Below are 144,179 nucleotides of genomic sequence, written 5' to 3'. Positions count from 1 at the left end.
CTCGACCTCTGTTACTTCTTCCTAATATAGAGGTTTCACTGTTGACTTGATGTCAGTTCCCAAGTGTTTGGCAAACAAGTGAGGTTTCTACAATCTCCTCCAGATTGGGGCTCCATCCTGCCTCTGATATCCTCTGTTCCTCTTGGAGCCGTTGATCTGTGTCACACCTTAGATGTTAGGCGCACATTCAAGTGGAGCCCATACAAAAGCAGACAGATCCCAGGAGAACACAGACAAGAAACAAAGCCACACTGTGCTACTGAATAGTCCATTCTCTTTTCAAATCTCTGTGAAATTACAGAATTCCTACTCCAGCCCTTTAATTACGAGAGCTTGTCAGCTGCTGCTGGAGAATAAGTAGACCATTTGGAGGGGTGCTGGGGATGTGCCTGGCCCATGTTTTATGCTAGAGTGAAGCTTTGCCTTCTAATTTGTGTGAGTACACTAGAATTGTGGATACTCCGAGACATTCTCACTGCTGGTGTAGAATTGGGTTTCCGAAAGTTGGTCAAGCTATAACAATAGCATTAACCACATAAAGAACATTTTTCCATGTAGCCTTGTGCATGTTATTGGCACAGGGCCAATCAGCACTGTCCAGACAGAGGGTCAGGGGTCCTGCAGCCTCATAGGACAGTCAGGGGAGAATGAAAACTCCTCCTACAAGCTTTAACCACTTCAATACCGGGCTTTAAAACCAGGGCTCAAGTCCTGCGGGAACGCGTGGGAACGGAGTCCCTGCACTTTTTTCACAGCAGGAACGCAGTTCCCTTTGCAGGACTAGAGCAGCCGAGCCAATCCTTCACTAAGCGGCGATGCCCAGCTCGAGTCACTGTCAAGGGCAGGCGAACCTTAGTAATCCTTTATGTTACTGCCCGCTTCCTGTATATGGATTCATCGGGTAGTGTGCGGGTATTCAGTCACTTTCTCGATGCCGCAATGTCTCCTGGGAGCTTTTGTCATTGTTCCCAGGAGATATTGCGGAGGTCTGCCGCGAGTTATCGCGGGATTTAGAAAGAACTTGCTTAAAAAAAAACAAGCGGTTTAGTAATTATGCATATGAGCGTATCATTTTTTTTTTTTTTTTGGTGGGGGAGCGGATCTTGGGTGGGAGTTCCCACACTTTTTTCCCCAGGACTTGACCTCTGTTTAAAACCCACCTCCTTCCCGGGCCTATTCTGGCACTTCTCTCCTACATGTACAAATCATCATTCTTTTGCTAGAAAATTACTCAGAACCCCCAAACATTATATATGTTTTTTTTAGCAGACACCATAGGGAAAAAAATGGCGGTTATTGCAACTTTTTATCTTGCATGGTATTTGCGCAATAATTTTTTTAAAACGCCTTTTTTAAAAAAAAAAAAAATGTTTTTTATGAATTAAAAAATAACAAAACAGTAAAATTAGCCCAATTTTTATGTAAAATATGAAAGATGATGTTACGCCAAGTAAATAGATACCTAACATGTCATGCTTTAAAATTGCTCACACTCATGGAATGGCGCCAAACTTCGTTACTTAAAAATCTCCATAGGCGACACTTTGAAATTTTTTACAGGTTACCAGTTTAGAGTTAGAGGAGGTCTAGTGCTAGAATTGTTGCACACGCTGTAACGCACACGGTGACACCTCACATGTGTGGTTTGAACAACGTTTACATACGTCGGCGGGACTTACGTGTGCGTTCGCTTCTGAGCGCGAGCTACCGGGGACAGGGGCGTTTTAATTTTTTTTTTTTACGGATTTATTTATTTTTTACACTTTTTTTACATTTTTTTTTTCGATCGTTTTTATTCCTATTACAATTTTATAGCCAGATTCAGGTACGTTTACACCGGTGTATCAGTAGATACGCCGTCGTAACTCTGAATCTACGCCGCCGTGAATTTAAGCGTATTCTGGAAACCAGATACGCTTAAATTAGGATAAAATACGAGCGGCGTAAGTCTCCTACGCCGTCGTATCTTAGGGTGCATATTTACACTGGCCGCTAGGTGGCGCTTCCGTTGAGTTCGGCGTAGAATATGCAAATGACTAGATACGCCGATTCACGAACGTACGTGCACCCGTCGCAATTAGTTACGCCGTTTACGTTAGAGATACGCCGGCGTAAAGATAAAGCTGCTCCCTAGGTGGCGCAGCCCATGCAAGGTATGGACGTCGGAACAGGCCTATCTTTTTACGTCGTTTGCGTAAGTCGTACGCAAATCGGGCTGGACGTAATTTACGATCACGTCAAAACGGCGTACTTTGGAGCAATGCACAGTGGGATATGTCCACGGACGGCGCATGCGCCGTTCGTAAAATAAGTCAATCACGTCGGGTCACCAGTCATTTACATAAAACACGCCCCCCTGTTCCACATTTGAATTAGGCGCACTTAGGTCGGCCCATTTACGCTACGCCGCCGTAACTTAGGAGGCAAGTGCTTTGTGAATACAGCACTTGCCTCTCTGACTTACGGCGGCGTAGCGTATATGTGATACGCTATGCCGCCTCACAAGTGAGCCGCCCTACCTGAATCCAGCTATTAATCTATGCACTGATCATGTGCTCTGCAATTTCAGAAATGGTTGCCGTCTCTGATGAAGATTGTTCTATTTTTTGCACTTTCGAAACGCGTTGGCTATTGCAGCCAGTCATCTCCAAGAACTGTTTGCATAATGTTCTTGGGGTTTGATGCAGTTACTATGTATCTTTGTTAGATGTTCATGCATTTCTATATAATCTACTTTTTAATCATTGCTGTTCTACTTTTGTGGAGCACTTTTGTTTTCATGTAATTTTTGTAATAAACATTTATATATTTTTCATAATTTTTTGAATTTCTATTGCCTTTAAAATCCCAACTTTTGAGGTACAACCTATTGGATTCATGAGGAATGATGGCAATATACATGCCATTTAATGGGAGTCTATTTATTCTTTAAAAGGGCCCTTAAAACCTGAGCCTATGCACAGAGCACAGGGTTCAGGTGTATGTAAAGTACAGAGTACAGGGACCAGGTGTATGTAATGTACACAGTGCAGAGGTCCTGGGGACAGAGAGGGAGCTGCTTAAAGGGGTTGTAAAGGTAAACGTTTTTTCACCCTAATGCAGAATGTTTTTACGGAAAACTGGTGACACGCTTTAAGCGTCCATGGGAAGATTTTCACCAGACGTCAATCAGCTAAGCTTTCAATAGGAACGCCCAGTCCCGCGGGAATCAGAACCCGGAAGCTTGGGCAAAAATAACAAATAAACGGTATGTACGGAGAAAAAAAAAATACCAGCATACTTTACATGTTGTTAGTATGCTGGAAGCAATGTTAGAATTTTTTTTTAGGGTGAACCTCCACTTTAACCCCTTCCATACAGGGCATTTTCACCCCCTTCCTGCCCAGACCACCTGTGGTCTGGGCAGTTTTCAGCGCTGTTGCACTTTGAATGACAATTGCGTGGTCATGCAAACTGTACCCAAACTAAATCTTTATGTTTTTTTCCCCCCACAAATAGAGCTTTCTTTTGGTGGTATTTGATCATCTCTGCGGTTTTTATTTTGTGCACTATAAACAAAAGAAGAGCGACAATTTAAAAAAAAAACACAATATTTTTTACTTTTTTATTTAATAAATATCACAATTTTTAGGCCGATACGTATTCTTCCACATATTTTTGGTAAAAAAAAAATCGCAATAATCGTTTATTGATTGGTTTGCGCAAAAGCTATAGCGTCTACAAAATAGGTGATAGATCTATGGCATTTTTATTTTATAAATTTTTTTACTAGTATTGGCGGCGATTTGCGATCTTTTACTGTGACCGTGACATTGCGGCGAACACATCAGACACTTTTGACACACGTTTTTGGGACCATTCACATTTATACAGCGATTAATGCTATAAATATGCATTGATTACTGTGTAAATGTGACTGGCAGGGAAGGGGTTAACCACTAGGGGGCGCTGAAGGGGTTAATATGTTCCCTAAGGTGTGTTCTAACTGTAGGGGGGAGGGGACTCTCAAGGGGAGGAGACCGATGTGTGTTCCTCTGTACTGGGAACACACATTGGTCTCCTCACCACTGACAGGAGGTGGATCTGTGTGTTTACACACACAGATCCACACTCCTGCCGTGATTACCGGCAATCGCGGGCACCCGGCGGCAATCGCGGCCACCGGGCACCCGCGCCGGGTCGCGGGCGCGCGCGCGCCCTAGATCGCCGGGAACACAGGACGTCATATGATGTCCACCCGGATCGGCGAGGGGTTCCTGCCGCCGTCATTTCCCTATGACGCGGTATGGAAGCGGTTAATAACAGTTAATAACAGATAAAAAATGTAAATGTAAAAAGTCCATATATGGTGCAATACACCTCCAGTGAATGATCTTAGTGATAGACAAATGACAATCTCAGTGACTCCACAGGTGCGATACACAACTCCACCACCACACGAATTGGCCTCTCACCTAACCAAGTGGACCCTTACGCTATGGAGGGTCATATATGCTTTCCTTGTAGGTAGGATCCAAGAAGAATTGAATGCCAGAGGGATTTCATAAATGGCAAACCCAGATCATGTAATAGATGAAAATACAAGACATAGTGCTCTCTGTTTGGACTGACAATTTTAATCGATAAACAGTAAAAAATAACACTCACAAGCAGAGCACCACGATCGGTGCTGATGTGTACAACATGCAGACAGCGTGATGGCCGCGGGTAAAGTCACAACGCTTCTTCCGTACGCGTTACGTCCCAAATGGGCGGGGACTTCTTCAGCGGATATGGAAGCGTAGCGATCACCCACTCGGTTCGGTTGCCATGGATACCCGGTGTGCGGCTTCACACATAATCCAGCACCCAAGGAATGTGTATACACTCATGTCTGGGACTAATATGTTGCAGTATCAAATACTGCTAACGAAGCAGATACGCTCAGGCTGAAAAATGTATTATGATACTTTTTTTAACGGAGCACAAATCCTGCAGCGATACAAGTTGCTATAGATTAAATCACCCAAAAATGTATCAATAAAATGTTTTTATTTTTCTATATAAATATATAAAAAACAAAAATAATTAAATTAATTAATTATAAATCAATTAAGATGAAATCATTTTAAAAGAAAAACGCAACATCAACCGCGACCATCATTACATAAAACAAATTAACGATCAGTAATAAAACAATTGATTTCAAAATCAATCAGCGATTTTATTCGTGACTGCGACATTATGGCGGACTCTTCGGACAATTTTGACCAATTTTTGGGACCATTGTCATTTTCGCAGCAAAAAATGCATTTAAATTGCATTGTTTATTGTGAAAATGACAGTTGCAGTTTGGGAGTTAACCACAGGGGGCGCTGAAGGAGTTATGTTTCACCTAGTGTGTGTTTACAACTGTAGGGGGGTGTGGCTGTAGGTCTGACGTCATCGATTGTGTCTCCCTATAAAAAGGGATGACACGATCGATGCAGCCGCCACAGTGAAGCACGGGGAAGCCGTGTTTACATACGGCTCTCCCCGTTCTTCAGCTCTGGGGAGCGATCGTGAGGGGGCGGCTAGAAACGAATAGCCGCCCCATTATCTCGGATCGCTCCCTGAGGCTTAGCGACCGCCGCATGTACCGGGGGGGGTCCCGATCGGACCCCCGACCCGTGGAAAGGCAGAGACGTACATGTACGCCCATATGCCTGTACGTGCCATTCTGTGGACGTATATGTACATGCGGCGGTCGTTAAGTGGTTAAGAACATTAGGAGCTAAACGATCCCTCAAAGAGGGTGCTTTTTTGTAAATGAACAGCGAACGTGTAGGTAATACAGGCCCCAGTACTTTATCGTTTTTCAAGATAGACCAATTCTTATTAATAATTCTCTCGAATGCCTTGAATTGCACATTATAATCTAGGATAATCCTAAAGTTATGATTATCTGTGCTAGGTTCTCTAATACGATCAGCAACCAATGTATTTCTACCCATCATGTTGACCCTGGAGATCTCTCCTTCAAGATCACATTTGGCATAACTTTTCCCTCAAACCTAGATAATAGCACTTTAGACTGACTGATAAAATTACCGTCTTCTGTACAATTGCGACGCAATCTAATAAACTGACCCCTGGGGATGTTGCACAACCACGAACGATGGTGGCAACTCCCCATGGGTATGTAAGAATTGTGATCAGTAGGTTTGAAATGATCATCCGACTTGTTAATTACTAGATCTAAAAATACCACTTTATCTTCATTGATGTTCCAAGTAAGGGAAATATTTTTAGCATTATTATTCAATGAGTTTATAAATGATAGAACGGAAGATCTTTCCCCTTCCCAAATAAGAATAAGGTCGTCAATAAATCTACGATAGCAGACTATTTCGGGTGGACGACGGGCGAAAATTGCTTCCTCCTCCCAGTGGGCCATAAAGATATTAGCACTAAAATCAGCGCTTATGGGCCATGAGCACTGATTTTAGTGCTTTTCTGTGTTCAATTAGTACTTCCGGGTACGATTTTTTCCTGCAGCTCTGGACTCTCCTACTTACACTCTTCAAGGAGACATTGGTAACCTCATGAAATATTAATCATTTGCATATATACTACCATTTTTTAGCGCCAGTGTTCTCGTTGTTTTTCCATAAAGATATTAGCCATACTGGGAGCAAACTGGGCGCCCGTCGCCACCCCCCTAGTCTGTATCACACTGTATTACGGGAGCGCGCCCACAATAACTCAACACCATGCGAGCTTGCTCGCATGAAGGTGTTGAGTCCTTGCGGGGGGAGCTGAGACAGCTGCCGAGGGACCCCAGAAGACCAGGTTTGGAGCAACTCTGTGCAAAACTAGCTGCACAGTGGAGGTAAGTATAACATGTTTGTTATTTTTTCTATTTTTTTTTATCTTTAGAGATCCTTTAATTACCTTTGAACAAGTGGAGAAATCCCGCAGATCCCAGAAAGGTATAATTCAGAGTGAACTCTCCTTTCAGCCCCACGTCCAATCACTTTCCAAATCTTGCCATCGCAATCTCTGCAACATCTCCAAAATACGCCCTTCCTAACCAATGACACCAAAAAGCTCCTAATCCACTCCCTGGTCATCTCTCGCCTCGACTACTGCAACTCCCTCCTCATTGGCTTACCTCTACATACTCTATTCCTCCTTCAGTCCATCATGAATGCTGCTGCCAGACTCATCCACCTTACCAACTGCTCTGTGTCATTCCCTCCATTGGCTTCCGCTCATCCAACAAGTTAGATTCGAAGTACTAACAAAAACTCACAAAGCCATCCACAACTCGGCCCCCAGCTACATCACTAACCTAGTCTCGAAATACCAACCTAATCATTCTCTTTGCTTCTCCCAAGACCATGCTTACCTCCAGAACTTTTCCAGAGCCTCTCTCATCCTATGGAACGCCCTACCCCAATCTGTCCAATTATCCTCTACTAGAGTTGACACTTTTTCTTTAAGCCAAACCCGAACACTTTTGCGGTGCACAGCAATTGTTTCTTTTTTTAGTATACACTATAGGATTACAGACCTGGGACACCTTTGGGAGCTCCAAAGTGAATAGTAATGCAGCACACATAGTGCCCCCTCACCCTCCTGTCAGGCTCTGTTCCGAACTACATTCATGTCTGAATAATTTGTTCGCGTTTCAGGGGAACTGAAACCCAGACAAATGATTCAAAACCTGGACTGTCCAGGTAAATCCTGGACAGGTGGCAACCCTATCTTCTACTTTTTTCTTTTAGACGATCTCTGAAAACCCTCCTCTTCAGAGAAGCCTATCCTGCCCACACCTAACAACTGTATTTTTATTTTCTCCATCAGCTCACCCCCCACAGTTATTACCTTTTGCACCACTTGACCCTCCCTCCTAGATTGTAAGCTCTAATGAGCAGGACCCTCCGATTCCTGCTGTATTGAATGTCTGCCGGTCAGTCCTTACCCTGGATGCAGGCGGTGAGAGCAGCGGTTGGGTCTTTATGGAGTGCAGAGCTGATACGACCATCTTCCAGCACGGTCGCCCCTGTCCTTAAGCGTAGCAGGCTTAGGGAAAGCTGCTCCGGTGTCTGCGGTGTGTCTCCTCTCTGCTCCTCCCAGCGCTAGGCGTCCAATAGGATTGCCTGATATTTTGGGCCAATGGGGAAACGCATTTCATACCTGCTTCTGGATTGGCCGGGAGGAGGATCAGTGTTGCAACAGCAAATTTCCCTTCGCTGTTGCAACACACCTGGGTGGGATCGGAGCGCATTCTCTATGACCCGAGCCCATCGTATTTTGAAGCCTATTAGAGCCTCTGGCTTTAATCAGGTGCTTAAAAAAAACGCCACTGTAATTCATGCGCCTGGTGCCCTGAAAGGGGCCGGACACATGAATAGAGGGTGGCATGGAGAGAGGGGGCTCGGGCGTCCATAATGGATGGGCCACAAGCCCACAACTGCTATTGGCGCTATATAAATCTTGTAAATTAATAATAATAATAAAACCATTGCAGGGAAAATCTAAAAATCTGTGTGAATTACAATCATGGAAATATGGTACAGCACGCATATACAGGGCCGTCTTTAAGGCAGGGCAAACGGGGCAGCTGCTCTGGGCCCTGTCATTGTTGTGGGGCCCAAAGCAGCTGCCTCATACTTGCCAACTATCCCAGTTCAAATTCCCTTGTCCCTTGAAGTTTTAGTCCTGTCCTGATATCTCAGTGTGAAGTGCTGCTACTAATGCTGCCCAGCTCTGCCCTATTGTTGTGTACAGATGACTCACCTGCAGACATCGGCGCATATTTATGCCGCTTTATCGTATCTTCTTTACGCTACGCCGACGCAGCGCAGAGAGGCAAGCACAGAATTCACAAAGCACTTGCTACCAAATCTGCGCTGGGTTTCTTAGGCGCAAGTCATCGTAAGTGGAAGTGGGCGTGAGCCATTCAAATGAGGCGTGACCCCATGCAAATGATGGGCCAAGCGCCAGACAGATACGAATAATGAACGGCGCATGCGCCGTCCCGTGGACGCATCCCAGTGCGCATGCTCAGAATCACGTCGGAACAACTGCCTAAGATACGACAAATCACTGCCTACGACGTGAACGTAACCTACGCCCAGCCATATTCACGTCCAACGTAAACTACGTAAGATACGACGGCTTGTGTTCCCTGGTCCATACCTTTGCATGGGTTGCGCCTCATCTATGGGGAATAACTTTACGCCGGACGTACGATTTACTTAACCTGCTTATATTATGCGTTGGGCGCAAGTACGATCGTGAATCAACGTAGCTCCCTCATTTCCATATTTGAATAGAAAATCAATGGGAGCGCCACTTGCGACCAGCGTAAATAAGCGCCCACGATACGACGGCGTAGGCAAGTTACGTCGGTGAGATGAAGCCTATATTTAGGCATATCTCAGTTTGTGGGCACGGCGCACAGATACGACGGCGCATATTTGCACTTACGCGGCGTATCTCGAGATACGTCGGCGCAAGTGCTTTGTGAATCCGGGCCTCTGTGGTAAATAACCGTCATTCATATGTAAATAGCGGATGCATTCATATGTAAATAGCTGAGGCCAGCGGCATTCATATGTATATCATGCCCCTCTGCAGTGAAGAGATGATGGTGCTCTAACCTCTAGCAACCAATCAGTGAGCAGTATTACTGTACAGTAATCTCTAGCAACCAATCAACAAGAAGAAATCATGTGCTGTAACCTCTAGCAACGAATCAGTGAGCCGTAATGTGTGCTGTAACCTCTAGCAACCAGTCACTAAGTGGCAATGATACTCTGTAATCTCTGGCAACCAATCACTGCCTGATCTGATACAGTAAACTGATTTTAAGTCGAGCTGATATTTATTGTATGTTTTAGGGCAGGTGGAGAGCAAAATTTAATGGATGGGGGCAATGAAAATTTTGCCCAGGGTCCAATCAACATTGAAGACGGCCCTGCGCATATATACATTTGAAAATGTGTGCGCCCATTTAAAATATGCAGAACGTAAAGCCGCCCTGTCATTGTCATATAGCCTCCTGGCAGGCTACGTTTGTTGTCATTCTTCAGTCACTTTCAAGGGTTAAAGCATGGCGTCCTGGCCGGCCCCTCTGCGATTTGCCATCCCTGGTTTTAAAGCTCACATGTTTCTTGGGTAACAGTTTTGCATAAACTTCTTAGGCATAAACAAAGACTAATTCTCATGAACAAGGGGAACCTTTTATTAATAGAGCTGCTTTATGGCAAGTGGTTAAGGAGCTTGTGTCTGGTGTTAAATATCTGAATAGGAGAGTACAAGCAATAGCAAGGATTCAGTGTTACAATCAGTCTACCTTCTACCATCAGGACAGATTAGGATCGAGAGACTATTCTATAATATATTGTATATCCAGACTCAGATTGTGTGCATCACTCTGTATCATTCTTTATCTTGCACAAACGATAATTTGGTAAAAAATAAATAAAAAAAAGAGGTCAAGCAAGTAAATCCACAATATCAAGATAAATTATAGCCGCATTCCATCACCCTCAGTGAGAATTATGCCGCGTACACACGACCATTTTTCGGGTAGTATAAAATGACGTTTTTAATGGTCTAGAAAAAACAAAGTTTTTTTCAACCCGATCGTTAAAACGGCCTTGCCTACACACGATCGTGAAAAAAAAATGCTCTAGCAAAGCGCAGTGACGTACAACGAGGGATGAGCTTCGTATTCGAGTCGAACTCATGTTCGACTCGAACATCGTATGTTCGATCGTTCGTCGAAATACGAACAAAACGGGTCGTTCTCGCCAAATTCGAGTTACGTTTCACAGACCATAATTCACTGCGGCATCGCTGGCTGATGATTGGCCAAGCATGCACTATGACCGGCATGCTTGGCCAATCACAGCGCGCAAAAAACGGAGAGCCATAATTGGCCAAAGCCAGGGTGGCTTTGCCCAATTATGGCTCAGGGGGTTTAGTACATGCCCCACACTATAAAAGGCCGCCTGCAGGGCGGCCTTGTGTAGTGTGTTGCAGCAGTTCACAGAGAACAGAGAGAGACAGAGAGAGTGTAATTTTTTTGCAGGTAGATAGAGCAGGCAGGCTAGTCAGTTAATGTTACGGTGTGTAGAGGATATATATACATCCCAGGTGTTGTACATATATTTATACACTGTATAGTTTAGCTAGATCAGTTCTTCCTAATTTACTGGCAGGCAGGTGATTGTGCTATTTAAAGACGTTATCACAGGCATACTATAGACACCCAGCTATATATATTTTTTAATTTAAGCATCATTAAAATCACTGCTCCTGATGCAGGAGCAGTGATTTTAATGATGCTTAAATAATAATAAAAAAAATAAATGAAAAATTCCTTTAAATATTGTACCTGCTGGGTGTCTATAGTATGCCTGTGAAAACGTCTTTGAGAACCTGGGTCTTGCCCGAGGGAACATGTATCAATGGAGAAAAATTGATTAATGTGCTTACTCCATTACGAACACTAGTTTTACCAGAACGAGCGCTCCCGTCTCATAACTTGCTTCTGAGCATGCGCATTTTTTTCATGTCGTTAAAGCCCACACATGACCATTTTTGACTACGTTAAAAATAAAAACGTTGTGAAAAATTAGAGCATGTTCTAAATTTTTAATGCCCATTTTTTACATCGTGAAAAATGCTCTGGAGCCCATACACGATTGTTTTTAATAAAAAAAAAACACGTAATTTTTTACAACCCGAAAAACGGTCATGTGTAACATTTTTTAAAAGACCCCAAAATCTAAAATAAACCGGTTAGTGATTACATTTTGAATAAAGTATACAACAATAAACAGTTATAAAGCAACAAAGTTCCCTCTGATTGTTAATTGATACATCTCTATCCTTCAGCAAATAATTGAAATTCCGCATACACACGATCGGACATTCCGACAACAAATGTTCGATGTAAGATTGTTGTCGGAAAATCCGACCGTGTGTAGGCCCCATCGGACATTTGCTGTCGGAATTTCCGCCAACAAATGTTTGAGAGCTGGTTCTCAAATTTTCCGACAACAAAAGTTCTTGTCGGAAAGTACGACCGCGTGTACACAATTCAACGCACAAAAATCCTACGCATGCTTGGTTTCATTGAACTTATTTTTTCTCGGCACGTTCGCAATTTCCGACAACATTTGTGTGACCGTTTGTATGCAAGACAAGTTTGAGCCAACATCCGTCGGGGAAAAAATCCACGGTTTTGATGTTGGAATGTCCGATCGTGTGTATGCGGCATAAGGCTTGGTTCACACGACTGTGATGCAATTTTGACGCGATTTGCAGTGCGATTATGTAGTGTGGCTTTGGTTGCGTTTTGGATGTGGTTTTCATATTCTAATGAGCTAAATCACACCGAATTAGCACAGGAACCTTTTCCAAAATTGCACCGCAGGGAGTCGCAGTGATATGAACATGCACCGTTGAAGATAATTACATTTTTCTTGTTATGCGATTCTGTGTGACTCAAGTCGCACCTGAAATCGCATTAGTGTGTATCAGGCCTAATATAGGATGATCAGAATTTACACAGCATACAATGCAACTGGTAAGGAACACAAGGGGTTTACAAGAGGACTACAAAAAGCCTTCATCCCTGGTGGTCGAGTCAAGAACAGTATGAGTAGATAGAAGCATAAGAATTGCATTTTATCCTGAGCTCGCATGTCAGTATGTCTGTTTCTGACAGGGATGGAGAGGTTTGTCGCTTCCATGTGAAGAGTATCATCATTCCAGCATGAAGGTACAGTATGTGCAAGAAGTATTTGACATGGGCTGGGGTCAATTAGGACGTCAAGGAGGCAATTTATCAGGTTAATGATATGTATCACTTCAGTAATGATGTTAACCTTTGACCACATTTGTTGTATGTATCTACAATTAAAGTGGAGGTTCACCCGGAAATGTACATTTATAACATTAGATTGATGCTCATTTTGTGAAGGGGAATCGGGTAGTTTCTTTTTAAATCAAAGCAGTACTTACCGTTTTAGAGAGCGATCTTCTCCGCCGCTTCCGGGTATGGGCTGCGGAACTGGGCGTTCCTATTTGATTGACAGTCTTCCGACAGGCTTCCGACGGTCGCATCTATCACGATTTTCCGAAAGTAGCCGAACGTCGGTGTGCAGGCGCCGTATAGAGCCGCACCGACGGTCGGCTTCTTTCGGCTACTCGTGACGCGATGTATGCGACCGTCGGAAGCCTGTCGGAAGACTGTCAATCAAATAGGAACGCCCAGTCCCGAAGACCATACCCGGAAGCGGCGGAGAAGATCGCTCTCTAAAACGGTAAGTACTGCTTCGTTTTTAAAAAAACTACCCGATTCCCCTTGACAAAATGAGCATCAATCTAATGTTAAAAAATTTTTTTCGGGTGAACTCCTGCTTTAATTCCATAAAGCTTGTATAAAATAAGTCTCTTCTTCTCAGCCCCTAAAGCACATGGAAAAGGTTTAAAGGCCTAGTTTATTATTATATTATATTATACAGGATTTATATAGCGCCAACAGTTTGTGCAGCGCTTTACATCAGGGAAGACAGTACAGTCACAATACAATTCAATACAGAATGGATCAAAGGGCCCTGCTCATTAGAGCTTACAATCTAGAAGGGAGGGTCAAGTGGAACAAAGGGTAGTTAGCTGTGGGCAGGCCCGTAGCGACAAGGCAAGCAAACCAAGCAATTGCTTGGGGCCCCTGAGCTGGCCTGGGGCCCCAAGCAGGGCCCTTGCTGCGCTTCCTTTATGCTGCAAGTGCCTGAGCGCTCTATAGAGAGCCTGCAGCACTGCTGCCTCAAGTCGTCACTTACCCTTCTCTGTAGCGTGGCCAAGCTCCTCTTCCTTCCTCCTGTCAGTCCGGACTGACAGGAAGTGCACACTGAGTGCTCACTTCCTTTCAGTCCAGCCGGGAACAGGAAACTGAATCTCCTGCCGCACGGGACGGACTCGGCAGGAACGGGGGGGCCGCGGGGGGGGGGGAAAGGAGTAAAAAGATGGGGGTAAGAACATGGGGGGAGTAAAAAAAACATAGAGGGGGGAGTAAAAAAAACATGGTGGGGTGGGGAGTAAAAAGATCATAGGGAGGGGGAAGGTGAGTAAGAAGGACACAGGGAGGGGGAGGGGGGAGTAAAACGTTTTAAGTATGTTGGATTTAGTTATTGTGCACTTTTTAAATGTATTTTAATTGATTTTATGGTACAGTGGTGTTTTTTGTAAATGTTCAATTGTTGAAAATGTTAAAATTTTATGCCCATTATATGCAACAGCAGTATTTGCATTGAAAACATTTTTTATTTATGCGGGGGGGGGCCCTCCATGTCCATTTTGCTTGGGGCCCCCCAAATTCCTTCAAACGGCCCTGGCTGTGGGGATGATCAGATGGACTCAAATGAAAATACAGTTGTTAGGTGTGGGAAGGATAGGCTTCTCTGAAGAGGAGGGTTTTCAGGGATCCTCTAAAAGCTAATAGAGAAGGAGATAGACGCACAGATTGGGGTAAGGAGTTCCATAGGCTTGGAGAGGCTTGGAAAGTCCTGGAGATGAGCATGGGAGCAGGTGATGAGAGAGCTAGAGAGTAGGAGGTCTTGAGAAGAACGAAGAGAACGATTAGGTTGGTATTTAGAGACTAGGTCATTGATGTAACGGGGGGCAGAGTTGTGGATGGCTTTGTAGGTAATTGTTAGTAGTTTGAATTTAAATAGTTTATGTAGTTTAACTTGGGTATAATAGGCCAGGTGAAGGATATTCAGCTGAATCACCCAGTCTTTAAAGGATATTAGTGAAGTCATTAGACGGGATTCAAATTCTGCCCACTTTAAGGTCACAGAATGGAGTCACCAGACTCTTCAATTTCTCTTTAGCTCTGTTGTGTCTAGAGGTGTGTTCCATTCTGAAGGCTGAATGCTATTTAGAGAATCGTTGAGTTTGGTCTGTTTGTCTGAGGATTTGCTCTAAAGGCCCGTACACACGATTGGATATTCCGACAACAATTGTGTGATGGACGTGTTTTGCCGGATAATCTGACCATCTGTGCGCTCCTTTGGACAATTGTTGTCGGAATTTCCGACAACAAATGTTGGATGGTCATGCTCTCAAATTGTCCGACAACAAACGTGTTCTGTCGGATTATCCAATCGTGTGTAAAGAAGTCCGTCGGACTAAAATTCAAAGTACAAACATGCATGCTCCGAACCAATGCTAACCATCAGACAACATTAGCAGAAGTTGCCCAAAGGGTGTCGCTAAAGAGCAGAAAAATTACGAGCAGAAAAACCACGTTGTTTTGTGAATGTTGGCTGAAAAAGTTCTGCCGTCTGTATGGAGAACAAGTTCACGGTCAACGCTCTTCAGACAAAAATCCACGGATTTGTCCGATGGAAATTCGATCATGTGTATGAGGCTTTAGAATAGACACTCCAAGACCACATTGTGTAAACCAAGTTGAATGAGAACCAGTATTGGAAATAGGAGCATCAGGAAAGGCCAAAATACTCTTGGAACTGTTGGGTTGGCCTAACTTTACCTGCAGTAAATAGCTGGTGTAGGTATTTTACAACAAGGGGAGGCCAATGGGTAATATTTGGTAGTGAGAGAACTCAGGCAACATGTACATTAACTAAATGCGGGAGTGTACCAGTCTTTCTAAAATCATAGGCCTTCTCAAACACTATGAAATTCTTTGTGTGTCCAATAAGACCATTACACGGCATCCAGAGTTGTCATGGGAGTTCTGTAAATTAGTAAACAGTCTACAGATATTAATGTGGGTGGCCATACCTGGAATGAAACCTATCTGGTCCCTGTTGATTAACGTGTTAATGTATTTAAAATTTCAAATGGCCAGGACCCTAGTGAGAATTATCCCATTCACGATATTAAATGAAATAGGGTAGTATAATTTTCATTTGGGTTTTTGTTAAGCTTTAATATACAGTACATACAATGATAGGCTATTGTATAGAGTGGGGAGGGTTACCAGTCTTGAGAGCCACATTGAAGGTATAAGGAGATGTTTACTCATTTGGAGTGTATACGCACTATGCCAGTCTGCTGGAAACCCATCCTAGCCGGGTGTTTTTCTGGTTTGGAAATAGTGTGCTTGAGCTTTGGAAATAGGTGCCCACAGGTTTCCACCAATAAGTAAAATATTACTATTGGGATAAACCCTTTATAGCCTTCATTATGTTTAATAACTCCATAAATATTAGCACCTAAATGAAAGTGAAAGGTCTGATGAAGGAGCGAATTGCTCATGCTCTGAAACGCGTTACCGCCCCCTTGACGTCAGCTCCGGCCTATACGTTCCAGCGTGGTTCCAGAGAGGAACTTAAGTATAGATCTCCTTGTTATCTCTGATGCCAGAATCAATAAAGAGTATTAAAACTGATATTCTTCAGATAACGACAGTGAGAACAATAATAGCCCGCAAATGGAGCGATAACAAAAGCCCTAACATCATAGAATGGGTATGTGAAATGAACAAAATACAATATATGGAACGACAAACAAAAGAAGAAGGATATATGAAGAATCAAATGCCAGAAATATGGCAAAAATGGGATGAATTTCGGTCCTTGATAAAAATGAAAGAATATTTATAAAGAGAAATTAAAGGGATATAAAAAAAAAGGGAAAAGAAAATGGAGTAAAATAAAATAAAAATGTCATTACTGGAATGGCCGGAAGGTATGTATCGTATAATATATACATTGGCCCAGATTCAAGAAGCACTTGCGCCCGCGCAACCATAGTTGCGCGGCGCAAGTGCTTACTTGCTCCGGTGTAACGAGTGCTCCTGATTCAGGAACCTCGTTACACCGACTGCAGCCTAGGATGTGACAAACATAAGCCTCCTTATGCCTTCACATCCCAGGCTGCATTCTTGCGTTGGCCGCTAGGGGGCGCGGCCTTTGTGATCGGCGTATAGTATGCAAATTGCATACTACCACCGATTCACAAAAGTTGCGCGGGCCCTGCGTACGCAAGGTACGGAGTTTCCGTACGGCGCCTTTAGCATAAGGCTGCTCCTGCTAATAGCAGGCGCAGCCAATGCTAAAGTATAGCTGCGCCTCCCGCCCGTGAAATTTAAATTTCACGTTGTTTACGTAAGTGAACCGTGAATGGCGCTGGACGCCATACACGTTCACTTCGAAGCAAATGATGTCCTTGCGACGTCATTTGCCGCAATGCACGTCGGGAAAGTTTCCCGACGGAGCATGCGCTGTTCGCTCGGCGCGGGAGCGCGCCTAATTTAAATGATTCCCGCCCCCGGCGGGATCATTTACATTAGGCAGCCTTGCGCCCGGCTGTTTAGCATATTGCCCGCGCAATTTACGGAGCAACTGCTCCGTGAATCGCGGGCAAAGCGCAATATTTGCGTGGGCGCAGAGAAAAAAATTTGCTCTTTGCCCACGCAAATATTGCGCGATTCTACCTGAATCTGGGCCATTGCTGTGAAAAAGTATTTGCCCCCTTCCTGTTTTTTTTTTGCATATTTCTCACACTTAAATGATTCAGATCATCAAACAAATTTTAATATTACACAAAGATAACCGGAGTAAATCCAAAATGCAGTTTTTAAATTATTATTTCATTTATTAAGGGAAAAAGGCTGTTCAAATCTTCCTGGCCCTATGTGAAAAAGTAATTGACCCCTGCTGAATCATGAATGAACTGTGATTAACCACTATTTTTTGGAAAGCCGAGTTAAATTTCACACCTTGCCACACCCAGGCCTGATTACTGCCAGACCTGTTGAATCAAGAAATCACATAAATAGAAGCTCTCTGGCAAAGTGAAGCATGCTAACAGATCACAAAATGCAACACATCATGCCACAATCTAAAAAAAAATCAAGAACAGATTAGAAACAAAGTATTATTATACATGTATCGATCTAGAGAGGGTTTCAAACACATTTCTAAGGCTTTGGAACTCCAGTGAACCACGGGGAGAGCCATTATCCACAAATAGACATAACTTGGAACAGTGGAGAACCTTCCCAGGAGTGGCTGGCCCACAAAAATTACTCCAAGAGCATGACAACAACTCATCCAGGAGGTCATAAAAGAACCCAGAACATCTAAAGAACTGCAGGCCTCACTTGCCCCAGGTAAGATCAGTGTTCATGATTCAACAATAAGAAAGAGACTGGGCAAAAATGGCGTCCATGGGAGAGTTCCAAGGCCAAAGCCACTGCTGACCAAAAAGAACTCAAAAGCTCATCTTACATTTACCAAAAAACATCTTGATTATCCCCAAGACTTTTTAGACAAATATTCTGTGGACTGATTAGACAAAACGTAACTTTTTGGAAAGTGTGCGTCCCGTTATATCTGGCATAAAACTAATACAGCATGTCATAGCAAGAACATCATACCAACAGTCAGCCATGGTGGGGGTAGTGTGATGGTCTGGGGCTGCTTTGCAGCTTCAGGACCCGGAAGTCTTACCATAATTGATGAAACCAGGAATTCTAAACTCTACCAGAAAATCCTAAAGGAGAATGTCCGGCCATCAGCTTGTGACCTCAAGATCAAGTGCACTTGGGTTATGCAGCAGGACAATGATCCGAAACGCAACACCAAGTCTACCTGCAAATGGTTCAAACAAAGCAAAATTTAGTTTTTTTGAGTGGCCTAGTCAAAGCCCAGACTTAAATCCAATTGAGATGCTGTATCATGACTGTGTACAGGCCGTTCATGCTGGAAAAACCCTCCAATGGGGCTGAATTAAAACAATTCTGCAAAGAATAGTGGGACAAAATTGCTCCACAGCAATGTGAAAGACTCATTGCCAGTTATCGCAAACACTTGACTGCAGTTGTTGCCGCCAAGGCCAATAATAATTGTTTTATTAGGTTTAGGGGGCAATTACTTTTTTTACAGCATTGTATTTTCTTTTCTTGCAGGAAGTCACCTCAGGAAGGGTGAAGGTGTTTAACAAAGTAGATCAGGTTGGAAGCCAGGCAACTGGAAATTGTAATAGAAGGAGAGGTCATCTTCAATACCGTATTCCTCTATCTCCGCATAGCTGTCATTTAAGCCCTGTGTTTGACTCGCCTCATTCTAAACAAATTCCATTGCAACATTTTCTGGGCTTTTTAAGGTTGAGATTAATTAAAATGGACGTCCAGGTATGGGATGTATTTATTTATTTATTGCACTAATTGTTTTTATGAATATCTCAGTTTTGTATGTTTTAGTATATTTTTGGAATCACAACATACAAGATAAATCTGGTGCCTGTTAGTCAATTCGTAGTTTCACTTATGATTCTAAACATGCAAGTAATAACACAAAAATAACAGACCATGCCAAATACTGTTTCTATTCCGGGGGGCCGGAAAGAAAAGTTGTCCCAGTTACATTTTCAGAGGTGAGATATGAACTTGTCAATTTGCTTTCATAATTGTGCTGACAAATGAGTAAGAACAATGGATTTCTGACACATCAGAATGTCAAGGCTTGTTTATAAATGATTCACCCTCTTGATGTCAAAAACAAAAGAGCTAGTTAGATTTTGTCTACCCTACTTTTCAGACATGGCATGAAGTGGGCACAATGCAAGCTTTGTATTCCTCAGGAAGAAACAAAACAAGGCACAGATCATCTAAATGATAATCAGAGGGGCCATGGCAGACTGAGAAATACAGTTATGGTAAAACTAATTGCCAGGTATATGCAATGCACACCATTTTATATAAATATATGTGGCCAAAAATTAAACTTAAGCCTCATATACACAATGAGAATATCGGGCGAATGACCATTCGTTTTTGTTTTTTTTGCATGCTAGTATTATACCAAAAACGAATAGGTAACTAGAGTTACAAAAATTCTCATAGAGAAAATTGAGTACTGTCCATGATACTTTTTTTATTTGCACTAACATACAATTTTTCAAGACAAGCTTTTGGGGTATGTCCTGTTAAGGAAATGTGTAAGTTCTGTATATAATTGTATTCTATACTGTATGTTTTGCACACAGCACTCACTGTGCACACGGCACCAATAATGTTTTCAGTACATGTTTGCATTCTTTCGAGTCCTGATTAGAATTAGCCTGCCTATGTTACGCCCCTTGTTACTATAAAAGTACAATTGTAATATTAAATGTGATGCCTACGTAATCATGTGTATAAAAACCTACAATTGCATCATAATAAAGGAGAACGGTTATTTGTAAAGATGCTGAGCGTATCTTTTGCGTCTGTTCCCTACTGCAGTAGTTATTCTTAATCTTAAAATATTTTATAGATAGGAGTTGCCTATCTTTAAAATGTCCATGTCAGTCCCCTTCTTCAAGGTCCAAGCAGTACTCATTTGAGTACTGCTTGGACCTTGAAGAAGGGGACATACTCCGAAAGCTTATCCTGAAAAATTGTATGTTAGTGCAAAAAAAAAGTATCACAGACAGAACTCAATTTTCTCTGTCACAATTGCACTAATACGGCTACAATCACGTCAAGTAAAAATTCTCATAAAACAGAATGCAACTTAGGAAGTGATGTAATGTATTGTATTTAAATATATTCCTTTGTTTCTGAGCATGCATGGTCCTGGTCACTCCATTTTCTTCCTACAAATACTATACTAATTACATAACTCAGAGTTCAAAGGTAATTAGTATGTAAAGCAGATTGCAGGGGTTAGTAGTAACAAACATAGAGTGCAGAGGTCGCTAGAATGTAAAGCAGAGTGCTGGTCAGGAGTAATGCCAGGTACACACGGGGAGTTTTTGTCCGTTCATCCCAGTGGGCTAAACGGAAAAAAAAACTGAGAGGTCGCTGTACTAAATAAGCGTTGTTAATTGATCCAGGGTTGCACCGATCGCCGTTAAGGGGTCAGGAAGGAATTTTTTCCCCCGATCGCTGCAGATTGGCACAGCACGCCTGGGGTTTTTCGCCTTCCTCTGGACCAATCGGGGAGAGAAGACTCAACGAGTGACGGCTCACTTGGACAGTCTTCCACCCATCACGTCCGGCGTCTCGCGGCTCTTCCCGCATCCGCGCCAGACCAGGCCTCATTCGCGGCCGCCGCAATTAGGAAAGACTGATGACAATGTGACTGGCGACAATGGCTAATCTGCGATACTCTGCACACTCTATTCGGGGTCTGAGACAATTCGCAACAGCATTACCAGCCGTCACCAAAAAGGCCTTAAAAATAGAGCAACTTTTGAGATTCGATCGACGATCGACCATCAAAAATTTTAACTATTTAACCCAGCTCGAGCACATATCATGTGCTTTGATCAACACAAGATCGGCAGTAAAACACCGATTAGAAATCCACGATTTCTTACTACAAAACGATCTAGACTGCCTCTTTATTACAGAAAGCTGGCTCTCAGACGACTGCAACACCATTCTCGGAGAATTGGTGCCAGAAAACTATCGCATTATAACGGAAAACAGAATAGGGCAAAGAGGAGGAGGCCTGGCGGTGATCCACAAGAATCGCATTACAATCACTAAGCCAGCCCTTCAAAATCCTCTTCCATTCATGGAAACCCTTACTCTTCAACTTCAAACTTCCCCCCAGGAGACTGTTCACATTCTCCTCTGCTATAGGCCACCTGGGCCAAAATCGCAGTTTTTGCCATCATTAACGGAGTTTATATCCACTTATACCCTTAACAGCAAACACCTTTTGCTGCTCGGGGACTTTAATCTGTGGGCCAACTCCGCACAGGATCCCATTGCGGACGCCTGCATTGATCACCTGGAGGGATTAGGGCTACAGCAACTTATATGCGGGCCAACACATGCTTCAGGTCACACACTCGACCTAATTTTCAGACAAAATCTGAAAATAAGCATTTTAGAAAATGAACCATTGCCATGGACAGACCACCATGCAATTAATTTCATAATCTCCAAAATTCCCCCAGTGATAAAAGCACCCAAGCCGGTGACAATACACTGGGCTAGATCTCAGAAGAAGCTCCATTCGGAACTCTTCAAATCTACCTTGGGAAACAGAATCAAAACAATCCATCCACATCAAACAGCCGCAGATACACTGGATGCCATAAACGCAGCCCTGCTACAGTCAGCCGATTTAGTAGCACCGAAACGCAAAGCCTGCATCCGAAAAAGAAAGTCCGGCTGGTTCAACAACCAGCTGTCGCTTCTGAAGCAAGAGCGCAGAAGGGCGGAAGCCGCCTGGAAAAGAAGTCCTGCAGAGGATAACCTCATCATCTACAAGGCAATAACAACACGATATCATAAAGAAATCTTCAAAGCCAAGAAACATCATTTTTCTATGGCAATTAACAGCGCCCTAAACCGCCCCCGCGAACTCTTCAAGATGGTCACCCAGACCATGAACCCAGGATGTCTTGAAGTCCCCAACTCAGACACCCAAGAGTTCTGCAATGAACTATCGGATTTCTTCATCAACAAAATTGAAAGAATCCGGGAAAGCATCATGCAAAACAATACCCCCCTCAACCCCACCGTCAATCAACCACAAAACACCCACAGAAACGCTCTACAATCAACAAAGTTCACTCTGGAACCGATCTCCATCGATACCACAAAAAATATCATTGGTGCTTTGCGGAACAGCACATCGCCCAATGATATCATCCCCACCAAACTGCTGAAGGAATGTGCCGACATCCTGGCACCACCCATCACACAGCTTATAAACCAGTCATTTAAGGAAGGCACAGTGCCATCCCTGTTGAAAGAGGGCACAATCCAGCCCATCTTGAAAAAACCTAACCTGGATCCCAAGGACCCAACTCACCGCCGTCCCATAACAGGCCTAAATGTTCTCTCCAAGATAATGGAGAAAGTAGTGGTACAACAGCTGCAACAGCATCTAGATACCCACAATCTACTGGATCCATTACAATCAGGCTTCCGTCCCGGACACGGGACAGAAACGGCCTTACTCAAAATATGGGACGATGCCCTCGAGGCCGCAGACGAAGGAGAATCTTGTCTCCTGATTCTGCTGGACCTAAGCGCAGCCTTTGACACGGTAGACCACAAACTGTTACTGATGCGACTAGCCAAGGTAGCAGAAGTCGCAGAAGGTGATTTACCATGGTTTTCTTCCTTTCTTGAAAACCGATCACAAACAGTTAAATTGGGTTGTTTCACGTCGGAAAAGCGCACGGTGTCATGTGGAGTCCCCCAAGGATCCCCCCTGTCACCGGTGCTTTTCAACATCTATCTTCGCCCTCTCTTTGATATTATCAGTAGCCAAGAACTACTCTATCACTCTTATGCAGACGATACGCAACTGTATTTTCGCATCTGCAACAAAAAGGATCATCATCTCAGTTTAGAGAAATGTCTCTCTTTGATAGAAAACTGGATGACTAAGAGTTATCTTAAACTCAACAGTTCAAAAACAGAACTCCTTATGTTTCACGCCAGCCGAAAGAGTCAACTGGCAACAACCTGGACACCCCCGCCCATTCTGGGCCAAATCATCACCCCTAGCTCCAAAGTCAAAAGTCTCGGGGTCATCTTCGACACCTTCATGACAATGGACGCACAAATAGGGTCAGTAGTCAGCGGAGCGCACCATCTGTTGCGCCTACTACGCAGACTTATTCCATTTATCCCCAAAGAAGACGTAGCAGTCGTGGTGGGAACAATCGTGAATTCCAGACTGGACTATGCAAATGCCCTTTACCTCGGACTCCCAAAGTACCAAATCTCTCGTCTGCAAGTCGTACAAAATACGGCCGCCAGACTTGTGACTGGGAAAAAAAAATGGGAATCAATCTCACCTTCGTTGAGAACCCTTCACTGGCTGCCAGTAAAAGACAGAATTGCATTTAAAGCACTCTGCCTGACACATAAGTGCATCCATGGGAAGGCTCCGCAATATCTTTGCGACAAGATAGAACCTCACAATTCGAATCGCGTTCTGCGATCCACCGACCAAAATCTGGTCAGGGTACCAAAAACCAAATACAAGTCCAAAGGAGAAAGAAGGTTTGCTTTTCAGGGTCCTAGACTATGGAACGCTTTACCAACCAGCATTCGGTTGGAGGAAAACCACCTGACTTTCAGAAGACGAATCAAAACTCTGCTCTTTTGATGTCATGAGACACGAACAACTAGCGCCCAGAAGCGATTCAGTTCGCATGCGCCGCGCTTTATAAGTTTTTCATTCATTCATTCATTCATTCATTCATTCAATGTGGCGATCTTCTCCAATGAACTATTGTGTTCTGAGAAGGGGACTGCCCCCCGGCCAGAACATGCTGATCAGCACTCACATTGGCTGCCAGCTCAGATCGGATGCTGGTTTTCCAGCATGCCTGTTCGATAAAAGCGTCATTAGAGCGCCTTTTGTTGGACAGGCTGCTGTGCACACTGGCCGAATGTGGGTCGGTTTCTGTTGAACCGTCTGTTATTTGGTCCATGTGTACCAGCCTTAAAGTGTTTATTACCCCAACACTTCATATTCCCGATATGTGGCTGCTGTACCATGTACTTGTAATATAATGTATCCTGTTCTCTTTGTATTTATTCCTTTGTGTGAAATCCAAAAATACCAGTGTAACATTTACAGTGAAACTAGCTCTTAAAATTGCACTCTACAATCCCTGGCATAAAACCACAGGCGCTGTTTTTAAGCTCCTCACTTTTCCGATTTTGGCTGTTCTAGCTGCTTTATACGCTTAGTAAGTAATTTGTGGGTTCAGGCTCTATTAAAATATGTGTTTCTTAAGTTGTCAGAGCGCAATGTATAGACAATGTTGCAAGGTGGGAACTTTCCCCATGCAGCACCTCTCTAGGTGTCTACTGGGACAAAAAAAATTCTTCTTGCTTCATGGTAGTGAATATTTCAGCACTTTTTGAACAGATATAAAATGCTTTCCATTGTATATTTAACAGATCAAAACAGGTTCAGATAAGAGAAACGCATTATTAGAGTTGACATATCAAACTTGATGACACCAAAGGATCTGTGACTGCCAGAGCATAGGAAAGTGAAAACTGTGGGGACCAGTCTTAAAGCCTGGAGGGAGCATTTTCTTTTCCCTAGAGTTCAGCTATTTTTGCCTCATTGGTTTCCTTAATCCACTGCATCCACAAGCAAACACTGCCCAGTATAGGATAGAGAAGAAAGTAGTGGGAGTGTATTTTATTGTTGTCTGTGCTTTGTAAAGTGCTCTCTCTGCTTCCTCAACCACCAATCACATTCAAAATTCCAAAGCAGATCTTTTTTTTTTCATATCAAGATTTTTGTGAGGTTGGAGTGTAGGTCCTGCAGTGTGTGTAGCAACATCACAAGTTGATGTATTCCAGGATCAACAGATTGCCAACAAAAAGGGCATGGGTTGGACCTAGTTGGGTCTAGATGAAGAAGTATTGAACTGGTGGGCTATGCTTTCTGTACATAGCTTAAGAGGTTTCTTTGTCAGTTTTGAGTGGAGCTCAAGAGCGAGAGAGAGTTTGCGTATGTAAGGTCTTTTTCCTCTCTCGTTACCCATATAATTATAATTATTTTGAGCATTAAGAGCAAAGGCCCGGATTCTCGTACGAGTTACGCCGGCGTATCTCCAGATACGCCGTCGTAACTCTGAGTCTGAGCCGTTGTATCTTGGCGCCTGATTCAAAGAATCAGATACGCCAAAATTTCACTAAGATACGACCAGCGTAAGTCTCTTACGCCGTCGTATCTTAACTGCATATTTACGCTGGCCGCTAGGGGCGTGTACGCTGATTTACGCCTAGAAATATGTAAATCAGCAAGATACGCCAATTTACGAACGTACACCCGGCCGACGCAGTACAGATACGCCGTTTACATTAGGCTTTTCCCGGCGTAAAGTTACCCCTGCTATATGAGGCGTAGATGAGGCGTACCAATGTTAAGTATGGACGCCGTTCCCGTGTCAAATTTTGAAAATTTTACGTCGTTTGCGTAAGTCGTCCGTGAATGGGGCTGTGCGTCATTTACTTTCACGTCTAAAGCATTGGCTTCTTGCGGGTTAATTTGGAGCATGTGCACTGGGATACTTTCACAGGTGGCGCATGGGGTCACATAAAATTTACATAACACACGCCCACATCTTCCACATTTGAATTAGGCGGGCTTACGCCGGCCTATTTACACTACGTCGCCGTAACTTTGGGCGCAAGTTCTTTGAGAATACAGGACCTGCCTCACTAAGTTACGGCGGCGTAGTGTATCTGAGATACGCTACGCCCGCACATAGTTATGCCGCCCTATGTGAATCTGGGCCAATGTGTTTAGCACAGGAGATTAGTTACAAATCGCCTCTGATGAAACTGTATTATTTGATGGACTAAGAATGGCTACCAAGATCTCTCAGACTTTTTATCCATTTTAGATACTAAATATGTGTTTAATGCAGAAACCAGATCAAAATATTAAGCTCTGTTATGTTTTTTAATGATTATAGGTTTTGACCTCACTCATTGGCTTGTGAAATGATATATCACATAATGGCAAATTCCAAAATATTCTTCAGTTTAAGTCGTCTGTAAGCCTTTTAGTTCGGTCCTCCTCGATCCTGACCATTACCAAGATTGGGTATAAAAACAATGAGTTATTTTGATAAAAAGCGTCCTTTGTCTCTTCTCAATAGACCTAATAATGCAAACATATGTATCAAGCGTGAATAAGAAGTAAAGGAGTCAACATTGTAAGAACACAAGAGGAGACAACTTGTCTCAAACCTCGTTTTTGGTCTGAAAGGAGTTTTTACCAAACCATTCCTGCAACACAAAATGCCATTGAGTAAAACGACTGGTGACAGCCCAGCATTTATTTACTACATTGTTTACTGAACTACATAACACAATGGAATCAGCAAGCATGTAAGGGACTATTATGGGGAGTATCCAGTCGGCGGCTTTACAAAAACTCATTGCTCTGTGATTTCTGTGGGAATCAGACTGCTGACAATGCATATGGGGCATGTCCTCTTATTTATAATTGGTTCCCTGCTCTTCAAGAACTTAAAATAGAGTCCATTTGTTTATTGTCTTATGTTTGCATCCCTTTGTGATTTCTTTGGTCATTCTTTTTTATATATATATATATATATATATATAAAAACTCCAATTTGTTTGGTACATTATATTTTATCATCATTATTTTTGCATTTTTTTACAATCATTATTTTTGTGGGGCTTTTATCATAATTATTTTTGCATTAAAGAGTAAGAAAACGTTCCCACAAAGTTTCCAATTTGCCCCATCCCCCTACTTGCCTTGTAGAAGTCTATGGGGGTGAACTGTGCAGGCGCTGGCGTTGGATCAATAAGCCGGCCAAGGAATGTAAACAATGCCACTGCTTTCAGAGCGGGATCTAGGTAATTATAGCATTTTGGGTGGGTGGCGGAAGTATTATTGTATTATTATTATACATGATTTATATAGCTCCAACAGTTTGCGCAGTGCTTTACAACATGAGGGCAGACGGTACAGTTATATTACGATACAGGAGGAACTAGAGGGCCCGGCTTGTTAGAGCTTACAATCTAAGAGAAAGGTTAGACTTAGTTAGGGAGTGGATGCAAAAAGGTATTTGGGTCTTAGTAGGAAAGTTTCCTTACCCGTTGAAGTATATGTATTGCCAAAACTTTTTTTTTTTTTACTCTGGATAGAGGTAAGAATTAGAACCCCTTTTGGGTTTTTATTGCAGGCTGTATACAAGGTGTGTCTAAAATGTTTGGTGAATGGAATCAGGAAACAAACAAAACAGAAGAGACAAATTACCTTTATTTGTCTTCAAAATAATCGCCATCCCTTTTAACATACTTTTGGCAACGTTCATAAAGCTTCTGGAAATTGTCAGCAACTCAGAACTCTTGTGCCGCGTACACACGACCACTTTTCATGACGAGAAAAATGGGCATTAAAAATTTAGGACCTTCTCTATTTTTTCTCGTCGTTTTTCACGTCGCCGTTTTTCTCATCGTGAAAAACGGTCGTGTGTAGGCTTTAAGGACAGGGGAAAAAACGCTCATGCTCAGAAGCAAGTTATGAGACGGGAAATTTGCATAATCAGCCCAAAGGGTGGCGCCATTCGAATGGAACTTCCCCTTTATAGTGCCGTTGTACGTGTTGTATGTCACTGTGCTTTGCTCGAGCATTTTTTCACGATCGTTGTATGCAAGGCAGGCTTGACCTGTCACACTGACTATGTTTGACTGCCCGCAGCGGATTTACCCTGAAGGTCACAGGTACTCCACGCTAGGTGGCGCTTCTTGATCTTACATAGTTACATAGTTAGTCAGGTTGAAAAAAGACACAAGTCCATCCAGTTCAACCATAAAAAAATAAATAAACAAACAAAATAAAAAACACAATACAATCCCATACACCCAACTCCATACCCACAGTTGATCCAGAGGAAGGCAAAAAAACCCAGCAGAGCATGATCCAATTTGCTACAGAAGGGGAAAAAAATTCCTTCCTGATGCCCCGAGAGGCAATCGGATTTACCCTGGATCAACTTTACCTATAAATGTTAGTACCCAGTTATATTCTGTACATTTAGGAAATAATCCAGGCCTTTCTTAAAGAAATCTACTGAGCTGGCCAGAACCACGTCTGGAGGGAGTCTGTTCCACATTTTCACAGCTCTTACTGTGAAGAAACCTTTCCAGATTTGGAGATGAAATCTCTTTTCCTCTAGACGTAAAGAGTGCCCCCTTGTCCTCTGTGTTGACCGTAAAGTGAATAACTCAACACCAAGTTCACTATATGGACCCCTTATATAGTTGTACATGTTGATCATATCCCCCCTTATTCTCCTCTTCTCAAGAGTGAATAAATTCAGTTCATCTAATCTTTTCTCATAGCTGAGCTCCTCCATTCCTCTTATCAGTTTGGTTGCCCTTACTGAACTGCATATTTCAGATGAGGTCTTACTAATGATTTGTACAGGTGCAAAATTATATCTCTGTCTCTGGAGTCCATACCTCTCTTAATACAAGAAAGGACTTTGCTCGCTTTGGAAACCGCAGCTTGGCATTGCATGCCATTATTGAGCTTATGATCTACCAAAACCTCCAGATCCTTCTCCACTACAGATCCCCCCAGTTGTACTCCCCCTAGTATGTATGATGCATGCATATTCTTAGCCCCCAAGTGCATAACTTTACATTTATCAACAATCTGCCACATAGTCGCCCAATCAGACAGAGCATTGAGGTCGGCTTGTAAATTGGAGACATCCTGTAAGGACGTTATTCCACTTCATAGCTTGGTGTCATCTGCAAAGACAGAAATGTTACTTTTGATCTCAGACCCAATATCATTTATAAAGATATTAAAAAATAAGGGTCCCAGCACTGAACCTTGGGGTACACCACTGATAACCTTGGACCATTCAGAGTAAGAATCATTAACCACGACTCTCTGAATTCTGTCTTTCAGCCAGTTTTCTATCCATTTACAAACTGATATATCCAATCCTGTAGACCTTACCTTACACATGAGCCGTGTGTGCGGAACTGTATTGAACGCTTTTGCAAAATCCAAATATATCACGTCCACAGCCACTCCTCTGTCCAGGGTTTTACTTACCTCTTCATAAAAGGAAATCAGGTTTGTCTGACAACTTCTGTCTTTCATGAATCCATGCCGTCTGCTGCTTAAATAGTTTTTCTCCAGCAAGAACTCATCCATGTGGTCTTTTATTAAACGTTCCAGTTAAAGTTAAACAGGTCTATAGTTACTTGGCAAAGACTTTGGGCCAAATCCTCAAAAGAGATACGATGGAGTAACTGCTGTTACTCCGTCGTATCCCTGGTCCTAACTATGGAACTGATCCACAGAATCAGTTTCCCATAGTTAGGACGAAGATCCGACATGTGTAATTGAATTACACTGTTGGATCTTAGGATACAGTACCGCATCCGCCGCTGGGGGCATTTTGCGTCGAAATGCCGCCTCGGGTATGCAAATTAGGACTTACGGAGATCCACAAAGCTTTTCAGCTTCGTTTTTTCTCCGTAAGTTTTATTTTGCAAACGCAAAATTAGGGCTGCTTTTACAAGGTGTAAACTGTTTACACCTTGTAAAAACAGACCTTTCTTGCTCGCGACGCGATTTTTTTAAAATTTCAAATTTTTTTTTTGCCGCCGTATCTTTTTTTTTACCCGACGGAACTTTATTGTCCCGTCACAATCCACAAAGCCCGACGTAACGTAATTTCGCGCTATGCACGTCGGGAAAATGACGTCACGAGCATGCACAGTACGGCCGGCGCGGGAGCGCGCCTCATTTAAATGGTAATCGCCCCCTGGAGAAGAGGAACGCCTTGCGCCGGCCGGATTTAAGTTACACCGCTCAAAATTTCTAGGTAAGTGCTTTGTGGATCGGGCACTTAGTTAGAGATTTTGCGGCGGTGTAACTTAAATGGAAAAAGTTACGTTGCGCCAGTTTTTTGAGGATTAGGCCCTTTGTTCTCCTTTTTATATATGGGCACCACATTGGCTCTACGCCAATCCAGTGGTACTCTTCCTGTCATTAATGAGTTCCTAAATATTAGATACAGTGGCTTTGAAATTACAGGGGGTAATCCACAAAGAAGCGTCGCAACGTAACTTTTTGGATTTAAGTTACACCGCCGAAAAATTTCCACGTTAGGTGCCGATCCACAAAGCACTTACCTAGAAATTTTGAGCAGTGTAACTTAAATCCGGCCGGCGCAAGGCATTCCTCTTCTCCAGGGGGCGATTCCCATTTAAATGAGGAGCGCTCCCGCGCCGGCCGTACTGCGCATGCTCGTGACGTAATTTTCCCGACGTGCATAGCGCGAAATTACATTACGCCGGGCTTTGTGGATCGCGACGGGACAATAAAGTTGCGTCGGAAAAAAAAAAAGATACGGCGCCAAAAAAAAAAATTTAAAATTAAAAAAAAATCGCGTCGCTAGCAAGAAAGGTCTGTTTTTACAAGGTGTAAACAGTTTACACCTTGTAAAAGCAGCCCTAATTTTGCGTTTGCAAAATAAAACTTACGGAGAAAAAACGTAGCTGAAAAGCTTCGTGGATCTCTGTAAGTCCTAATTTGCATACCCGAGGCGGCATTTCGACGCAAAATGCCCCCAGCGGCAGATGCGATACTGCATCCTAAGATCCGACAGTGTAATTCAATTACACATGTCGGATCTTCGTCCTAACTATGGGAAACTAATTCTGTGGATCAGTTCCATAGTTAGGACCAGGGATACGACAGAGTAACAGCAGTTACTCCGTCGTATCTCTTTTGAGGATTTGGCCCCCAGAGCTCAATTCTTTTAGGATCCGTCTTTTAGGATGTGTCTCTGGATAGCCATGTGCATGCACATGGCTCATGTTGCCGTTGAGATATCGGACCACTCACCAAACTTTGTAGACACACCTTGTACATACTGGCTGTCACTGGGATACCAAAAATATGGGAAATCCAAAAAGTGTTAGAGAACAGCGGGCGATGGGGAATCTTCCAATGGAAACACCTGTTCCAGTGACAGCTGTCTAAGAGGGAAATTCCTCTCACTTTGGAATTATTTTTCCCATTGTGTGTCCAGGACATAGACAGCAAAAAATAAACTGACATGGGTTTTAACATTGCTCTAACACAGCTATTCTCTTCACCAGGGTTTCGTGGAACCCTAGGGTTCCTCCAAAGGTGGCTAGGGGTTCTTTAAGCTGTGGCTAACTGACCTCTCATTTGATGGTGCCTTCATAGTTCCAGGTCCAACGTCACTTGGTAGAGTCAGTGACATGACTGACCTGACCACCACTGTTAGGCCCCGTGCACACGTCCGAGAAACTCGACGGGCAAAACACAACGTTTTGCTCGTCGAGTTCCTTGTGAAGCCTCCGAGGATCTCGGCGAGCCAAGTTTCCTCATTGACTAACGAGGAAATAGAGAACATGTTCTCTATTTGGCCCGACGAGATCCTCGTCGGTTTCCTCGGCCAAAAGTGTACACACGACCGGGTTTCTCGGCAGAATACGGCTCCGATCGAGTTTCTGGCTGAATTCTGCCGAGAAACTCGGTCGTGTGTACGGGGCCTCAGGGGAGCATTCTTTTCACTGACCACTACCAATGTAAAGAGCATTTTCCCAATGGCACCCCCAAAGCACCAATCTGAGCAGGAGTTGCCTGAGACCTGAAACTTAGTTCAAGGATTTTTTTTAGGTGAAAAGGTTGAGAACAGCTGCTCTGGGGGCACATGCGCGAAGCCGGCGGAGGCGGACATGTCCCGCTGAAGCTCCGTAACTTGCGGGATTCCACAGCCTCATAAAACGCCCACACGGCTCGGTTCATGACAGAACCTGACTCATTAACGTCATAGAGGTACAGGGAACTAAATATGGTACTCGGGGGTGCGCACCTGAAGACTAGTAATAAGAATACTAAAGACACTCAGCCCAGAGCTGTGACAAAAATAGTGCCGCCCCCTTCGCCTCACGAGCTGCTAGACAGAAACAGCAGTTACAGGCAACTTATGAGGAGACTGGCTATAATTAGAATAACTCTAAACGGGATATGAAAGCAGACTCCATACATCCTAATGTATTAAAACAATATGAAAAGATGCTTCAAAAAGCACTTAAACAGCAATCTGACCATATCACAAGCACTTTATCTAAAGAAATGTGTGAATTATGTCAACGCACATCAGACCTAGAAAATAGAGTTCATGAAGTCGAAACAGACGTACAATCTCAATTACACGAATTAGAGAATTTAAAGGAGGAAAACCTTACACTAAATGCATGTTTAGAAGATTTCGAAAATAGAGCCCAAAATAGTCCCAATACAAAATCATTATTAGATAAAGCACGTCTTGATCTTGATCTTTTCCTCTCAAACTCTGCTGATTTTTTTTAATGTAAATCTAGGCATTCATTTTACCTTAAAACCAATAAACTTACTACACTCCTAGTTTGAGCCCTTAAAAAGTCTACTCCAAACCAATACGTCTGAAACTGTCACAAGATACTGTGAAAATTCTTCACACTTTTCAAAAACATCTTGCTTTTTTATATAAAAAAGAGGAACCCCTGGATCAAGCTTCGTTCTTCTCACATATCACATTCCCATCTATCCCCTTGGCCCACCGAGATAGCCTTGAAAATCCCATAACCACTAGTGAAATTAATATGGCTATTAAATCCCTAAACTAAATAAACGCCCAGGCCCGGATGGTTTTTCAGCCATGCATTATAAGAAGTTTGCTCATACCCTAACCCCATTATTGACCAAAGCCCTCAATTCTCTTCTTACTGGACATTCTTTTCAATCTGAAACTCTAACAGCAATTATTTCAATGATTCCCAAACCAAACTCAGATGAATCATCTTGTTCCAACTATAGACCTATTTCCCTACTTAATTTAGATATTAAACTCTTAGCGAAAGTCTTAGCGACACGTTTAAACAATATAATAGAATCTTTAATACATAGAGATCAAGTAGGCTTTATCCCAAGGTGTCAATCAGGAGATAATATACGTAGGGCAACATTACTGATACATGCTGCCAAAAAAAGACGAATACCTCTTTGCCTCTTATCCTTAGATGTCAAATAAGCATTTGACATGGTCCCGTGGCCCTACCTTCATTATGTCCTACAACGTTGGGGATTTGGGGTCAGATTCACAAAGGGGATACGACGGAGTATCTCAGATACTCCGTCATATCTCTCAGAGTATCTATGCGACTGATTCATAGAATCAGTTACGCATAGATAGCCAGAAGATCCGACAGGTGTAATGGACTTACACTGTCGGATCTTAGGATGCAATACCGCGGCCGCCGCTGGGGGGAGTTTGCGTCGTAAACCAGCGTCGGGTATGCAAATTAGGAGTTACGGCGATCCACGAAGATTTTTCCCGTCGTTACGTCTTCGCAAGTGTTAGATTTCTGTCGCAAAGATAGGGCACCTTTAATATGGTGGAAAAGTACTCCACCATGTTAAAGTATGCCCGTCTTTCCCGCGTCGCTTTTTAATTTTTTTTTTTCCCGGCGTAAGTCATTTGATCACATCGCGATTCACAAAACGTCGGTGCGTCGTAATTTCGCGCAAAGCACGTCGGATAAATTTGCGACGGGAGCATGCGCAGTACGTCCCGCGCGGGAGCGCGCCTAATTTAAATGGTACCCGCCCCATTTGAATTGGGCCGCCTTGCGCCGGACATGTTTACGATACAACGCCACAAATTTCCAGGTAAGTGCTTTGTGGATCGGGCTCTAAATCGGAAAACTTGAGGCGGTGTAACGTAAACGGGTTACATTACGCTGCGCCCAAGCTACGTGAATCTGCCCCTTGGTTCCCATTTCCTTAGTGGGATCTCATCGTTGTATAACAATCCTAAGGCCTATGTAAAATATGCAGGATACAAATCCAATTCATTCAATATCTATAGAGGAACTCTTCAAGGTTGCCCACTTTCTCTAATTTTATTTTACCTCCTCATTGAACCTCTTGCTTAATCAATTCGCTCTGACCCGTCTATTAAAGGCCTTGAATTAGCTAGACATCAACATAAAATTTGCTTATTTGCTGATGATATTTTCATTTTTGCATTTGAAGTTTGCACTTGTAGTGCAAAGTGGATTTGCATTTTGTAAATAACCCCCATAGTCTACCCTCTTAAAGCTTTGGTTTTTCACCCAGGCATTACTGTAGCGCACCCTTCCACCCTACACTGTTCCTTTCAGTATCTGTTCATCTGGGAACCCCTTTTTCTTACCTTTTTGCAATGCGGTGCTCCCAAACACACCCATTTTAGGCTCCATGTTAATGTATCAAAAGTGTCAGTACTTTTATCTCTCACTGTCACCAATCAGATTCAAACCCTGCTTTGTGTTGTTTATTTTGATTGGTCATATGGCCAGTGGAGAGAAAGGAAGTAATGCAGCACACACTTCTGGAAATGTGTGGGGAGCTCTCTGGAATTTGACCTAGGTAGACACTTCCTTTTATTAACATTAAGAGTTCACAGGTTGCATAGGCGGGTGCACAGGGTGTGCCAGATGTGCCCAAGCACACCCTAATCAGCCTGTGCAGCACAAATTCGCCCTGTGGCCTTTCATTAAAACTTTTGGATGAAAATTGACGATCCATGGAGTGCTGGCGAATATGAACACTTGTTTGCTGTTTCCAGGACCCAACTGGTAATCGCTGCAGCACCCACCATTTTATGAGCCATATCTACCAGGAACGTGTGCGATATGAATATTGTTCAGAATGCTCCCCATCTCATCCAGTAAGGTATATCCAGTTACCAAGCTGGACCAATGTAACTATGTACAAATATACCATGCCTGGGATTTTTCCTTAACCAAAGCTTTTCGAAGTCTTATTTGCCACTTATTACTGATAAGATATACAAATACCTAAAGCTAAAACAGAATAAGACTAGTAATTTTCTTTCTCACCTTGGTAGATTAGGCATCATTGCACCATCGCTCCCAGATTTCCATTCACTTAGTAACAGAGGTCCCTTTTTTGGGGTCACCATTTTGAGCATACTCCACAATCGCTTCATACACTTTGGATGTTGTTTGTGTTAGTTGTTGTCACCCTGCACGCCTCCTCAGCTCCTGGAAATTATGTCTTTGGCTGGTTTGCGATCCTCAATGCCGCACCACCAATACGCAGATGTTTATATAACTACTACGGTTCTGCTCCTATAACGGTTCTGCTCCTGATGAGTGGATATAAGGCAGCGAAACACGCTGAGCAAATAACTACCGTATCCAGTATTAAGTATGGGCCGAAGGGATTCCTTTATGATTTAATATATGTTTATATCAATTGATTATTTTTATTTATTTTTTATGGACGTTTTTCTAACACATTCGATCTTTCTTCATCTCTATCAATAGAAATCGAATTAGGTCAACTGGCTGCATAGGTATTAAATGCTATGTGTGTATGTTTGTATATATGTATCAACTACCCCATGTGTTTGGAAATACTGTATTTATTGGCATATAAGACTTTTTTTAGCCTGAAAACAGAGGGTAAACTGTGCCTGCATGTTATATGCAGGGGGCTGTGGTAAGTTTTTTTCCTGAAACTTCCCTCTTAAAGTTAGGGTGCGTGTTATATCCCTGTGCGTGTTATACGCCAATAAATATGGTATTTGAATTTTTACTGGTCTGTCAATCATTATGTAATATCAATTTTGAATGGAATATAAAGATTATTCAAATTAAATCATGTGCATGAAATTATATACATTATGAACAAATACATTTATTTTTCTATATATTCAACTCATTTGTTTGCTCCTGTGTGATTCATATAAAGTCCCACTTCTCACCTCTTTTTACAAATGATAGGGATGGAGGAAAGGACCTAACTGGCTCTTGCTTCATACAAAGTCCCCAAAAAAACCCTCTCTTTGTTATAGAAGACTAGGTGAAGGAGAAGTTTGGTTAAACCGGCTATTTCCACCTTAATAAATACTCCCTATTACCTCTAAAGCCCCATACACACTATCATTTTTCCTGCAGGTTTTGTCTATTCAGGTTTACCAAAACCATGTAGTGCAAGGACCTGCCTGATTGGATATGAATTGAAACTCTTATGCCGCATACAGACGGTCATTTTTTGCGATGGAAAAAAAATGAAGTTTGAAGTGATGAAAAAAGAACGACATTTTTGAAACTTCATTTTCAAAAACGATGTTGCCTACACACCATCGTTTTGAAAAATGATGAACAAAGTGACTGCACTCTAAAGGGGAAGTTCTATTCGCCTTGAGGCTGCTTTTAGCTGGTTACTTGTTAGTAAAAGACGTTTCGTGCTTTTTTGTCTGTTACGGCGTAATGAATGTGCTCACTCCATTATGAATGGTAGTTTTACCTCCCATCTCAAAACTTGCTTCTGGGCATGTACGGGTTTAAAACGTCATTTTTGCCCACACACGATCATTTTTTATGACACAAAAAATGACATTTTAAAAAATGACATAAAAAATTCGAGCATGTTCGAATTTTTTTTTTGTCATTTTTCAGAAGACATAAAATGACATTTTGCCCACACACGATCATTTTAACCACTTCTCTACTTTGGGTGTTTTTCAGATTTGGCGTTTACAAGACTAAAACATTTTTTTTTGCTAGAAAATTACTTAAAACCCACAAACATTATATATTTTTTTTTTCTAATACCCTAGAGAATAAAATGGCGATCATTGCAATACTTTTTGTCACACCATATTTGCGCAGCGGTCCTACAAGCGCACTTTTTTTGGAAAAAAATCACTTTTTTGAATTAAAAAATAAGACAGCAATAAATTTGGCCCAATTTTTTTATATATTGTGAAAGATAATGTTACGCCAAGTAAAATGGTACCCAACATGTCACGCTTACAAATTGCGCCCGCTCGTGGCATGGCGTCAAACTTTTACCCTTAAAAATCTCGATAGGCGACGTTTAAAAAATTCTATAGGTTGCATTTTTTGAGTTACAGAGTAGGCCTAGGGCTATAATTATTGCTCTCGCTCTAACGATCGCGGCGATACCTCACTTGTGTCGTTTGAACACAGTTTTCATATGCGGGCGCTACTCACGTATGCGTTCGCTTCTGCGCACGAGCTCGTCGGGACGGGGCGCTTTAAAAAAAATATTTTTTTTTTTTCTTATTTATTTTTATTTATTTTATTATTTTTTACACTGGAAAAAAAAAAAAAAATGATCACTTTTATTCCTATTACAAGGAATGTAAACATCCCTTGTAATAGAAAAAAGCATGACAGGTCCTCTTAAATATGAGATCTGGGGTCAAAAAGACCTCAGATCTTATATTTAGACTAAAATGAGAAAAAAAAAAAAAAAATTGGAAAATGTCATTTTTTCAAATGACAAAAAAAAAAAATGTTTCTTTAAGAGGCTGGGCGGGACTGACGTTTTGACGTCACTTCCGCCCAGCCGAGCTATGGGGACGGGCGAAGGAGATTTTTCCTTCAGTCTCGTCCCCGCTCAGCTCCCGAACTGTCGCGATCTCCTCCACCGCTACCGACGGCTCCGGTAAGCGGCGGAGGGCGCGGGAGAGCGGCGGGAGGGGGGGCCCCTCTCCCGCCACCGATAACGGCGATCTCGCGGCGCATCCGCCGCGGAGACCGCCGTTATCGTTACCAGAACCGCTGACAGTAAAGATAGATACCTCGGTTGTGGCAGCAGCTGCTGCCGTTACCGAGATATGTATCTTTAAAGTTAGGCCGTATATAGTCGTACAGCGGTCTGGAAGTGGTTAAATGACATTTTTAAAAATGTCATTTTATTTCATCACAAAAAATGACTGTCTGTACGCGGCATTAAGGTTTGACCTCATATTAGATGGTTTTGGTAAACCTGAAGAGAAAAACCTGCAGGAAAACTGATAGGGCCAGATTCAGGTAGGGAGCACGTAACTCTGTGCGGGCATAGCGTATCCTATTTACGCTACCCCTCCGCAACTTTGACAGGAAAGTGTATTATTCACAAAGCACTTGCTCCGTAAGTTGCGGCGGTGTAGCATAAATTGGCCGGCGTAAGCCCGCCTAATTCAAATCTGTAAGATGTGGGCGTGTTTTATGCAAAATCATCGTGACCCCGCGTAAATTACGCTTTTTACGAACGGCGCATGCGCCGTCCGTGAAAGTATTCCAGTGCGCATGCTCCAAATTAACCCGCAAAAAGCCAATGCTTTCGACGTGAACTTAATTAGGCCCAGCCCTATTCGCGAACGACTTACGCAAACGACGTAACCGGCGGAAAATTCGACGCTGGCCTGACGTCCATACTTAACATTGGCTGCGCCTCATATAGCAGGGGTAACTTTAAGCCGGAAAAAGCCTTACATAAACGGCGTATCTGTACTGCGACGGCCGGGCGTACGTTCGTGAATAGGCGTATCTAGCTGATTTACATATTCTAGGCGTAAATTAGCGTACACACCCCTAGCGGCCAGCGTAAATATGCAGTTAAGATAGGACGGCGTAGGAGACTTACGCTGGTCGTATTTTAGACAAATTCTGGCGTATCTGATTCTTTGAATCAGGAGCCAAGATATGACGCCTCACACTCAGAGATACGACGGCGTATCTGGAGATACGCCGTCGTATCTCCTAACTGAATCTGGCCCATAGTGTGTATGGTGCTTTTTGGATATAAACAAAAATTCTAAATTATATGTAATGGCCCAAACATGATTTTTAAATAATGCAATAAAAAGAGGCCCCATAGGTTTACAGACAACTCTACTCTCTCTGTAGCAGACATACTGGCAAAGCTTCATTTTTAATGGGATATAAAAGTATTTCCAGAATCGGGGGTCAGCTGAAGACTTATTGTTCCAAGCTCCACTCAACCAGCCACTTCTCTCCTCCTTTTCTGTAGCATCTAATGGCATCTCCTGAATGTTTTGTGCTGATTTAATTAATAAGCCTGACTGAGTAATGCCTTGTGACGCCTAATCCGAACCCGATGACTATAGAAGCTTTGGGCTGGCATCCCGTGGACACATCTAGGCTACAGCTCATCCATCTCTGCTAATTTCCTCGATTTATCTGCTTTTTTCAAGTTTATCCTAACCCAACACTGACTATCTTTGACGATTTTATTGACATTGTTCACCGGTAAGTTTGATCAAACTTAATTGCTTTAGAAAGTCATTCTGTGAGACTTCCCTAAGTCTGGTGTGTGTGGTTTTGTTTTGCCATTTGGTTATCATGTTTCTATGTCCTTGTTATCTAATAATGATATATGGCAGCACAGGAAACAAACGCTTTTCAGTTTGAAGATACAGTATTTTTATCTACCAAAGTTATACACACTACCATATGTTCCTTTAGATCGAGTAGACAGTTTGTGTTCTCTTTGGGTCTGACAATACTGCTTTTATATTTTGTATTAATACACTTTTCATTCCTAATTAAATCTGAGTATTTAACAGCAATGTTACCTTTACTGGGTTTGATCCAAAGCTGTTTTTTTTTAATAATAGAAATTTCTCGTCTCCCTCCAGAACTTTTTTAATAACTATTTTATTTATCCCTCTATCTTTCACTCTACAGTTTCCTATTCTGAAAATAAAGAAAGTGGAATTCTTGTATTTTTCTAAATAACCTTATCCAAAAGTACCATGTTATGGGCTGTGTAGCAATCTTTCCCAGACCTTGTTAACATGGAGAAACCCTTAAAATAACCTTCCAGTCTCAGAGAACCCCTGACAATAATTGCTACATCTACAGCTCAGAATACATTAGCTTGATGGTCAGTAGGAAGCATGTCCCTTATGTTAGCGGTCAATGGGAAGAATATTTTTTATATTGGTGGTCAGTGGGATTAATGCCCCTTACATTGGTGGTCAGTGGGAAGAATGCTCCTTACATTGGTGCTCAGTGGGAAGAATGTACCTTACATTGATGGTCAGTGGGAATAATGCTACTTACATTGGTGCTCAGTGGGAAGAATGTTCCTTACATTGGTGGTCAGTGGGAAGAATGCTCCTTACATTGGTGTTTAGTGGGAAGAATGCTCCTTACATTGGTGCTCAGTGGGAAGAATGTTCCTTACATTGGTGGTCAGTGGGAAGAATGCTCCTTACATTGGTGGTCAGTGGGAAGAATGTTTCTTACATTGGTGTTCAATGGGAAAAATGCTCCTTACACTGGTGCTCAGTGGAAAGAATGACCCTTACATTGGTGGTCAGTGGTAAAAATGTTCCTTACATTGGTGGTCAGTGGGAAGAATGCACCTTATATTGGAGCTCCTTAGGAAGAATGCCCTTTATATTGGTGCTAAGTGGAAAGAATGCTCCTTATATTGGTGCTCGCTGGAAGAATGCCCTTTAAATTGGTGTTCAGAGGAAAGAATGATCCTTATATTGGAGCTCTGTGGAAAGAATGATCTTTATATTGGTGCCAAGTGGAAAGAATGCTCCTTATATTGGTTCTCAGGGGGAAGCTTGCTCCTTATATTGGTGCTCATTGGGAAGAATGCCCTTTATATTGTGGTCAGTGGGAAGAATGCTCCTTAAAATTGGTGTTCAGTGGGAAGAATGCTTCTTACATTGGTGGTCAGTGGGAAGAATGTCCCTTACATTGGTGGTCAGTGGGAAGAATGTCCCTTACATTGGTTTTCAGTGGAAAGAATACTCCTTACATTGGTGGTCAGTGGGAAGAATACCCCTTACATCGCTGTTCAGTGGGAAGAATGCTTCTTACATTGGTGGTCAGTGGAAAGAATGCCTCTTACATCAGTGTTCAGTGGGAAGAATGCTCCTTACATTTTGTTTTCAGTGGGAAGAATGTTTCTTACATTGGTGGTCAGTGGGAAGAATGCCCCTTACATTGGTGGTCAGTGGCAATTTTTTTTTAACAATGGTCGTCATTGGAAAAAATGGTTCTTGTCAGTGGGATAAATGGTTCTTACATTGGTGGTCATTGGGAAAAATGGTTCTTACATTGGTTGTCAGTGAGAAGAATGCTACCCTCTCAGATAGCTAAAAAGTGCTTACTTTACTAAGTGAAATATACTGTACATTGATCAAGGAACCCCTAGCAACCTCTGGAGGAATCATAGTTGAGATTTAAAATGCCATTTATGAAGCAAAAAATTAGGACTTTAGATATACTCAAGAGACAGATTGTAACCAAAAAACTTTCAAATTCTTTTTTTTAATCAGTCTGTCCTTAAAAAGTAATAGTACGTTACATAAAATATACAAAATAATGGATGACATGTATATCAAAACCCTTTGTTCAATTAATTTCACGGACATTGGCACTTCCTTTAGGACCAGCTCATATAATACTCTACATACAAGTTCTGTTGGTTTATCTGCAATACATACATACATATGATAAGAAGTGTAGGGGGTTGATTTTCAAAAGGCAAACAAGATTTTCACAAGCTTTGTTACACTTTGCCAGGTAATTTGCACCAGAGCTCAGTGAATAAGGTGAAATTCTGCGGCCTTTCATCATCCAATCATTTGCAAGCAAAAATACTGTTTAAATAATAAAAATAAGAAATATTTACTAAATAAAATCTCACTACATTCACCAAGTGAATCTGGTGCAAGTCTCTTTGTAGACTGAATGGCCAGCCTAAAAACTGTAATAAGTTATAGTATGCCAATCCTTAAATGTGGTGGCTTTCTTTTTTAGGCATTTTATTCCTTTATTTCCACCTAGCCAGTAACACACTTCCTTTCTTAAGCCTCGTACACACGCTCGGTTTACTCGGCAAGAACCAGCAAGAAAACTGCTGGCAGAGCTTTCTAGCCGAGTAATCCGAGCATGTGTACGAGGCTTTCAGGTTCTGTAAGGTACCTGTAAAAGGTAGTGTCCGAAGTGGAAGTAGTGTGCTTGAGATCCAGGCAAAGCGTCGTCAGGCAAATAGTTCACAATCAAAATCCGGAGAAGAGTCAGGCAGGCTAAGGTCATTCACGATCTGGCGGCAAGGTACAAAATCAGCAGGCTGTAGAATAGTCGGGATATCAGGCAGGAGTTCAATACAAGGAAGATCACTGAAGTCAAAACACCCAGGGAAGAAATCCAAATAAACGGGCACTGAGTGATGACCTCACTTCCTATTTAAAGGCTGTCCAGATTGAGAATTGTCCACAGCTGGCAGCAGGTGGAGCTAGTGAGTATGATGTAGTGTTGAACACAGTAAGGACATTCCCATGGTCTAGATCTCTTCTGTAGCACAACAGGTAAGGCTATGGTTTAAGAGACCAGGAAGATCCCGGTTCGAATACAACCCGGGTCATGACAGGGCCCCCTCCCCAATGGACCCCTCCGGGGGCCTAGCGGGGCTTAGTGGGAAACGAGGTATGGAAGTCTCGTATAAGAGAAGGGGCATGCAGATCTTTGGCTGGAACCCAGGAGCGGTCTGTGACAGGATACCCCTTCCAATGAACCAGATACCGAAGGCCACGGCCCTGTCTTCTGGAATCAAGAATCTTGGAGACTTCAAACTCATTTTGTCCATCAACAAGAACAGGAGGAGGTAGCTGTTGTGATCTGGAGTAGCGGTTGAAAATAGCTTTTTTGAGGAGTGAAACGTGGAACACGGGATGTATCCGGAGAAGAAGGTAATCTTAAGCGATAGGAAACTGGTCCAACTCGAGCAATGATCCTGTAAGGACCAATGAATCGAGGGCCCAATTTGGTAGAAGGTTGTTTCAGTCTCACATACTTGGTTGATAGCCAAACTCTGTCCCCCACCACATATGGAGGTATATGGCGTCTTCGTCTGTTGGAAAAAAGTCTGTACTTGCCTGCTGACTTCCGTAGTAATGAACAAATCTTCTTCCAATGTAGCAGAATATTTTTCACCTGCTGATCTGCTGCTGGTACACCAGAAGAAGGCTGAAGTAGGGAAAAAGTCTGAGGGTGATAGCCTAGGGCTGCGTAGAATGGTGTGGTATGAAGAGCACTGTGCCAACGGGAATTTAGGGCGAACTCAGCTAAAGGCAAATACTCAGACCAGTTGGAGTGTAAGGCATTGACATAATGTCGAAGGTAGGTTTCTAGGGTCTGGTTCATGCGTTCGGTTTGACCATCAGTTTGAGGGTGATGTGAGGTAGAGAGTGAGAGCGTTACTCCCAGTTTCTTGCAGAACGCTCTCCAGAATCGGGAAACAAACTGGGATCCGCGGTCTGAGATGACATTGGTAGGTATGCCATGATGTCTTACAATATGGGAAAGGAAAAGAGTGGACAGTGCTTTCGCTGTAGGTAATCCCGGAATCGGCACAAAATGAGACATTTTGGAAAAGCGATCCACTGTGACCCATATAGCAGTCATGCCCTCGGACTTGGGTAAGTCTACAATGAAGTCCATGGTCAAATGGGTCCAAGGCTGGCGAGGTGCCGGAAGTGGATGCAACAGTCCAGCAGGTAATGTGCGGGGTACTTTATTAGCAGCACAAGTTGGGCAGGCAGCCACATAGTCAGTAACATCCTTTTTCATACGAGGCCACCAGACATGACGCTGCAGAGTCTTAAGAGTGATGGTGACACCAGGATGACCGGATAACACGCCATCATGTGCCCAGAGGAGTATAGGTTTTCTGAGACTAGGGGCTACGTACAGGCGACCTGGAGGTATCTTCAAGCCCTGGGGAACATGATTCTGGGTTTCTTGTAGCTGTTGGGAAAGGGCCGTAGAGATCTGTGCGACAATTTTGTGAGGTGGGATTATATACTGCTCGGCTGGTTGATCTTCTTCAGAGGAAGCGAACTGTCTGGAAAGAGCATCGGCTTTTTTGTTTCTATGCCCTGGAACGTAAGAAAGGACAAAATTAAAACGGGAGAAAAACAGAGCCCATCGAGCCTGACGTGAGTTCAGACGTCTAGCAGTCTGAAGATACAGTAGGTTTTTATGGTCAGTGAGGATAGTAAAAGGTTTGGGAGCCCCTTCCAGAAGATGTCGCCATTCAGACAATGCCAATTTGATGGCCAGTAGTTCTCGATTCCCAACATCATAATTCATCTCTGCCGGAGAAAACTTTCTAGAGAAAAAAGCTACTGGATGGATTCTACCAGACTTTGGCTGTCTCTGGGAGAGTACGGCACCTGCTCCAACCTCAGAGGCATCAACCTCAACAATGTACTGGAGGTCAGGATTTGGATGCTGAAGAATTGGAGCTTTACTGAACATGTCCTTTAATCGCTGGAAAGCTGATTTTGCTTCTGAAGACCACACCTTGCAATTTGTACCATTCTTAGTCATGGCAGTAAGGGGTGCCGCAATGGAGGCAAAACTCTTAATGAAGCGTCTGTAGTAATTTGCAAACCCTAAAAAGCTTTGGAGTCCTCTTAAAGTGGTCGGTTGGGGCCATTGCAAGACAGCGGAAAGTTTTTGAGGGTCCATTTGGAAACCGTCAGCACTTATGATGTACCCAAGGAAAGGAATACAGCTTTGATGGAAACTGCATTTCTCGATTTTTGCATAAAGATGTTTTTCTCTAAGCCGTTGTAATACCTGTTTCACATGCGAGATGTGCTCTAGAAGAGTCTTGGAAAAGATTAAAATGTCGTCCAAGTAGATGATCACAAAACGGTTGCTGAAATCATGAAAAATTTCATTCATGAAACGTTGAAAGACAGCAGGTGCGTTACACAAGCCAAATGGCATGACCAAATATTCAAAGTGTCCATTACGAGTGTTGAATGCTGTCTTCCACTCGTCCCCCTCATTAATTCGAATCAGGTTATAAGCCCCTCGTAGGTCTAGCTTGGAGAATATAACAGCCCCCTTAAGTACATCAAATAGTTCAAGAATGAGTGGCAAAGGGTAGGAGTCCTTTACGGTGATTTGATTTAACCCCCGATAGTCTATGCATGGTCGAAGGCCCCCATCTTTCTTTTCAACGAAGAAGAAACCTGCTCCTACTGGAGAAGAAGAGGGTCTGATAAAACCTCTTTCCAAGTTGTCTCTTATGTATTCCTCCATAGAGTTTTGTTCGGGCAGAGACAGGGGGTAGGTCTTTCCTTTGGGAAGAGGTGCTCCGGGAATCAATTTAATTGTACAGTCAAAAGGACGATGTGGAGGTAACACCTCTGCCTTTTGTTTGCAAAATACGTCTGCAAAGTCATGGTATTCACGAGGCAAGGTAGGTGGGATAGTCACAGGAGCCAACATGCAAGCAGAAAGTCTTTGGGGTTGAGACAAACAGCGAAGGCGACAGGACGATCCCCAGGAGGTTAGTTCTCCATTTTCCCAATCAAAAGAAGGATTGTGAAGTTGCAACCATGGGTAACCAAGGATGATAGGCAGAAGCGGAGAATCAATAAGAGACAAGACAACTTCCTCTTTGTGGAGGAGGCCTACCTGCAGGGTGATTGTCGTAGTCTCGAATTTCACAATGCCATCTCCCAAGGGCTGTCCATTCAGGGTGGTAATGTTCAGGGGTCTAGACTTAGGAATAAACGGGATGTTGTTCTTTCTTGCAAAAGTGTAGTCCAAGAATATACCCGCAGCTCCGGAATCCACAAAAGCCTCACAGAAAACAAGCTTAGAAGATAAATGGATAGTAGCCGGAACAGTAATCTTGGTCTTGGAGGATCTACCTGTAAGGTCTAAGCCAGCTCCTCCAACACTGGTTAGACCCTGCCTTTTACTGGACGGGAGGGGCAGACAGATACTAAATGTCCTTTAAGTCCGCAGTACAGGCATAGGCCCAATGAACGCCTCCTTTGTTTCTCTGACTCAGTTAGGTGGAGACGGCTCACCTCCATGGGTTCCACAGGTGTCTGGGGTTCAACAGAGGTTTCAGGTTCTGGCTGAGGTGGTGCTTGGAAGTTAGGGGCCAAACGGTAAACTGGCCTAGGAAACTTGCGGGTTCTAAGTCTCTCTTGGCACCTTTCATGGTACCGGACATCCAGACGAACACACAGCTCTATGAATTTCCCAAGGTCTTCTGGGAGATCCTTATAGACTAATTTGTCCTTGATGCGATCCGTAAGACCTTTTCGGAAGGCTGCACGTAATGCCCTTGAGTCCCAATTAGTTTCAAGTTTCAATTAGCAGCAAGGGTACGGAACTCAATAGCATACTGTGCCACAGATCTGGTGTCTTGATGTATGTCCAAGATGGAGTACTCAGCTGCAGAAGCTCTACCTGGCTTGTCAAATACAATCTGGAGAGAGGCCAGAAATTTTTCAGCATCTTGGAGTACAGGATCGTTGCGTTCCAAATAAGGAGAGACCCAGGCCAGGGCCTTCCCCTTTAACAAGGAAATAACAAAAGTCACTTTGGCAGACAAAGTGCTAAAAGTCGCAGGGTTGTTGCGGATATGCAAACGGCAAACATTTAAAAAGCCTCTGCAGTCCTCAGTATCACCACCAAACTTGTCAGGCAAGGGAAGTTTTGGTGGTACAGAAGAGGCGGGTTGGATCGTAGCAGGAGTAGGATCCAGAGTCTGAACCGTTGCAGAGGAACCAGGCAAACAAGATTTGAGCATGGTGCAAAGTTCATCTAACTTGGCGTCTAGGGAGGAAAGATGCTGTTCATGAGCTCCGATCAATTGTCCCTGACGTGTAATTGCCTTAACAATCTCAGCAGGGTCCACTGCCATTGTGGCCCGTTTATTATGTAAGGTACCTGTAAAAGGTAGTGTCCGAAGTGGAAGTAGTGTGCTTGAGATCCAGGCAAAGCGTCGTCAGGCAAATAGTTCACAATCAAAATCCGGAGAAGAGTCAGGCTAAGGTCATTCACGATCTGGCGGCAAGGTACAAAATCAGCAGGCGGTAGAATAGTCGGGATATCAGGCAGGAGTTCAATACAAGGAAGATCACTGAAGTCAAAACACCCAGGGAAGAAATCCAAATAAACGGGCACTGAGTGATGACCTCACTTCCTATTTAAAGGCTGTCCAGATTGAGAATTGTCCACAGCTGGCAGCAGGTGGAGCTAGTGAGTATGATGTAGTGTTGAACACAGTAAGGACATTCCCATGGTCTAGATCTCTTCTGTAGCACAACAGGTAAGGCTATGGTTTAAGGGACCAGGAAGATCCCGGTTCAAATACAACCCGGGTCATGACAGGTTCCTCGTCTGGAAATCTGGCCAGAATCTCGACGAGAAAAATGGAGATCCTGCTCTCTATTTTCTCGTCAAGATTCTTGTCGGCCTGTTTCCCGACGAGAAACCTGAGAGTGTGTATACTTGCCTGTCGCCGTGGAAACCGACGCATGCTCGAAATGACTTTTAATGCGTGCGCGGTAGCTTCCACAGCATAGGTAGGGTGATGCAAGATGGCGGCGACGGCATCGAATGCAACGAGCGCATGCTCGTCGTAAGCAATGACGTCACCGCATTCTTGCCTTTCAAGAGAACCGCGGTTCTTTTGAAAAGGTCAGGGTGTACACTCGGGCGGCAAGAGATTCTTGCCAAGAATCTCGTCAGGAAAACCAACGTTTTTTTCCTGACGAGATTCTGGCCTGTGTGTACGAGGCCTTAGGGTGGCACCACTCTGAATGCAGGAGTAATGGAGACGCCTTTGGAGAGCTGCATTGTCAGTCTGAGGAGAGGGGAGTGTTAGGCAGCCAAAAGAGGAGTCTTTTTTTATTTTTTTCATTCAACCATTGGTTTGAATGAAAAAAAAAAAAAAGACTGAACCCATTCCCCCATCCACACACTCGAGGTGGATGGGAATCCTCCACACTTAGCTATAGTATGTTGGCAGTTGGGAGACTTCCCCACTGTCAGAATACACTGATCAGCATTGTAGGCTATAGCCTGCAGCACTGATTAAGTGGGGACAATCCAACAGGGTGGTTGTACAGAAGTCGATTTTTAGATTGACTTCTGTACAAGCACAATGCCCATATATGGATCAAAATTTGTCCGGTCCCTGCTGAAGCAGTCGATTTTCAGGAAATTTATGGCTAGCTTTAGATCTACTAGCAGATTTAGATGGACTTGACTAACAAATTCAAGCCATTCACCAGTTAACATTTTTTAACCGCTTGCCGACCCCTGCACGACTATTTACGTAAGCAGAATGGCGCGGATGCGCATATGGACGTACCTGTACCTCCCCTTTAAATCGCGGCCGCGAACTCCGTGAGTGTGACCGCGGGTCACATGGACTCGATGTCCGCCTGGTGCCCGCGATCGTGTCACGGATCTGCAGAACAGGGAGATACCTGTGTAAACAAGGCATTTCCCTGTTCTGCCTAGTGATAGGACAGTGATCTACTGCTCCCTGTCATCGGGAGCGGTGATCACTGTCGTGTCACTTGTAGCCCAGCCCCCACACAGTTAGAATCACTCCCTAGGACACACCTAATCCCTTCCTAGCCCCCTAGTTGTTAACCCCTTCCCTGCCAGTGTCATTTATACAGTAATCCGTGCATTTTTATAGCACTGATCGCTGTATAAATGAGAATGGTCCCAAAATAGCATCAAAAATCTCTGATGTGTCCACCATAATGTCGCAGTCACGATAAAAATCGCAGATCGCCACCATTACTAGTAAAAAAACACATTTTTAAAAAAATGCCATAGATCTATCTCTTATTGTGTAGACGCTATAACTTTTGCGCAAACCAATCAACCAATCAATATACGCTTATTGCGATTTTTTATCAAAAATATGTAGAAGAATACATATCGGCCTAAACTGAGGAAAAAAAATGTTTTTTATATATTTTTAGGGGATATTTATTATAGAAAAAAGTAAAAAATATTGCTTTTTTTTATCAAATTTGTTGTTCTTTTTTGTTTATAGAGCAAAAAATAAAAACTGCAGAGGTGTTCAAATACCACCAAAAGAAAGCTCTATTTGTGGGAAAAAAAGGACGTAAATTTTGTTTGGGTGCAATTGTCAGTTAAAGCGACGCAGTGCCGAATCGCAAAAAGTGCTCTGGTCAGGAAGGGGGTAAATTCTTCTAGGGTTGAAGTGCTTAAGAAGTTACAGCAAAAGTTTTTTTTTTCTTTTGGTATAAAGTTTAACAAACGGTAACTAAATAAAAGCCGTCTATTGCAAGGACCCCTGTCATTGGTAAGTGGCGGTCTCAACCCCCTAACTTCCACTTTTGCTGGACAGTTTGGTCTGTTAAAGGGGTTGTAAAGGTTTATTTTTTATTTTCTAAATAGGTTCCTTTAAGCTAGTGCGTTGTTGGTTCACTTACCTTTTACTTCGATTGTCACTTCCTGTTCCTCCTCAGTAAGCTTGTCCCCATCATCCAAGCTGTTCTGGCTGGGGGTTAGTCAGCGTGCTCGCCCCCCCCCCCCCCTTGGGACTACAACCTTGAAGGGAGACGCTGTGAACATGGGATGTAGTCCCAAGGGAGGGTGCGAGCACGCTGACTAACCCCCAGCCAGAACGGCTCGGATGATGGGAGCTTACTAAGGAGGAACAGGAAGTGAGAAATTCAGACAAAGAAAAAAAACATTTAGAAGGGAAATCAAAGGAAAAGGTAAGTGAGCCAACAATGCACTAGCTTAAAGGAACCTATTTAGAAAATAAAAAACAAACCTTTACAACCCCTTTAAGAGAAGTTGAAAATTTATTTACTGGCTGGATCATCAGATGAAAATTACTAAAAAGAAAAAAAAATGCAGCCACCACAATTGGATTGGTAAGCGACACTATTAGCTAGATTCACAAAGAGTTAAGCCGGCGTATCAGTAGATACGCCGTCGTAACTCTGAATCTAAGCCGTCGTACATTTAAGTGTATTCTCAAATTGAGATACACTTAAATGTAGCTAACATACGACGGCCTGCGCCGTCGTATCTTAGCTGTCTAGTTCCGCCGGCCGCTAGGGGCGTGAACGCTGATTTACGCCTAGAATGCGTAAATCAGCGAGATACGCCTATTCACGAACGTACGCTTGCCCGTCGCAGTAAAGATACGCCATTTACATAAGGCATTTTCAGGCGTACAGTTAGTCCAACAAATAGCTGGCCTAGCCAATGTTAAGTATGGACGTCGTTCCCGCGTCGAATTTTGAAAATTTTACGTTGTTTGAGTAAGTCGTCCGTGAATGGGACTGGACGTAATTTGCGTTCACGTCGAAACCAATAAGTCCTTGCGGCGTACTTTGGAGCAATGCACACTGGGATATGTACACGGACGTCAATCGCGTCGGGTCATGGTTTATTTACATAAAACACGCCCACCTCTTCACAATTTGAATTAGGCGCGCTTACGCCGGCCCATTTACGCTACGCCGCCGTAACTTAGGAGGCAAGTGCTTTGTGAATACAGCACTTGCCTCTCTGACTTACGGCAGCGTAGCGTAAATACGATACGCTACGCCGGCTCAAAAATACGCCGCCCTACGTGAATCCAGCTATTTATATTTCATTTTTGGTTTTGGGTTTGCAGTCATCCAAATAAATGTGATTTATAGACTCCATCAAAATATCGTTTTTTCTTTACATGGAATGTAAATTCCATACAGTAATATGACCTCAATACGGGATATGTGTACAAAATTACAATTCTGATGCATCTGTTTTTGGGTTTAAAAGCGCTTTAAAGATATTCTGTTATAAAACTGAAAAACACGTCGTCTATAGCAGACTTGTAATGATGATCAGCAATCCCAACAGCACATATTCTGGGAAAATTTGAATTGCATTATAAATATGCATTTATTATATTTATTATTCTCTATTCTCTTCATTGGGGGTTGCCGTCATTGATAAACACAATCAATTTCCCTTTAAGGATTTTTTTTAATATACTTTTTTTTACAATATACTTTTTATTTATTTACAGTATTTTTTATTTTTTTCACAATATACTTGTTTGCTTTCCAATATTTCCTTTTAACAGAATTGGTATTCTTTATTTTCAAGGTTATTTGAACATTTTGTACTCTCTGTAATTTTAGCAAGTGGGCACGAACAGTTTAAAAAGTGCCAAAATGTCATTTGTATTCATGTATTGAACAATGCTTGGTACTTTCTGCAAAATACGTTGGCATTTCCGAATAACACAGGATTATACAAACAGTAAAGAACATTTTTAGGGCTTAACCTGTAACCTGTTAAAACCTACAAACAGCCTTCAGTGAAAACATCAAAAACTCCCCTCCGGCTGTGTAGGATGTATTATGGCAAGCTATGAAGGACATCAGAGTTGGTTATGAAAACTTGTTCAAAGAAAAGAGAAGCATTAAAAAGTTGCCAGTTGACGCCTGTTTTTGCCGCGAATTTCGCGGCGTTTTGCCACGTTTAGCAGCGTTTTACCGCGTTTGCGGCTATCAGCGTTCATAACAAAGACATTGTAGACCCTCCCAAAGCTTTGAAACGCAAAAACGTTTGCGTCTGAACCCAAAATTTTGCGTCTGAAAAAACGAGCCTAAACCCAACTGGTTTAAAATGCAAAAAAACTTGAATGTGTGCATGGACACATAGGATAACATTAAATGTGACCAGCGTCTCGTGTACATGGGGCCTTATAACATAACACAACAGTCATAGACATGACACAAATTAGATATACAGGGCCGGATTCACGTAGGAGGGCGTATCTTTGTGCGGGCGTAGCGTATCCTATATACGCTATGCCGCCGTAACTTAGAGAGGCGAGTACCGTATTCACAAAGAACTTGCGCCCTAAGGCGGCGTATCGTAAATGGGCCGGCGTAAGCCCGCCTAATTCAAAGTAGGCTGGTAGGGGGCGTGTTGTATGGAAATGAATCGTGACCCCACGTAAATGACGCGCCTAACGAACGGCGCATGCGCGCGCATGCTCAGTATCACGTCGAATTTTCTCCCAAAGTTACGCCGGCTCAATGCTTAGTCGACGTGAACGTATCCTTCGCCCATCACCATTCACGTAGGACTTACTACGACGCTGTTCCCGAGGGGTAAAGTTACGCCGGTCCTTTGCCTTACGGAAACAGCGTATTTAAATACGCCAGGCGCAAGTACGTTCGTGAATCGGCGTATCTAGCTCATTTGCATATTGGAAGCGGAAATATACGGAAGCGCCCCTAGCGGCCAGCGTAAATATGCACCCCAGGATACGACAGCGTTAGAGACTTACGCTGCTCGTATCTTGACCGAATTCAAGCGCAAATGATTCTAAGAATCAGGCGCGTAGATACGACGTCGCACTTTCGGACTTACGACGTCATACGTGGAGATACGCTGTCGTAAGTCCTTTGTGAATCTGGGCCACAGCCTACACCAATCAGCCATAACATTATGACCACCCACCATAACCTGTCAAGGCATGGACTCCACCAGACCTCTGAAGGTGTGTGGTGGTATCTGGCACCAAACAGTAGCAGATCCTTTAAATCCTGTAAGTATTGAGGTGGGGCCTTCATGGATTGGACTTGTATTTCCAGCACATCCCATAGATGCTCAATTGTATTGAGATTTGGAGAATTTGGAGGTCAAGTCAACACCTCAATCTAATTTTTTTGTTCCTCAAACCATTCTTGAATTCATCAGACCTTCTTCCATTGCTCCACGGTCCAGTTCTGATGCTCATGTGCCCACCGTAGGCACTTTTAGCAGTGGACATAGGTCAGTATGGGCACTCTGCACATTCTGCGGCTATGCAACCACATAAGCAACAAGCTACAATGCACTGTGTGTTCATCAGACCTGGCCACCTTCATCAGATCAAGGCCACCTTTATCAAACCAGGACACCTTCTGCCATTGCTCCATATTCCAGTTATAATGCTCACGTGCAGGGGCGGACTGACCATTTTGGCACTTGGGCATGTCACTAGGGGGCCCCATCAGGGTTACCAGCCTCAGTAAAACCAGGGACAGTATGTAAAAAATATGGGTTTTCAAAAAAAATCCCAAGATTATAGCTGCCCCACCTCTCCAGTACCTTTTCAGTGTGTGTATGTGTATTCTGTGTGTATGTATACTGTGTGTGTATACTGTGTGGCCCCATAATCTATTACCTGTGGGCCCCATAATCTCCTATTGCCCGGGGGTCCCATAATCTCCTAATGCCCGGGGGCCCCATGAGTTGTCAGTCCGCTCCTGCTCACGTGCCCATTGTTGGTGCTTCTGGCTGTGGACACGGTTCAGCACGGGCACCCTGACTGGTCTGCAGCTAAACAGCCACATACGCAACAAACTATGATGCAACATATGTTCTTACACCTTACTATGAGAACCAGCATTCACTATTCAGCAATTTGAGCTCCAGCAGCTCTTCTATTGGATCAGAATACAAAAGTCAGCCCTTGTTCTCCATGTGCATCCATGAGTCTTGGCTGCCCAGGACCCTGTCGCCGGTTTGCAAGTTTTCCTTCCTTGGACCACTGTAGGATGGGAACCTCCCACAAGAGCTGAAGTTTTGGAGTTGCTCTAACCTAGTCGTCTAGCCATTAAAATTTGGACCTTGTCAAAGTCGCTCAAATCCTTATTTTGCCTTTTTTTTCTTCAAGGTCAACATGTTCATTTACTGGCTGATATATCCCACCCACTTTCAGATGCCATTGTCACGATATATTCAGTGATATTTACTTTAAAGGGGAGGTTCACCCTAAAAACGACTTTCTAGTATTACATTGGCCCCCCACATTACAATACGATTATGCCTATTATGTTTTTTTTTGTGCTGTACATACCTTGGTACAGCTAATTCACCCGTGGCTTCCGGGTTGCGAGTCCCGCGGGAGTGGGCGTTCCTAACATGCTGTTGATTGACGTGATGACAAAAAACGAGCTCCCCCTCGTCGCGTAAGCTGCGTCACGATTGGCGAAAGGAGCCGAACGGCGAGTCGGCGCTATACTCCGCCTGCGCACCGCCGTTCGGCTCCTTTCGCAGCTTACGCGACGGGGGGAGCTCGTTTTTTGTCATCACGTCAATCAACAGCATGTTAGGAACGCCCACTCCCGCGGGACTCGCAACCCGAAGCCACGGGTGAATAAGCTGTATCAAGGTATGTACAGCACAAAAAAAAAACATAATAGGCCTAATTGTATTGTAATGTGGGGGGCCAATGTAATACTAGAAAGTCGTTTTTAGGGTGAACCTCCCCTTTAACTGCCAGTAGTTATAATGTTATTGTTCATTGGTGTATATGGCTATCCGTGGAACAGCAACTTCCAGCATGTGCAACCAGTTTATTGCTTGTATAACTATTTGTATTATGTCTCCTGAAGCCAGTGAAAGAAAATTTGTAAGATACCATCAGTAGTAAAACGGATTGCCTATTTAACTACTTCCTGCCAACCTGATGCACAGGGCTTTTTTTCTAGGGGGAACTCAGTTCCACCACCTCTGGCTCAGACCCTTTGGTGCCTGCTCAGCACAATCACTTGTAAACACAGAAGTCTGGTTTCTGTGTTTACAAGTGACAGCTTTGCACTCTGTGCGTAATAGGGGTGTTGAAAATAATCGTAGCATCGATGCATCGAGATTCGACCACCCACGATGCTGCATCGATGCTACGACTTGCATTAATCGATTTTTGATGACGTCACCTGCGCGCCGCTTTAAAGGCCTTTCGAGTCTCAAAGCAGAAGCCGAGGGAAGCCGTGGGCGTCAGCTGCGGGCGTTAGCCGCGCCTCTATTCCTGCCCCCGCCAATGCAGCTAAGGGAGCTGTGGGCTTAAGCCGCGCCTCTTTTCCCGCCCCCGCCAATGCAGCTAAGGGAGCCGTGGGCTTAAGCTGCGCCTCTTTTCCCGCCCCCCTGCTGATGCAGCCGAAGACGCCGCGCCTCCTTTCCCGCCCCCCGCTGACGGCATGCGAGAGACACGTGGAGCGAGTGTCCCCGGTCCCGGTTCCGGTCCCGACCCCCGGAGCCTTCCTCCTTGGCTCACCTCACGCTGTGCACACTGCACAGGCTGCTGTGGGAGACCCGACACGGCCGAGTACTTCAGGCAGCAGAACAGTGACAGGAGTCGGAGACCATCATCATCAGGTACTTGGGGGGATGCACACTGGCGGCAATTTATGGGCACACTGATTGGCAGCAATTGATGGGACACTGATTGGCAGCAATTGATGGCACACTGATTGGCAGCAATTGGTGGCACACTGATTGGCAGCAATTGGTGGCACACTGATTGGCAGGAATTAATGGCACACTGATTGGCAGCAATTGATGGCACACTGATTGGCAGCAATTGGTGGCACACTGATTGGCAGCAATTGGTGGCACACTGATTGGCAGCAATTGATGGCACACTGATTGGCAGCAATTGGTGGCACACTGATTGGCGGCAATTGGTGGCACACTGATGGGCAATTTGGGCACACTGGCAGCAATTGGTGGCATACTGGAAGCAATTGATGGCATTGGCACACTGGCAGCAATTGATGGCACACTGGTTTATGTATGTCTTATTGTCTTAGTGATTGATTAACATCACAACTTCATTGATTTGAAATTGATACCCTTTTTTTTCGTATGATTTTTGCTTTTGCTCATCACTGCCACACACATGCAGCCATGCATTGCACGTGTGTGGCAGTAATGAGCAAAAGCAAAAATCATACAAAAAAAAGGTATCAATGAAGTTTTGATGTGAATCAATCACTAAGACAATAAGACATACATAAACCATAATTTATGACATGGCATACATTGTCGTTTGGCAATACATTGTCGTTATGGGGACAATGTCCGCAGTCTCTGATCCTCTCTAGTATCATTGTCCGCAGTCTCTGATCCTCTCTAATATCATGTCTGCAGTCTCTGATCCTTTCTAGTATCATGTCTGCAGTCTCTGATCCTTTCTAGTATCATGTCTGCAGTCTCTGATCCTTTCTAGTATCATGGCCGCAGTCTCTGATCCTTTCTAGTATCATGGCCGCAGTCTCTGATCCTTTCTAGTATCATGGCCGCAGTCTCTGATGCTTTCTAGTATCATGGCCGCAGTCTCTGATCCTTTCTAGTATCATGGCCGCAGTCTCTGATCCTTTCTAGTATCATGGCCGCAGTCTCTGATCCTTTCTAGTATCATGGCCGCAGTCTCTGATGCTTTCTAGTATCATGGCCGCAGTCTCTGATCCTTTCTAGTATCATGTCTGCCGTCTCTGTCCATCTCTTGTAGTATTTTGGGGTCAGTCTGGAGCTCCTCTTTAAGTTGGCTGCTATGTATACAGTTTTCTACATGCAGAGATTTTTTTTTAAGAACAGAAGAAAACCGTGCGCAGTAATCTTGATGCATCGTGATGCATCGCGGAATCGAATCGAATCGAATCGTGGACTTGATAATCGTAATCGCATCGAATCGTGAGACCGGTGAAGATGCGCAGCCCTAGTGCGTAATGCAATCCTGGTATCTAATGCCCTTTTAAGACCCTCCTACTGTTAGTGAAATCTGACCACACCCACTATTTGATGTGATTTGGAGGGTTTGTGTGGGGGAGGGGTTTTGGCTGGTCATGGTTGAGTTCCAGCACCTATTGTTTGAGGAAAAAAGCCCTGCTGACACATATATGCGGCATCTCTGTGGGTGGGCTTTAATGCTGAGCGGTCACACATATGCGTCCATAGGTAATCATTTTTCTGCTTTGAGCGCTCTCCTTGCGTGCTACCAGCACAGATACCAGCGGGTACCTGAAAGCTTGCAATACATACTTGTGATTGGGAGCTTTCCGATCATGTGACCGCTGTGACTGCCAATCACAGCGGTCACATCAGAATGCCTGCCTCCACTTTCCAGCATTTAGATCCACTTAAAGAGCCAGGAAGCAGTATTGGGATGAGGTTAAAGCAAAAAGTAATGCTTTCCTGTTCAGCTGCCTGTGCCTCCAAGCTGTGTTCTCATGCAGTATTACACCAGCCTTATGCCTTGTACACACAACCGGTTTTCTCGTCAGAAAAAAAAACAAAGGGCCAGATTCTCGTAGGAGATACGACGGCGTATCTCCAGATACGCCGTCGTATCTCTGAGTCCGAGCCGTCGTATCTTGGCGCCTAATTCAAAGAATCAGATACACCAAAATTTCTCTAAGATACGACCAGCGTAAGTCTCCTACGCCGTCGTATCTTAACTGCATATTTACGCTGGCCGCTAGGGGCGTGTACGCTGATTTACGCCTAGAAATATGTAAATCAGCTAGATACGCCTATTCACGAACGTACGCCCGACCGACGCAGTACAGATACGCCGTTTACGTTAGGCTTTTTCCAGCGTAAATTTACCCCTGCTCTATGAGGCGTATATGAGGCGTACCAATGTTAGGTATGGACGTCGGAACAGCGTAGAATTTTTCACGTTTTACGTCGTTTGCGTAAGTCGTTTGCGAATAGGGCTGGGCGTCATTTACGTTCACGTCGAAAGCATTGGCTTTTTGCGGCGTAATTTGAAGCATGCGCACTGGGATACTTTCACGGACGGCACATGCGCCGTTCGTAAAAAGCGTCATTTACGTGGGGGTCACAATAAATTAACATAACACACGCCCACATCTTCCACATTTGAATTAGGCAGGCTTACGCCAGCCTATTTACGCTACGCCGCCGCAACTTTGCTTTGAGAATACAGCACTTGCCTGTCAAAGTTGCGGAGGCATAACGTAAATAGGATACGTTACACCTGCAACAAAGATGCACGCTCCTACGTGAATCCGGGCCAAAGTTTTTCCCGACGGGATTCCTCTCAAGTCTGCCTTGCATACACACGTTCAGGCCAAATATCGCCCGTTCAAATCGCGCTGACGTACAACACGTACGACGGGACTATAAAGGGGAAGTTCCATTCAAACGGCGCCACCCTTTGGGCTGCTTTTGCTGATCCTCGTCTTAGTAAAAGTTTGGTGAGAGACGATACGCGCTTTTCAGTCTTCGTGTTTTTCAGTCTGTTACAGCGTGACGAATGTGCTATCTCCATTACAAAAGTTAGTTTTGCCAGAACAAGCGCTCTCGCTTTTTTTTTCCTCGGAAAAGCATACACATGACCGGTTTTCCCGACGTGAAAAAGTCCGCCAGTAATTCCGACGGGAAAAAAGAAAGCGTTTTTTTTCGGCAGTTTTCTTGTCAGAAAACTGTGATGGAGCATAAACACGGCCGGTTTTCCGGCCAAAAGCTCTCATGGCAGTTTTTCAGACAGGAAAACCGGTTGTGTGTACGAGGCATAAGGCTGGTGTATTACTGCAGGTTAATTAACACAGCTTGGAGGCACAAGCAGCTGAACAGGAAAGCACTACTTTTTGCTTTAACCTCAACTCAATACTGCTTCCTGGCTCTTTAAGAGGATCTAAATGCTGAAAAGCGGAGGCAGGCATTTTGATGTGACCGCTGTGATTGGCACTATACTGTATATCTGGTAAGTTTCTTTCTAAAATGTTCACTTTTGGAACATTTGGTCAATTTCAAATAGTATGGTCAAATTTACCTTAATTTTCCTCCATAGTGAGAAGAAAATTTTAAGGAGCAGGATGCAGACCGCCCACCGCATATATACTGCTGCAGGGTGGCCCGGCACCACGTACCTGTATGTAATTTCATGCACAAGGTCTGGGGGGCGTACGCACATCGCCGGCGACCCGATCCCACTGGGATTGGATACAGTGGAAGCCAATCAACAGCCATTGCGGCCGCCGGGACCCACCGATCGCCCACAGGAGAGGCAGAACAACGGTTTGCTTATGTAAACATGGCAGATTGTCGTTCTGTGAGAGAGGAAAAGGGAGATCTTGTGTTTCTGCTAAGTAGAAACACAGATCTCTGTTTTTCCCCAGTCACAGCAGTGCTTCCACAATTAGGAAGCACTCCCTAGGAGCACACTTAACCCCTTCCCTGCCAGTGTCATTTATACAGTGACAGTGCATTTTTTTAGCACTGATCACTGTATTGGTGTCACTGGTCCCCAAAAAGTGTCACTTAGTGTCAGATTTGTCCGCTGCACTGTTGCAGTTCTGCTAAAAATCGCTGATCGTCGCCATTACTAGTAAAAACTTTAAAAAATAAACAAAAAGTCCATAAAAATACCCCATAGACGCTATAACTTTTGCAGAAACCAATCAATATACGCTTATTGGGATTTTTTTTACCGAAAACATGTAGCAGAATACATATTGGCCTAAACTGAGGAAGAAATTAGATTTTTTACTTTTGTTATTAGATATGTTTTATAGCAGAAAGTAAAAAATCTAAATTTTTTTTTTAAAAAAGTATTTTTTTGTTTATTGCGCAAAAATAAAGACTGAGGTGATCAAATACCACGAAAAGAAAGCTCTATTTGTGGAAAGAAAAGGACATCAATTTTATTCGGGTACAGCGCAGTGTTGCCAACCGTCAGTATTTTTACGGACAGTTCGTAAAAACGGGCACTTTTCCCCCCCGTTCGTAAATGTCCGTGTTTGCGGTAATGGGCTAGTAAAAATAGCAGAGATCGGTTCAGCTTTGAACTGAGCATGGAGATTGGAGGCAGGGGGTGATTGGAGGCAGGGGGTGATGGTGGCTGCGGTGGCACTGCAGAGGGGGATGGAGGCAGGGGGAAATTGGAGGCAGGGGGTGTTGGTGACACCCCAGAGGGGGATGGTGGCACCGCAGAGGGCAGGGCTGTCTTAATGAGAGGGCACACCTGGGCACAGCCCAGGGGCCCCAGCTGCATGGGGGGCCCCTGCGTTTTCCCCAAAGCAGCTGTCCTTGAGCCCGGGCTGCCCTGAAATTTGGGCAGCCCGGGCTGCCCTGAAATTTGGGCAGCCTGGGCTGCCCCTCTACATCCCAGATATCCCCCCAGCACTCTGACCCCTCTACACCCTAGATATCCCCTACCTCCTAGATTTCTGTTTACCTGCACTGTCTCCATTGTAGGGGCCCCAGAGCATTACTTTGCCCAGGGGCCCATGATGCTATTACGATGGCCCTGGCAGAGGGTGGGGGTTGGAGACAGGGGTTGTTTGTGGCACTGCAAAGGGGGATGGAGGCAGGGAACGATGGAGGCAGGGGGTGATTGGAGGCAGGGGGCCTGGGGGAGATTGGAGGCAGAGGGAGATTGTGGCACTGCAGAGGGGGGTGAAGGCAAGGGGTGTTGGTGGCAGAGGGGGATGGAGGCAGGGGGTAATGTGACTAAATAATTTGCCCTTATTATATCAAAAATAACAAAAATATGTTTTTTTTACTTTAATATCTACCTTAAATCAAATTGCTATTTGCCTAGCGTACTTGTTTGTAGCCTAAATACTGAAATTTGCACCTAAAAATGTAATTTACGACAGTTAAATCAACGCATTCTCATTGTGAATCCGATTATCATTGAGGTAAAATTGTAAATTTTGCACAATTCTAGTAAAACCTGTTTAATATGTCTGGATTTCCATTCAAGTAGCAGGTCTGGTCAAAATTTTGAAGGCTAAGTTCACCTTTTTTCTTCTTCTAAAATTCTGCTCCCCTATGTACCAATATACCATTAATGTACCTTGGGTGCAGAAAAATAAAAGCTCTCTTTGATTTTTAGAGAGAGCTTTTCCTGCTGAGTTCATAGAAAACTGTCAATTTGGAACGTTAGAGCCAGTAGAACACAGGAAGTAGTATACCAGCTGACCCCATTAGCACACACACCCTGCACCCATCAACTAGGTTTGCACAGTATCCCCGGCATCCCACCATGCATGCATTCGCCTATTTTGTCAATGTAAGCTGCCACAGCTGCTATAATTGCATGGCATCCCCAGCATCCCTCCAGATGGGCTGGGGTCATATGCAGCCCAAGAGCCGCAGGTTGGACATCTCTGATGTAGTGCAAGGGCCTTCCTTAGTTAAAAAAACAAAAAACACTGTATATAGCTCAGCTGGTTACTAAGGAGCAGGCCGGGGAGCCGACCACTGCGTCCTTAACAACCGATGAGTCATCAGCAGTGAGTGGGTTCCCCCCCAAATTCATACCAGGCCCTTATCCCAAAGCACTCCCATGTTAATGGGGACAAGGGCCTCTTTTCCACAACCCTGGGCTGTGGTTATGGGGGTCTGCGGGCGGGAGGCTTATCATAATCTGAAAGCCCCCTTTAACAGAAAAAACACAGACAGTTTTTGACAATTCCTTTATTATAAATAAAAAAATAATGTCCCTCGATGTAGATCCAACATCAATCAGGATGCTGAACTGCCGAACCCCCCCCCCCCAAAAAAATATAACTCCACACTAGTCGAAGGCTAACCGGGTAAGGGGACCGATGCTTGCTGGCCGGGTTTGTGACGTTATAAGGGTTTGTGGACACCAGGTGATGTCACTGGGTGGCCCCACCGATTACCGATTTAGAAACTTTTAGATGGAGGAGCAGGCAGTCAGCGGTTAGCCTTCGATGAGTGTGGAGCTCTTTTTTCCCCCCGTCTTCGGCGGTGCAGTGGGCGGTGTGATTGATGTTGAATCTACATCGGGGGACATTATTATTTATTTTTAATAAAGGAATTTACCAAAACTGTCTTATGCCACGTACACACGACCGTTTTTCATGACGTGAAAAACGTCATTGTTTTTAAATATCATTAAAAATGATCGTGTGTGGGCTCCAGAGCATTTTTCATGATGTGAAAAATGGGCATTAAAAATTTAGAACATGCTCTATTTTTTAGCGTAGTTTTTCACGTCGTGAAAAACGGTCGTGTGTAGGCTTTAACGACGTGAAAAAAACCGCTCATGCTCAGAAGCAAGTTATGAGACCGGAGCGCTCGTTCTGGTAAAACTAGCGTTTGCAATGGAGATAGCACATTCGTCACGCTGTAACGGACTGAAAAGCACGAAGACTGAAAAGCGCGAATCGTCTCTCACCAAACTTTTACGAACACAAAATCAGCAAAGGCAGCCCCAAGGGCGGCGCCATTCGAATGGAACTTCCCCTTTATAGTGCCGTCATAAGTGTTGTACGTCACGCGCTTTGCTCGAGTATTTTTTTTTCTCCATCGTGTGTAGGCAAGGCAGGCTTGACAAGAATCACGTCGAAAAAAAAATCGTTTTTTCTAGACCATTAAAAATGGTAGTGTTTTTTTTCTATGTGACACTGTTTTGGGTGAACTCACATAGAAGGGGGCCAAGATCTGGGAACCCCATTGTTGTGCAGAGTGAAGAGTTCAGGGGTGCACTATGTACAGAATGAAGTTTCAGGGGTGCCCTATGTACAGAGCGCAAAGTTCAGGGGTGCGCTATGTACAGTGTGCAGAGTTCAGGGGTGCACTGTGTACAGAGTGCAGTGTTGAGGAGTGCACTACATACAGAGTGTAGGGTTTAGTGGGGTGCTATGCACAGAGTGAAGAATTCAGGGGTGTGCTGTGTACAGAGTGCAGTGTTGAGGAGTGCACTACATACAGAGTGTAGGGTTTAGTGGTGTGCTATGCACAGGCTGTGCATATCTAATTTCCATGGGTGTGAGGTCCATGTGAAATGGTCTGGTGGACCAGATTCGGCCTGCGGGCCTTGTGTTTCACACATGTGCCCTAGACTAAAGCTTGCCCTAGACTAAAGCTTGGATCACAGGGATCGGCTGAGATTTAATCTATCTATGGGTAGGCTGGTTGTACTGAAGTCGATCAATGGATCAACTTCAGTGCAACCAGCTGGCCCATAGATGGATCAAATCTTGGCCGGCTGAACCCTGTTGAAACTCGATCCATCTATGGCAAGCTTACTAGAGACTCTAAATAGTAAGACTATGGGGGTGATTCACAGAGAGTTAGACCGGCGTATCAGTAGATACGCCGACCTAACTCGGAATCTACGCTGACGCAAATTTAAGCGTATTCTGGAAACCAGATACGCTTAAATTAGGCTCCGATACGAGCGGCGTAAGTGTCTTACACAGTCGTATCCTAAAGTGTCAATTTTAGGCTGACCGTTAGGTGGCGCTTCCATTGCGGTTGGCCTAGAATATGTAAATGAGTAGATACGCCGATTCACGAACGTACACTTGCCCGACGCAGTAAATATACACCGTTTACGTAACGCACTTTCAGGCCTAAAGTTATTCCATCAAATAGCTGGAATAGTAATGTTAAGTATGGCCGTCGTTTGAACATTTTTCGTTGTTTGTGTAAGTCATAGGTGAATAGGGATTTACGTCATTTACGTCCACGTCGAAACCAATAGGACCGTGCGGCGTACTTTGCCGCAATGCACACTGGGATATGTACACGGACGGCGCATGCGCCGTCCGTAAAATACGTCAATCACGTCAGGTCAAGCCCCATTAACATAAAACACACCCCCTCAGCCGAATTAGCCGCCCTTACGCCCGCCCGATTTACGCAACGCCGCCGTTACTTAGCAGGCAAGTACTTTGTGAATCATGTACTTGCCTCGCTAACTTACAGGGGCGTAGTGTAAACACGATACACTACACCGCCGCAAAGTTAGGGCGCTCTACTTGAATCTAGCTATCTACCTACTTTTTCTTGAATAGAAGGGGCTTGTAGAATACTTATTATGCACATATTATAACAAAGAAGAAACATGCATCGTAACAGTGATATAATGAGCTGTACATTTTACAGATTGTATTTCATTTCCTTCTCTTTAATTGTTTCTCCAGCTTTTTGCGTGGACACCGAACAAGTGAAATGTCTGACATTGTAAGTATTGAACCCTTCATTGGAATCTGTAAATTCTCACTCCGCCGTGTGTTTTTTCCATTCCTGACTTTTTATTTGTTTTCTAAACAAATACCTTTTAGTTGGCATGAATGCTTTTCCATGTCTTGTAGGATCTCTCTCTCTTTGTGCGTGTTGAGTCGTGTCACAAATGGATTTTCCTGATGGGTTCAAAGACTAATAGCCACACCGAGCTTTTAGTTACACAAAGAGAAAAAAAATATATTTTGTATTCAAATAGGTCAAGAACTTCATCATGAGTCTATTTTTTTTACAAAAAAAAAAAAGAGGGTAATTTTTAAAAACATGAGCAAAGAAATCTGAGTAAAAAATGGGACTGTCGCCAGGAGCAGCCAAGCACTTTTCTCCTGTAAAAATAAGAACCGGTTCAGTGGGACTAGTCTCTTGGCCAGGTTGGCTAGGATAAGGTTGGTATTGGGGTTGTCTGCTTACCAGAGCTTTTTTTCTCAGAAAATAGGTGCAGGAACTCAACCACGACCCGTTCAGATTTGACAAACAGTAGAAGGGTCTTAACCACTTCCATACCGCGCCATAGGGAAATGATGGCGGCAGGAACCCCTCGCAGATCCGGGTGGACGTCATATGACGTCCTGTGTTCCCGGTGATCTAGGGCGCGCGCGCGGCAGCGCTCGTGACCCAGCGTGGGTGCCCGGCGGGCGCGATTGCCGCTGGGTGCCCGCGATTGCCGGTAATCACGGCAGGAGTGTGGATCTACCACCTGTCAGCGGTGAGGAGACCAATGTGTGTTCCCAGTACAGAGGAACACACATCGGTCTCCTCCCCTTGAGAGTCCCCTCCCCCCTACAGTTAGAACACACCTTAGGGAACATATTAACCCCTTGAACGCCCCCTAGTGGTTAACCCCTTCCCTGCCAGTCACATTTACACAGTAATCAATGCATATTTATAGCATTAATCGCTGTATAAATGTGAATGGTCCCAAAAACATCTCAAAAGTGTCCGATGTGTTCGCCGCAATGTCACGGTCACAGTAAAAAAATCGCAAATCGCCGCTATTACTAGTAAAAAAAATAATAAAATAAAAATGCCATAAATCTATCACCTATTTTGTAGACGCTATACCAATCAATATACGATTATTGCGATTTTTTTTATACCAAAAATATGTAGAAGAATACGTATCGGCCTAAACTGAGGAACATTTTTTTTTTTAAATTGTGATATTTATTAAATAAAAAAGTAAAAAATAGTGTTTTTTTTTAAAATTGTCGCTCTTCTTTTGTTAATAGCGCAAAAAATAAATAACCGCAGAGATGATCAAATACCACCAAATTAAAGCTCTATTTGTGGGGGGGGGGGGGGGAAACAAAGATTTAGTTTGGGTACAGTGTTGCATGACCATGCAATTGTCATTCAAAGTGCAACAGCGCTGAAAACTAAAAATTAGTCTGGGCAGGAAGGGGGTGAAAATGCCCTGTATTGAAGGGGCTAAAGGGGCATTATATACCAGAATTGCATTACATACAGAGTGCAGAGTTCAGGGGGTTACAAAGCTGTCACTTGTAAACACAGAAACCAGACTTCTGTGTTTACAAGTGATTGTGGTGAGCAGGCACCAAAGGGTCTGAGCCAGAGGTGGTGGAACTGAGTTCCCCCAAGTCCCCCCCGAAAAAAAGCCCTGCTGCTTACCATCCCCAATTGTATAACACACTCACCTTTATGCAATGTGCACAAGAATGTACATGCACTTATCATTTGAAAAAAATAAATAAATCAACAGTTGACCCCTTTATTTCCTAATATGGAGTAAGCCAACTCTCCATTGTGACCCCTATTGCTCGGATTCTAATCATTCTATGTCATGTCACTACTGGGATCCATGAAATTTGGGAAACTTATCACTGCTGCAATATCCTCTAAAAGTGGAGTTCCACCCAAAAGTGAAAGCTCCGATTATCTGCTCCCACCCCCCTTTTCTGGTGCCACATTTGGCACCTTTCAGGGGGGAGGAGTGAACGGGTACCTGTTTTTGACAGGTACCCATCCCGACTTCTGGGAGACTGCGCTGCGGCGCCAACCCTTGGAAGTTAGGCCCCCTCCTCCTTGCTTCACGCATGCACAGTAGGGAACCGTCTTTCCCTTACTACGAATGGCGGCAGCAGCACCCGAGAGCCAAATTTTTTTTGTGTGTGTGTGGGGGGGGGGGGGGGGTGGAACTCCACTTTAAGACCTATAGCCTAGAACAGGGGTTTCCAAAGTTTCTAAATAGAGGGCCAGTTGACTGTCGCTCAGGCCTTGAGAGGGCCAGACTGTAGCCAGTGAGTGTAGAAAATGCCCCAGCATCAATTGGAGTAAACAGTGCACCATCATTGGTGTCAGTGGAAGAAACCGAGCACCATCATTGGTGTTAGTGGGAGGAATTGTGCCCCATTGTTGCTATAAGTGGGAGTAATAGTGTCCCGATGTTGGTGTCGGTGGGAGGTGCCTATCATTGGTGTCAGTGGGAAGAATAGTGTCCCATTGTTGGTGTCAGTGGGAGGCATAGAGCCTCATCAGAGGCGGCTCTTTAATTAGGCAAATTAGGTGGTTGCCTAAGGCCTCGCACTCACAGGGGCCTCGCGGCTGGCTAACTTGCCCAATGCATTATCCCCAGTTTTGAGGGACAGGGGACCTTAGCGCTGCTGTGTTTAGGCAGCATTAAGAGCCCTGACTCAGGAGCGGGGCTGCCAGCATCCCTAACAACCAGTGAATATCAGTGACACCACCCCTTGTGACATCAATGACCCAGCATGCCCTCAGTCAATATCGTCACAAGGGGCGGGTTCACCAGGTGATATCACTGGGTGGCCACCGCCCCTTAGTTATTAAAGAGCAGGATCTGGGGGCTGCCTTGTTAAAGGGGGCTTCCAGATTCCTATAAGCCCCCTACCCACAGACCCCCACAACCACTGGGCAGGGTTGTGGGGAAGAGGCTCTTGTCCTTGAATTATTTTTCCCATCATGGGTGTGAGTGGGGCCCGATGTCAAGGTTTGCCTAAGGCCTCACAAAGCCTAGAGCCTCCTCTGAGCCTCATCATTGGTATCAGTGGAAGGAATAGTACTACATCATTGGTGTCGGTGGGAGGAATAGTGGCCTATCATTGGTGTCAGTGGGAAGAATAGTGTCCCGATGTTGGTGTTAGTGGGAGGCATAGTGCCTCATCATTGGTGTCAGTGGAAGGAATAGTGCTCCACCATTAGTGTCAGTGGAAGGATTTGGAATAGTGCCCGACCATTGGTGTCAGTGGGAGGAATTGTGCCCCATTGTTGCAGTCAGTGGGAGGATCGGTGCCCCATCATTGGTGTCATGGGGGGGAATACTGCCCCAAGGGTCAGATACAGGCAAGAAAAAGGCCACATTGAGCCCCTGGGCTGCAGTTTGGAGACCACTGGCCTAGAACAATGCAAACTATAAATAAGTTAATGATGGTACATGTCCCTCATCACTGTGATCATGACAATTGAAAATGCCAAGTCATTAACATGCTAACCCTATGATGCAAGTGAAATGTCTTGACAGATTTTAGAAGATACCTTAGAAGAGAGGCGTTTTTTTTGCTGAACTTAGAGATACTATATACATATAAATATATTTTTATATATTGATATTATATGTTACAAAAAAAACCATCAAATGTGATTCTGACCTCCACTATGCACCCTCATCCAGTACTCCATCTTCCTAATGAAATGTTTGTTGCCTTGCACTGATGTATGTTCTCTATTTCCAGACAGGAACATACCGTATAGTAACTGAGGAGGAACAGTCCCTCCGTGCCAAGTTGGAACGTCTGACAACCAAAGACCATGGCCCAGTGTTTGGCAAATGTGAGAAGGTTCCAGAACACACAGTACAGAAGGTAAGCAAGCTGTAGGGGGGGGAAAAACTGAAACTTTAACCACGGGGTGTACTTAATAAAAACACATTAAATGGGACTGAAAAAAATGATGAAGTTGCCCATGGTGACCAGTCAGACTCTTTGGCCCAGATTCTCAAAGGGCTTACGACGGCGCAACGCAATGTACGCCGTCGTAAGTCCTAATCTGGGCCGTCGTATCTATGCGACTGATTCTTAGAATCAGTTACGCATAGATATCCATTAGATCCGACAGGCGTAAGGCTCTTACGCTGTCGGATCTTGAATGCAATTTTTTTTTTTGCCGCTAGGTGTCGCCTCCGTCGTTTTCCCCGTCGTGTATGCAAATTAGCAAAATACGCAAATTCCCGAATGTACGCGCGGTCGACGCAGTGAAGTTACGCCGTTTACGTTAGATTTGCGCGGCATAAAGTTGCCCCTGCTATATGAGGGGCAACCAATTTTAAGTATGGCCGTCGTTCCAGCGTCAAATTTTTAAAATTTACGTCGTTTGCGTAAGTCGTCCGTGAATGGGGCTGGACGCCATTTACGTTCACGTCGAAACCAATGACGTCCTTGCGACGTCATTTAGCGCAATGCACGTCGGGAAATTTTAGGGACGGCGCATGCGCATTACGTTAGGCGCGGGAATGCGCCTAATTTAAATGTTCCACGCCCTCTACCCGGCTCATTTGAATTAGGCGGGCTTGCGTCGGGGGATTTACGCTACGCCGCCGCACTTTACAGGCAAGTTCTTTGTGAATAAAGCACTTGCCTGTAAAACTTGCGGCGGCGTAACGTAAAGCAGATACGTTACGCCCGCACAGTTTTACGCCCAGATACGAGAATCTGGGCCTTTGTTTCCAGAGAGTCAAATATATCCAACTAGTCACTAGGAGTAACTTCTCCCTTATTCACAGTCTATTTTATAAAGTTTTATTTATAAAGAACTCCCTAAATGTAGGTAATTGCCAAACCTAATGCCTGATCTGCTCCACAGTGCATCCGGAAAGTATTCACAGAGCTTCACTATTAATTATTTTTACTAATTCATTATTTTCATCAAAATTCTACAAACAATACCCCATAATGACAACGTGAAAGAAGTTTGTTTGAAATCTTTGCAAATTTATTAATAATAAAAAACTAACAAATCCCATGTACATAGGTATTCACAGCCTTTGCCATGACACTCAAAATTGAGCTCGGGCGCATCCCGTTTCCACGGATCATCCTTGAGATGTTTCTACCACTTGATTGGAGTCCACCTGTGGTAAATTCAGTTGATTGGACACAGTGCATGTCAGAGCACAAACCAAGCCATTAAGTCCAAGGGATTGTCTGTAGACACCTGAGACAGGATTGTATGCACAGATCTGGGGAAGGGTACAGAGAACTTCCTGCAGCATTGAAGGTCCCAATGACCACAGTGGCCTCCATCATCAGTAAATGGAAGAAGTTTGGAACCACCAGAACTCGTCCTAGAGCGGGCAGCCCAGCCAAACTGAGCGATCGAGGGAGAAGGGCCTTAGTCAGGGAGGTGACCAAGAACCCCGATGGTCACTCTGACAGAGCTCCAGCGTTTCTCTGTGGAGAGAGGAGAACTTTCCAGAAGAACAACCATCTCTGCAGAACTCCACCAATCAGGGCTGTATGGCAGATTGGCCAGACGGAAGCCACCCCTCAGTAAAAGGCACATGACAGCCCGCCTGGAGTTTGCCAAAAGGCACCTGAAGGACTCTCAGACCATGAGAAAGAAAATTCTCTGGTCTGATGAAACAAAGATTGAACTCTGGCCAGAATGGCAAGCGTCATGTCTGGAGGAAACCAGGCAACTCTCATCATCTGGCCAATACCATCCCTACAGTGAAGCATGGTGGTGGCAGCATAATGCTGTGGGGATGTTTTTTAGCTGCAGGAACTAGGAGACTAGTCAGGATTGAGGGAAAGATGAATGCAGCAATGTACAGGGACATCCTTGATGAAAACCTGCTTGAGAGCGCTCTGGACCTCAGACTGGGGTGAAGGTTCATCTTCCAATAGGACAACGATCTTAAAGCAGGGGTTCACCCTAAAAAAAAATTCTAACATTTCATGGAGCCGACCTATGAGACCAACAGTATGCTGTTGTTTTTTTTTCTTGCATACAGTAGGTGTTTGTGATATTGTGCTTTTAGCACGACACCGTCGCGCTGATACTCGGCGACATGGTGCCGAGATCTCGCCGACATCTTGCACTCACTGGAATAGTGACAGCACATCCCAGCAAGCGCGTCATAGAAGCGACGGGAGATCCGACTTGGATTCCCGCCAATTCTACACGTGTGCGGCGTTTGTTATGAATCCTGAGGGGGAAGTCCCCGCCGGATTTTAAATAAAAATCCGGCATGGGTCCCCCCTCAGGAGCATACCGGGCCCTTAGGTCTGTTATGGGTTGTAAGGAGAGCCCCCCTACGCCGAAAAAACGGCGTAGGGGGTCCCCCTACAATCCATACCAGACCCGTATCCAAAGCACGCTACCCGGCCAGCCAGGAAGGGAGTGGGGACGAGCGAGCGTCCCCCCCCCTCCTGAGCCGTACCAGGCTGCATGCCCTCAACATGGGGGGGTTGGGTGCTCTGGGGCAGGGGGGCGCACTGCGGCCCCCCCACCTCAGAGCACCCTGTCCCCATGTTGATGAGGACAGGGCCCCTTCCCGACAACCCTGGCCGTTGGTTGTCGGGGTATGCGGGCGGGAGGCTTATCGGAATCTGGGAGCCCCCTTTAATAAGGGGGCCCCCAGATACCGGCCCCCCACCCTAAGTGAATGAGTATGGGGTACATCGTACCCCTACCCATTCACCTGCAAGAAAAGTGGTAAAAACACAAATAAACCACACAGTGTATTAAAATATTTTATTTTTCTGCTCCGGAGGCCGCCCCCTGTCTTCTTTATTAGCTCTTTTACCAGGGGGAGCTTCTTCTTTGACGTCTTCGGGTGGGTGGGGGCCGCCGTCTGGTTCTCTTCCACCGCCGGGGGGGGTGGCTTTTAAAAAAGCCCCCACCCCCCCGGCGGGTTTCCTCCGGCGTCTTCGGCGGGGCTCTTCTTCTTCCGCTATCCCGACGGGTCTTCTCCGCTATCCGGGGGGTCTCGCCGCTCTCCGCTGTTGACTCGTCGCACCCCGGTTCTTCGTCTCGCAGTCCGGTCCCTTCTTCCGTGCTGTACGTCTTCTTCCGCGCTGTGACGTCATGTTCTTCACTTCTCTTCTTCTCCCGATGTTGACTCGCCGGTCCTCCTCGCTGAAATGACGGATGCGCGCCTTGCATCGGACCTATATAGGCCTCACAGTCCCATCATGCTCTGTACCTACCCATGTGATACCTACCCACGTGGGTAGGTATCACATGGGTAGGTACAGAGCATGATGGGACTGTGAGGCCTATATAGGTCCGATGCAAGGCGCGCATCCGTCATTTCAGCGAGGAGGACCGGCGAGTCAACATCGGGAGAAGAAGAGAAGTGAAGAACATGACGTCACAGCGCGGAAGAAGACGTACAGCACGGAAGAAGGGACCGGACTGCGAGACGAAGAACCGGGGTGCGACGAGTCAACAGCGGAGAGCGGCGAGACCCCCCGGATAGCGGAGAAGACCCGTCGGGATAGCAGAAGAAGAAGAGCCCCGCCGAAGACGCCGGAGGAAACCCGCCGGGGGGGTGGGGGCTTTTTTAAAAGCCACCCCCCCGGCGGTGGAAGAGAACCAGACGGCGGCCCCCACCCACCCGAAGACGTCAAAGAAGAAGCTCCCCCTGGTAAAAGAGCTAATAAAGAAGACAGGGGGCGGCCTCCGGAGCAGAAAAATAAAATATTTTAATACACTGTGTGGTTTATTTGTGTTTTTACCACTTTTCTTGCAGGTGAATGGGTAGGGGTACGATGTACCCCATACTCATTCACTTAGGGTGGGGGGCCGGTATCTGGGGGCCCCCTTATTAAAGGGGGCTCCCAGATTCCGATAAGCCTCCCGCCCGCATACCCCGACAACCAACGGCCAGGGTTGTCGGGAAGGGGCCCTGTCCTCATCAACATGGGGACAGGGTGCTCTGAGGTGGGGGGGCCGCAGTGCGCCCCCCTGCCCCAGAGCACCCAACCCCCCCATGTTGAGGGCATGCAGCCTGGTACGGCTCAGGAGGGGGGGGGACGCTCGCTCGTCCCCACTCCCTTCCTGGCTGGCCGGGGTAGCGTGCTTTGGATACGGGTCTGGTATGGATTGTAGGGGGACCCCCTACGCCGTTTTTTCGGCGTAGGGGGGCTCTCCTTACAACCCATAACAGACCTAAGGGCCCGGTATGCTCCTGAGGGGGGACCCATGCCGGATTTTTATTTAAAATCCGGCGGGGACTTCCCCCTCAGGATTCATAACAAACGCCGCACACGTGTAGAATTGGCGGGAATCCAAGTCGGATCTCCCGTCGCTTCTATGACGGCTCTGTCTCCATCGCGGCAAGCCAGCTCGGCGCTGGCTCCCGCGATGGGGCTCGTAGGTGCTCAATCTCGCCGAGAAAGAGAGCGAGATTGACACAAAATCGGGTTCACCTACTGTACATACCATTTTAGGGCTATTTTCACCCCCGGCTTTCCCGCGGGAGTGGGCGTTCCTAATCACAGGCTGTGATTGACGTGCTTCCGACCGGCGCATACAGCGCGTATCGAGTTGCACCGAACGTCGGTGCGGCTCGATATGGCGCCTGCGCACCGACGCTCGGCTTCTTTCGGCAACTCGTGACACGCAGTATGCGCCGGTCGGAAGCACAGCCAAGATAACAAAGGAGTGGTTACGGGACAACTCTGTGAATGTCCTTGAGTGGTCCAGCCAAAGCCCAGAGTTGAACCCGATTGAGAGATCTGAAAATAGCTGTGCACCAACACTCCCCATCCAACCTGATGGAGCCTGAGAGGTCGCTTGCAAAGAAGAATGGGAGAAACTGCCCAAAAATAGGTGTGCCAAGCTTGTAGCATCATACTCCAAAAGACTTGGGGCTGTAATTGGTGCCAAAAGGGGCTTCAACAAAGTATTGCGCAAAGGCTGTGAATACTTATGTACATGGGATCTTTTTTGTTTTATATTTTTAATGCAAAGATTTTAAACAAAATTCTTTCACTATTGTCATTATGGGGTATTCTTTGTGGAGTTTTGGGTTAAATGAGTTTAATCCATTTTGGAATAAATCTGCAACATAACAAAATGTGGAAAAAGTAAAGCACTGTGAATACCTTCCGGATGCACTGTAATATACAGTAAGATTTAAAGCCCCACTCCAGACAGAAACCAAACATTTTCCCTGCATTTTTACTTACCTTATTCCTTGCTACGGCAAGGTTTACTGTACGACCAGTATATGTTAGAGCCGGTTCACACTGGGGCTCAGCCGCCTGACAAGTCGCGTCCCATTCTATGCAATAGAACCGTTCTAATAGGAGCGACGCAAATCGATCCAACTTAGAAAAAGGTTCTTGTACGACTTTGCGGGCGGCTCGGGGCAACCTGCATTGACTTCTATACAGAGGTCATTTTGCAGGTCGCCTCTGAAGTCGTCTTCAGGACGCCTTGCTGAGTCGCCCCCGAAGTTGTGCCGCCTAAGTGTTTACCGGCTCTAAGCCTTCATCTTGTAAAAGCAAAGGCAAAATATTTGTGTATAGATAGAAAAAACATTATAAATATATATATATTTTTTATAGGTGATCACATGTTCTCAGCTGCATAATAGCTAGGGGGGAAGCAGTACACTGATCTTCCCAGTGATTGGGGGTTGGGGGTGTCTGGTAATTGGATGCAAGCAGGATGAGTTTCCAGCATTGCTAGAGAACTGACCGCACTGTGCTCCCATGACTAGTGTTGTCAGTTTTTGACAGGAAAGCAGAGGGACTGGCAGGAACACCAGGGATTTCACACAAATGAAACAATGCAAAGAGAACAGGATACATAATACTGCAGACACATATCAGGAATGTTGGGTTTGCATATTCTTTAAGTCTTAGCTAATCACTGATATGATGAAATTTCATCAAAAACTAACGATTATTGCCAACATGGTGACTAAATGGTAAACTCTTTGGCCCAGATTCACAACCGAGATACGACGGCGTATCTCCTGATACGCCGTCGTATCTCTGCGTTGCGCGTTGTATCTATGCGCCTGATTCTTAGAATCAGTTACGCATAGATATCCATTAGATCCGACAGGCGTAAGTCTCTTACGCCGTCGGATCTAAACTGCATTTTTTTTTTACCGCTAGGTGGCGCTTCAGTCGAAATCTGCGTCGAGTATGCGTCGTCAACGCGGATTTCGACGGAGGCGGCACCTAGCGGTCCAAAAAAAAAATGCACTTAAGATCCGACAGCGTAAGAGACTTACGCCTGTCGAATCTAATGGATATCTATGCGTAACTGATTCTAAGAATCAGTCGCATAGATACGACGGCTCAACGCAGAGATAGAACGGAGTATCTGGAGATACGCCGTCGGATCTGGGTTGAGAATCTGGGCCATTGTGTTTTTTTTCAAAATTTACGCTCTTTTTTTTTTAATAGCCCAAAGAATAAAAACCGCACAGGCGATCAAATACCACCAAAAGAAAGCTCTATTTGTGGGAAAAAAAGGACGTCAATTTTGTTTGGGAGCCACGTCGCACGACCATGCAGTTGTCAGTTAAAGCGACGCAGTGCCAGAAGCTAAAATTTCGTCTGGGCAGGAAGGGGGTGTATGTGCACAGTAGGCAAGTGGTTAAAGTCGCCGCGACTTTAGTTCGCACTGATTTGAACAGGTTTCATTGAAAAACATGGGGTGTGACTTGTCATGCGACTTTAGTGTCAAAAGTCGCATGACAAGTCGCACAAGTGTGAATGAAGCCTAAAAGAATTGTGTAAAATGTGTACGCAGAGCATCCTTTGATAACACTAGAACTCATCACAAATTCAATATTAAAAGTTTTGTTTGTAAAGCAATAGATCCCATCTTTAGCAGCATGGAGAATAATGATTGTATTAGGTATGATTCTTTTTTTTTTTGTACTTTTTATGTAAGGCTAAAGATGAATTAAATGAGACAGATGAGAGCAAAGAATCAGCGGTGAAGGAGCTGCGGTCCATAGTAAAGGAGAAAGCCAGCTCTGGAGATGACCTTTGTAAAGCTGTAGCAGAGAAGGTTGCTGAGAAGGGAGATAGTTTCTTTCTGCGATTCATACGGGCAAGAAAATATGATGTCAGCCGAGCTTATGATCTTATAAAAGGTAAGGATAATATTCATTCAAGAAGCTGAATTGTGATCACTAAACTATACAGTTACATAGTAGGTGAGGTTGAAAAAAGACACAAGTCCATCACGTCCAACCTATGTGTGCGATTCTATGTCAGTATTACATTGTATATCCCTGTATGTTGTGGTCGTTCAGGTGCTTATCTTATGCCGCGTACACACGATCAGTGTGTCTGATGGACCGTTTTTATCAGACGAACCGATCGTGTGTGGGCCCCATCAGTTTTTTATCCATCAGTCAAAAAACTAGGAACTTGTTTTAAAATTATCTGATGGTTAAAAAAACGATCGTCTGTAGGTACGGTTAAAAATCCACGCATGCTCAGAATCAAGTCGACACATGTTCGGAAGCATTGAACTTCATTTTTCTCAGCACGTCGTTGTGTTTTACGTCACCGCGTTTGACACAATCGGATTTTTAACCGATGGTGTGTAGGCAAGACTGATCATCAGTCAGCTTCATCGGATATCTGATGAAAAAATCCATCAGACCGTTTTCATCAGATGAACTGATCGTGTGTGAAGGGCATAAGAGTTTCTTGAATCGATGCCCCCCTGCTGAGACCACCACCTGTGGAAGGGAATTCCACATCCTTGTCGCTCTTACAGTAACCCTCTACGTAGTTTAAGGTTAAACCTCTTTTCTTCTACTTTTAATTAGTGGCCACGTGTCTTGTTAAACTCACTTCCACAAAAAAGTTTTATCCCTATTGTGGGGTCACCAGTAGGGATGAGCCGAACACCACCCCCGTTCGGATCGCACCAGAACCTTCGAACGGACAGACCCCCATTGACGTCTATGGGACTCGAACCTTCGAATTCAAAAGTGCTAATTTTAAAGCCCAATATGCAAGTTATTGTCATAAAACGTCTTTGAGAACCCGGGTCTTGCCCCAGGGAACATGTATCAATGGAAAAAAAAGTTTTAAAAACTGTAGTTTTTTCTGGAGCAGTGATTTTAATGATGCTTAAAGTGAAAAAATGAAACATTCCTTTAAATATCGTACTTGCTGGGTGTCTATAGTATGCCTGTGAGGTAGCACGTGTTTAGAACTGTCCCTGCACAAAATGAGATTACTATAAGAAAAAAGTAATTTAAAACTGCTTGCGGCTTTAATGTAATGTCTGGTCCCTGCAATATGGATAAAAATCATTGAGAAAAATAGCACAGACACAGACCGTACACACACCACGTAGCTTTAGGTGCACACTGCAGAGGACACAGGCAGTACACACCACATAGCTTTAGGTGCACACTGCAGAGGACACGGGCAGTACACACACCACGTAGCTTTAGGTGCACACTGCAGAGGACACAGGCAGTACACACCACGTAGCTTTAGGTGCACACTGCAGAGGAGACAGGCAGTACACACCACGTAGCTTTAGGTGCACACTGCAGAGGACACAGGCAGTACACACCACGTAGCTTTAGGTGCACACTGCAGAGGACACAGGCAGTACACACCACGTAGCTTTAGGTGCACACTGCAGAGGACACAGGCAGTACACCACGTGAGAATACTGCAGCTAGCACAATCACCTGCCTGCCTGTCAGTAAATTAGGAAGAGCGAATCTAGCTAAACTATACAGTGTATAAATATATGTACAACACCTGGGATGCATATATATCCTCTACACACTGTAACTTTAACTGACTAGCCTGCCTGCTCTATCTACCTACTAAAAATGACACTCTCTCTCTCTCTCTCTCTGTCTTCTCTCTCTTAACCACCGCAACACACTACACAAGGCCGACCTGCAGGCGGCCTTTTATAGTGTGGGGCGTGTACTAAACCCCCTGAGCCATAATTGGCCAAAGCCACCCTGGCTTTGGCCAAATATGGCTCTCTGTTTTTTGCAAGCTGTGATTGGCCAAGCATGCGGGTCATAGTGCATGCTTGGCCAATCATCAGCCAGCAATGCACTGTGATGCCGCAGTAAATTATGGGCCATGAAACGCCACTCGAATTTGGCGTGAATGGCCCAAAACGTTTTTAATTCGACGAACGATCGAACATACGATGTTCGAGACTAACGTGAGTTCGACTCGAATACGAAGCTCATCCCTAGTCACCAGTATGGTATTTGTAAATTGAAATCATATCCCCTCTCAAGCGTCTCTTCTCCAGAGAGAATAAGTTCAGTGCTCGTAACCTTTCCTCTTAACTAATATCCTCCAGACCCTTTATTAGCTTTGTTGCCCTTCTTTGTACTCGCTCCATTTCCAGTACATCCTTCCTGAGGACTGGTGCCCAGAACTGGACAGCATACTGCAGGTGCGGCCGGAGCAGAGTCTTGTAGAGTGGGAGAATTATCGTTTTATCTCTGGAGTTAAACCCCTTTTTAATGCATGCCAATATTCTGTTTGCTTTGTTAGCAGCAGGTTGGCATTGCATGCCATTGATGAGCCTATCATCTACTAGGACCCCCAGGTCGTTTTCCATCCTAGATTCCTTCAGAGGTTCTCCCCCCAGTGTATAAACTGCATTCGTATTTTTGCCACCCAAATGCATTATTTTACATTTTTCTACATTGAACCTCATTTGCTATGTAGTTGCCCACCCCATTAATTTGTTCAGATCTTTTTTCAAGGTTTTCACATCCTGCGGAGAAGTTATTGCCCTGCTTAGCTTAGTATAGTCCGCAAATACAGAGATTGCACTGCTTACCCCATCCTCCAGGTTGTTCCAATACATAATCAGACATTGGTAAGATTATTTGCAATGTAAGAGATGGTGTCACCTACTTAGGAGTCCTCCCTGAGTCAGCTTTGATGTTGATGGTGTTGGAGATCACCCGGGTGGACAACAATACTGCCCCCCCTATACTCATATCCAAGTGGTAGAGGGGTTCCCGAGTATGGATTTTCACAGGTTAGCAAAATGTGGACAATGTCATTACTTGGCCTGTATTCAGCAGCTCAGCAAAGACATAGACCCCCCAGAAGAGGAAATTTACCTGACTTAAGAAATCCAAGTGTAATGTCCTAGAGATCACTAAATGAAAAAAATCCTTAGGAGTCCAAATCTTTATTGTTTAATTGGTTACAACAGCAGGGTCAAGGACCTCCACCACACATGCCCCTTCATCAAGGCTGGGAGAAATAGCAGAATTTTAAATAGACTCAGAAGTCCTACTGCTTGTTGTAACCAGTTGAACACTAAAGGTTTTGGACTAAGGTTGTTACATTTGGCGCTTTCCTGGACCTATTACACCACCATGCCCATTTAACAATGTTCAGAGTAGAGTTGCTACCTTTTCTTCAAGCCAAACCTGAACACTCGTTGCATGCCCCAAGGAAAGTAGTAATGCGGTGCACATAATGTGCCGCAGCGAACAGTGGCTGTGGCCAAATTGCTCTTGCTGACATCATCACACTGCCCCCCAGTGATGCAGAACCTGCCAACAGACAGTCGCCTGCAGCTCCCAGATGGAAACAGATTTGTGTGCGACTATCTTGGTTACTTGGGGAGCCACAGCCCGATCTGAATAATGTGTCCGGGTTTCATTCCGCCTGAAACCTGGACACATGATTCAAAACCTGGATTGTCTGGGTGAATTCCGGACAAGTAGCAACCATAGCGAGGTGGGGTTCACCGCTCCAGGGAAATCCCAAGTGCAATTGTGGATAAGTCCAGGTGGGTGTGGGTGCTGGCAATGCACTAGGCAATGGAAAGTAGCACTTTCCATCAAGTAGCAACCATAGTTCAGATAGAAGACTAGAGGGAGGGTGGTGGCCAAGGAGTGTATATTGAAATATACCTGAGTGGGGAGTAGAGGGCTATCCAGAGTCTTGTGACACTCCCCAGAATGGACAAAGTTACAGGGTAGCTTTAAGCTAATCTCCTCTACATGCTACCTAAAAAACAAACTGCATTCCCCTCTAAACTCCTAGGTTTTAAAGTTTAATGCCAAAGCTCATTTGGCTGTACTTCTTCTGTGGATCATAGGAGTGCAGTTTGGTCTCCACTCCTGTGACCTGTTTTCAGCAAAGGGCTGAAGCCCACTGATGTCACAGAGCCGATCCAAGGCTCAGGCAAGATTGTGACAGGATCCGCCCACATCCCTGGATCGGCACCCAACTCAGCGAGCCGCTGAGAGCCTGCTCCCGCCCCCTCCACAGCCCAGCGCACCAGTGAGCGAGGGAGAGCAGACAGCAGTGACTGACAGTCACCAGCTTTCTGTTCAGGGAGCACTGAGAACCGAGCGATCGGCAGTGTTTGATCATTCGGTTCTCAGTTTTAGTGTTGAGCAGAATACGCCATATTCGATTTCGCAATATATCTCGAATATATAGTCGAATATTCGAGATATATTCGCTAAATTCGAATATTCGTGATATTTTATCGAAATGAAATGATTGCGAATTTTCGCTATTGCGAATGCGAAAATAATTGCGAAATTTCGATAACTGCGGTAGGAGCACTCTGATTGGCTCAGAATATTCTTGATATTTTTTCGAAATTTCGCAAAATGCGAATGCGATATTTACTGCGCAATTTCGACAAATGCTGTAGGAGCACTCTGATTGGCTCAGAATATTCGTGATATTTTACAATACAAAATAATTGTGAATATTCGGCAAATGCAGAAGGAGCACTCTGATTGGCTCAGAATATTCTTGATATTTTACAATACAAAATAATTGCGAATATTCGGCAAATGCGGAAGGAGCACTCTGATTGGCTCAGAATATTCTTGATATTTTACAATACAAAATAATTGCGAATATTCGGCAAATGCGGAAGGAGCACTCTGATTGGCTCAGAATATTCTTGATATTTTACAATAGAAAATAAAAAGTGTTTTGCATTGGTGGTGATTCTTTACTCTATCCATCTGTCACAGCCGTTTGTCAATCAAACACCTTGAAGATTGAACACGTTCATGCTGCATGCTTTGGACTTTTTTTCACTTCACATATCAAAGACATTTTTATGAAAGATTATTTTTCTATTATTGGGACTATATTTCTTTATATATTTGTTTCACTGTGTATTTCACAAGTTATTTGCGCTTGCTTATTTTATAATTTGCCCACATGTCTTGTCACTAGACATATTTTTTATTCTTGTAGAGCGACTCTATTTTCTGTCTTGTATTAATTTATGTTGTATAACATTTTTGAGTTGCTGCTGTATTCTCCCCTTTTTTTTAAGGTATGCGCAATTTTTTCCTCTAATGCCGCATACACACGGTTGGAATTTCCGACAAGAAAAGTTCGATGTGAGCTTTTGGTTGGAAATTCCGACTGTGTGTAGGCTCCATCTGACTTTTTCTGTCGGAACTTCCGATTGTCTGTATGCAATTCCGACGCGCAAAAAAAACCACTTCAATTCGACGCATGCTCGGAATCATTGAACTTAATTTTTCTCGGCTCGTCGTAGTGTTGTACGTCACCGCGTTCTTGACGGTCGGAATTTTGTGTGGCCGTGTGTATGCAACACAAATTTGAGCCAAAATTCCGTCGGAAAATAATCCATGGTTTTCTTGTCGAAATTTGGTCTATGTGGACAGCTTTACCCCAGATGCCTGCATACTTAGATGTGCCAGTTTTAATCATCAACCATGTGAGTTGGTAAATGTTGTACCTTCATTAAATGTAACCGTAGTGCTACACGTAGAAGCGCCTCTGTTTTGTTTTATACTCAGTTGTGACATGATGCTACTTGTATATCAAGACATCGCTTGTATATCAAGTCTACATTTATTTAAAAATGTTGCTCGTCTTGCAAAATGCTCTCAAACAAAGTTTTACTGTACTGTATTAGTTTTTTTTAAAAGGTGGACATGGCCTTAAAAATACTTAAATGTCTGACCATTAGATGGCGCTAATGTACCAGCATAAATCTATAACATTTTGTAACAGTTTAATGCCGTAGTTCTCCAAAATAACATTTCAGAGAACATATTGGGCCAGATCCACAGTAAGGCCCCATACACACGATAGAATCCATCCGCTGAAAAATCCCAGCGAATGGGTTTCAGCGGATAGATCCTATGGTGTGTACACTCCGGCGGATCTGTTTCCGCGGATATTTATCCCCTGGGATGGATTTCCAGCAGATAAATATTTGATGACATGCTATCAAATCTATCCGCTAGAATCCATCCCAACGGACGGATCCGCTGGTCTGTATAGACTCACCGGATCCATCCGTCCGAAGGGCTCCCCCGCATGCGTCGTAATGATTCGACGCATGCATGGAATTCCTTATATGACAGCGTCGCGCACGTCGCCGCATCATAATCGCGGCGACGGCGCGACACGTCATCGCCAGAGGATTTCGGCACGGATTTCAATGCGATGGTGAGTACACTCCATCGCATGGAAATCCGCCCAAATCCTCGAGAGGATTTATCCGCGGAAACGGTCCGCTGGACCGTATTCGCGGATAAATCCTCTCGTGTGTATGGGGCCTGAGAGTACTTTCAAATTTCCCGCATCGTATCTTTAGTTTGAATCCTCAAACCAAGATACGACGGCATCTGGGTTTGATCCGACAGGCGTACGGCTTCGTACGCCTTCGGATCGTAGATGCAATACTTCGGCGTCCGCTGGGTGGAGTTTGCGTCGTTTTCCCGCGTCGGGTATGCAAATTAGCTTTTTCCGACGATCCACGAACGTACGCGCGGCCGTAACATTCTCTTACGTCGTCTCTAGTCGGCTTTTTCCGGCGTATAGTCAAAGCTGGTATTTTGCGGTGTATCGATAGACTTGCCATGTTAAGTATGGCCGTCGTTCCCGCGTCGAAATTTGAATTTTTTTTTTTTTTGCGTAAGTCGTCCTTGAATCGGGATGGACGTAAGTCACGTCTAAGTTTAAAAAATGACATCGTTGCGACATCATTTCGCGCAATGCACGGCGGGAAATTTAGAAACGGAGCATGCGCAGTTCATTCAGCGCGGGGACGCGCTTCATTTAAATGAATCACGCCCCCTAATCGCCGATTTGAATTCCGCCGCCAGAAATACACTACGCCGCCGTAACTTACGGCGCGATTTCTTCCAAGATTCGACTTAAAGCCAGGTAAGATACGGCGGCGTAGCGTATCTCTGATACGCTGCACCTATCCATTTCTATGTGGATCTGGCCCATTGAGTTTAGCGGGTTCATAATTATGTTTTACTCCATGTGTTATTGTCATTTTTTCTTTTGTGGAGAAAGCCAGAAAACCCGACAATATTAGATATGTAGATAACGACACAAGCACTGCGTGTGTAATATACTATGTAGTGAAAAACACATTTTTCGAGGGTATGTGAAATTGTTGACCTCACTGCCCCATGTGCAAGGTTTGGTCGGGCCTCAGTTACACATTTTCAGGAATAAAGCAAGGGCCATCTCTCTCTGCAATGATCTGGGGAGATATTCCATCCGTTTCCTGGAATAATCACTAAGCACACCACATGCGATGCGTAACTTGTAAAATCCAAGTGTATAGTAAAACGTATTGTAACACTGTAAATGACAAACTCCTCTTCCTGTTGTGATGAGGTCATGCCATGAGCATGTGATCGCTGCACAGATAGTCTCAGGCTTAGCCAATTAAACAGATTAACTGGTTTGTGATCTTACTTTTCATCCATTAGCAATGCTTGTGATTTCCCTGATGTATAACACAGACTTAATTCATATCACTTGTAAAGTAACTGATAGTCTGGGTCCCTGGTGCCCAACCTGTAGCCCGTGGGCATTGTGCGGCCCTTTGGTACTTATTGTGCTTCCCCACAATGTTGACAGTACATTCATATATATACACATGGTTAGGACACATGTTAACCCCTTACCGCCGAGCATGCGAAAACATGCGTCCTCGGCTTTTGGGGGTTATACCGTGATGATGCCCACAGCTGCAGGCATCATCCCGATACCGTTGTTTAGAGCGGGCTATCCAGCTAAAAAAAAATAAAGCCACTCGGTTGTTATACCGGAGAAGCGGGAGGGGACATCCCCCCTCCCGCCACTCTGACCGGGCGTCCCGTCCCACCGGGAGACCCAATCCACGATGCGCCACTCCCGCCGCCTAGAGAGAGAGAGCCATAAATGGCTTAATTCCAGTCTCCTGTATGTAAACACGGAAGCAACATCATGACATCACTTCCGGCTTACTCGGCTGCCAATGGCGCCGGATTTAAAAAATGATATACAGTATTCAGAATCACAGTTTTTGGCCATCTGAATACTTTGAAGTGTAAAGTAGGTATTTGGGGTCTTTTAGACCTCCGATCCCTCCATAAAGAGTACCTGTCGCCAACTATTACTGTCACAAGGGATGTTTACATTCCTTGTAACAGCAATAAAAATGATCAAATAAATAAAAAAAAAACACAATTTAATAATGTAAAAATATATATATATATGTGTGTGTGTATTTTTTTTTTTAAAGCGCCCTGTCCTGCGTGCTCGCGCAGCAAAGAAAACACATACGGGAACTCACGCCCGCAAACGGTGTTCTAATCACACATGTGAGGTATTGCCAAGATTGTCAGAGCATTGTCAGAGCAAAACTCTAACCTGGTAACCGTAATAAAAAAAAAATTAAAACGTTGCCTATGGAGATTTTTAGGTACTGTAGTTTGTCGCCATTCCACAAATGCGCGCAATTATAAAGCGTGACATGATTGGTATCTATTTACTCAGCGTAACATCATCTTTCACATTATACAAAACCAAATTGGGCTAACTTTACTTAAAAAAATATATAAAAAATTCATGAAAGTACATTTTTTCCAAAAAGTTGCGTTTAAAACACTGCTGCACAAATTCGTGTGACATAAAATATTGCAACAATCGCCATTTTATTCCCTAGATTCTCTATATATAATGTTTGGGGGTTCTAAGTAATTTTCTAGCAAAAAATACAGATTTTAATTTGTAAACACCAAATGTCAGAAATGGACTTAGTCATGAAAGGGTTAATACATAAACACCTATTACACATACACATTCCTACACACACCAGAAGTGGAAGTAGTAGCCATAGCACCCCTTCCAGCCTTGCAAATGTGGCCTGTGTATCCAAGTGGTAATGACCCCTGGTCATGAAAGAATTAAATAAAAGAAGAAGCAATTCAAATGTAAATATACCAAAATTGTTATTGTGTGTTTATGAAAGTATAATTATGGACATTGTGACAGGAAGTCAGGTAAATCTGTTGGTGTTGTCACAGACGGGACATACATTTCTGCCTTGTTTAGACAATACACCAATTGTTATTAGGCGTCAGCTGCAAATGTAGCCAGAAAAGGCTAAAGGCCGTTGGAAGACTCCAGCTGTTCAGAATGAGGCAATTAAGGCCTCTATAAGTAGTCCAGAGGATTACCACTGTTTTGCTGCATCCTGAGTTTTTGTGAGTAAGGAGAGCAGTGCCAGGAAGTCTTCTGAGAAGGTGAAGAGAGGATTGATTTTTCTGTGTGATAAAAATCAAAAGACTATTGTTTTTCTGCTGTATGACCAGCAGTGTCTACCCAGCAGTAGGCTGTGCTAGACTCCATAGATAGGTTCCTGTGTGGAAGGTAGACGCCCAAAGTGGCCAGGGTTTATTTTATGTTTGATTTTGTTTATGCTGTTTGGATGCTTGCACTTGTTTCCAGCAAGATGAAAGAATAAACCAAAATCTTTGTTTTCAACCGCCTTCGACTGCCTGTCTGTATAAATTCAGTGTGTGGTGAACCCATCCAAGGGGTCACACACCCCACTACCGAGCTAACCCCTTACAACATATACACATTTTTTCCTTTTCCAACTATAAATAGTCTGATTAAACCAAGAGTCCTTTGGTAAAATCAATTGGCCAGAAGTGAAGATCTAGTGATCCTCTCGCCCATTCGCTGACACACTTTTGACCAAGAGATTCCAAGCCTGCCCACCACGGCAAGGTAGACTCTTCTAGGGCAGGACCTACACTAAACTACACTAAGCTACCCTACTGGATGCTAGTCATCATTTTTCTAATGTTGGATGTATGTTTGTAGTAGGCCTCATCCTATAATCTGTGTGTGATCTACTCTCTCCCAATTTGGTTGTCTGTCTGCGTGCATCTCTCTAAAGCATGGAGCGGTCAGTTTATGTACATCTGGACGTCCTCTGTTAGTGTAGGTCAGTGCATGCCAGTCATTGTACGTTGCCCAGTGTGTGTCAGTAAATAAATGTAATGCCTCGTACACACGACCAGTTTCCCATTAGGAAAACTGCCATGAGAGCTTTTGGCCAGGAAAACTGTCTGTGAGTATGCTCCATGGCAGTTTCCCCAACAGTCTTTTTCCTGGCAGTTTTCCTATGGGAAACACTGCAGTGGAGCATACATACGGCCAGGTTTCCCGGCCAAAGCTCTCATGGCAATTTTCCTGCCAGGAAAACCGGCCGTGTGTAGGGGGAAAAAGCTGCCGAGTACGTTCTCGGCTTTCGCCTCGGTTTTCCCAGCGGACTTTTTACCGTCGGGAAAACCGATCGTGTGTACAAGGCATTAATCTTGTTTTTACCTGGGCATGTAGCCAAATTCATTTTGCCTTCGATCAAAAAATCTCGGTACTCCCGATTTGAGGTTGAACGAATTGCATTCTCCTCCTTTCTTTCAGGTGGTCCAGGATGAGTCTCAGCATGGCCAGTGGGGACACTAGTTCTGTGGGACTTGGGGGGGGGGGATCGATTCCCTTAATCCCTTGCCGACCGCTGCATGACTATATACTCGCTCACTGGGTCCCTGTCGCTGCTCAGGTGCTCCGGGCCAACGTGGCCCCGGAACCAGGAACACCGCGTGGCATGCACGCCCTGGCCAGGTAGGCCATAACGCCGGGGCACCGTGATGTGGCCAGGATAGCTGGAGAATTTGGAGGCCGAGTCAACAACTCAAGCTCCTTGTGTTCTTCAAACCATTTTCAAGCCAATTTTGCAGTGAGGCATAGCACATTATCCTGCTGAAAGAGGCCACTGCCACTGGGGGAATACCATTTCCATGAAAGGGTGTACCTGGTCAGCTACACTGTTTAGGCAAGCAATAAGTGTCAAGTAACATCCAGCAGAACATTGCCCAAAGCATCACACTGTTTCCAATGACTTGCCTTCTTCCCATAGAACATCCTGGTTCCAGCTCTTCTCCAGGCGCGATGGCCACACAAATGGCCATGCACATGATATAAAAGAAAACATGATTTAATGGAGTACACTTGGCTCACTTAGAAAAAGTGAAAGTTCTCTTCACAAAGTGAATGTTGGTGAAAACGTGTTCTCTTTTCGTGTACAATTAACACACATGGTGAGGCTGGTAATACTGTATAGTGCTAGAAAATTCGAAACTCCGAGGTCACCATCAATTACTACTGTCCTTGGGGTTCCACTTTTCTTAAAAAGTCCAGAAAACAAGCTGTGTTGTCCATAATTAGTAATTTCAAGAATTTTTCCTACCTGATAATGCACATATTTTCATTGGCTGTACAAGACATTGTTAATAGAAAATGTAAATTAGTTGTTTAGTTTTCTTATTTCTGTGGTCTCCAGTGAGTTGTACAGTTGCCTTAGTTTTCTTATTTGTCTGGCCTCCATTGGTTTCTGATGGGTTTCTCTTCCTGATATGCTGTATAGGATCTGATATTGATTTGTCAATGAAATAACAAGTACAACTAGTGGGATTGCACAAGTGATCTGACCTTGACCAGCATACTGATTACTGCTCTCTGGTCACCTATGGGGATCTCAGCGGTGTGCAGAGACTGGTGGGCTGGTGAGGTGTTGTAGATCAGCTTGGAGTTCAGTAAAACTGCTAATGTGATCCCCGACTGCTCTTTAAATTGTGCAAGAGGCTGCACATCGTGATTTACAGCCATCACTTAGATTGCATAACTAACACTTTACAGCTAAACAAATTATACAGGGCAGAAAGCATTTAGTTTGAATACTATTTATTGGCTTTTACTTGAGTTTTTGAAGATGCAAGCTTTCTAGAGAACTCAGATTCCATTGTCAGGCTATTATACATGTATGCCAGCATCGCACCGATGACCCCTGACTGTCGTCCATATCCTCCTACAGTCCCCCTCCGTGCACCTCTACCCCCTCTGTCCTCGATCTATCACGATGAATAGCAGAAGGAACTGGTAAATATGTAATATACCGGATCTTTCCTTTTCCAAATGCAAAGAGTCATTGATTACTGCCTCTGTTCATTCATAACTGTCAAAATGCTTCAGTTTATGAATGGAGAAGATATGCTGTCTCCTCTCTATTCATCTTCAGTGCAGCTGAGGCTGCAGAGAAAGGGACTGGGGAATGTCTGTTCACAGACCCTTTCCCTGTCTCAAAAAGGAGATTTCAGGGGTCTGTTAAGACCCCTGATATCACACCAAAGCCTCCCAACAGGGCTAATAAAAAATAAATAAAAAAAGAATTGTAATAAAGTTTAAATTGTAAAAATAATAATAAAAAAAAAAAACTGACACCGTTTACTTGCCCCCCCAAAAAACAAAGCATTGTAAAAAATAATTAAAAAAATTTGTAAGAAATGTAATTTAAAAAATATAATAAAAAACAAATACTGACACAGTCCACGCGTCATCAGTGCTGCATATTAGTGCCACTGTCACATGACATTAAAAAAGTATCGGTAATCGGTATCGGCAAGTACTTGAAAAAAGCATCGGTACTTGTACTCGGTCTTAAAAAAGTGGTATTGGGACAACCCTACCGAGAATATTAAATTAGTCAGGCCAAGAGGGGGGCGTGGCCAAGACCGGCATGTGAGAAGACGTGTGTCTCACAGCTCCTCCCCAGCACAGTCTACTGATCCTCTCCCAGCAGTGATCAAACTGCTCCAAACAGCTCTCCCGCTGGCTACCAACCCGGTCCACCCGCCGGCTCTCTGCACTCGCAGAATGGCCAAAAAAAAGGATGATTTCCCGGGGCTCGAAACACGAGGTCCCACGAGGCACTGAGAAGTCAAAAGAGGGGACCAGTAAACGGACATCAAAGACACAGGGTAAGGACTACCTGAGGGATATGACTTATTATACCCAAAAGCTGATGATGATCAGACAGCGGGGGGAGCCACAGAACAGTCCCTTATGGCAGTGCAGGCCTCACAGGAGCAGTCTGATGGAGAGGCAGGGAGTAATGGAGAGCAGGCCGGTACAGTCTCTCCCCCTGCAAGCAGATACAGATGCAGAGGACACTGAACAATCGACCCTGGCTGAGATACTCAGGACCGTTCATGTTTGTACCGCTTCAGTGAATACCCTTAAAGAGCAGTTTGGGGGACTGAGAGAAGATGTATCCCTGCTGAGACAGGATTTACAAAAGATCAGTGAGTGCACAACAGCGGTGGAAAGCAGGGTGAGTGAGGTGGAAGATAAGCTGCTCCCAGTTGATCGGGAGGCTCATGCTGCTCATCAGCTAGCCAGGGACACTAATAACAGAGCTGATGACATGTAAAACTGCTTAAGGCGGAACAATGTGCGCATAGTGTGGTTGCCAGAGAAGGATTTGTTGAAGGATGGCTGATGGATGTTTTCGGAAAGGAGGCCTTTTCCCCATTTTTCACAGTAGAGAGGGCGCATCGCACCCTGGGCCACCCACCACAGCCTGGTGCCCCCCTAGACCCATCCTGGCTCGTCTACTACATTACAGGGACAGGAAGGCGGTGCTGCGACATGCCAGGGAGAAGACCAACGTCCAGGTGAATGGAGTCCACATGTCCTTCTACCCAGGCTTTTCTGCGGAGGTGCAACGACGCCGGGCCAAGTTCTCTGATGTAAAGAGGCGCTTACGTGCACTACAACTGCCTTATGCTATGCTATACTCCGCCAAGCTGAGAGTTACTGCCAATCGGCAAACCCACTTTTTTGAATCAGCCTGAAATGCTGCAATATGGCTAGATCGCAATGAACAGGCCTTACGTCACCGTGACAGAGAAAAGAAAATAGTCTGGCCAATAGAATGCATTATTGCACAAATGCGCCTTAAAAAAGCCTTTAGAGTTTATGCGCATTCTGCACTTTTTCTGTCCAAAAGCTTCCCTCCTGAATGTGCTGGTGATGGTTTTTATTTTCTGCCTGCAACGATCCTCTTCTAATATGCCTATAAATGCCTATGCATACATTGACACAAAGGGGTAGATGTAAGAAAGCTGGAGCACTCTGAATCTGGTACTGTACAGCTGTACATGGTAGCCATCAGCTTCTAACGTCAGCTTATTCAATTAAATCGGGAGTTCACCCGAAAAACAATTTTTAACATTAGATTGAGGCTCATTTTGTGAAGGGGAATTGTATGTTTTTTTTTAAATCGAAGCAGTACTTATCGTTTTAGAGATAGATCTTCTCCGCCGCTTCCGGGTATGGTCTTCGGGACTGGGCGTTCCTATTTGATTGACAGGCTTCCGACGGTCGCATACATCGCGTCACCAGTAGCCGAAAGAAGCCGAACGTCGGTGCGGCTCTATACGGCGCCTGCGCACCCACGTTAGGCTACTTTCGGAAAATCGTGACGCGCTGTATGTGACCGTCGGAAGCCTGTCAATCAAATAGGAACGCCCAGTCCCGCAGCCCATACCCAGAAGCGGCGGAGAAGATCTATCTCTAAAACGGTAAGTACTGCTTCGATTTAAAAAAAAAACACCCCGTTCACAAAATGAGCCTCAATCTAATGTTAAAAATTTAGTTTTCGGGTGAACCTCCACTTTAAGCTTTAACAATAAAATGTGGAAGCTGATTGGTTTGTATGCAGAGCTGCACCAGATTTTGCACTCTCCAGTTTTAGTAAATCTGCCCCACAGGCTAACATAGAGGTATATTCACAAAAAATTCAAATGTAAAATTGGCCGTTTTTAAGCTCAGTGTGCATGGGGCTATAGAAGAAAGAAAAATAGCAACTAATGTAAGTATGGAATTCTGGTGCAGAGAATAATAATAACAAAAAAAAAGAAAAGTTTAATACGAATATATTACCTTTTTTCTTTTCTCCAAAATTATGTCTGCAAAAATAGCAAGCAGACACAGGTGAATTGCTATGAACTTTACATATTTATGACTGCTTTTTTTTTTATTGTGCCTCAAATTCTCCTGGAAACAAGATTGCGACAATAAAATTAAAAATAGGTTATGACTGTATTTCTCAAATGCAGAGAACTATCCTATTCATATTGCTACACAGAAATTCCATCTTGGAACACTGCCATCTTAATAAAAGTAAAAGAAACCACCTGTTTTATTTACATCTAATTTTCATATAACGTGACTTCATTAGGCAGAACACATGGCACTCTATGGAAATAATAACTCTGCCATAATTCTGCTGGCTGGATCATTTAATAAAGCTCTTCTCTACCAGCTGGAAAAATACACACACATTTTATGAACTTAAGCAGCCTTCACGTCAACTTTCATACCCATGGCAGACCAGGAATGGGAAGTATATCTAAACACCTTAATAAATTGAATTCTTTATAAAAGTAGTCGAGTCATCAAAGCATTTAAAACGTTTAACGGTTCCATTAAAGTAACGGCTTTCTGAATGGCTTTTCTTTAAAAGTTGGAACCTTCTAAAAACGAGGTCTTAACGTTGAAAACCCAGAGGAACCGTTATTACGTGCAGATCTTGTGAATTAGACATAATAAAACAGAAGCTGGCTCTGTGAATATAAAGAGCTCACTATATGAGGGGCAGTAGCGGGACACAGTCCCTCCATACACACTGTGAGCTGTGTGCTTTGTGGGAGCTACACATCCCCCTTCTGAGACCAGGGACCAAAGGTTCCCCTTACTAACCAAACACAACGCTCAACAAAAAAAATCGAGACGTTTACCATCTTGTAACCAACTTCACAAGGATTTCCTCATTCAGAAATCATTTCCTTTTCTTCCATTTTATTATTGCTCTACCACACGGGTAGCGGGGCTCTCAGGAAGAAGAGTGGTGGGGTAAGCATGGGGGAGTAGACAGTTACTATTAACTTTACTTCCAAGAAATTATCATTGACACATAGATGACCCCTTGTTAGAAATAATAACATGCCTGTCAGCTGGGGGGTACTCTGAGATTATTTTTCTAAAATCTGTAACCCCATTAGAAGCACAATGACACGAAAATACATTTTCACAAAGTCTGTTGCCTCAGCTTTAATGATGGCAATTTGTATATAACTCCAGAATGCTATGAAGAGCGATCAGATGAATTAGTTGCAAAGTCCCTCTTTGCCATGAAAATCGACTTCCAATAAAAAAAAAAACATATCCACTGCATTTGTGAAGAAGGCTTCAGGGCGCCCAAGTCTGTCCAGCAAGCGCCAGGACCAGGGCCGGAATTACCATTGGGCTTGACTAGGCTCAAGCCCATGGGCACCGCCCAATAGGGGACCCCTTACGTTTAAAGGGGTTGTAAAGGTACATTTTTTTTCCTAAATAGCTTCCTTTACCTCAGTGCAGTCCTCCTTCACTTATCTCATCCTTCAATTTTGCTTTTAAATGTTCTTATTTCCTCTGAGAAATCCTCACTTCCTGTTCTTCTGTCTGTAACTCCACACAGTAATGCAAGGCTCTCTCCCTGTCTATAATGAATTGTCGGCTCCCGGCAATTCAGAGAGAATTCATTCATTTAAAAAAAAAGCGTAGATTCCCCCCTAAATTCAATTACCAGGCCCTTCAGGTCTGGTATGGATATTAAGGGGAACCCCGCCGTCAATTTAAAAAAAAAATACGTGGGGTTCCCCCCAAATATCCATTCCAGACCCTTCAGGTCTGGTGTGGATTTTAAGGGGAACTACACCCCAAATGTAAAAAAAAAATCCACACCAGACCCCTTATCCGAGCACGTAACCTGGCCGGTCGCAGAAAAGAGGGGGGGGGGACAGAGAGCGCCGAACCGTACCAGGCCACATGCCCTTAACATGGGGAGGATGTCTCCATGTTGATGGGGACAAGGGCCTCATCCCCACAACCCTGGCCGGTGGTTGTGGGGGTCTGCGGGCGGGGGGCTCATCAGAATATGGAAGATCCCATTAACAAAGGGGACCCCCAGATCCTGGCCCCCCCCCTATGTGAATTGGTAATGGGGTATTTGTACCCCTACCATTTCACGAAGGAAGTGTAAATAGTTGTAAAAACACACACACACCGTGGAAAAAAGTCCTTTATTAAAAATAAAATAAAAAATCCAGCGGTGGTAATCCACTCTCGGTCCCGGCTCCCCGCTCCAACGATGTCGGTATCCAGTGACGGGTGATCTCCTCTCCGGTCCAGCGATGAGAAGATCATCCGGGATCCAGAGCGCAGCATCGCTGGCCGCCTTTCTCCACCGAATACAGCCCGGCGAATGACGCTGCTGGAGCTAGTGACATTTCTTATATTGGTGAGGCAGGGCCACCCGTCATGTGACCCCGTCCCCCTCTGACGCACCCTCTGCTACGTCACTGGGGAAGCCCAGGCTTCCCCCTTGCGTCAGAGAGGGCGGGGTCACGTGACGGGTGGCCCCGCCTCACCAATATAAGAAATGTCATGGCTCCGGCAGCGTCATTCGCCGGGCTGTCTCCGGTGGAGATCTTCTCATCGCTGGACCAAAGAGATCACCCATCGCTGGATACCGACAACGTTGGAGCGGGGAGCCGGGATCGAGAGTGGATTACCACCGCTGTATTTATTTTTTTTTTTTTTTTAATAATGGACCCTTTTCCACGGTGTGGGTGTTTTTTTACAACTATTTACACTTCCTTCGTGAAATGGTAGGGGTACAATGTACCCCATTACCAATTCACATAGGGGGGGCAGGATCTGGGGGTCCCCTTTGTTAAAGGGGTCTTCCAGATTCTGATAAGCCCACCGCCCGCAGACCCCCACAACCACCGGGCAAGGGTTGTGGGGATGAGGCCCTTGTCCCCATCAACATGGGGACATCCTCCCCATGTTGAGGGCATGTGGCCTGGTACGGTTCAGGAGGGGGGGCGCTCTCTGTCCCCACTCTTTTCTGCGGCCGGCCAGGTTACGTGCTCGGATAAGGGGTCTGGTGTGGATTTTTGGGGGAACTCCACAACATTTTTTTTTTAAATTTGGGGTGGAGTTCCCCTTAAAATCCACACCAGTCCTGAAGGGTCTGGAATGGATATTTGGGGGGAACCCCAGGTAATTTTTTTTTTTACTTAACATTGGTACGCCTCATCTACGCCTCATATATCAGGGGTAACTTTACGCCGGGAAAAGCCTAACGTAAACGGCGTATCTGTACTGCGTCGGCCGGGAGTACGTTCGTGAATTGGCGTATCTAGCTGATTTACATATTTCTAGGCGTAAATCAGCGTACACGCCCCTAGTGGCCAGCGTAAATATGCAGTTAAGATACGACGGCGTAAGAGACTTACGCTGGTCGTATCTTAGTGAAATTTTGGCGTATCTGATTCTTTGAATCAAGCGCCAAGATACGACGGCTCGGACTCAGAGTTACGACGGCATATTTGGAGATACGCCGGCGTAACTCGTACGAGAATCCGGGCCTCAGTGTCTACAAAATAGGGGATAGCTTTATAGCATTTTATATATATATATATTTTTTTTTTACTATTAATGGCAGTGGGCATCGATTTTTAGCAGGACTGCCACATTGCGACGGACAGATCGGACACTTTTGACACTTTTTTGGGACCAGTGACATTATTACAGTGATCAGAGCTAAAAAAATTCTACTGATCACTATATAAATGACACTGGCAGGGAAGGGGTTAACACTAGGGGGTGATCAAGGGGTTCACCTAGGGAGGTGTTTCTAACTGTGGGGGGATGGGACTGACTGGGAGTACAGAGAGATCGCTGTTCCTGATCACTAGGAACAGACCATCTCACTCTACTCTCCATTCAGAACAGGGGATCTGGTTTGTTTACATTGGCAGATGCCCGTTCTGGCTCTCTGAGGAGCGATCGTGAGTGGCTGGCAGACATTGCGGCCGCCGGACCCACGCATTGGCTCCCCTGCTGTGTGATTTGCACAATCGGGTCGCCCTGCCACAGTGGGCAGGCCTTAAGTGGTAAAAGCGCTGGCTCCCACTGGTGTACATGGTTAAAGTATACCCAACGTTAAAGAATTTTTATTTGTATTAGATAGAGTCGGGAATCGGTAGAACATCTGTCAGGTTTTTATTGCTGTCCCTGTAAAGCCTAGTACACACGGGTCGAATGTCGGGCGACATCGGCTGGTTTAATAAAAACATTCGGCCCGTGGGTACAGCAGCCAGTCCACGGCTGTCATGACCTGAAAAGTCTGCCGACCGGCTCCCGATTACTGCTCTCAGCCAATGGCTGAGAGTGCTGACCGGAGAGTTCTAGCGGATGGGGGGCCTCCCCCTATTAGAACACAATAGTACAGCAGGGGACAGGGCCGGATTAACATAGGGGCTGATGGAGCTGCAGCTCCAAGCCCCTTTCTCAAGATAGGCCCATTTGCCCAACAAAAAAAAAAAAATTCAGAAAAAGAAAATATCGACTTCGGGGGTTGTAGCTCAACGACCAGAGGTCACAGAAACCCCACATTTGGGGGGTAGGCATTTGAAGGCATCTACCCCACAACTGGTCAAGAAACAAGTGTTGGACTTTAAGTGGTTACATTTCCTGCATTTACACACAGAAGTTTGATCTAAGAAGGAAGTTGGTTACAATGTTTCATGTTGTTTACAAACTTGGCAGACTGCCCAGATTTTTTCTTTACACACAGAAGTTTATCCCTTTGATCTAAGAAGGAAGCGTTAGTTACAATGTTTCCTGTTAAAAACTTGGCAGACTGCCCGGGTATTTTCTTTTTGACAGCTGAAAGTCTTTCCACTTGTTATATGAAAGAATCAGCAAACTCTGCATTGAAGATCGTCAGGGGGGTTGAATCGAGATCACAATTTTTTTAACGATTAATTGTGCAGCTCTAGCACGGTATTTGCGCAGCAATTTTTCAAACATGTTTTTTTTTTTAAAAAACTGTTTCATTCATAAAAAAAAACACTAGTTAGTTAAGTTAGCACGATTTTTTTTGGTATCCTAAGCGATGCTTTAATTTTTTTTTTAGGTTACATGTTTAGAGTTACAGAGGAGGTCTAGTACTAGAATTATTGTTCTCGCTCGAACGATCGTGGCGTATGTAACCTGTGTGTATCTGGCTCTGATACTACCAGTGCCTACCCAGCCACTGACTAGTATCTCTCCCCAGCCTGTCCTCACACACCCTCTCACCTGCTGACCTGTGGATGGGCGAATCACTCATGCAATGTTATTGTGTTCTGCCAGTGAGTACAATGATCAGTGTTGCTAACTATAGCTGGCAGCACTGATTGTTTTGGGAAAAACCTAACAGGTTGGTTGTACTCAAGTCGATTAATAGATTGACTTGTGTAAAACCAGCTAGCCCATACATAGATGGACTATGGCTGGTCTCTGCATAATTGGCGTAATTTCAATCCATGTATGTACCGCTTAACCACTACGCAGTCCCTAAAAACCCTTCCACTCCTGTACATAGTGCTCACTGTCATACTCTCCACACTCCTCTCCTGTACATAGTGCCCACTGTCATACTCTCCACACTTCTCTCCTATACATAGTGCCCACTGTCATACCCTACACACTCCTCTCCTGTACATAGTGCCCACTGTCATACCCTCCACACTCCTCTCCTATACAGAGCGCCCACTGTCATACCCTTCACACTCCTCTCCTGTACATGGTGCCTGTTGTCATACACTTCTCTCCTGTACATAGTGCCCACTGTCGCACCCTCCACACTCCTCTCCTGTACATACTGCTCACTGTCATACCCTCCACACTCCTCTCCTATACATAGTGCCCACTGTCATACCCTCCACACTCCTCTCCTATACATAGCGTTCACTGTCATACCCTCCACAATCCTCTCCTGTACATACTGGCCACTGTCATACCCTCCTCACTCCTCTCCTGTACATACTTTACACTGTCATACCCTCCTCACTCCTCTCCTGTACATACTTTACACTGTCATACCCTCCACACTCCTCTAGTGTACATACTGCCCCATCATACCCTCCACATTTCTCTCTGGTACGTACTGCCCTCTGTCATACCCCCACACTCTTCCTGTACATACTGCCCATTGTCATACCCTTCACACTCCTCTCCTGTACATAGTGCCTTTTGCCGTACCCTTTGCACTCCTCTCCTGTACATAGTGCCCACTGTTAGACCCTCCACATTCCTCTCCCTCACTTGCACATACTTCCCACTTATATACCTTCCATACTCCTCCCCTACGTCGCTTACCCACAAAAACAGTTCTTTAAAATTATACTGAATATCCTCAATATTACCAGCTCTAGAATGGACACACTTTTGTTAGTTCAACTAAAGGAAATCTCAGTTCTCATATTTGTTCTGCCCCATTATTAGTACTCATTTAATTTTGTGATTACTACTTCGATGTACAGAGGAACATCGGGGATCTCAGCTACTCTAAATATAGCACTTATATAAAAAAGTGGCCCTGAAAATATTTTTTAAATGTTGGCAACTGTGCACTTAGGCACTGCCCAAGGGCCACTGGGTCAGTAGGGGCCCCATGAGAGGCTCCTGGGATCCTGTGATATTAAAGTGGTAGTAAACTTTCCTGACATTACTACTTTTTAGAGGCCCTGGGGTAGGTTATGCCACAATGTACAAGTATGCACAGCATATTGGCACATTAGTGTACACTTAATTTTTCAGACTGAGCCCTCTAGTGCTGTGCTGTGATGAATCAGGCGGGTCCCGAGCACTTCCATCTTCACCCGGTCTTCCTTCTGGGTTCTGTGCCTTTGGTCATTCGCCTTGGCTGAGCTGCATTTATAAAAGGCCCCACCAAAATCCTCAGCACCAGGCCCATCATGTTCTTAATCTGGCCCTGGCAGGGGAGATCACTGTACTAACATAGAATTCTTAGTACACCAGCTCTTACCTGAGCTGTCAGCTTTTTTTCATTAAACCAAAAAAAAAAACTGGTAGTGTGTACTAGGCTTTAGAAAGTCACCCTCTCAATAGGTCCTAGTGACCATTGTCATGAGACCTGAAAGCGAGAGAAAAATCCAAAATGTTGAGTTCTTATTAAAACAGAATTCTTCCAAATGGGACACTTTGTTCAAACTGACGGCACTATATAAGTACCTGAAATAAATAAATAAAATAATTGACAGCTGAGGGGATTTTCCTCACTTTGGAGAGATTTCCTCTCAATTCCTGTGGTCTCTTTAGGATTGGAATTCAAGGTAATTCTCCCCAATGGTAATTCTCTCCCATATGGTAAAAAGGAAAAAACGGACATGTTTCTTTAACCATTCCTTACTCTAAAAAAAATAGCTTTAGCTACACTTTAAATTCAGTTAGGCCTCGTACACATGACCGTTTTCCTCGACAGAATCCATCAAGAAACTTGGAGTTAGAGCTTTTTTGCAGAGGAAAACGGTTGTGTGTGTTTTTCATCGAGGAAACTGTCGAGGAACCTCGACGAGAAAAAAGTTCTCTTTTTCCTCTTCGGGAGTCCTAATTTCCTCATTGTGTTTCTCGTCGGGCTGGTTTTCGACGAGAAACACGTTCGTGTGTATGCTTAGAAACCCGCGCATGCTCAGAATAAATTATGAGACGGGAGCGCACCTTCTGTAAAAGTAGCGTTTGTAATGGAGATAGCACATTTGTCACGCTGTAACAGACTGAAAAGTGCAAATCGTCTCTTACCAAACTTTTACTTAACACGCAAACACATGAGATTAGCAAAAGCAGCCCCAAGGGTTGTGCCAGTGGAATCGAACTTCCCTTGCCGTCGTATGTGTTGTACGTCACCGCGTTTGAGAACGACGAGATTTGGTCTTGACAGTGTGTACGCAAAGCAAGCTTGTCAAGTTTCTCGACAAGCCTAACAAGGAACTCGTCGAGGAAAACGATGTGTCTTTTCCGACGAGTTCCTCGATCGTGTGTACGAGGCCTAAGTGTTGATCAGTCATGATACATAGTCATAATTTAAAGAATGAACAGATTTTGTTGTATATAAACACAATTGTTTCAATCTAGAGGTTAACATAAGATTTAGGCCGGGTTCACACATATGCAAATTTGGTTGCGGGTTTCCCCGCATTCAATTTGCATGACAGGTGAGTGACCGGCTCCCAATGGCCGGTGACCGGCCGTGGTCTGCATTTAAAAAGAGTCCTGCGGGTCTTCGGGTCCGGTTCAGGTGCGAATTCAGGCAAAAATTTGGACCTGAATCACACCTGAACCGATGTACAGGGATGCACCGGACCCCAGACACGAACCCGTGGCCGCACATATGTGAACCCGGCCTAAGCAGTCGTCATTGAAGCTGGTCATACACCAGTAGAATTTTGTTTGACTGTTCATATGGAAATTCTAAAAAGGTCTTTCCTCAGAGCATTTGATCTTGCTGTTATTGAGTCAACCAATTTTGTTTGACAACCCTTAATATTTTGTCCAGACCTGCTTCTTGAATGGAATGCCAGATGTTTTACACAGGCTTCTTTTGTACCTAGAGCATGTGCATTATGATTTTTCCCAAATGAAATCTACATTTCAAAGTTAGAGTTGTTCAACAAAAAAAATTACCATTCTGATCCTTCCAATTTTCTCATCACTGTGGTCGAATTTTTTTTTTTACGTCAAGTTGACCCAACAAAATCTTGGAAAATCAAACACACATTTGAGAAAAAAAAATTGAAAGAAATTCTACTGGTGTAAGGCCAGCTTTCGACTGGTCAGAGACAGGCAGATATCTACCCACCCTTGAGAACTGGCACATCTTCCTCAACCCTATACAGAATCTCAATAAGCAATGTGAAATAATGATCACCTCCAATAATTCACCCATCAGGAAAGCCTTACATGGCCCAAAGTACATGCAGGTTTCCGTTTTTTCATCTTGGATTGGAGATCTTTGAAGAATTTCTTTGTAGATCTTTGTAGACATTTTTTTGCCAGTACTTTACACAGGCACTAATCTGTTGTTCGGCCCTATATTAGATTCAGTGCTTAAGCCTCAGCTACCACACTTGGTCACCCAAAGGCCATACTGACTACTTACCAATATTCTTTCATGCAGGTTATGTCAGCTTCCGTCAACAATATCCAGAGCTGTTTGAAAACCTGACCCCGGAGGCAGTACGGAGCACAATAGATGCTGGATATCCAGGAATTCTGACCAGTAGAGACAAGAATGGAAGAGTCATTCTACTTTTTAACATTGAGAACTGGGACTATGAGGAGATCACCTTTGATGAGGTTTGTCTGACTGTAAACTATAACAAAAGGGGCAAATTTAATTATTAAAGACTTAAAGTGGATTTTTTTTTATGTCACAATGTACAGTATAATATTTCCCATCATCTGTGCCCAGTCTTGCCACACATAGTTAATCCAGCTCTAAGCAATCCTATTTTATTGTTCAGTGAAATAAAATAGAGTTACAGAGAAAAACCTAAGTCCGTTCTTCCCCCTTGCTGTGAGTGACAGGTTATTTACATTTCTCGTGCACTAGCCTGGAGACAGGTATGATTAAGCACTAATTTATAGTGCTAAACGCATCAGCTGTTTTACTCCCATGTAGTGTGCTGTGACTTGAAGTGCATTTTTCCTTTTTTAAATAAAGACAATCATCAAGGTTTTTTGGAGTGCGGCTGTCCATATTTTCTTTTTCCATTTGTAGCCTGGAGACAGGCATTATTTTTTAATTCCCACCTCCACTCCTTTTCTGAAGTCACGTGGTTACTTTTCTTGATTTTGACTGGATGTTAGTGATCATAGCAGAATTTAGTGTAAGGAATATATAGGAAAAAATGCATGTTGACAAGGGGAGTGTAGAGGAGGGTGGGGAGTCTACTGAAACCACGACTCCACCCACAGAGCTCCAGACAACAGACCCACCCACAAAATCTGCAGTTTTTCAGTTCTTATAACAGACAGAGGGGAGACATTTGACAGGTAAGGATACATGCAGGAGGCATCCATATGCTTATAGATCAGCACAATGGCAGTCGTTTAGAAATGATGAGAGTGGGTTTACATCCACTTTAAAACTCATGGATAAGCAAATGTTGTGGCATGTACATCATTATTTGAATCTTGGTTTACTTTGTGTATTTCTTCCTGATCCGTTCAGCTTCCTGTAATAAAGACCGATCACTGCTGCTCTCTCTCCTTGGGCAGGGAGACTGGTCTTGTCTCCGCCCCCTCCTGTAGACTTCTGCAGGGAGTCTGTAGTAGTGGGTGGAGCTGTTGGGTCCCTCCCACAGCTCTGCTGCCAGCAGTCTATGTACAGTACAGTGATGATGTCACTGCTAGATAATATCTGGGTTTGGAAAGGCATTTGGCACACACACAGTGGATTTATATCCTTAGTGACTATAGCGAAATATATGTAAAAATACATTTTTGAACATGGAGTTCAGCTTTAAACTGGTTTATTCAGAAATAAATTAGTCGTTTTTTCCCCATTGTTGCCATGGTTATAGCAGTTTTCAATTTTTCTTTCAAAATGAACTTGAATGCATTTATTGATTAAAACCGAACTGTAACCACTTCAATAAAGTTAGATTTATTTTATTTTGTGAAATGCATTTATGACCTGTATATTCCAAGGCTGTATTTGAAATTGTATTTTGGAGTTTGACATTTTCATATATTACTATACTGATTAGTGATCAGCAGTGGAATTCAGATGTCTCCCCTGGAGCAGGTTATTTTCCCTTAGTGGTTTTTAATAAAATTATAAGCCCCATTGACAACCCAAACTTTTTTCTTTTTTTAGTTTGTGGTAGAGCAGTGGTCTTCAAACTGCGCCCCTTTGTTTGTCTTTATCCGGCCCATGGGACACTAATCCATCCTCTGACATCAACAGTGGGGTATTATTCCTTCCACTGACACCAATGATGGAGCATACTGTAAATTATTCCTCTGACACCAACGATTAGGCACTATCCCTCCCACTGACACCAACAATGGGGCCCTATTCATTCCACTGACACCCATGATGGGGAACAATTCCTCCCACTGACTCCAATGATGGGGCACTACTCCTCTCACTAATACCAATAATTGGGAACTACAGTGCCTTGAAAAAGTATTCACAACCCTTGAAATTTTCCACATTTTGTCATGTTCCAATAAAATACATTTATGTTTTTGGTTGTGATTTAAGGTGCTAGAGCTAGACCAACACAAAGTGGCACATTATTGATGTTACTTGCTGTGCCATAGCGCTAAGATAGGAAGAGTTGGGTAGTGCGAGTATTTTTTTCTTTCTTTTAACAAAGTGGCACATAATTGTGAAGTGGACGGAAAATGATAAATGGTTTTCAATTTTTTTTACAAATAAATATGTGAAAAGTGTGGCGTGCATTTGTATTTAATCCCCTTTAATCTGATACCCCTAACTAAAATCTAGTGGAACCAATCGCCTTCAAAGATTAAATCAGAATAGTAAATAGAGTCTACCTGTGTGTAATTTGATCTGAGTATAAATACAGCTGTTCTGTGATGCCCTCAGAGGTTTCCTAGAGAACCTTAGTGAACAAAGATCAAGAAGGCCACGGAACACACCAGACAGGTCAGGGATAAAGTTGTGGAGACTTTTAAAGCAGGGTTAGGTTATAGAACAATTTCCCAAGCTTTGAAAATCTCATGAAGCACTGTTCAATCCATCATCCAAAAAAAGAGTATGGCACAACTGCAAACCTACCAAGACATGGCCGTCCACCTAAACTGACAGGCCGGGTAAGGAGAGCATTAATCAGAGAAGCAGTCAAGAGGCCCATGGTAACTCTGGAGGAGCTGCAGAGATCCACAGCTCAGGTGGGAGGATCTGTCCACAGGACAACTATTAGTCGTGCTCTCCACAAATCTGTCCTTTATGGAGAAGTGGCAAGAAGAAAGGAAGAAAGAAAGTCATAGGAAGTCTGTTTGCGAGAAGCCATGTGGGGGACACAGCAAACATGTGAAAGAAGGTCAGATGAGACCAAAACTGAGGGTGTTTACAGGTGACTAATTAAATCACATTTAACTGTAGTTTAATGTTTGCCCTTTGTGATTCAAATAAAAAAAATCTTTGAATTTTAAACATTCTCTTGTGTGCACTCCTCTTGAGAGGTTACACCGATAAAGTCCTATCTTCGTTTTCTATTGGTATTTTGGATCTGAACAAAAGATCAATGTTAGATAATCGTAAGGCAGATGTAAATGCATGCATGTCCATTTACATCTGATTACTTCTGAGTCCATCTAGGTCTGAATAAAACAATAGCCCTTTTTGAGCCCTTTTCAATTTTTGTGGAAATAAACCTGACAGATCTGAGGTAGTTGGATATAAATGGTTGCATGTCCATTTACATCTGCCTACTCATTGGCCTAACATGGGCCCGTTAAGCTCCGGGAGGGCAAAATCGAACAGATAAGGATGTTCACAGATCCTCTGCTAATCGTAATGGAAGATAGCCAGTATGAAAGGGCCCTATGTCAGTTTTCTTTTGTTGTTTCTACCATTGGGGAGTTTTCACTTCACTTTTAGTACAGCGTGAAGTAAGAGAAAATCTCTCCAAACCAAGGGGAAATCCTGTGTTAATTGTCACCAGAATCTATGCCCCCATTAGAAGATTTCCTCTTGCCTCCTGTTTCATTTAGAAGTGTAAGTGATGATGATCACCAGGACAAATATAGTGGTTAAATCTCTTCTGTGGGGGACTCATACACCTGGCAAAGGGTCTAAATAATCCATAGGGTCTACCAGTTGTTACTTGTAGCAACTACAAGCAGACTTATATAACGCCCAATTTTCACCAAGAACCACTGGCTGTGTATGATAAAAATTCAAACCAGTGCTTGGATGTGCAGATGTCCAAGGGGCAAAAGGAATGATTTGCACAGCTGTGCCCTGTAACCCCAAAATGAGAAATAATCCCATTGTTTTTGGTAGATGTGATGCAAGTGAGTCAGGCAGATATCTTCGGTTCTAAGAGGGCTCCACAATGTGTCAAACTGGTTCAGTGGAGGGCTTCCTGGTTCCATATGGCCCACCTCCCAATAACCTTTCGGCATATACCTTCTAGATATATTTATGGTGCTCAAAGACAATTCATTTGCATGTATTTTACTATATACTATGTTCCAAACTTTCATAGCAGATATTTAAAAAAAAATGTATTTGGATTTGTTTCAGATCTTACGTGCCTATTGTATTATTCTGGAGCACCTATTGGAAAACGAAGAAACACAAATTAATGGCTTCTGTATTATAGAGAACTTCAAAGGATTCACAATGCAACAGGCTTCTGGCATTAAACCGTATGAACTGAAAAAGATGGTGGACATGTTGCAGGTAAATTCACACTGAATACTACAATATTTGGTAGTGTGAAGTAGATAAACATAGCAAATAATGTCATAAACAGCAACATCTGTAACTAAATCGCACAAAGGTTTTTTTTTTTACGAAAGTCAAATCCACATTGCACTACAAAGTGCACTTGAAATTGCACTGAAAGTGCACTTGGAAGTGCAGTCGCTGTAAATCTGAGGTAAAAATTTGAAATGAGGGGAAGCTCTGCTGATTTTATTATCCAATCATGTGCAAGCTAAAATGCACAAACCTTGGGAATTCAGATGCAGCATGTTCAAAAAATACGATATATGAGAAAAGGTCAACTTTGATATAAACTACGGGCCAGATTCACGTAGATGGGCGTATTCTTGGGCGGGCGTAACGTATTTGATTTACGTTACACCGCTGCAAGTTTTTCAGGCAAATGCTTTATTCACAAAGCACTTGCCTGTAAAGTTGCGGCGGCGTAACGTATATCACCCGGCTGAATTCAAATTCGGAGTGTAGGGGGCGTGTTTTTTTATTTAAATGAAGCGCGTCCCCTGCCGAACAAACTGCGCATGCGCCGTCCCTAAAAATTCACGGCGTGCATTGCTCCAAATGACGTTGCAAGGACAGCATTGGTTTCGTCGTGAGCGTAAATTACATCCAGCTGTTTTCTGAATCGACGTACGCAAACGATGTAAAATTTCAAAATTTGACGCGGGAACGACAGCCATACTTAACATTGGCTGCGCCTCATAGACCCAGGGGTAACTATACACCGGAAAAAGCCAAACGCAAACGACGTAAAAAAAATGCACCGGGGGGTCGTTCGTTTCTGAATCGGCGGAAATCCTCATTTGCATTCTTCGCGTCGCCTGGAATTGCAGCCTAAGATCCGACAGTGTAAGACACTTACACCTGTCGGATCTTAGGAATATCTATGCGCAACTGATTCTCTGAATCAGTCGCATAGATACGACCGACAGAACTCAGAGATACGACGGCGTATCAGGAGATACACCGTCGTATCTCTTTGTGAATCTGGCCCTACATGTCAAAAAAAAAATCTGAAGATTCAGAAATATAGACAGCTGAAATTAAGGCTGCAAAAAAATGCACTAGACTTTGCCAACCCCTCTTATACCATCATATCGGTCTTTTTATGTAATAGGTGTTTCACTTTGTTCAGGAGGTTTTGGGGTCTGGTTGAACTAGAAAAGTACAGATTTATATTTTAAGAGAAACTTCAGCCTTTCTTTAAAAAAAATTGTAGGCCTCATGCACACTGGGAGTCAAAAGCACCCCTTTTAAGGGTAGATGGCTTTTTTTTCTGGCACTAAAGGCCCTTCCATGTTAGCCTATGTGTCCTTGCACACATAGGTGTTTAGAGGCAGAACTCCCCTCTAGGGTTAACGCATTTAGGAGCGTTTTGCTGCAATAAATTAACATTCTGGCCAATTAAATTAATGAATACTTAAGCGCTAGACACGCCTAAACACAGTTGCAAAAATGTGGCTTTGAGCACACTACCAGGAGCAAATGCCCAGTGTACATGAGGCCTTAAGGTCACCAGCTCCACATACTATAGCTGCTGACTTTTAAAAATTAGGGATCAGTGCCTGGAGTGCAGTGAGGTCTTCCCGCAGGCGCTTCTTCAAACTTGCTGCAGGTTCCCCAGCACTGCCACCTTGGATTTGGGAGCTGGCTGCGACTTCCTGAGGAATCACAGCCAGCACAGCACTGTGGGACTGGTCCTGTATCCTCTTGGGACATGTGATGAGTCACAGGAAGCTGTGGGCCAGGGGCATGGGCAGAGGAAGGCCCAAAGTGGACATCATTCTTACCAAGGTGAGAACTGAGGAAGTAGAAGTAGATACCTATCAAAAACTGTAGCCAATCCCTGTAAAAAAAAAAACATCAAAATGTCATGTGCAGGATGGAGCGTCAGTATAGTGGCACTTTCACTTTTAAGCAAAGGTCCATTTTAAAGGGGTTGTAAAGGTACAATTTTTTTTTCCTTTACCTTAGTACAGTCCTCCTTCACTTACCTCTTTCTTTCCATTTTGCTTTTAAATGTCCTTATTTCTTCTTCCGAGAAATCCTCACTTCCTGTTCCTCTGTCTGTAACTCCACACAGTAATGCAAGGCTTTCTCCCTGGTGTGGAGTGTCGTGCACGCCCCCTCCCTTGGACTACAGGAGTAGACCCTCAAGGAGCTTACAATCTAAGGTTCCTATCACAAATGCATACATACACATACAGGGGCCAGTTAACCTACCAGCAAGTCATTGAAATGTGGGAAAAAACTATGCATGCACAGAGAACTTCAAACTCCATGCAGGTAGTGGCCTGGTTGGGATTTAAACCAATGACCCCAGTGCTGCATAGCAGAAGTTCCAACCACTAAGCCATTGTGCACTCCTGCTTTTCAATCATAAACACCTGCCACCATAGCCGTGTCTCTTTCATACAAATATGACATATGTTTCTAAAATGAGTATGCATTGTGTAACTTCATATTTTGTTCACATTTGTTACCAACAGGACTCCTTTCCTGCCAGGTTTAAAGCTGTTCATTTCATATACCAGCCCTGGTACTTCACCACCACCTACAATGTCGTTAAACCATTTCTGAAGAGTAAACTCCTTGAAAGGGTGAGTCAGTAAAAAGCAAATAGAAGTTGTCTTGGGATCGATGGCTGCTTACGCATTATGTTACTATGACTCAGTGGCTGCATACAATGCAAACTTAAACATAATTTGATGAATAATAAGATCATTATATTTACAGTATGTTCATTATTTCATAGAAATTACAGAAGGCTTCCAGCGAAGGACCACTGATATTACATTCCAAAAATAATTCTGCTTTTATATGCATGATACAAACATTGAAGCCTCGTACACACGACCGAGGAACTCGACGGGCGAAACACATTGTTTTCCTCGTCAAGTTCCTTGTTAGGCTGTCGAGGAACTCGACAAGCCAATTTTCTCCATTCCCGTCAAGGAAATAGAGAACATGCTCCCTTTTTGGCTCGTCAAGTTTCTCGACAGTTTCCTCAACGAAAATGTACATACGACCGGTTTCCTCGGCAAAAAAATATCTCCCAGCAAGTTTCTTGCTGGTTTCTGCCAAGAAACTCTGTCGTGTGTACGAGGCCTGAGAGATTAAGAGCTTAATGGAAATGATTATTTAGTATAAAATTTGAAATAGCGAAAGGCTAGGCTATTTAAACCTTTTAAGTTTAAACCCTACTCAGGGTAGGGCAGGTGAAAGTAACAGACAGCAATAAATTAAAAATAGGTTTAGAATAGTGTGGAAGGGTTATAAATTATGTAAATGCGATGTTGATTGTGGCTCCTTTTGGGAGTTTCTCACATTTGGTGGTTCCTGGGATCAGAAATGTAAGTACAGCCATGGCCAAAAGTTTTGAGAATGACACAAATACTAATTTTCACAAAGTCTGCTGCCTCAGTTTTTGAGTTGGGAAAATGCATATACTCCAGAATGTTATGAAGAGTGATCAGACGAATTGCAATTAATTGCAAAGTTCCTCTTTGCCATGAAAATTAACTTAATCCCATAAAAAGAAAATTCCACTGCATTTGTGAAGAAGGCTTCAGGGTTCCCAAGAAAGTCCAGCAAGCGCCAGGACCGTCTCCTAAAGAGGATTCAGCTGCGGGATCGGAGTGCTGCCAGTGCAGAGTTTGCTCAGGAATGGCAGCAGGCAGGTGTGAGCGCATCTGCACGCACCGCGAGGCGAAGACTTTTGGAAGATGGCCTGGTGTCAAGAAGGGCAGCAAAGAAGCCACATCTCTCCAAAAAAAAACATCAGGGACAGATTGATCTTCTGCAGAAAATATGGTGAATGGACTGCTGAGGACTGGGGCAAAGACATATTCTCAGATGAAGCCTCTTTCCGATTGTTTGGGGCATCAGGAAAAAGGCTTGTCCGGAGAAGAAAAGGTGAGCGCTACCATCAGTCCTGTGTCATGCCAACAGTAAAAAGCATCCTGAGACCATTTATGTGTGGGGTTACTTCTCATCCAAGGGAGTGGGTTCACTCACAATTTAGCCCAAAAACACAGCCATGAATAAAGAATGGTACCAAAACACCCTCCAACAGCAACTTCTTCCAACAACAGTTTGGTGAAGAACAATGCATTTTCCAGCACGACGGAGCACCTGTGCCATAAGGCAAAAGTGATAACTAAGTGGCTCGGGGACCAAAACGTTGACATTTTGGGTCCATGGCCTGGAAACTTCCCACATCTTAATCCCATTGAGAACTTGTGGTCAATCCTCAAGAGGCAGGTGGACAAAAGCAAATACCCACTAATTCTGACAAACTCCAAGAAGTGTTTATGAAAGAATGGGTTGCTATCAGTCAGGAATTGGCCCAGAAGTTGATTGAGAGCATGCCCAGTCGAATTGCAGAGGTCCTGAAAAAGAAGGGCCAACACTGCAAATACTGACTCTTTGCATAAATGTCATGTAATTGTCGATAAAAGCCTTTGAAACGTATGAAGTGCGTGTAATTATATTTCACTACATCACAGAAACAACTGAAACAAAGATCTAAAAGCAGTTTAGCAGCAAACTTTGTGAAAACTAATATTTGTGTCATTCTCAAAAATTTTGGCCACAACTGTAGGTGATTACTGAGGTATTATCGTGGTGTTGATTGTGATAATTATTTCCTTGGTTAGGTGTATTTTATGTTGGGTATCTTGCACTATTGTAGTGTGCCCAGAAGAAGTGGTGCTCCCTGAGAGGTAACCGTTAACCTTGCTGTTCGGGTTTTCCCAGGTCCTCTGCTGGGCAAAGCATATAAAAAGAGAAACTCTATCTAGGTCAATGTGGTTGGTTGCCTTATGCATGGGAAGAGAAGGAGAGTGCTGCTGAAGATGTAATTGCTACTTTGCTACCTTTACCACTCCTTGTGGAAGCCCAGTCGGGATTCCAAGGTATTCTGACTTTTTCACCTATTTCATGTATGACTACCTCATGGGGCACAAGGGAGCACCAGGGACACACTAAAAGGGCACTTAAAGACCTGTGTACAGGGATGTGTATGGAAGATGGCTTTAAGAACCGTTCACCTATTATGTTTAACTACTTCAATAAAAGAACTTTGGGGGTAATCCACAAAGATCCGGCGTAACTTAATTTTTTCCATTTAAGTTACAATGCCTTAAAATTTCTACCTTAGTGCCCGATCCACAAAGCACTTACCTAGAAATTTTGGGCTGTGTAACTTAAATTCCGCCGGCGCAAGGCGTTCCTATTTTCATGGGGGCGATTCCCATTTAAATTAGGCGCGCTCCCGCGCCGACCGTACTGCGCATGCTCGTGACGTCATTTTCCCGACGTGCATAGCGCGAAATTACGTTACGCCGAGCTTTGTGGATTGCGATGGGTCAATAAAGTTGCGTCGGGAAAAAAAAAAGATACGGCGCGAAAAAAAAAATTCAAAATTTAAAAAAAATCGCGTCGCTGGACAGAAAGGTCTGTTTTTACAAGGTGTAAACAGTTTACACTTTGTAAAAGCAGCCCTAATTTTGCGTTTGCAAACTAAAACTTACGGAGAAAAAACTAAGCTGAAAAGCTTTGTGGATCTCCGTAAGTGCTAATTTGCATACCCAAGGCGGCATTTCGACACGAAATGCCCCCAGCGGCGGATGCGGTACTGCATCCTAAGATCCGGCAGTGTAAGTCCCTTACACATGCCATATCTTCTGCCTAACTATGGAAAACTGATTCTGTGGATCAGTTCCATAGTTAGGAACAGGGATACGACGGCGTAACAGCAGTTACGCCGTCGTATCCCTTTTGTGGATCTGGCCCTTTGTTTTTACTTAAAGTGGAAGTAAACCCTCCTATTGTTTTTAACCAAAGAAGTTGCCATCTTGGCCTCTATTTAATCTTTAACTGCCAAGATGCTGCACATGTGATCAGTTATTACACCAGCCATTGGGTGGTTTGACAGTTTGGTTGAGAGTACAACCAATGTGACAGTTACATCACAGGCATGTGCTGGAAATGTAACTGTTTTTTTAAATTGTTAGATCGATGGGTTTACTTCCGCTTTAAACTGCCTGGTCTAAAGTCACTAAAGGGGTGCATGAATGGTGTATCTCAAAGAGCTAGGGCTTGAAATGGGGAACGGAAGAAGTGGAGAAGTGGAGAAAAGAGCTATATCCATAGCTGATAGATATCCAGGAGAAGCTGCAGAACCATTGCCAATGACAACAGGTACATAAGCAACCAGCCAGGCAGAAAGTGAGTGACATGGCCTAGGTGACGGGTAGTGAAGGAGATTATGAGCTTGACTTTCCCTAGTGATCAGTATCCTACATACTGTATCCCCCATTCTGGGTCTGATATTGCGGCACGGGACAACATAGGGACCTGGCTTGTATGTCACGGCAGGAGCAAGGAGTGAGGCCTTGGGGTTAAAAGCTTGTATGTGAAGAAAGAACAAACTTCCTGAGGTCTAAGATTAGTGTGGGCCCAAGTCACTGGGAGTTAGGCGACTGGAATCTGTGCTGGTGGGGTTGGGTGCAGGCTCTGCAGCACCAACCAAGAAATGCTGCATCTGTTAAGGGATAATCTGTGTGGAGCGTAGGAGGGACACAAACAAACACACGGAGGCCTCACTTTTGAGATGGAGTGCTTCCTTAACGCCAATTTCACATGACCGCAGCCTCAGCCTGCCATTTGGGCATTGGGGGGCACTAGTAAGAGATCGTTACAGGTCCTCTAACTGGGTGCGTTAAAGTGTAAGTAAACCCCCCTATCATTTTCAGCCAATGAAGCTGCCATCTTTGCCTCTGTTTAACCTACAACTGGCATGAAACCAGCTATTGGATGGTTTGACAGTTTGGTTGAGAGCACAACCAATGGGAGCGTTACATTTCCGGCACGTGCCGGAAATAAAACTGTTTTATGGATGGGATTACTTCTGCTTTAAGTCCCCACCCACAGAAGTGTGTTTAGTTTAGTAGTCTCCAATGGGAACACAAAGAGCAAACAGGCAGCAAAAGTTAGACTTTTTCGATAGTCGGTAGTGTAAAGGACTAGTATCAAATGTAGAGCTTTAAAGGATCACTAAAGGATTTTTTTTTTTAGCTAAATAGCTTCCTTTACCTTACTGCAGTACTGGTTTCATGTCCTCATTGTTCGTTTTTGCTTTGATGTTGCTGTAAAACTGCTCTGATCTCCACACTTCCTAGTTGTCTATTTCCTTATAACCATGGTACTGGGAGCTTTTCACGATGGTCTAAGCTGTCATTACTGTGTGTCTAAAACTTAACAGAACCAATCAGATTCATTTTAAAAACAAAACACTGCCCTGGATGTTTGTTTTTGTTCTGTGTGTCTCTCTAGTTCACAGGAACATGAAACCAGTTTAAAAATGAAAGTGAAACTGTAGGCACATTATATGATTGAATTTAATCTATTTTTAAAAGGAATCAGTTAACTTTTATGTCTCTATACCCTGTAAACAGTAATTTCAGCAATTTTTTTTTCCTTTAGTGACCCTTTAAGGACACCGCCACTTACTGGTTCTTCTTTTTAAGGGCTTTGTTTGCCCATTTTTATAAAAAACAAGTTCAGCAAACAGACATTGGTTTCCCTCGCAGGGGTTTCAGCATTCCTTTTTCCATCAACAATGACATTCAGCCTCGATAGCTCTCACTTGCAGCACTGCTGCTCTGGTTTTACACGCCAGGCCCTTGTCTGTCTCGTACAGACCGTTTCACTGACCAACTTGGTGCACACAGCCTAGCAGCCTCTTGCTGCACTGGCTCCCCCCGTGGAGCCCTCCTGACTCCTGGTACTCAGACTTCCTATCTGCCAGGGTGGAGCCTAGAACTATGGTCAGGTTACTACTAAAAGCCCAGCACACACCTGACCAATCAGTATGCTGGCTGTTCTCAAAATCAGGACCCAGGACTGGGGATTTCATCCCACCCGGATCTCTCGGAAATCCCCGGGCTCCAGGTCCAAAAGTGGACCTTTCTAAGAAAGAAGGAAACTGAAAAGCCAGTTTCCTCTTCATGTTAACAAGCTCCCTGGAGCCCCTCAACCCATCTGGTTGAGAATTCTGGGACACATCCTCCTAGACTAGGGTGACCAGACATCCCCAGTTTCAGGGGACAGTCCCCTGATTGAGGACACTGTCCCGGGACCAAGTCTGTCCCTGATTTTGTCCCCAGATTGGATTTAATAGGGGGCAGGGGCAATATCAGACAGTCAGTGCAGAATTAAAATAAAAAAAATTGAATTACACACCCCCGCTCTGCCGTGCCTACTAGCATAGGGGGGTTGTATTTTTCCCATTATCTGTGCCCCTTTCTGATGATCATGTGCTGGTCGGAGCGGAGGGAATATTTCTTCAGTTTCGGGCGCATGCCCATTCAGCTTCGCTCGCATGTTCTTCTGCCTTGGCTCAAATCCTGGCCAGCCACCTGCCTATCTCCTTGCCTTCCCTGGCGGAGTGATCTTCCTCCGCTCCCCATCCAGTAGTATCCGGGGCCCGAAGAGTAAGACTTGAGAGGCTGTGAGGCGGGCGGCGACGGGCAGAGAGTGCTGATTGTTGCCATTACTAGTAAACAAAAAATATGTCCCCGGATTTTATTTAAAAAAATCTGGTCACCTTATCCTAGACCCTGGCAAGGCGACACTCTGCCACAGTATGAATCACGCATTTCTCCACTTGCTACTTAGACTGACCTCTGTTCTCAATATAAAACAGGGGCTTTCTGCTTTTACAGTGTAAACAAATTAGCAGTTATAGCAGTTGTACATGTGGCTGTTAACCACTTCCAGACCGCTGTACGTCTTTATACGGCCTAACTTTAAAGATAGCTATCTCGGTAACGGCAGCAGCTGCTGACACAACCGAGGTATCTATCTTTAGTGTCAGCGGTCCTGTATACGATAACGGCGGTCTCCGCGGCGGATTCGCCGTGAGATCGCCGTTATCGGCGGCGGGAGAGGGCCCCCCTCCCGCCGCTCTCCCACGCCCTCCGCCGCTTACCGTAGCCGTCGGTAGCGGCGGAGGTGATCGGGACCGTTCGGCAGCTGAGCGGGGACGAGACTGAAGGAAAAATCTCCTTCGCCCGTCCCCATAGCTCTGCTGGGCGGAAGTGACGTCAAAACGTCGTTCCCGCCCAGCCTCTTAAAGAAACATTTTTTTTTTTGTCATTTGAAAAAATGACATTCAAATTTTTTTTTTTTTTTTTTTGCATTTAAGCCTAAATATGAGATCTGAGGTATTTTTGACCCCAGATCTCATATTTAAGAGGACATATCATGCTTTTTTCTATTACAAGGGATGTTTACATTCCTTGTTATAGGAATAAAAGTGATCATTTTATTTTTTATTTTTTTTCCAGTGTAAAAAATAATAAAATAAATAAAAATAAATAAGAAAAAAAAATTTTTTTTAAAGCGCCCCGTCCCGAGGAGCTCGTGCGCAGAAGCGAACGCATACGCGAGTAGCGCCCGCATATGAAAACGGTGTTCAAACGACACAAGTGAGGTATCGCCGCGATCGTTAGAGCGAGAGCAATAATTATAGCCCTAGACCTACTCTGTAACTCAAAAAATGCAACCTATAGAATTTTTTAAACGTCGCCTATCGAGATTTTTAAGGGTAAAAGTTTGACGCCATGCCACGAGCGGGCGCAATTTGTAAGCGTGACATGTTGGGTACCATTTTACTCGGCGTAACATTATCTTTCACAATATATAAAAAAATTGGGCCACATTTATTGCTGTCTTATTTTTTAATTCAAAAAAGTGTTTTTTTTTCAAAAGAAGTGCGCTTGTAGGACCGCTGCGCAAATATGGTGTGACAAAAAGTATTTCAATGATCGCCATTTTATTCTCTAGGGTATTAGAAAAAAAAAATATATAATGTTTGTGGGTTTTAAGTAATTTTCGAGCAAAAAAAACTGTTTTAGTCACCAAATCTGAAAAACACCCAAAGTAGAGAAGTGGTTCATTTTCTGAAACAGTCAGCAAGAATATACCAAGTCTTTGTGAATATTATCTCAAACCATAAATTGTAGCTCACATATCCTTCTTATAGATAAATTATTGGTCTTAAAATTGTATGCTTAGCTTATCTGACCTTAATTAGTATTATATTTTGCTTCTTTATTGGTTTTAACATAGAGCTATATCACAAAACATAAACCAAAGAGGATTTTTTAGCATAAAAATAAAATTGGATAGAAAATAAATCAGCAAATGAACAGTCTGAATAGAAGACAAAAACAATAATTATACACAATAGGTGTTCTGTGACTTTAAGACCAGCTCAGTACTGTAAACAAAATCACATCTGTGCAAAATGCAAAGTGACATCTCTTAAAAAGTGACATATCTGTAACTCATTAAAAGTAAGAAACAAACACATTTTCTGTGAATTTAAAAGTCTTTATTAACACACCAGAGACGTGTCAATAAACAACCACACTTCAGTGCCTCTTTCAGTGTCTGCCACCAATATGTGTTCCAACCAGAGGCGTTGCTAGGGGGGTGCGGTCCGCCCCGGGTGACACCCGCTAGAGGGGTGACACCATCCCGATTTTTTTTTAGCTGTCATGTGATTGGGGGGGGGCGGTTGCACTGAGGGGGGGGGGGTGTCTGCACTGAGGGGGTGTCTGCACTGAAGGGGGGTCTGTGTAACATGCAGGGGTCCAGAGGTGCAGGTGACTGTGTAATGTAAAAATGGTGCAGTGATGCAGGGTGCTGTGTAATGTAAAGGGGTGCAGAGGGCTGTGTAGTGTAAAAGGGTCCAGAGGTGCAGGGGGCTATGTGATGTAAAGGGGTGCAGAGGTGCAGGCGGCTGTGTAATGTACAAGGGGTGCAGTGATGCAGGGTGCTGTGCAATGTAAAAGGGTCCAGAGATGCAGGGTGCTATGAGATGTAAAGGGGTCCAGTGATGCAGGGTGCTGTGTAATGTAAAGGGGTCCAGTGATGCAGGGTTCTGTGTAATGTAAAGGGGTCCAGTGATGCAGGGTGCTGTGTAATGTAAAGGGGTCCAGAGGTGCAGGGTGCTGTGTAATGTAAAGGGGTCCAGAGGTGCAGGGGGCTATGTGATGTAAAGGGGTCCAGTGGTGCAGGGGCTGTGTAATGTAAAGAGGTGCAGGGTGCTGTGTAATGTAAAGGGGCCCAGAGGTGCAGGGTGCTGTGTAATGTAAAAGGGTCCAGAGGTGAAGGGGGCTGTGAGATGTAAAGGGTCCAGTGATGCAGGGTGCTGTGTAATTTTAAAGGGGTCCAGTGATGCAGGGGGCTGTGTAATGTAAAGAGGTCCAGAGGTGCAGGGTGCTGTGTAATGTAAAGGGGTCCAGTGATGCAGGGTGCTGTGTAATGTAAAGGGGTCCAGAGGTGCAGGGTGCTGTGTAATGTAAAAGGGTCCAGTGATGCAGGGTGCTGTGTAATGTAAAGGGGTCCAGAGGTGCAGGGTGCTGTGTAATGTAAAGGGGTCCAGTGATGCAGGGTGCTGTGTAATGTAAAGGGGTCCAGAGGTGCAGGGTGCTGTGTAATGTAAAGGGGTCCAGTGATGCAGGGTGCTGTGTAATGTAAAGGGGTCCCGAGGTGCAGGGGGCTATGTCATGTAAAGGGGTCCAGTGGTGCAGGGGGCTGTGTAATGTAAAGGGGTCCAGTGATGCAGGCGGCTGTGTTATGTAAAGAGGTCCAGTGATGCAGTTGTGGAGAGGGGTACACAGTAGTAACAAAAAGATATTGAAGGATGCAGAGGTATGCAGGGGGCACAGTGGGGTGTTTTTACATTTTAACGTGGGGGGTGCCAGATATTGGATCCGCCCCGGGTGCCAAATGCTCTAGGTACGCCCCTGGCCTATAGGCTCCTGAGATGTGAATTCCGGTTCTGGAGAAAGAGAGGTGGGGGGAGGGGACAAAGAAAAATGGAGAGAAAGAAGAAGGGATAGAACGAACAAGAAAGATGGATAGGGAGAGAGAGAAAAGGGGAAGAAAGGAGAACAGAGAGCAAACAGTAGGGTAAAAAATATTTGAAAAATGTTATTGGGGGGAGGGGGGGGGGGGGTGACACCATATTTTACCGCACCAGGTGACACCAACCCTAGTGACGCCACTGGTTCCAACATCTTACCAGAAATGAACTATCTCTAAATATTAAGAGATTTGCAGCACTTTAGAAACCAACTCTGGCTAATGGACTTAAAGGAGTTGTAAAGGGAAAAAAATTTGCCTAAAATTTAATGTCTGCAAGGTAGACAGACAGAATAGTGTAATGATTTTGTTAAAAAAAGAGTAAATACCTATTAAATTCCTTCATCTATATCACCTCCGGCATTCTAGTTTCTGTTCTCTCATTCACTTCCTGGTTTGCATCACTCGTTCATGTAAGAACTACATTTCCCAGTATGAATTGTGGCACGCCCAGTAATTCACACCTCCTTGAAGTCTCTAACACGTAGAGAGCATCCTGTAGTTCCCAGGAGGGGGTGAGCACGTTACTGACCACCGCAGTAAAGCCTCCCATCACGGTGGTCAGTAACAATCAGACAAGCAGGAAGTGAACAGAACATAGAAGAAATAGAGCAACTTCTGAGCAAAAACGAACAATGAGGAAGTGAAAAGAGGAATGTCTGCAGGTAAAGGATGCTTATTATGAAAAAAAAAATTCCTTTACAACCCCTTTAATCGACTCCTTCCACAAAGCTACCATGTACATCAGAGCCAGTAGAAGAGGAGAGAAAGAACAGACCACATTGTGTGATATTGTTTAAAAACAACCACGTTATCTAAAAGTAAGGTACTCACAATCGGTGGTAAGGAAACACAGTATAGAGGTCAAATCACACATCTTGTCCACCAACAACATCCTTTTGCTGATGAAAACAGGGTTTAGTGTGAACCAAGCCAATGTTGATGGGGGCAGGAAAGTGATTACTGGAAATGGGTGGGCTTCATGACCGATGGCTATGATGTAGAGATCTAAAAAAAGTGTTAGCCTGCTGATGTACATATGGGAACTATGAGGCCAGTATGAGATGTGGTAGGTACATGAGGTCAGCCTCATGTACCTCATACACACGATCAGACTTTTCCTTGGATTTTTGTCCGAATGGGCGTTGGCTGTGAACTTGTTCTGCATACACACGGCAGAACATTTTCAGCCAACTTTTACCAAATCACGTGATTTTTCAGCTCTTTACCACCACCCTTTGGGCAACTTCTGCTATTGCTGTCTAATGTTTAGCATTGGTTCTGAGCATGCATGTTTGTACTTTGGATTTTAGTCCAATGGACTTGCGTACACAAGATCGGATGTCAAAATGCTTGAGAGCATGCACAGCGAACATTTGTCCATTGAAAAACCAACAACAATTGTCCACTGGAGCATACAGATGGTCGGATTGTCCGATATAACACAAATTCCGTCGGACCGTTGTTGTCGAAAAGTCAGATCGTGTGTATGGGCCTTTAGAATTGTTTTTAGGAAGAATACGTTACTGAGCTAGAGTGCACATTGTGGGATGCTTGGAAATTTATCATTAGAAATGAAGCCTGGAAACTAGTCCTGGTGGAACAAGGCTCTCAGTGTGAAGTCTTGATGGAGTTTCATCTTTGGTGAGGGAATTTTCACATCAAACTGTGCTCAGAAAACTCTATTAAACTCTAGTTGGCTATCTTGCTTGTTCGTCAATCCCTTCTGAAACACTGACCTAAAACAAGACTATACGTGACTTCACCAACTAGAGGCAGCCAGTAAATAGTATTTTTAGAACATTCCAGAATGATCTAATCTGACTCTTAAACATAAGAATTTCGAATATCATTAGGATGTTGTGCCTCTGTAAGAGGACCTGGGTCATTCCATGATTATCTCATCTGGCTCCTATTTCTAGAACAAGTTCAGCAGTGGCAGCCAACGTTCACAGTAACATGCTAAATTTAGGTGTAATGTTTTTTTTTTTGCCTAGGTGTTTGTGCATGGGGAAGACCTGGAGACTTTCTACAAAGAAATTGATGCTGACATACTACCGGCTGACTTTGGGGGAAATTTGCCAAAATATGATGGACGAACCGTGTCCGAGAAGCTCTTTGGACCAAGAAATGACTCTGAAGATACGGCTCTTTGAAGAACAAAATATGTGTTATATGCCTTAAATATGAGTATGTCAATACAAAAATGTTGAGCGTTTCCTAGTTCTACTGGTAGTAAATAGGTCTACTATAAGCACTATGACATCGTCATTACAAATAATTAGGATCTATCCAAATATCCAAATTGTCTTATCTATCTAATGTATATACTTAAAGATTATATGTGGATAGATATAGATCTGTAGTAGAGGAAAAAATATCAATTTGCAGGATATTAAGAAGAAGAAGAAAAAAAAAAGCACTATGCTTATTCATTTTATGCCCCCTTCCCATCTTTTATGCTGCTATCCAGTCTAGAAATCAGGAAGAGTTGATGAGCAGTAATTGGTTATGTTGCCATCAGACTTTAGTACTTGCTAAGATTATGGGAAAGTCTCACAAAGTTCTTTGTATGAACAGAATGGCGGGAAGTGGGAAAGACTACTTATTGTTTGTTTCATTTAATTTATCTCTTTTGGGTGGAAAATTAGGGATTGGTGGGGCGTGGTAATCCACAAAAATGATGGTAATGCAATGTCATCCATATGGGATGCCTTGACTAACACACATGCCAAGGGTGGCCATAAATGATCTGCAAGATCTGGGAGAATTAATACTGTATCATTATGTCAGTGCAGTGGTCACTTTAAAGCCTAATACACACTGGCCAAATTTCGGGTGGCATCAGCTGGTTCGATAGAAACCGGCCAACGTTCAGCCTGTGTGTACGGCAGCAGGTCATGAACGAAAAAGGCCTGCCGACCAGCTCCTGATCGCCTCTCTTAGCCAATGGCTTAGAGCGATGACCGGAGTGTTCTGTTGGGGGTGTCCTCCCCCTGTCAGAACACAATAGCACAGCAGGAGAGATTGATTTACTAACCTCGGATTGTTAGTACAGCGGCTCCGACCTGAGCTTGTCTTTTTCTTTTTCGTTCAACCCAGCGGGTGGAATGAACAAAAACTAGTACTACTACTAGTGTCTCTACGAGGCTTTAGACATGGCATTGTGGCAATTTGGATGACACAGATGCGTTTTTTTTAACTACCTGCCCATGTATGATCGCCTTGTTTGCTTCCGAGGCTATCGGGTTGATTTACTAAAACTGGAGAGGGCAAAATCTGGTGCAGCTCTACATAGAAACCACTAAGCTTCCGCCCAGGTTCACACTGGGCTGCGGGAGTAAAGCCGTGCGAGTTCAGCTGAACTCGCACGATTTCACTCCCGCTGGCAGTCCCGATTTCGGCCGTGATTTAAGAGACATCTGTACAGAACCTACTTTTTGAAATCGGTGCAGCGCCGCCGATTAGGACGGTGCCATTGCCGACAATTGCCGGCAAATGCCCCCGATTTGAGATGCAATTTGACATGTGAAATCGCATCTCAAATCGTACCCAGTGTGAACCTGGGCTCCAGGTTTTATTGTCAAAGCTTAATTCAACAAGCTGAAGTTAAAAGCTGATTGGCTACCATGCACAGCTGCACCAGATTTTGTACTCTCCAGTATTAAGCCTGGAACACACTATTACAGTTAGCTTTGATCAGAGCCACTGTACTAATATATTAGTACAGCAATCTGCCCCTATGAGCTGTTGTGATCTGACAGCCAGAACACTCCGGTCAGCGCTCTTAGCCATTGTTGGCAGAGAGCGCTAATCAGGAGCCAGTCGGCTGCTGGTTTTCCAGGATGCTCATCTGCCAGAAGCCGACCAAACAGCCAGCTTCTGTCAGATAGGGTGCCATACACATAGGCCGAATGGCTTTTATTGAACCAGTCGATGTTGACTGGCATGCGGGGCTTTATTAAATCAACCCCAGTGTATAGCTTGAGCAAGCATGTCAAGATGCTCAATAAACAACAGCAATGGTCACAAGGGGTGCTACACCCAAGCCCCAGTACTGTTTTAGCACCACTGAGTAAGGTATGGCCTGCACACATTTATGCATGTGGAAGGAACCCCCATCATGAGCTTGGGAAGCTCCTCCGAAGCGCTCTCATTTATGAAAACAATATGAATTATTGTTTGCGTTTCGACATAAAATAATATCATTGCAGATGAAGAGAAATGCTTATTGCTGGTAAAGCCCCCGACCTCCCTTTACTGATGGAAAACCGATGGAAAACCAAACACTATGTTAGGTAAAGAAAAAGATGTCTTGGTTCATTATATGGTGTGGAACTTCAAATTCTTTCTTCTTCATTCTAATTTTAATAATGTTCAGTCTTCTACTTTACAAAACCTTGATGATGTGTTATTGTATAACTGTAACCATAGACAAGCCGTAAATATTAATCTGTTTTACATAAAATAATCTAGAAAGGTATAATTGGCTCCAGACATCTTACTTTTATGGCTTTCTTTCCTTAATGGCTTCTACATGCAGGCAGTTATTAGGATCTGTTTTATGTTAGTAGTACAGTGTAATTAACAGTGATCTACATTTACAGAACTAAGTACTGACTACTTTATAAGATGGATGACAGCATTTTTATGAAGAGATCGGACCATCTAAATCTTACTGTTACACGGCATAACCATTTAACATCAGCTTATAATAATAAACATGCTATTTTTAAGGTTTAACTTAATTCGACAATAACATTCAAGGAATCGCTAACTACATTTTATGTATCCTTATATACAGTTGAAAGCCATTTTCTGCAATTATCCAATATTGAGTCTATTAAAACATCGGGAAACAAGTTGTGAAACTGATAGGCTACAGTTTCCGAAAATGTTAACTTAGACAATACAATTACTTATATTCTAAAGGGGGGTTGTGGCATCTTAGACTCTACAAGATTACCATTCAGTTAAATAACTTTTACATATGTGTGTATTTTTCTTACAAATCCAACATTTACTTCCTTTCTTCACCTCCTGAGAGTTTCCTATATGAATAAGTCTCAAGTTGAAGCACCAGATCCACTTCAGGAGCAAGAGTGGAAATGTAATTAAGGCGACACAAAACTCTAAATTAAAAAAAACGAAAATGTTGAAGTATGTATTCTTAATTCAAAAATTACCTTATATTGCTCTCAGCCTCCTCCAGTTTTTTTTTTTTTTTTTTTTTGTGGTTTTTGCCATTTCAGCGGTGTGAAATAATCGCAATGAGGACACAGACAGCAAAAAAAAAAAAGTTTTGCATAGAGATACAATTAAGAGGGTCTAGTTAGACTTTTCAAAAGGCTTGGTTCATCTTTACAGAAAAAATGTAAAAGGTGACCCAACACTGGACACCCTCCACACCTCCGGGGTCCCCATTGTATCTACCGCTAGGGTTGCCAAGCCCCACAGCTGCTTCAGTGGTCCAGGGTTTTGAAATCCACTCTTCTCCCTCTGGTCTTTGCAGTGCTCCTGGGACAGACCAGATCTATTCACTGTAAAGCCTCATACACACGATCGGACTTCCATCAGACTTTTCAATGGATTTTGGTCCGAAGGGGCATTGGTGTGAACTTGGTATGCATACACAGAACTGCAGAACTTTTTCAGCCAACATTCACCAACTCGTGTACACACGATCGGATGAGCCGACATAACAGATTTGCTGTCGGAAAGTTTGAGAGCATGCACAGCGAACATTTATCCATTGAAAAATCAACAACAATTGTCCGATGGAGTGTACAGACGGTCGGATTGTCCGATAAAACACGTCCGTTTGACCGCTGTTGTCGCAAAGTCCGATCGTGTGTATGGGCCTTAACAGTGGCCAATCAGAATGAATCTGGTCTGTCCCGGAAGTGCTTCTGGAAATTATAATCAGAAATTGACTTTTAGTGGCTTAGCACACAACTTGCAGATCCAAAATGCTGCACATCATTGACGAATGAGTGTAGAAATCTAAACATTGTAAAACACAGATCATTGGGTTTCCTTTGAAGGGAATCTTACCAAACTCTGCAGAAACACCATGAATAAGAGTTTTTAGCATTGTTCTTTGTTTCATATGGAGGAGAATATCTATAGAATACTCTTTTTTGTTCTGTCCTTGAAATAAACTCTGTTATGTACTCTATAGTTGCCTTTTCCTTTGGAAATAAGCATTAGGAGTGTGTGTTTTGTGTGGTTTAGAAGTTATTGTGTGGGAGTGTGTATTAGACCCTGCAGTGCTTGTTCTTCATCATTCGTTCTCTTTAGGATGTTACTATGAAGATATGTCCATGCTTGCTCCAAGCAGAGTGTAACCAAACCCATGGACCAAAATTGAATAATTACAGTTTAGTTCTTAGATGTGTGTGGCATTGTTTTTTTCCCCCTATATTTTTCTACCAGTAATGCACTTCCTGTCCTAGGGTGATAGCGCTCACTCACTGCATTGTATCTATGGAGCAGTAATGTCATTATTGGTTAGAATTTTTGTTAAATCTACAGAACACCTTCTCATCTGCATAACATAGGGGAGAGGTGTTCTGTATTTCACATAGGTGAACCGGGCAGGGCTGAGAAGACTCCTTGATTTTTCAGTGTAGCACTGTGTTGTTACTTCACCACAGGAAGTTATAATATGGGATCAATGTTGGTTTGGACCAAACCCAAGTTTATCCCTAGTTACAAGCTGAGCTTGTAGATTTCTGGTAGGATCTGCAAATACAGTATAGGCGTTGCTAGTGTAGCACTACCCCCGAAGGAGCTGCTGGTTTGTTTTGGGTGGCATGTTACCTCTATTCCTTCGCCCCATGAACCCCATGAAGAAATCATTTCGATGAAACATGTCGGGGAGTGATTACTGAAGTCACAACCGCACACCTAACTTTCTAAGCTTGAACGTGGAATGGTCTAATCTGCCACCAGCTCAATTACCTAAGCAGCAGCTCCAGTACACCTGCACAAGGGCTGTGAGTAACACTTGGGCTATTCGTTGGTCCGCTGTGACCACTAGTTCACCTGGAGGATATCTTTATTTTTTGTTTTACACCGTGTCAGTTTTTGGATTTATACACTGCTTGTAACAAGAGTTACCTTTGTGAGTGCATTCTTTGGGAGATTTGTAGTGTGTTATTAAAAGTTGTGTTACAGTATCACACTATTGTGCTCTCTTTTTCTTATTTGCATATGGCTGTTATCTTGGAGTTTTCTTTTTGCTTCGGATCTCCATCTGTTTAACTGAATGCTCCACTCTATATGAAAAGAAGGAGTTCTATCAACTAAACTGAGGGGGTCAGTTAACAAGCCTGTGTGCCTAAACACGAAAGTGTCAGGCCATTTGTTGCGGTGAGTTTGCATTTCTGATGGGTGGTGGAAGCACGCAGTCACTGTGGTGTGGTGAAAGCACTTATTGAAGATCGGGAAGGATTTTTTCTTTTCCTTTGCTCTCCATTTATGAACTATTTATATATATATTTTTTTGTTCACTTAGACAGTTCATGGACTTTATTTGCCAACCTGGTATTTTTTGATGCGATTTTTGCACGGATTTTGACACTTATATATTGACTCACTTAGAGGGTGGATTATTTATTTATTTTTCACTATGTCACTGTACCAATATTATATTTGTTGATTTACATTTTCACCTATTTTTTTGAGCGCTGTTTAATATCACATTTGGCACCTTATTTATAATAGGTATCACTGTATTTGCATATTAACTATTCCTTCGCCGTCTAGTGTATACAATGAGGGTTTAGAACTGCAATGTCCACACTTTAGGTGTTTTTTTTCTGTGCTTTATTACCCAATGGGGTAGGAGAATAACAGGAGTAGCTGAAGAGGTAGAAGGGTAATAGGTAGTAGGTTCAGGTGTAAAACTTTGTTCGGAAACAATCCTGCTTCCAGCAATGTAACTTTCGTTGCCACTCTAGCCAGAGAGGGTGTTGTGCACCTGGATAGGCCTCTCTCACCAGCCTATTAGCCAAAATGTCACACGGAAACTTCAGCAATGTCTCTGCCGCAGACCTTCCCAAAGGTAGAGACCCAGTCTGACTACCAGGCCTACATAGTAGATCATAACCCCGGACCAACGTGGTCCCGGCGCCAGGAACACTTGAACACGCACCCCCGGCCATAAGGGCCACGCGCGGGGGGTGGTAGGACGACAGACCAGCGATCGACGACCCCGAACTAGTGACATCTGCCCCTTAAATACTCTCCCCCAGCATGCTCAGCGAGGCGATCAACCCTCACTGATTGGCTCATATAGGCGTCCTCCATAAACCAGGGGCAATTTACACGGCTGTACAGGAAGGCTTTGGGCTTTAGGGCCCATCTATTACTATTGCTTGTATCCATTTCCATTCATTTGGACTGGAGATTTTCAAGCTAGTAATCAGTGAGTCAGGCTTACCCCCCTGTTCACTGGTGTCCGGCCTACCATACCTAGCCTACTGCCTGATCATACGTGCATACCCCTGGAACACTACCTTTTCTCTTTTGCTTACCAGCAATTGACCGCTGTATCATCCGATGCAACATTGTTTACGCTTTAAATGATACTACCCCCCTAACTGGCTTGAATAGCACTCTTTTGAACTACAGCTATTGTTAGGCTAAAAAAGACAGATTGTTGTCTACCCTCAACGCGGTTAACCCTTTATTGAATTATCTATGCTCCTGAGGAAGCGATATTTACAGCGCGTAACATGTAGAGCGAGCCCTCCTGTTCCTCTGGACCACCACTCGGTTACACACTATACAGTCAACTTTACAATCATGCTTTATATTTGAGCCTTTTATGGAGGAACTGTATCAATATTGTGACAACCTATGTGGACCAGTTATTTACTTGATTTCTTTGATTTTATGTTTGTAACTGTTTTTCTGACATTCTTATAAAATACATTTATTTCGTTTTCTTACCATATGTACCGTGTGCCTTCAAAGTCCAAAATTACTAGCCCTTAGCCAATTCCAATTATATCGGGACGGTGGCACACTGATTACTGGTACACCCGCAGTATCACCCTGTTTTGGATGTACGTTAAACATGGGCCCTTTTTCCCTCACTGATTGGCTGCTGAGGAAAAACACCCAATACACCCTGACCTGACTGCTGCCACCCTTGACCTGGAGCGGGACCAACACCCCAGACAACAATAGTGGTCACTCAAAGTACAGCCATGGCTGGAACAGAGGCCCACATTTGGTAAAACAATATAGTCAGAGGTAGTTAAATCTCTGACCACCCTCTAAATTTAAGGCAGCGCCAGCTATGAAAGTAGCAGGTCGCTTCACTAGGTTAGGAAAATTACTTTTTTTTTTTTAGCGCTACTGTAGTCAGTTGAGCTGCTCGAGATTATTTTGGGATGTTCTGTGTCTCACTGGTTGCAGGGTTGGCTGTTTCCCCCTGTCTTCTGGAGGCTTCTGTATTGTATGGGGTTCGGAGAGTCAAATCAGCAGCTGAATATTTATGCAGGCACAGCTAATGCCTGAGGGAATTACCCAGATGAGGGCTGGGGGGGAGCATAAATAGTTTGTGGCTTGGAATAGAGAGATTATTGTCCAGGAGGAGGAGGTCCTAGCCAAAGGGCTGTTCCCCTTCTATGCAGTCCTAGCTGGGGAGCTTATTCTACTGAATTCTGCTGAAGCTGAATGAGAGACTTCCTTTGGAGATTTGGTCTGAAGAATTCACAGGAAATAGGTCTGACAGATATTGGAAGGAGGCATTCAACTATCCAAGGATTAGTGAGTACAGACCGGTGTGTGTGAGAAGATGCCTGTGACTGTGTGCTGCTGCTATATCTCTTGCATCAGAGTCACCTTGTACTTTTTGTTTATCAAGTGTCTGGTCAAATTTTTGAGTGGTATTTTGAAACCTCTGTTTCAACATGTAGTAGAACAATTTCTGGGGAGTAAGGCCTTATTCACACGTGGAGGATCAGTTTAACGGAGTAAGCCAGCTCAGCAGGAGATTGCTCCGTTAATCTCCGCTGAGTCGGCAGATGACAGGTCAGTCTCTGCTCTGAGCTGGGAGGGGCCTGTCAGAGCGCCGCTGATTCCTATGGAGAGATCAGACGAAAAGGCACAGCATGTCCGTTTTTGTCTAATGCGCCAAGACGGATGGCGAATATATCACCCTACCTCTGTTTTTTTAGCGGATCGGACGGCAGACGGGTGTCAGCCGACACATCCCTGCTGATATCCGTCTCCCTATAGGTGTCAATGGATGGCCCTCTCGGATCTGCCTGAAAAACAGATAGGCGGATAGGAGCAGGCTGGTTGTGTGAAAGGAGCCTAAGGGAGGTTCAGGCCAGTAAATGGATTATTTTCCAAAAGGTTTTTCAGTAGTGTACAGTACTAGAAGATGTGGCTCAGAGATCCATTGTCTCTTGAAATGGCAGCACTATATAACTACCTGTAATAAAGTGACATACTTGATCCACCACGTTCTGAAGCCAATGGAAAACAAAAGCAACCAGCAAATTTGCCTTTCCCGAAGTATACAAAGGCAGATTGTCTACATCTTCAGCATAGGTTCCCTTTAGATCCCTTTCCCACCAATGAGTTTTTCTAGCGCTTTTGTGTAAAAAAAAAAAAAGCACTTCAAAAAAGCTCACAAAAACTGCTTCCCAAAAATCAATAGATGCTTTCACACTGGGGCAGTGCGCTGGCGGGGAAGTGAAACAACTCCTGCAAGCAGCATCTTTGGAGCATTTTTGGAGAACTAAAAAAAAAAAAAAAAGCAGTTTGATTCACATGACCTTGAAAAAAGCGCACCGCTAACTCTTGAAAAGCGTTTACCGTTTTATAGGCAGTTTTCAAGGCGTCTCAGTGTGGAAAGGTTCTTAAAGGGACACTAAAGGTTCCCGTTTATACATGTTATACTTACCTCCACTGTGCAGTTTGTTTTGCACAGAGTGGCCCCGATCCTTGTCTTCTGGGGTCCCTCTGTGGCTGTCTTGGCTCCTCCCCGCAAGAACTAACCCCCTTCATGGGAACTCTCTCCCATGGGGGTTAGTTCTTGCGGCTATAGCCGCTCACTGTATCACTCGGCCCCACTCCCGGCGCGCGGCGCCATTGATTTGATTGAGAGCCAATGGCTGCGCTGCTATCAATCAACCAATGAATGAGCCGAGAAGTCCGGCTGAGAAGCCAGCGCGTTCACGACGCGGGACTTTCGAGTGGTCAGGTAAGTAAACAGGGGATAGGGGGGGCTGCTAATCCTCGGATGTTTTTTCACCTTAATGCAGAAGTGCCCAACCTTTTGAAGAGCGAGGGCCACTTAAGCAACTTGGTAACCAATCGCGGGCCACAATAAGTGGAGCAGGTGGATGGCATGTCCGTGTCTGCTCTGCATATGCGGAGTGGACACGGACATAGCCCACTATACTTTTTTTTTGCGGATCGAATTGGAGGTAGGACACAAGCCGGTTTATGTCTACCATTACTGAATGGAGGGTCCAATTGGTCGGACTGACCATGTGAAAGGGGCCCAAGGCTGCTTTCATACTTATTTGCTGCAGTTTACCCACACCGTGGGTATAACGCAGTGTACCTTTGGCTTTCCTGCACTTTGCAATAGACTCCTATTATATTCTGCAGGTTTGATGCACTTTCAGAAAGCTCACCAAACTCGCAGTTAATAACAGAAATCTATGGCTCAGTGCAGGTTACCCGCAGGTAAACTGATCTGCATCTGCGGATCAGTTTGAAAGCATCCCAGTAACCACCGCAGAACAGATATACCCATATATACACTGTGATTTTAGAAATAAACTGATCTTTAATAACAGTATTCTATTCCATCCCAGAGCAGGAGGTCACGGGCCACATGAGAGGGCTCCGCGGGCCACATGTGGCCCCCGGGGCACTGGTTGGTCACTCCTGCCTTAATGCAACCCCTTTAAAGAAAATGTTATTTGTTGCTTGAATGAGACAAAAGTTGGGTTATGGGAAGGCAAAATTATTCATCATCTGGAGGCTAAAGGCATCCATATATATGTAGCGCCTGGCTACTTTCATAGTAGGTGCTGCTGTAAATTTAGAGGGAGGTCAGAGAGTTAGTTGCCTCTGACCATGTTAATTTGGCTAAATTTAAGGCCTCTGTTCCAGCTCTGGCTGTACTGTGCGCCCATGCTGCTGTCTGGGGACTTCAGGCACTTCCAGACGGTAGGTGGCAGCAGTAGAATTAGGGTCATGTGGATACTTCTCCTCGGCAGCCAATCAGGTGGGTTAATCGCCTCACTGTGCATGCTGGGGAGGGGTATTTAAGGGGCAGATGCCATTGGTTCGGTGTCGTCGTCTTTCTGCCTTCCACCTGGGCAGTCGTCCCACCACCCCCTGTGTGTGGCCCTCCTGGCTGGGGTGTGTGTGCGTTGCAGTGTTCCTGGCTCCGGGACCACGTTGGTCCGGAGCATGAATCTACCTCGTAGACTCAGTAGGCAGACTGAGTCTACAATTTGCAAGTGGTCCTGTGCTGTCCGTCCAAAGTGGGAGGAAGTTGATTGATGGAGAACCTGTCTGGGGGACACCGAGCACGAGGCTGGTGTCACAGGAGAGGCCTATCTGCTCATCGAAGGACACTTCGTATCTGAGAGACTGAAGGTGTGTTAATTCCAATGATTGAAACAGAGAACCTGAACAGACTGGCTCTTATGTCACTGTCCAAAAACTAGATAAAAGTGGTTAGCAAGGTTGCAACTGCCTTCAACAGAAATAAATGCAAGAAATTCATAGGAAGAGGGAGCTCTCAGATCAGATGCCTTACTTGGTGGAGGCATAAAAAAGCTGAATAAATATTATAAAACCAAAAATATATACAGAGTTTGCAGCGCATCGGTACTTATCCTTAAACAGACCACAAAGCTGGAAATACTAAGTTTTATGTACTGAGGCTGTAAATCCAAACAGTCTTTTCTGGGAGAACTTTTGACTTTTTGAACTTTAAACCAATACCAGCCAACCCGGTACAGATTTCCAGGTGTTCCCATATCTTTTTATGAATCCTCTCGTGATCCTTTACAGAAACATCGGACAGCTTCTTTCCATTATACACATGTGCTCAGAAATTTCAAGGTTAAACAAGAGCATGTGCTGTGGAAAGGAAAGGCCACATTTTATCATGTCTGCCATAAAGAATGTCTTATGTATGTTTTCAAATGTAATAGTTTGTGTTTTACGTGTGCCGGCATGAAAGAGCAACATGAAAGGCCCCCAATGGCTCTTATATGTTGCTCATCTAAAGTGAAAATGTGACTTATTGGCAAAATTATGCATACATTATCAGCAAATTAAAATAATATGCAGCCAAAATCAATAACTCACAGTTGCTGTCTGTTAAAGCATTAAATAATGGGTCAGGTCATGTACTTTGGTCCAATATGAAAAGCTCCTGCTTCTTTCCATAGCGGAGGAGCTGAAATTTGTTATCACATGGACTATATTGCCCAAAGTATTGGGACGCCTGCCTTTACAGGCACATGAACTTTAATGGCATCCCAGTCTTAGTCCGTAGGGTTCAATATTGAGCTGGGCAGCTATAGCAGCTTCAACTCTTCTGGGAAGGCTGTCCACAAGGTTTAGGAGTGTGTCTATGGGAATGTTTGACCATTCTTCCAGAAGCGCATTTGTGAGGTCAGACACTCATGTTGGATAAGAAGGGAACAGTTTGGGGAGAACTCATTCCTGTTCCAATATGACTGCACACCAGTGCACAAACAAGCTCCATAAAGACATGGATGAGCAAGTTTGGGGTGGAGGAACTTGACTGGACTGCACAGAGTCCTGACCTCAACCCGATAGAACACCTTTGGAGTGAATTGGAGCAGAGACTGCAAGCCAGGCCTACTCATCCAACATCAGTGCCTAACCTCACAAAGGCACTTCTGGAAGAATGGTCAAACATTGCCATAGACACACTCCTAAACCTTGTGGACAGCCTTCCTAGAAGAGTTGAAGCTGGTATAGCTGCAAAGGGTGGGCCAACTCAATATTGAACCCTATGGACTAAGACTGGGATGCCATTAAATTTCATGTGCATGTAAAGGTAGGTGTCCCAATACTTTTGGTAACAGAGGGTATATGTATACATAAAGCAGTATTTATTCTTTACAGGTTCTTATATAGCACTAGACAGAAAATGGAGTCGCGCTGTGTGAATGAATAATATGTCTAATCAAGAGACATATGGATCAATGATAGAAATAAGCAAGTGCAAATGACAATAAAAATAAATAAAAATAAACATAAAAATATAGTCCCAGTGATAACAATCTTTCACAAAATTGTCTATCACTGGGACTATATTTTTATGTTTATTTTTATTGTCATTTGCACTTTTGCTTATTTCTATCATTGATCCATATGTCTCTTGATTAGACATATTATTCATTCACACAGCGCGACTCCATTTTCTGTCTTGTATTATTTTATGTTGTAGAACATTTTTGAGTTGCTGCTCTATTTTCGTTTTTCCTTGTAAGTTATGCGCAATTTTTTCCTTTTTTCTTATATAGCACTGTCAATTTACGCAGGGCATGACACATATTGTACATTCACATCAGTCTCTGCCCTCAAGGAGCTTACAATCTAAGGTCCCTAACTCACATACATACATACAGTGCCTTGAAAAAGTATTTATACCCTTTGAAATTTTCCACATTTTGTCATGTTACATCCAAAAACGTAAACGTATTTAATTGGGATTTTATGTGATAGACCAACACAAAGTGGCACATAATAATTGTGAAGTGGAAGGAAAATTATAAATGGTTTAAATTCGTTTTACAAATAAAATAAGTGCAAATAGGAAAGTGGGAAAATATTGCGCAAACAGTGAAAGTTATATACCAAGTGGAAAAAGTATTTGGAAGCTGCTACATATGAATGTGACAAGTATTCTAATATAATGGTGGATAAAATGTAGCGCTAAACTTTATGTGAAATGAAAGTGCACACATAAAAAAGGGACATTCAGATAATCATTCAAATGAAAACCAAATCAAAAAGTCCAACATGTCCATAATCATTTGATAAAAAATAAATATGAAAGTCTAACGTAATGTAAGGGTTAGAGGCAAATCTAATCCGATAACCCAGACCAGGTCCTAAGAAGAGGAATGGATGGCAAGTCTACAACAATGAAGTAGTGCTCCTCAAATGAATAAATATAAAAAGGCCGGTGTGCAAGGCATCCAGAAATCAAAATTAATCTTCTCCAGAGCAATAGGAGTGAATACCCTTACCGCAACTGGTGGACCCGTATGTCAGCAACAGGGGATCATATGAGCATGGATGGCCAGATCGAGGTGTAGCCCAGACAGTGGGAAGGATCCGTAATTTCCGGTGGGAACTCCAAACGGACCTCATGGCCAGGGTTGCCAGCTTTCAGTAAGTTTAGGAACAGTTTGTAAAATCTGTACTTTTTGCATCTGTCCTTGAATGTCCATTACGGGCTGCATGTCCGTAACTGACATTCATGGACAGATGCAACAAATATGGATTTTACAAACTGTTCGTAAATTTACTGAAAGTTGGCCACCCTGCTCTTGGCATTTCAACCAGACTGTAGCCCAGATAGAGGAAAGGACCCAGGATCTCCAGTGGAAACTTCCAAAAGAACATCATAGCACCCCAACCGGACTAGAAGGATGGACGACTGGATAGAAACGCCAAACTGGCAGCAGGTCCACGTTGCCTCTAACCCTTACATTACGTTAGACTTTCATATTTATTTTTCATCTAATGATTATGGACATGTTGGACTTTTTGATTTGGTTTTCATTTGAATGATTATCTGAATGTCCCTTCTTTATGTGTGCACTTTCATTTCACATAAAGTTTAACGCTACATTTTATCCACCACAAATAAATATGTGAAAAGTGTGGCGTGCATTTGTATTCAGCCCCCTTTACTCTGATTACCCCTAACTAAAATCTTGTGGAACCAAATGCCTTCAGAAGTCACCTAATTAGTAAATAGAATCATTCTGTGTGTAATTTATAAAGATTTTCTGTGAAGCCCTCAGAGGTTTGTTAGAGACCCTTAGTGAACAAGCAGCATCATGAAGGCCAAGGAACACACCAGACAGGTCAGGGATAAAGTTGTGGAGAAGTTTAAAGCAGGGCTAGGCTATAAAAAAAAAACATCCCAAGCTTTGAACATCTCTGTTCAATCCATCATCCGAAAATGGAAAGAGTATGGCACAACTGCAAACCTACCAAGACATGGCCGTCCACCTAAACTGACAGGCCAGGCAAGGAGAGCATTCATCAGAGAAGCAGCCAAGAGGCCTGTGGTAACTCTGGAGGAACGGTGGAGATCCACAGATCAGGTGGTAGAATCTGTCCACAGGACAACTATTAGTCGTGCATTACAGAAATCTGGCTTTTACGGAAGAGTGGGAAGAAGAAAGCCCTTGTTGAAAGAAAGCCATAAGAAGTCCCGTTTGCGAGAAGCCATGTGAAAGACACAGCAAACATGTGGAAGAAGGTGCTCTGGTCAGATGAGACCAAAATGTAACAATCTGCCTAAAAGAAAAATGCTATGTGTGGCAGAAAACATATAACCTGACAGAGCTTGAGCTATTTTGCAAAGAACGGGCACAAATACTCTCAAAGCTGGTAGAGACATCCCCAAAAAGACTTGCAGCTGTAATTGCAGTGAAAGGAGGTTCTACAAAGTATTGGTCTATCACATAAAATGTCAATAAAATAAATGTATGTTTTTTTGTTGTAACATGACAAAATGTATACATTAGGGCCAATTTGGACAGCAGCCAATGAACCTAACAGCATGTCTTTGGACTGTGGAAGGAAACCTATGCAGGCACAGGGAGAACATGCAAAGTCCAGGCAGGTAGTGTCATGGTTGGGATTCGAACCGATGACCCTAGTGCTGACAGGCAGAAGTGCTAACCACTTAGCCACTGTGGCTTTTTCTCTTTTATTTTCACCTGGTTATCCAGCCAGTAAGTCTATTATTTTTTTGCTTCATTTAACAGACCAAGCTAACCATCAAAAATGGCATTTAGAGGGTTGCGACACAACGTGATCTGACCCGTAACACACTTCCTGTCTCAAATCTGGATGGTGGAGCACAGGCAAAACCCAGAGACAGCAGCATTATCAATCTGGAAAGAGAGTAGAACCAGCAAATTTAGATGGACTTGACTAACAAACAATATAAGAAAACAAATGCTAGCTAACGCTATTTATGCAGTTTCAGTAACATTTTTCTTTTGGGAATAATAGTTTTACATAAGGGAATAAAAGTTGACCATTGGAAGCACCCCTGTCACTGTTAAAAGATTTGTCTTAATCCTCCAACTGACACATTTGCTGGACAGACTGGTCTGTTAAAGGAAGTTGAAAAATAATACTTAGTGGCCAGTTCACTGGGTTAATCCACTGCTCAAAAAAATTAAAGGAACACTTTGAAAACATATCAGATCTCAACGGGCAAAAATCTCATGCTGGATATCTATACTGATATGGACTAGGTAATGTGCTAGGAATGAAAGGATGGCACATCATTTGATGGAAATGAAAATTATCCAGCTACAGAGGGCTGAATTCAAAGACACCCTGAAAATCTAAGTGAAAAAATTATGCAGCAAGCTAGTCCATTTTGCTGAAATTTCATTGCAACATCTCAAAATGGTCCTCAGTAGTTTGTATGCCCCCCAAGTGCTTGTATGCATGCCTGACAACATCAGGGCATGCTCCTAATGAGACAACGGATGGTGTCCTGGGGTATTTCCTCCCAGATCTGGACCAGAGCATCACTGATCTCCTAAACAGAATGAGGTGCAACCTGGCAGCACTGGATATACCGAAACATAATGTCCCAGAGGTGTTCTTTTGGATTTAGGTCAGGTGAGCATGGGGGCCATTCAATGGTATCAATTTCTTCATCCTCCAGGAACTGGCTGCATGCTCTCGCCACATGAGGGCCGGGCATTGTCGTGCACCAGGAGGAACCCAGGACCCACTGCACCAGCGTTGGGCCCGACAATGGCTAGCCTATAGAGGTCTGTGCATCCCTCCATGAATATGCCTCCCCAGACCATTACTGACCCACCACCAAACTGGTCATGCTGAACGATGTTACAGGCAGCATAAAGTTCTCTGTGGCTTTTCCAGACCTTTTTAAGTCTGTCACATATGCTCAGGGTGAACCTGCTCTCATCTGTGAAAAGCATGGGGCACCAGTGGCGGACCTGCCAATTCTGATGTTCAATGGAAAATGGCAATCGAGCTCCACAGTGTCCGGTAGTGAGCACAGAGCACACTAGAGAACGTTGGGCCCTCAGGCCACCCCCATGAAGTCTGTTTCTGATTGTTTGGTCAGAGACATTTACACCAGTGGCCTGCTGGAGGTCATTTTGTAAGACTCTGGCAGTGCTCATCCTGTTCCTCCTTGCACAAAGGAGCAGATACCGGTCCTGCTGATGGGTTAAGGACCTTCTACGGCTCTGTCCAGCTCTCCTAGAGTAACTGCCTGTCTCCTGGAATCTCCTCCATGCTCTTGAGACTGTGCTGGGAGACACAGCAAACCTTCTGGCAATGACACGTATTGATGTGCCATCCTGGAGGAGTTGGACTGCCTGTGCAACATTTATAGGGTCCAAGTATTGCCTTGTGCTACCAGTAGTGACACTGACCCTAGCCAAATGCAAAACTAGTGAAAAACAGTGTATACAGGATAAAAAGCCTAAAACAGAAAACGAATGAAGCCACCTTATTTAAAAGATTGTTAAGCTGCAATATGGGGTTGTGTTTATTACCACTTTAAAGTTTAAAATAGAGTGGAGAAGGCTATAAAAGTTGTTGTATGTTTCTCTCACTTCCCTGTGAATCAGTAAATGGCTAAAATAAGCAATTTTTTTTCCTATTTCTCCAGGGCTAAATTTGAAAAGTCCTAATTACAATCCAGCAGGTCCATATAAGCTTGTCTCCATGTATGTTTAATACCTAGCAAAATGCTCTGTCTTCCATACTCATTCATATAGGGGGGGGCGGCATGTGGCCTGGTATGGCTCGCTTGTCCCTTACCTGCCGGGCTGTGTGCTTGGATAAAGGGTCTGGTACGGACCTTGAGGCAGGGGACCCCACAACATTTTTTTTTATATTTTGCCATTGAGCTCCCCTCCAAAACCCAACGGGCCTTTTTTTTCCCCCAATTTTTTTTTTTTTTACATTCAACTGACAGCTGATGACTCATCGGTTGTTAAGGACGTGGCAGCTGGCTTCATGGCCCACTCCCCTTAGCAACCAGTGTGTTTAAGGAAAAAAACAACCTGCAAAATGCATGAAACCTGCATGCAAAAACACGAGTTTAAAAACGCAAAACGCACTGCAAAATGTGCCTAAAAAATGCATAGATGTGAACCTAGCCTTAATGGACTTCACTCCATCGAATTGCTGCTTGAGTGGACTTCAAATAGCACAACGGTTTTGATCAATATTCACATCAAATTTTAACCAGTTCCCGACCACCGCATGTACATATACGTCCACAATATGGCACGTACAGGCACATGGGCGTATAGGTACGTCCCCGCCTTACCTCGGTTCGGGGGTCCGATCGGGACCCCCTCCGGTACATGCGACGGCCGGGAACGGTGTACGGGAGGTCCGGGAGGAGGGGGCGGCTATTGGTTTCCAGCCGTCCCCTCTCGATCTCCCTCGGCGAATCGGATTCCACCTGAGCCCTCCCTGCCTGTGTAACTGTAAACACAGGCAGGGAGGAAGTGACGTTTTCTCCCCTCTGGCGGTCTTTTCGTCCGGTTCCAGAGGAGAGAAGACGTCAGTACTGTGAGTTGCACCAACAGCACACTGACACAGCACACATAGGCACATAACCCCCCCCGATCACCCCCCCAGCACCCCCAGATCACCCCCTGTCACAGTGTCACTGATTGCAGTGATCATTTATTTTCTGATCACTGCTTTTAGTGTCAGTGTGACAGAAAAAAGTGTCAGGGCAGTTAGGTTTAGGCCCCTTTAGGTCCAGGGTAGCCCCCTACCCCCCCCCCAATAAAGGTTTAACCCCTGATTGCCCCTAAAGTTAACCCTTTCACCCCTATTGCCAGTGTCACTAAGCGATCGGTTTCTGATCGCTGTATTAGTGTCACTGTTGCCGCTAGGCAGTTAGTTTTTTTTGAGGTTCGCCGCCAGGTTTATATAGCGTTAGGTACCCCCATAAATAAAGGTTTTAACCCCTGATTGCCCCTAGAGTTAACCCTTTCACCCCTATTGCCAGTGTCACTAAGCGATCGGTTTCTGATCGCTGTATTAGTGTCACTGTTGCCGCTAGGCAGTTAGTTTTTTTTGAGGTTCGCCGCCAGGTTTATATAGCGTTAGGTACCCCCATAAATAAAGGTTTTAACCCCTGATTGCCCCTAGAGTTAACCCTTTCACCCCTATTGCCAGTGTCACTAAGCGATCGGTTTCTGATCGCTGTATTAGTGTCACTGTTGCCGCTAGGCAGTTAGTTTTTTTTGAGGTTCGCCGCCAGGTTTATATAGCGTTAGGTACCCCCATAAATAAAGGTTTTAACCCCTGATTGCCCCTAGAGTTAACCCTTTCACCACTGATCACTGTATAAGTGTCACTGGTGACGTGGTTAGCCAGTTAGTTATTTAGTTATTTTAGGTTCGCCACCAGGTTTTTAGAAAGCGTCAGGTACCCCCATATATTACCGAATAAAGGTTTTAACCCCCTGATTGCCCCCTAGTTAACCCTTTCACCAGTGATCACCGTATAAGTGTTACGGTTGACGCTGGTTGGTTAGTTTGCTGTTTATAGCATCAGAGCACCCGCCGTATATAACCCAATAGGTTTAACCCCCTGATCACCCGGCGGGTGATATAAATTTAATTTTAGCGCCAGTCAGGGTCTGCGTCGCCCCAGGCAGCGTTAGGTTAGAGCCAGTACCGCTTACACCCACTCGCTAAGCATACACCCCCCTTGGTGGTATAGGATCTGAACGGATCGATACCCGATCTGATCAGATCTATACTAGCGTACCCAGCAGTTTAGGGTACCCAAAAACGCATTGTTAGCGGAATCAGCCCAGATACCCGCTAGCACCTGCGTTTTCCCCCTCTGCCCAGCCCAACCCACCCAAGTGCAGTATCGATCGATCACTGTCACTTACAAAACACAAGACACATAACTGCAGCGTTCGCAGAGACAGGCCTGATCCCTGCGATCGCTTACAGTTTTTTTTGAAGCGTTTTCTACATTTGCTTTTCTATAGTCAGGTGCTTTTTTTACCTGTGAATCCTTACCATTGTACCACTAAATTTAGAGTCCAAAATGGCAAACCGAAGGTACAATGATAAGCAGGCCTTGGAGTTCATGTGCATGTCAGATAGTGAAGAGGAGGAGGTCACGCATCTGACAGATTCTGGCTCAGAATATGAACCCATTTACGACAGCGGCTCCATGTCAGATAGCTCGCACGACGAAGTTGAGGTCCCTGCTAAGGCCAGGCGTACCCGATCCCATTCTGATGTTGTTGAGCAGCAAGAACCGCAGGACCCTCGTATGGAGCAGAGATCCAGTACTAGCGCCGCTATTCCTTCTGGTGAATTGGCAAGCACCAGCGGCCTAGTACACCCTGGTCGTTTATCCAGCACTGCAGTAACACTTGGTGACGTGGCGAGTCCCATAAGTGCAGTTGAAGCTGGCGATGTGGCAAGCACAAGTAGTGTCCCGCTGCCACCAAGAAGAAGACAGAGACAGGCCCGTCGTGCCCATAGTGCCCTTCCTGTAGAATTTGCCTATCCTGATTGGGTCCCCACCACTTCTACAGCACCTGTACTTCCCCCATTCACTGGCCAACCCGGTATTCAGGTGGATACAGCGAACTTTACGTCACTTGATTTTTATTCGCTGTATTTCACGGAAGATCTCTATAGATCTATTGTGGACCAGACTAATTTATATGCTGGTACTTACATCGCCGCTAACCCCCAGTCTCGCCTTGCCAAAGAATGGAAACCTCTCGAGGTTTCCGAATTTAAGACCTTTCTGGGCCTTACCCTCAACATGGGCATACACAAATTTCCGTCATTGCGGATGTATTGGTCCACACATCCCATTGACCATATGTACATTTTCTCTGCTCACATGGCCAGGAGACGATACGAGGCGATCCTGCGGTTCCTGCATTTCAGTGACAATGCACTTTGTCGTCCACGTGGAGACCCTGAATTTGACCGGCTCTACAAAATTCGGCCCCTCGTAAACCATTTCAACGAACGTTTTGCAGCCTTGTTTAATCCCCAGCAGGTTGTATGCGTTGATGAGTCCCTGATTAAATTTGCTGGCCGTTTGTCTTTCAAACAGTTCCTTCCCAGCAAGCGTGCCAGATATGGGGTCAAGCTCTATAAGCTCTGTGACAGGGCCACAGGCTACACATGGAGCTTTAGGGTTTACGAGGGAAAAGATAGTCAGGTAGAGCCGGAAGGATGCCCAGATTACATGGGGAGCGCTGGCAAGATTGTTTGGGACTTGGTGTCACCCTTATTCGGAAAGGGGTACCATTTGTATGTGGACAATTTTTACAGCAGCGTGCCACTTTTTAGCCACTTATTTGATCAACAGATTGGAGCATGTGGCACCGTGCGACCTAATCGCCGGGGCTTCCCCCAGCGGCTTGTAGATGCCCGTGTTAGGCCGGGGGCGAGAGCCTGCTGCAGATGTAAAAATTTGCTCGCTGTGAAGTGGCGGGACAATAGGAATGTTTTCGTTCTTACCACCCTTCACGCAGACACGACAGTCCAAATTCGTACGGCGACTGGTGTTGTGGAGAAACCCCTCTGTGTCCACGAATATAACCAAAACATGGGAGGGGTGGACCTCAACGACCAGTTAATGGCGCCGTATCATATTGCCCGTAAGACGAGACGCTGGTACAAAAAAGTGTCTCTACATTTATTTCAATTGGCTCTACTGAATGCTCATGTCGTATACAGAGCTTCAGGACGGAATGAATCCTTCCTTCAATTCCAGAGGGATATCATCACAGAACTCCTGTATCCAGGCGGTATTGTACCTCACCATCTCCTACCAAATGCAGTAAGCCGACTGCATGAGAGGCATTTTTCTTATGTCCTCCCGAGTACCCCTACCCAACGAGCCCCCCAAAGAAAATGTCGTGTCTGTACCAAGCGCGGATTTAGGCGTGACACCCGTTATTTTTGTCCCAAATGTCCTGGCAATCCTGGTCTTTGTATTGGTGAATGTTTTGAACGCTTCCACACACACGTTAATTATTAGTGTAGGGTGAAACATTTCACAGGCTAGGCACACTCACACAGGGTCTCCCAAGATGCCATCGCATTTTGAGAGACCCAAACCTGGAACCGAAAAGTTGAAGTTACAGTTCACAGTTACAAAAAAAAGTGTTAAAAAAAAAAAAAAAAAAGTAAAAAATAAAAACACACAAAAAAATATAAAAAATAAAAAAAACAAAAATAGTTGTCGTTTTATTGTTCTCTCCCTCTCTATTCTCTCTCTATTGTTCTGCTCTTTTTTACTGTATTCTATTCTGCAAAGTTTTATTGTTGTTATGTTTTTTCATGCTTGCTTTTCAGGTATGTAATTTATTTTACTGTTTTCAGGTACGCCATTCAGCTGTTGCGCGGACTTATTTATCTTGACAGCAACAGCGTTTGCTCCCACGATATATAAAGCCGCGACTCCAGTGCTGTAGGAGGTGATTTCACCACCACAGTTAAAAAAAAGAGCATATATGCCGAAGCATGCGGGCAGCAGGGGCGGAGGAGCGATTTTGCTCCTAATGCCGCGTACATACGGTTGACATTCCTACGGAGGCTTTCCCGTGGAAAAGTCTGACCATGTGTACACGGCATAGAAAAGTCCGACCGTGTGTACGCGGCATAGAAAAGTCCGACCGTACGCGGCATAACTTTTTTGCGGGAGGATGCCCCCATGCTTTGGCATATATATATTTTAGGCACAGGTTGCGTTAAAAAATGTTTTATTTTTTACTATGTTTTTTTATAGGTATTTGCTTTGCAGGTATGGTATGATCTTACTGTTATACTGGAATGTTACTTTGTTTTAATGTTAACCATCATTTGCTTAGCAGGTACGCCATTCAGTTGCAGTGCGGATTTATTTAGCGTGACAGCAACAGCGTTTGCTCCCACGATATATAAAGCCGCGACTCCAATGCTGTAGGAGGTGATTTCACCACTACAGTTCAAAAAAGAGCATATATGCCGGAGCATGGGGGCATTAGGGGCGGAGGAGCGATTTTGCTCCTAATGCCGCGTACATACGGTTGACATTCCTACGGAGGCTTTCCTGTGGAAAAGTCTGACCATGTGTACACGGCATAGAAAAGTCCGACCGTGTGTACGCGGCATAGAAAAGTCCGACCGTACGCGGCATAACTTTTTTGCGGGAGGATGCCCCCATGCTTCGGCATATATAAATGGTGCATGTATGCCCATCATTAGAAGTGGGTGGATGAAGGGAGGTATTCTAATGGTGGGCATACCCACCGATCAATCTTTTTTTTGTTCAGCCAACAGACTGCATGAAAAAAAAAAAAGATTACAATACATGTCCAACAAGAACCATCAACGTACTGGTATGTTGCAGGACTTTGAATGGTTATACCAGAATGATGCCTGCGGGTTTAGGCATCATCTTGGTATCATTCTTTTCAGCCAGCGGTCGGCTTTCATGTAAAAGCAGTCCTAGCGGCTAATTAGCCTCTAGACTGCTTTTACATTCAGTGGGAGGGAATGTCCCCCCCCCCCAGATATAAACGGCGCCATTGAGAATATGGGAAAGCATTTTATCACACCGATCTTGGTGTGGTCAGATGCTTTGAGGGCAGAGGAAAGATCTAGGGTCTAATAGACCCCATTTAAAAAAAAAAAAGAGTACCTGTCACTAACTATTGCTATCATAAGGGATATTTACATTCCCTGAGATAACAATAAAAATGGTAAAAAAATAAATAAATGGAAGGAACAGTTAACAAATAAAATAAAAAAAGCGAAATAAATATATAAAAAAATAAAAAAATAAAAAAAAGCATCCCTGTCCCCCCCTGCTCTTGCGCAAAGACGAACGCAAGCGTCGGTCTGGAGTCATATGTAAACAGCAATTGCACCATGCATGTGAGGTATCACCGCGAAGGGCAGATCGAGGGCAGTCATTTTAGCAGTAGACCTACTCTGTAAATCTAATGTGGTAACCTGTAAAGGCTTTTAAAGGCTTTTAAAAATGTATGTAGTTTGTCGCCACTGCGCGTTTGTGCGCAATTTTAAAGTATGTCGTGTTTGGTATCCATGTACTCGGCCTAAGATCATAATTTTTATTTCATCAATAATTTGGGCAATATAGTGTGTTTTAGTGCTTTAAAATAAAAAAAAGTGTATTTTTTCCCCAAAAAATGCGTTTGAAAAAACGCTGCGCAAATACTGTGTGGAAATTTTTTTTGCAACACCCACCATTTTAATCTGTAGGGCCTTTGCTTTAAAAAAATATATAATGTTTGGGGGTTCAACTTTACTTTCTTGCAAAAAAATAATATGTTTTTATGTAAACAAACAGTGTCAGAAAGGGCTTTTTCTTCAAGTGGTTAGAAGAGTGGGTGATGTGTGACATAAGCTTCTAATTGTTGTGCATAAAATGCCAGGACAATTGAAAACCCCCCCAAATGACCCCATTTTGGAAAGTAGACACCCCAAGCTATTTGCTGAGAGGCATCTTAAGTCCATGGAATATTTTAGATTTTGACCCAAGTTGCGGGAAATATAAATATATATATATATATATATATATATATTTTTTTTTGCGCAAAGTTGTCACTAAATGATATATTGCTCAAACATGCCATGGGCATATGTGGAATTACACCCCAAAATGCATTCTGCTGCTTCTCCTGAGTACGGGGATACCACATGTGTGAGACTTTTCGGGAGCCTAGCCGCGTACGGGGCCCCGAAAACCAAGCACCGCCTTCAGGCTTTCTAAGGGTGTAAATTTTTGATTTCACTCCTCACTACCTATCACAGTTTCGAAGGCCATAAAATGCCAAAATAGCACAAAAAAACCCCAAATGACCCCATTTTGGAAAGAAGACACCCCAAGGAAACTGCTGAGAGGCATGTTGAGTCCATTGATTTTTTTTTTTTTTGTCCAAAGTGATTGAATAATGAGAAAAAAAAAAAGAAAAATGTGTCACTAAATGATATATTGCTCACACATGCCATGGTTATATGTGGAGTTGCACCCTAAAATACATTCTGCTGCTTCTCCTGAGTACGGGGATACCACATGTTTGGGACTTTTTGGGAGCCTAGCCGCGTACGGGACCCCGAAAACCAAGCACCGCCTTCAGCATTTCTAAGGGCGCAAATTTTTGATTTCACTCCTCACTACCTATCACAGTTTCGAAGGCCATAAAATGCCAAAATAGCACAAAAAACCCCCAAATGACCCCATTTTGGAAAGTAGACACCCCAAGCTATTTGCTGAGAGGCATGTTGAGTCCATGGAATATTTAATTTTTTTGCCCCAAGTGATTGAATCATGACCAAAAAAAATTAAAATAAAAAAATGTACAAAACATTGTCACTAAATGATATATTTCTCACACATGCCATGGTTATATGTGGAATTGCACCCCAAAATACATTCTGCTACTTCTCCTGAGTACGGGGATACCACATGTGTGGGACTTTTTGGGAGCCTAGCCGCGTATGAGACCCCGAAAACCAAGCACCGCCTTCAAGATTTCTAAGGACATAAATTTTTGATTTCACTCACACAAATCTTGAAGGCAGTGCTTGGTTTTCGGGGCCCCGTACGCGGCTAGGCTCCCAAAAAGTCCCACACATGTGGTATCCCCGTACTCAGGAGAAGCAGCAGAATGTATTTTGGGGTGCAATTCCACATATAACCGTGGCATGTGTGAGAAATATATCATTTAGTGACAACGTTTTGTATTTTTTTTTTTTTGGTCATTATTCAGTGACTTGGGGCAAAAAAATTAAATATTCCATGGACTCAACATGCCTCTCAGCAAATAGCTTGGGGTGTCTACTTTCCAAAATGGGGTCATTTGGGGGGGTTTTGTGCTGTTTTGGCATTTTATTGCCTTCGAAACTGTGATAGGTAGTGAGGAGTGAAATCAAAAATTTATGCCCTTAGAAATCCTGAAGGCGGTGATTGGTTGTCGGGGTCCCGTACGCGGCTAGGCTCCCAAAAAGTCCCACACATGTGGTATCCCCGTACTCAGGAGAAGCAGCAGAATGTATTTTGGGGTGCAATTCCACATATAACCGTGGCATGTGTGAGAAATATATCATTTAGTGACAACGTTTTGTATTTTTTTTTTTTGGTCATTATTCAGTGACTTGGGGCAAAAAAATTAAATATTCCATGGACTCAACATGCCTCTCAGCAAATAGCTTGGGGTGTCTACTTTCCAAAATGGGGTCATTTGGGGGGGTTTTGTGCTGTTTTGGCATTTTATTGCCTTCGAAACTGTGATAGGTAGTGAGGAGTGAAATCAAAAATTTATGCCCTTAGAAATCCTGAAGGCGGTGATTGGTTTTCGGGGTCCCGTACGCGGCTAGGCTCCCAAAAAGTCCCACACATGTGGTATCCCCGTTTTTTTTTTTTTTGGTCATTATTCAATCACTTGGGGCCATAAAATTAAATATTCCATGGACTCAACATGCCTCTCAGCAAATAGCTTGGGGTGTCTTCTTTCCAAAATGGGGTCATTTGGGGGGGTTGTGTGACATCTTGGCATTTTATGGCCTTCAAAACTGTGATAGGTAGTGATAGGTAGTGAGGAGTGAAATCAAAAATGTATGCCCTTAGAAATCTTGAAGGCGGTGCTTTGTTTTCGGGGCCCCGTATGCGGCTAGGCTCACAAAAAGTCCCACATATGTGGTATCCCCGTACTCGGGAGAAGCAGCAGAATGTATTTTGGGGTGCAATTCCACATATAACTATGGCATGTGTGAGCAATATATCATTTAGTGACAACTTTGTGCAAAAAAAAATCAGTTTGTCATATTCCCGCAACTTGTGTCAAAATATAAAATATTCCATGGACTCGACATGCCTCTCAGCAAATAGCTTAGGGTGTCTACTTTCCAAAATGGGGTCATTTGGTTTTTTTTTTTGCTATTTTGGCATTTTATGGCCTTCGAAACCTTGATAGGTAGTGAGGAGTGAAATCAAAAATTTGTGCCCTTAGAAATGCTGAAGGCGGTGCTTGGGTTTTGGGGCCCCGTATGCGGCTAGGCTCCCAAAGAGTCCCACACATGTGGTATCCCCGTACTCAGGAGAAGCAGCAGAATGTATTTTGGGGTGCAATTCCACATATAACCATGGCATGTGTGAGAAATATATCATTTAGTGACAACTTTTTGTAAACATTTTTTTTTTTTTTTTTTTCGTCATTATTCAATCACTTGGGACAAAAAAATTAAATATTCAATGGACTCAACATGCCTCTCAGCAGTTTCCTTGGGGTGTCTACTTTCCAAAATGGGGTCATTTGGGGGGGGGTTTGTACTGCCCTGCCATTTTAGCACCTCAAGAAATGAGATAGGCAGTCATAAAATAAAAGCTGTGTAAATTCCAGAAAATGTACCCTAGTTTGTAGACGCTATAA

At 44.0% G+C, this 144,179-nt stretch overlaps 1 protein-coding gene across 1 annotated transcript; it reads left to right on the top strand.

Moving 5' to 3' along the window:
* The first annotated feature begins 39,335 nt into the window (after positions 1-39,335).
* RLBP1 (retinaldehyde binding protein 1) lies at positions 39,336-117,671 on the top strand. Its single transcript, XM_040342408.1, has 8 exons — positions 39,336-39,604; positions 63,904-63,943; positions 67,714-67,842; positions 74,900-75,104; positions 99,206-99,384; positions 103,313-103,471; positions 106,003-106,113; positions 117,451-117,671. The coding sequence occupies exons 2-8, from the start codon at positions 63,932-63,934 to the stop codon at positions 117,607-117,609; spliced, it is 954 nt and encodes a 317-aa protein (XP_040198342.1). The 5' UTR covers positions 39,336-39,604; positions 63,904-63,931; the 3' UTR covers positions 117,610-117,671.
* The last annotated feature ends 26,508 nt before the right edge of the window (positions 117,672-144,179 follow it).

Source organism: Rana temporaria, chromosome 3 (assembly GCF_905171775.1).
Source record: "Rana temporaria chromosome 3, aRanTem1.1, whole genome shotgun sequence".
Taxonomy (NCBI): domain Eukaryota; kingdom Metazoa; phylum Chordata; class Amphibia; order Anura; family Ranidae; genus Rana; species Rana temporaria.
This window is presented reverse-complemented; position numbering and strand designations above follow the sequence as displayed.

Coding starts and splice junctions, on each gene's coding strand:
- RLBP1 (XM_040342408.1), top strand. Junction 67,843..74,899: donor CAGAACACACAGTACAGAAG/GTAAGCAAGCTG, acceptor TTTTTATGTAAG/GCTAAAGATGAATTAAATGA. Junction 106,114..117,450: donor AGAGTAAACTCCTTGAAAGG/GTGAGTCAGTAA, acceptor TTTTTTGCCTAG/GTGTTTGTGCATGGGGAAGA.